At 40.8% G+C, this 102386-nt stretch overlaps 1 protein-coding gene across 1 annotated transcript; it reads left to right on the top strand.

The window, feature by feature from the left end:
* Positions 1–16638: 16638 nt before the first annotated feature.
* On the top strand, positions 16639–77845 carry LPGAT1 (lysophosphatidylglycerol acyltransferase 1). Its single transcript, XM_082303089.1, has 9 exons — positions 16639–16744; positions 17019–17172; positions 17554–17821; positions 44073–44191; positions 49267–49362; positions 51456–51729; positions 60395–60521; positions 67978–68084; positions 72041–77845. Exons 3-9 carry the CDS (start codon positions 17584–17586, stop codon positions 72190–72192), a joined length of 1113 nt encoding a protein of 370 aa, XP_082159215.1. The 5' UTR covers positions 16639–16744; positions 17019–17172; positions 17554–17583; the 3' UTR covers positions 72193–77845.
* The last annotated feature ends 24541 nt before the right edge of the window (positions 77846–102386 follow it).

Here is a 102386-nt window from a genome sequence, read left to right on the forward strand (position 1 = left end):
CTCTTGTGCTTATTCCTGACTCCAGCGTTGCTCTTTGGATCAGATCATGAGTTTATCCACTTAAAACAGTTCCATTGGGCTAGGGTGTTTTTTCAGCTGGTTTGTGTTGTCTGACTGTACAGCGACTGGGTGAATGCAGGCAGTACAAGAAAGGTGCTGGGGAAGATGTGTGGTGTATCCTGGAAGTAATAGTGAGCTGTTGGACTGGCTGACTGTGCACCTGCAGTGTATTTCTGTATTTAACAGGAGTCTGGAGGAAACAATGTGTTCATGTCCATCTGAACTGTGGCTTTTCTGCATGGGCAGCAGGAGCGGGCAGAGAGCACTGCAGTCATTCCCAGCCAGCTGCCCAGCCTTCCCGGCTGCTCTGAGTCACCCCCACGAGTGAGTGAGGCAACAGGAGGGAAGGAAGGCCCTTTGGAGCAGTGGCTGGGGCCAAGCCTGTGTGTCAGTCTCTGCTCTGGAGCAGCTGAGGTGTGCTTGAATGTGTCCAGATTTGCCAGCAATGCGTGTGGGCAGCAGCTCACAGTGGTGAGTGATGAGGGCTTCTTGACTCGCCTTTTTTCACCAAGTCCCAAGGTGTGCAGAGGTCAAGGTTTCATGTATTGCAGTTTGTACCAGTGTTATTCCTACATGAATACTCAAAAGTTCTGGCTAAAGCTAGGCTTTTATCCCTTAGCCTGAAATCCACTGGCACTAGTTTCATATTTGCAGGAATTGGTCTGTGCAAATGACAGTGTCCAGACTAGATCATTGAGTGAAGTGGATGGAGATCCCCTCAGAGCTGGTCACCCACTTCAGACACAGAGGAAATTTCAGGAGTTGTAATAATTGACAAAAAAATGTATGACTTCTTCAGAAGGTCTTTCCCTCATTCCACGAGGGAGGAACAAAAGCAATTTTAACTAATTAGGCTAATTATTGCTGCTCATCAGTGAAGCTGACACATGTAAGCAGTGAGCTGGTCCTCCCTCCAATGTACAAACTCTAATAGTTTATTTCCTTTATCTCTGTCTGTCACCAGTAGTGAATTGATGTGCATTTTCACCCTTGCAGAGGAAAAGGTTTGCCTGACAGCCTTCTGTGCCATGTGAGAGAGATGCAGGAGCTTTCCTTGTTTCTCCTGTTGTAAGGGTTTAAGTTTTAATGTGGACAAAGTCTTTGTTAGTTGGGTAGGAATTTCTGAGAGTGCATGTGGGTAGTACAAGCCACATCACAGATCCACTACAGAGATTTGTATTTCTGTTAGCCTATGTAAATTCGGTCAAGAACAAATATATACACTGATTTTCATTTTTGGGGGAGTGGGTCAATAGAGATGAACCAGAAGAATAGCTTGAAGGCTTTAGGTTTAGTTGTAGTTCTGGTATTTCAGCCTGACCCTAAAAACAGCACCCAATTGTGCTGGTTTTCCTATTTAAAACAAAACCAAACCAGATAACAACAACAAACCCCTAATTCTTTGTTTTGCTGTTTAGAGCTTTAGGAAATCACTATGGTCATACAAAATACTGTTCTGTTTTGTGGAGGGATATTTTTTCTTCTTGTATAGGAAAAGGGAGGATACAACCCATGACTCTTAACTGTGCTGCAATGCCTCCAGTAGTTCAACTTGGCAAGATAACAAAACCAGTGCAGAACTTAAAAGGTAATTAATGCTTTTGAGAAAAAATATTTTTAAATGCCATGCTGATGAATCAGTTTGTTGTTTTTTTTTTTATTAAACCTTTTTTCAACAAAAACCAGTATTGCAGATCAGGTACTCATGTTCAGGTCTGCCCTTTAGGGATGTGAGTGTACTAAATAGCAGATGGGAATGTTGATGATTCACTGAATATGTTTAAACACTACCTCACCAGAAAACAGCTTACCAAGAAGGATATGGAACTTGAAATTTGTTTTCAGTGAAGCCTGCTCTGTAGTACAAATACAGTGAGTTCTTGCTGTGAGAAGACAGATGGGAAAGCCCTCTGTGATGCCTGTCTAATCACCTGAGATGTGCCTTTCTGCTGCTCTTTGTGCTTTCTGGGCACTGCCCTTCCAGTCATGGCTAATAACAGCACTTAGAGGCTGTCCTGGTTTCAGACATCCACTGCCCAGTCAGCCCCTGTTTACCTGTGATGTGGTTTTTCTGATTCATGAGTTCTCACCTGTGTGTGACCACTTATCTCCTCCTGGCAGAGATGAAAATATTCTTTGCTATGAAAAACTGCTGGGAGCTTGACATCCTCTTCCTGTAAATCTTTGACCACTTCCAGCAGCTTCAAGGCAGCCCAGGGAGAAGTTGGCATTGACCACTTCAAGTACTCTGCTGTGCAATCTGAATAAATTTGAAAAATGCCACTTTTAATCTCTTGAGCTCTTACTTTCAGCTGCTTCTCTCCAATGATGACAGCCATAAATCATGCTTAGCATAATCTCATTCCTCATTTTTATTTTTAGTAATTGACTCCAGGAAGCGTGGCTTAAAAAAAATAAGTTTAAAAAGAACCAAATGCTCAGTAAAATCTGTCCTTCCAAAAAACAATATCTGTCCTTCCACCAGGATTGTTAGACAATTCAGTTAGTTTTGGTTTGACCTTCAAATGCCCAGTCTTGCTGGGCTGTGCCTGATACTTGGCCATTCAAGGAGTAAACAATCAGCAGCAAAGGAACTTGAAAGAAGTTTTACAAGCCAAGTGTCTTCCACTCCATCCTGTGGGTGGGACTTGGGCAGCACTTGCGTGACCTGTAGTTGATAAAAGTTGATGGCAAATTAGTAATTTAAAAATTTATCACTGTAATTATCATCTGGTTTGTTTCCTCATCTCCACCCTTTGGAAGAGATAAAAAACCCCAGCATCCTCTGGTTGTGCTCACAGAAATGATTACAAGTAATAAATTTATTTAGTACACTAGAGTATAGAAATACTGAGATCACTGTGAAGAAAAACACAACTCCCTTTGTCCTTTATCTTTACTTCAGGAAGACTTTGACCAGTGTTTTAAAGAAGCTGTGGAGCCTGGGTTAGTCACAGCAGTTCAGCTGTTTGAGCAGTGATTCATTTGTGCCCATTCTTAGTTCTAGCTGTGGTGTTGGTAATGAAAAGCTGAAAGCTGAAATTAGAGGACTGAGGTGGAAAGGACTTTGTCCAGCAAGAGAGAGCATCAATCTACAGCTGTTCTTCCTGAGATATAATTTGTTCACCAGTGATTTGATTACTCAACAGTCTACATGGATTCACAAGCCATTCACAGGAATTGAATTTCTAAACAAAATGTAGACAAAAGTTTCCTTTAATGTAGGACAAATCCCCCTAACGCTGTAGTAGGGTTGACACTGGGCACAGGATGTCTGCCATAGTTCTGTGTTGGACTGCTGTTAAAATGAGGTGCATAATTCATGCTCAGCACAGGCAGCTGAGACCATGACTCATTTGTGCCTCGCTAAAATATTAAACTTCCAGGCCACTTCAATTACAAGCCTGGCAAGACATACAACCTGATACAGTAAAATATTTATCTGTGTTATCCAGGCAATGGCAAAAGAATCCAGTCGTGACAAAGAATGGTACTTGTGATTAATTATTTAATTCGTTTCTTTAATCATTTTGGCTACCTAGGAGTAGAAGGAGCTGCAGTTGCATGGGCATTCCACTTACTAAAGTATTTTGGAGATGCATGAAAGCTTTGTATCTTCAGGAATGTAAGCTTTTAAAGTATTTGTGCATATGTAAGCAACTGTTACTCTGAAGGAGGGTGGAAGATAAGAGAAACCGGACAAACTTACACTTCTATAATAGCAAAGATTAAAGATGAATTCTAAAAGAGAATCTGAAAAAGAGCTCGAGGTATCTGAGTTTTGAGGAGGGGGAAATACAGTGCATTTAATAAATGCACTCAAATAGCACATGTTAAGTAATGAAGCTCTGCTGATTAAAGACTTATTTAAATGTTCTTGATGATTAGGTCTAATGTAACAGAATTAGTGCTTCTGAACTGCTAAAACAGGAACCTTGTCCATGAGCATTCTTCTTCCTCTAGCTGGAAGCAATAGCTAGATTTTACATGCATTGTATCATAGATCCAAAATTCAATTTTTTGTGTTTAAATAGGCAGCCCTGTTGAGGTCTGTTTGCAGACAACAGATGTACTTAGCAGTGGACTTTGCCTGGAACTGAATGCATGCAAATGGCTCCACATGTGAAACTGTAGAATGCACTGAAAAATCTGAGTATTCCAGCTCATGTTTCCCTGCATAATGAAGTCACTGACTAGGATGATCAGATTATAAAAAGTCATCTTTGGTGTTTATATAATACCTAGGTTCAGCTGAACTGTTTTTAATCAGGAATTCATATTGTTTATCTTGTATGTTCATTTATATCCTTTCATCATGCATTTGCATACATTGTGCTGACCTTTTGTGGAAACCCTGCAGGATTTTTATAACAGTTCAGCTGAAATTCGATGTGAACTTGATCAGCTGTTACAGGCTGGGTAGGATCTCAGCAACACAGCTCACAGGGTGAAGAGCTTCTGTGAACAAGGGTACAGAGAGTTTTTCTCTGGTACTCAATGCTTTTCTACTGGAACAGAATGTTAATCCATTTATTTTGTAAGGATATTTAATTTTTCATCTGTTTTTAAAGATGGTGACCAGAGACTGCGGGGTTTTGGCAGCTGCTGATCTCTGAGCTGCAGCATTGCAAGACTCAAGTTGCAAGTTGATGTTTTTATCTTTTTGTTTTGATCATAAAGTCAAGTAGTAGTGTTTTCTAAGGCCTCTGGCAAATACAGGTGAAGAATGACTGCTCCTGGGTGTGTTGGTTACAGCAGTGATTTGCAAGTCTTCCTGACTTTATGCAATGGTTTAGACTTCTCCAGGGTGTATTACGTAGTGTATTTGAGCAATCTTGATCAACTTTTTTCCCTGCAATCTATTGCCTTCATTCTACAAATTAACAAGTGGAATTCTACTCAGTTGTGTCTTCATTCAGCTGCCAACTTGCACTTTTTCATCCATCTCCTCGAGACATAACTTGTAGCTTCTAACAGGTCATCCTGCACAGCAGTGCTTGCACCCAGTCCTTCCAAATATACCTAGTGATTCTGTAATTCCCTGAAGTTACCTTTGCAAAAGTTGTGATGCTTATGAGTTTCTGTCAGAGAGGAGGAGGAGCAGAATGAGCTGGGAAATGCTGTGCATGTGTGTGGTGGGCAGCAGTGCAGATCAGCCTCGCAGCTTTACAGTCAGCGGCTGCCTCTGCCTGACCGTGCGTGTTAGGGCTGCTCCCTTCCTCGCTCACCTTTCACAGGGAAAATTTAGTGGCCAGGAGCAAGTGTGAAGGCACCTGGCAGCATAATGAATGGCAGAGATTCCTCAACTGGAATGTGAGCCTTTCTGCTGTGGATTTGGACAGGTGTAATTTATGTTTGCTTGCAGTCCTAGATACTGCTGCTGCCGTCTAAGAGAGCGGAGCCCAGGGAATGTTTTTGTGCATTCATCTAACGACTGATGTTGGTTTAGGTTTGGGGTTGGTTGGCTGGGGGTGTTGTTTGTTTTTTAATGTGTACCACATCCCTAGGGGAGGGATGATCAATATTCAAGGAATGTAACAACTCCTATACTACCTCCACTTGGAGACAGAAGTTACCACAATAAGAGCATGTGTTGTAGGGAGTGGAATGTGCAATATAATTTACATACTCCAAATTACTGGCCTCCACCCCAACCTGAGACAGCAATAGCTGGTGTGGAACTAGAAGGTGTCAAGCCTCTGCTTCCATTCCTTCCTGCCATCAGGAAAAGAAAGAGTTTATTCACTGGGCATGGTAGATACTCCTGGAGATGCTCATGTCTGAGACACGGCCCTGGCCACGGCTGCTCCCTGCTAGGTTGTCAGCTGGTAATCTCAGGCACCAAGATAGGCTGGAATTCAAGGACCACCCCATAGTATGTCCTGTTTCTTCACCAGTCAAGCTTGAGACCCCTTATTAACAAGCTGTAACAAATGCAACATAATTTGTTCTTCAACTGTTGTTTATTTTTGTGTTCATCTTTGGTGGCGTTGCCTTGGTAAGTGTCTAACTCAGTCATCACTGACTACTAACAATGGAAAAGAGGCTGCAAGGCTGGGTTTGGGAGGCAATATTCCCTGGAATACACAAGTACGGAGAAGAGAACGTTAAGTAGTGGGTTAAATACTCAAGCCTACGCTCTGCTGTATCTAGCTATTCCTCCAGCATATTACTGCTTTGATCCATACTTACAGTTTGCCAGTCAAGACACATTTTATGACAAGATAACATTTTACTTACTTTTTTCCCATTCTTGCTCTGACTGGCACTTTCTGCTTCTCTGTAAATGTTTGGCCTAAAAGGTTTGAATTAATGTCTTCTCTTTAGACAGATGCTGCCATTTAGAAGTGTTATCTAAAAGGCATGCAATTAATTCTTGACCTCAATTAAGTCAGTACAAAGTTCTCACAGCTGAGTGTGATAAGCAGTTATGGTTCTATGATACTGAATTTGCTGTGATGTACCATTCAGCATTAACACAAGGCATATCTTGTTTGATAATTTTTCAGAATCTCAACACATCAGCTTGTTGTCTTCTCCTTCCTCCCCCCCTCCAAATCTAATTATAGTGGCTTCCACTGCTGTCTGTCAGTCTTGACAGCTTTAAGTGGAAGCAAGTGGAAAGATCTGAGTTCTACCACTAACCAGACTTTATTTATCAATCTCAAAATGACATTTAATACAATTTTTCAACCTTAAAGCTGGGGATGGATCCCCACCTGAACAACATGGTGGATGGTGGGTGTCCTGCTCAGAGCCTCCAATTTCCATTGGAAACCTCGGGGCTGTAGAGCAGGGAGGTGAAAGCTGGGACTTTAGAGAAACTTGCATTTGAGACAGTGTGAGATGAGGCATAAAGCACTGGTAGGTGCTCCAGCCTGGGCCACGTGGGATTGACAAGGGGGTGTACAGATTCAGAGGAGCTCAGTGAAACTGGGACTACTGATATTTCTATATGGAGAAAAAGAGAGAAGAGTGGAGCAGATGGTTGAAAGGGTTTTTATCTTCTACTTGCATCACTTCTGTTTAATAAAAGGAGTTTCTGTTGTGTTTTCACTTTCTTTAATAACTTTTCTTTCTAAATACATAGTAGATTAATAAATCTAAGCAAAAATAGCATTACAGTTACATCTGTAACTATGAAACTATATCTATAATTTTGAAACCTTACTTTTGTTTCCTTCTGCCTTTTTGTTATGAGACCGAGGCTGAACAAATCAAACTATGTAATCCCTTGTGGTCTGGCTGGATTCATCCATGCCATTAGGATTGCTTTTCTTAGCCACAGTTAACAATGGTGCAATGGATTTTATAACATTTTATTAAGTTGAAATGCATCAGTAGCACTAATGAGAAACAATTGTGGTATTTTAGGAAGAACAATTTCCAGCTCTTAGTGCACATGCCAACCTATGGAGCTTTTGGGCAACACTTGACTGTGTGGCATGAAAATAGGCAGTAATTCTCCCTTACAAACACGTTTGTGCTGTGGCACAGACTTAAGCAAACTGGTCTTGGATGTCTGTGGTAAAAAATATATAACAGCATTACTACCATCTAGATTAAAATTCCTCTTTCACTGTTGCCTAAGTCTGTGCTGTTGGCTGGTGTGAATCAGGATAAAGTGGTTTGGATTGGCTGTGGGGAGGACAGGAAGGGGCTTTATTGTTGATGCCAATCACAGTACAGGGCATGGTGCCTCCTCCCTTCCTTTCCTTCCGAGCCTGCCCCTGACTTAGGATGATAAACTTAATATGAAACTACAGATAAGATGTATAAGGATTTTCTGGAATTCAACCTTCTCCTGCATCTTCAGAAAAAGGAAGGCTTTGTTTAAGACCTAATCATGGCTTTGCTGTACCTGAAGGGAGCCTACAAGGAAGATGGAGAGGGACTTTTTACAAGGGCCTGGAGTGACAGGACAAGGGGGAATGGCTTCAAACTGAGAGTAGGTTTAGATTAGATAGTGGGAAGAAATTCTTTACTGTGAGGGTGGTGAGGCACTGGAACAGCTTTCCAAGAGAAGTTGTAGATGTCCCACCCCTGGAAGTGTTCAAGGCCAGGTTGGCTGGGGCTCTGAGCAATCTGGAAGGTGTTCCTGCACAGGGCAGGAGGGTTGGAACTGGATGATCTTTAAGGTCCCTTCCAATTGAAGCTATTCTCTGATTCTATGATCTTTCTCTGGAGGAAAAATAAACAAACCAGGATACCTTTTAATGCCTAACTGATAGTGTTGTCTACCTTAACTAATGATTACTCACTAACCAGTGCCAACAGTATCTTTAACTGAACTTTTCCCAAAGAAATGATTAATTCCTGTTAACAGTGGACATCAGTATTCTACATTCAGCAGAGAGACAGCAGTAGTGTTTTTCAGCCAGGTAGCGAGGCAGCAGAGGATGTGGGTAGCTTAAATGCAAATTATGGTGTGACTTCTCCTTTTGGATTTCCCAGTGCTGCATTATTTCTTCAGTCAGCTTGCGTTTGTGCAAAAGCTTTATAAGCAGCTTGCAACAGGGATGTCTTCATGACCTTCTTTGGGTAACCAAGTTAAACATAGTCTTGAGGAAGTTCAGCAGAACAGTTGCAAAGCTGCATATGGCATCATAAGACAAGGGGGTTGCGTGCCGTGCTAAACTGGGGGAGGGAAGATGAGTTTTTTAATAGACCTCTGTCCTTACCAGTTTTCAGTGATGGTAATTATTTTACAATACCTGCTTCCTGGAAATGCACAGTGGACCTTGGATCAGACCTTATTAGTTTGTCCTCAGGTCTTCAGTCAGCTCAAATAGGATGGATCTTTGCACTTTGCCCAGTGCTGTCTGAAATCACTGGAATTCAGCACATGGACAAACAGACTCCCCCTCAAAGGCAGCTGTCGTTGTTACATTGGACTCTTTACTTTCTTTTTCAACTAGAAAAAAACACCACTTTCATGAAACATCAATATTAATTTTAGATTGTAACGATAGAGAATTCAACAAACATAAGAAGGATAAAGTGGTCTGAATAACTCTTTCATTTTGTAACAAGCTGTTCACTGGGGATTTAAGTGTGACAATCATCTTAATAACAGTGATAAGTATTTATTTAGTTCTCTTATATTTATGGTTTGGTCTACAAACACTGGCTTGGTGTTAAGAATTTACCAAAACCCAAGTAGGTCAGTCTGGTAAATGTTGACTTGAAGTGAACTTGAATGAAAATAAGAGCCTCATCTGATCTTTATGCAACATACGAACTTTATGATCAGTGTAGTGCTTAATTTGCCAGTACAGATGGAGAAAAATATTAGAGATTAATTCAGGGCAGTCAAATTCCTGTTTTTTCCATATATATATATATTTTTAAATGGCTAATCACAAAACAGTGTGATAACTAGAAAATGTTAGGGGTCCCATCTGCCTAAAGATGGGTTGGCTTCATCTCTGTGTTTGTGCCATGCTTCCATATGCAAACTTAATGGGCTTACAAAAAAATCTTGCAAAGTGCAAGCTTACATATAATCAGCATGTTCTCATTGCCTGAAGTAATAAGATTCTGTAGATGGGACTGAATTAAATCAGTGTTATGGATAAAAGATTTCATAACCAAGCTAACAAATAAGTTAAAGATTAATTAGTTGGAGTAACTCTAGAGCTCCTTTCTTTCAAAAAAAGCCAACAAACCAACACAAAACAAAAAAGACCCCACAAAACAAATCAAAAGCAAACCCTCAGCTCAAACTTACCTTGGTGACAGTAGTGTCAAGGGGGGGAGGGGAAGGAGGGGGAGAAAATACACCCATGTAACTGAGAACTCAGCTCTGTTGTACTCAAGCTGCCCATTGACTGGCACACGGAGTATGGCAGAAACGCATTCCATGCAGCAGCAGATGAAAGTGTTGCTCACTGACCACCTGGTTGCATTGTGCTGTATCTGTTACCCCTCTTTAATAAGAGGCCTCTGTCAAAGGCTTTAGTTTAGCTTTAATGAGAAATCAGACACCTCAAAACACCTGAATTATTCAGCTCACAATTACAGGTATGGGGACTTTATTATGGTATGAAAAGGCATTGTCATAGCAGGAACAACCTCTCTGAATTTTGAGATTATATTGATTTGGACAACTGTGAAATACATTATGAGTGACCTTACCAGGTCTGCATATGAGTTACAGAACATGTAGCTGCAATAAGAGGGCTTATATTCCTCATATGCTGGACCAAGAGTAACCCAAAAAATTACAAATATGACATGTACATCTTATGTAAAAGATTGAAATGGAAAACCCAAGAGTGGCATTGTGTGAAGGTTAACAAGCTCTGCCTAAGTGGAAAATTATGAAATTTGCATATAGCTGCTAGAAGAAAAGGAGCGATGGCTACATCTGCCTCACCTGCCAGTCTTGACTAGCTGGCAAGTTGTTCAAGTGTGATATATTCTGGGATTTGCCTGTCTTACAAATGCTGAAGGTCATGAACAAGATGACTGCACTGTTCTTAACCAGCTCCAAGATTCCTTGATTTGCTCCTGCTTTGCTGTAGAAAGAAGTACATTCAGATATTAATGTACCCAAATTCCCTTGGGAGATCAAGATAGCCTTCACTGAAGCATCATATGGTTTTGTTCCCCTCTGTAGCTTACACTTAGAGTCTGTTTAGATTGTTTGTGGTGGAAGTAGTACAGATGCTGGTTATCACACTGCTCGTGTGCCACAAAGGAAGTAAATGCATCCAAAAATAGTTAAAAACAAACCCCTGACAAATCCTAAAGAACAGAGTGCTGCTAAATATTAGAACATGATCTCCACCTGAAAAAAGTTTAGAAATGATCACTTTTTATGTTTCCATACCCAGTAAATCTATTTTCACACCACCTTGGACTCAGCAAACAATTGGAAAGCATGTGATAAATAAGAATTAGGTATTAAATGGGACAAAAATACATTCCCACACAGAATGCCCAATTATGCTGGCCAATTAAATTGAGCAGCAGCAATCCACTAGATGAGCTCCATCTGAAATGCAGAGCCGGGAGGATGCAGTACACATGTTCTTGACAATCTCACTCTATAAAGACCCAGTTTGATGCAGGACTTAGTAGATGGAGTGATGGGAGCACAGCCAGCCCCAGCATCAGACATGACCTGTCTTCCCTCTTCCCCAGTATTTTTGATACACTGATATTTTTGTACACTGATATTGTGTGGCTGTGTCTTCCACGTCACACAGCCTCTCTAGTTATGCCTTGGTTTACTCTGAGGACACCCCAGAAGCTGTTTGTCAAACTTTATTTTTTACTTTGTGTAGGACAGAACTTCAAGCATTGCACTGGAGTTGCCTCACTGGAGCCAGAGTTTCTTCTTCTGTCTGTGTCTAACTGTATAAAATCCCCTTGGGTAAAATTACAAATGCAATAATGCCTGGTTATAAAATGTTTACTTGATCTCATTTAGGCTTACAAAAATTTTGGAATGAAATATTAACTTAAAGAGCCATGTAACAATTCAACTTGCATCATATTTAATGATTCCTGGTTAAAAAAAATAAACAGCAAGAACCAAAACCCATTTCAGGTCAAATGCTGCTACTTCAATGCTATTTTTTATTCACTCAGGAAAAAATACATTTTGTTTAGTCTCTCTTACACTAGTAATAGAAAAATGTCCCTAAAACAACTCAAGGCCTTAACCTGGCATCCTGCAGTCTTGTTAAACAAGCACTGTCTAAGATCTGATGTCAACTCGAGCTAGTAGAAGGGAGAAGAAAAGTGTGCATTTATTGTAAGCCTGCAATCTTTGGTCACACTTGTGGGATTTTATCTGAGGCCTATAATTTTTTTAATGTAAAAAAGCCTTTCATCCAAGGGTTTAAATATTAGAGAAAATGAGCAAAAATGACAACTCTGTATGCTAGAGCCAAGGGAACTGGCAAGGCTGACTTGTCTGCAGCTGGCTGATCTTGGTGAAAGGATATGGAGGTGCAAGCAAGGGAAGGAAGCTTGTCAGGGGGCTGAGATTCAGTGTCAGCTCAGTTAAAGCCTTTTTATATAAATTCAGGAATGTGACAAGTGTTAAAGTCAATGCCACAATTTACTTCCTTTTTAACTTCTGCTTCATGTTACCCTGAAGTGCCCTTAAAAGAATTAAAGTGCAAACAAAAGCATCTTTGACCAAAAGGTCAAATAGTCTGATAACTTTTACTTCCTGGAGAGAAATGGCAAAAGGAAAGTGGCCTGGGTTTTACATTTTGTGTGTGATAAATGAATGCAAGCCTTCAAAATGAACTTGTGTGTCTGAAAGATTACTGAAAATAGATCTCTTAAAAAGCATGTCTACTGTTGGATGACAACAGGAAAGAATTTGAGATCAGCTTGCCACTGAAGATCAAGGGACTTCGACAAGTATAGTTCCGCCTGAGGGGCAGCTGGTGGAGATGGAGTAACTGATACTGCCCCGTAAATTTAAGAATTTACTTGGAGAATGGAGGTGATTTTGCCTCTCTTACAGAGGTTGCAGTAGAAGCTACTGTTACAGAGTATTTTGGAAGGTTTAACTGTTGTAATGAAAATGTTAAATGTTCTGAAGACAGTAATGCAAAAATTCTTCACACTGGGGTATTTGACACTGTAAAGCAGCTCAGAATTAAAGGTTAAATGTAATTAATTTACTTCCAGATCCTAAAACTTCCTCCCTTTTGTGTTTTGTTTTGGCTTTATCTCTTTCTCCCCTTTCTTTATTGCAGATTATAGAAAACATAGTTAGGTTCTTGGTGCTTCTTTACACTGTGACTTTTCCAAATCCAATGCTAACTACTTAATTCACTTGAGATGCTTTCTGTATTTATGCTCCCCTGAGTATATTCCCTATTTCATATTATGCATCTTCCAGCAGTCTGTGCTCTGCCTGTTCCCATCTCTGTAGTTCCTCATGGCAATTTAGTGTACTTTCATGTTTCCTATCATGATTTTTTTAAATAAAATTTTATTTAATTCCCCAAGTCACCAGTTGTTTTTTCAGAGAGGCTGGAAACAGTAGTTGTTTTCTGTTCTGTAGAATTTCTGAGATTTCTCAGGCTATTTTCTTGTCCTTGCTCTCTGTATGACAGATTATGATTTGCAAAGGCCATTTTGTTTTTACAGTCATCAGCACACGAGTACATCCTCCTAACCCTTTTTTCTCCAACCATATGGCATCTGCAGCTTCAGTTTGCTACAGTGAAAGCAAGCAGGGAGGGCTGACTGAATCTGGTCGTGACAAATGAGCGGCTTTTTATTTGCCAATCTTTGACCAAGACAGAGGTTCAAAAGCATTCCAAAACTTGCTGTTTCCTAACTCCAGAAACCAATCTTTCAGCTAGCTGGTGTTTACAGCTCCAAGCCTGGATTCCATTATGGCTGTGACTCGTGGACTGCTTGAATGTCTGCGCTGCATTTCCCCCTCGCAGCTACGCTCGCAGGCAGCTCTAATGCTACAGCAAAGTTGGAATGCAAAGATGTGCCACTGAAGGGCAGAGTATGACAATGACAGTGGCTTCATCACTTCTGGAAGTGTACCCAGGCATGGAAAACGTTACCTTCTTCAAAAGGCTTTCAAGGAGTTTATGACTGACACCTGACTGGAATCTTGCAACCAGATCCAGTGTTCAGATGCAGCCTGTGTGGATTAAACATCTTCCAGCCTATGCACTAACCTGGGTATTGTTTAGGATTACTTGTTAAAGTAGCCAAATAGAACAGATGTTTGTTTATTACTATGACACATTCACACCTCTAACATGTTTTGCCTTCTTACTGGCAGGAATTAACCTGTGTTTTTGGTCTGTAGATTTTTATGAAGGTAAGTGGGAGACGACTCCAATATTTACTTATCTGCTCCAGCAATCGTTGACATCAGTTAATCACCTAATTTTACCAATGTTCATATCTCTATCTACCAGTTAATAAGCACATTAAAATGTGTTTTTACAATTATCAATACTGACATCCCTGTCAGTATTTCTGTGAGGGTGAAAAGAGAAAGTTATAGGGAGGTATTCAGTCAAAAAACATGTAAACTTTAGAGAAATTATTAAAAAGGCCATAAAGTGAGAGCTGTTTATATTAATACTTTGCCCTTTTTTTTCCATATATGGTAGTAAAATGACAAACTATGTATAATGAAAGCTCATGAAGCTCAGAGACTGAGGAATTGCTTCCAGAAATTGGAATTTATTTTTTTAAAACCAAAACAAAAAATCACTTGTGATACTTCTGGGCTTCAGAGTTACTGACCTAATAAAAAATTGCTGCTTTTAGTTGTTTCCTTCTTTGTGTTTGCAGCAACAGCACACACGTACACGTAACTTTGTACCAGAAAGGATTCTTCAGAGGCTCAGGCTGGGTGACACAGCTGGCTTCCCAAGAGCAGTGAGGTTATTTCATTGTGCATGCTTCCTAGGACCTGGGATGTCCATGGGAAGGCCAGGAAATGAGGAATAGGGGTGGGTCTTTGCTACCAGCTCATTCAGCAGAATGCTAAACCACAGCTTCCTAAGCTCTAAGGCAGTCACTGACAAAGAATGAATGCTTTGTACAGCTGCTTCCCCATGTGTAATTCCTTTCTGCAGGATAAATTGCCTAATTCATTACTTGTCTAACATAATTTCTGCAGTCTCTCATTGGATGCATCAGATTTCAGAATAGTATTCCAAACTGTGCAGTGTGAATAAAATTAAGATACATAAAATTTTCTAAAAATTTATTATAATTATAATGAATATTTTTAATCTTGGAATTATACATACACTAAGCTTCATTTTGCTGTTGTATGTAAAAAATTAAAATATATCCTTAATTATGGTCTAAAAATGGTTCTTTATCTACCTGAGGATTCTGGAGCAAAATTTTGCTGAGAATAACTTCAAGAGTATACCCAGAGTTGTTTGTATGAAATATATTGAAAAAAACCCCAAACCAACATAAAACTCAAGTTCTACTGATGCTGGTAACACTTCAGAACAGCTCAAGCTGACTGCATAATGATTACTGAGCACAACTGTCAGATTTAACCTAGAAATAAAAATAACATGGACAAACAACGCCTGGACTTGGAAACACTTAGGCAAGATGTGGCCTTTTTGTCAAAAAGGTCAGCAGTTTAGTTTTGTTTTGTTTTGTTTTGCTCAAATAGAACACGATGGTACTATTCAGTTGTTTGCATTTTTAAGTTCTCAAATTAAATTTATCTGCAATAACAACTTTGTTTGCTTCCTGGAATGGAGGTTGGGATTTAATTTTGTTGATGGCACAGTCATCTCGGAAGCCTCATTGTCTAGGAAACGGTAGACTAGTTTTACACATGGCATGGTTAGTATGTGAAAACAATATGTTTTTCAGTCCACACATTACAATTTGAACTTTTTTTTTCTTTTCTCAGCACAAAAGACCCTCTAGCATGTTTCCTTGTTAAGGTGGTTTCAGCTGCTGCTCTTCCTTAAGAACACAAGCAGAGTTGAAATCACTTGCAAAAGCCATTCTGTTCAGTGTAAGTATTTTAACAGTTGAAGTAAGCTGAGGCCGCCTCAGTAAGCTCAGGCCAGAGAGGGCTGAAGGAGGTCTGGCAGTGCTCCTCCATGGCCTCTTCAGGGGTTACCGAGAAGGCAGGAGCAGACCTGTGTCTGCACAGTGAACAGACAAGAGGCAACAGTCCTGTATTGCCACAACGATGATGCAGTTACACAAGAGGCAAAAAAACCTCACCCTGGAGTGGTTTTGTAAAGGTGCAGTCTCTCTGGATGGGGCTGTAAAGTCTCTGCCCTCAGCTGTTTCTCTGCTGGGGTCAGGTGTCTCTCTAGGTTGGAGACCACTGCAGAGTTACTTCGGGGGTAGGTAATGATGTTTGTGGCTGCTGGGGAGGGATGAGAGGGAAGAAAACTGGAGAAGTTGATCTGTAAAAAGCATGCACAAGGGACTTATGACTACAAGGACAAGACAAAATGCGCTGTTTCTGTCTGGGCCCAAAGGGTCTTTCTGATAGTGCTGAGGGAACCTGTGGCAGCATCCTCTTCTACCTTCCCCGACTGCCCAAGGAACCAAAAAACAAGGGTGAGCGGGTGTCATGTGGCCGAGCCATGCTGCTCCTTGGTCACAGAACCACAGTTAGAAAGGGATCCACAAGGGTCATCGAATCCAACTCCCGGCCCTGCACGGGACATCCCCAGGAATCACACCATGTGCCTGAGAGCGTTGTCCAAACATTTCTTGAGCTCTGCCAGGTTTGGTGCTGTGACCACTGCCCTGGGCAGCCTGTGCCAGTGCCCAACCACCCTCTCGGTGAAGAGCCTTTTCCTAACATCCAGCTTAAACCTCCCCTGACACAACTTCAGGCCGTTCCCCCGTTCGTCCCAGTCTCGCCCCGCCGGGCTCCGGGACGGGAGAAGAAGCCCTGGGGGCAGCCCCTGCCCGTGCCCCCTCCGCGGAGCGCGGGCGTCCCGCGGGCCGGCCCGGGATGCGCTGCGGCGGGGCCGGCTGCGCTCCGGGATCCGTCCCGGTGTGTGTGAGCGGGAGGGTGCGGGGGCTGCGCGCTGCCCGGCGGGGGCGGCGCTCGCTGCAGCGCCAGCCCCGCTCCCGGGCGGTCACGGAGGACGCGGCGGGGGCGGGGAGCGCGGCCCCAGCGCCCGGCATGAACCCGCGTCGGGGGCTCGCAGGCGGCGGCGGTGCCGAGGTACGAACCCCCGCCCCTGGCAGGTGCAGGGTCCTCCCCCCGCCCGCGACACCGCCTGCCCTTGCGGGGCCGGGGTTCGGCGCGGTCCCGCCCGCGGGGCGCCGAGCCGAGCCGGCGGGGAGGGGAAGGGTGAGCGAGGGGAAGGGAAAGCAAAGCGTGCCAGGCCCGGGCGCGGGAGAACCGAGGTGAACCCGCGGTCTGCGCCTGCCCGCCCGGCCCGGCGCTCCCGCCTCCCCCGCGCTCACGCCGCCCGCCCCCGTCTCTCCCTCCGCAGGGAGCCGCAGGGCGAGCAGCGCTGCCGCGGCCGGGCCAGCCACCTCCGGGTCCATGAGCCGCCGCCAGCCGCCGCCGCCAGCCGGGACCGCCGCCGCCGGGCCCAGCTCCCCCAGCCCCGCCGCTTCCGCCGCCGCTCCGCCGCCCCGCCGGAGGTGAGTCCCGCGGCTGGGCCGCCGCCGCCGCCCGCTGCCTCCCCGCCCCGCGGCCCCGGGCTCCTGTCAGCCGGAGCGGGGGAGAGGCCGCCGACAGCCGCCGTAGCGCCCGCCGCCGTTTTGGGGAGGGGGAGATGGAGGGCGGCCGGGAGCACGGGTGTGTGCCCCGGCGGGAGTGCGGGCTGGGGTCCCCCGGAGCCCGGGGACGGAGGCGGTGCCGGCCGGAGGGTCGCGCCGCAGCCTTCGTGCCCCCGGGGCGGGGGTCGCTGCCTGCCCCGGTGACTCACGGCGGAGGCGGGCTGGGGCAGGGCTGGCGGACAGCCGCGCCTCGCCCCCTCGGGGAGCGCTACCTGTGCCACCTTGTTCTCCCTCTGCCCACAGGACGGTCCCGCGCCCTCCGCTGTGAAGAGCATGGCCGTGACTCTAGAGCAGGCCCGGCGGGTGGGCTATACCTGCCTGAAAGCACTCCTCAGGTTCGCTTTTATGGTCGCCAATAACCTGGTTGCTATTCCGTCCTACGTCTTGTATTTAATTATGCTGCAGCCTCTCCGAATATTGGACAGTAAAAGCTTCTGGTATATCGAAGGAGTGTTATTTAAATGGCTTTTAGCTATGGTGGCTTCCTGGGGCTGGTGGGCAGGATACACAGGTAAGAATATCTTATTAATTTGAAAAGTACTAATATGTTAAGAGACTGTTTTCATATGGGGCTGTATAGGGGAATATCTGAATATTGTAGATATGCAGGATGTTTTTCTTTCAGGTTCCTTACACAGATGCGTTTCTGGGTTGACATGCTGTATACATTTTTTAAATCATAGCTAGAAACTTACTGCTTTGCAATCAGTATTTTTTCCTAGTAAAATGAGAAATACGAGTTTTCCTTAGTATCTTGATCATGTTACTTTAGTGTTACATGAAAAAGATACATCCCTTCAAAAACGGGTTGATTCGTACTGTGCATGTAGCTGGTAGAATTAACTTTTCTTATATAAAGTCTGTGTATCTCTAAATCATCTCCCCTTAGAAATATTAGGAGACAAGACTAAGAAGTTTGACATGAAGCTCATGTCAGAAGAGTAGGTCTTCTATTCCTTCCAGCAGCAACTGTTTTCTGCCGTCTCAGAACGGAGGGAAACAGAGGGAACCTCTTCCATTCAAGTAATGATATGCAATATTTCTCAACTGTATGACTTTTCATTTACTGTTAGCAGTGCTAATTACAGTATCTGTAGGGTTTTTCCCTCTGCATGCTTGCTTTGCGGTTATTATTGGACTTGTTTTTGCTCGTTTAGTATTCATAGGCTCATCAAGGTGATGGACTGAACTGAAATATTAAGGAAGGCTCTGGTCTTGTCCTCAAATGCACTGATTTTCATCCTGGCTACTGCACTTTGTGCAAGCAAACAGCCATCAATTCTTTGTATGTGCTTTGGAAAGGGAAGAAATGAATCTACTGAGTGCAAAATATAAGCAGCCCTCCTAAAATTCTTTCCCTCTCTTCTGCCCAGGCTGCATCTGCAGGTCTTGTGTAAACAAGAAAAACAAGGAATGGCAGCACACAGCTCTGGAGTCTGGTCAGACTCCTGATTAGTCAGAAAGTCAGTGTTGACCCAGACGGAGTCTTGTTAGGCAACAAGAGCTGAAGCCTCTGTGCCAGTGTGGCTTTTGGTACCCTGTCGTGTGCCTTTCCGAGATGCACAAAGTTTCTATGGATACTCTAGGTGAGCTTCCCGTTCTTCTTCAGGAGATGGTGGCAGCAGCAGCAGCAAGCTAGGCTCTGATCTCTCGGGCTAGAACTGTCGCAGCGTTGCACTGCTTCAAAGCTGCCTTGCCTGGTACAGCTCAAGCTTATCCAGATCTGCTGTTTATAAACCTTTTTATATGTTTGCTCATTAAAAGAAGTCCACATAGTGTTTGCAGTGGCAGGTACACTTGTAAAAGTCTGCTTTATGTCTTAAAGCACAAAGGCCTTCCAGAAGGAAGGATTGACTTTCAAGGTGTCGTGTGTATTATTAATTGGAAATGGGAAAGTTTATGGACATAATGGTGATGTTAAAGTCATACAGCAAATGACCTCGAGGATTCACTGTGTATACTGAACGTGCTGGTTAAAATTCATTGTCCCGTGACAACTTTTGAAAGCCATTTCCTCAGGGTAGTTCTACTGCTGACTGCAGAACTGTGTGGTTTCTTTTGCCTATTGCTTGGAAGGTGGTCTTAGCATGATCTGCACATCCTAGAGTCTTCCTGAAGCATCTGTTGGTTGGTGTTGCTGATGTATCTTGACAATTTGAAATCATTTGTTTTACAGTCCTGAAATGTCTTAGTATATTTGTTTGAAGTATTTACAGACTGCTATGCAGAAGTGTTTTATGGGATGGTGTACGGGTAAGGAGGCCCTTCTTTTCGCTTTTCACTATGAAGCATGGCTTTTGGGGAGGATTTTAAGCAAATGCTTGTATGAAATTTTAGTTTAAATGCATTTTATTCGACACAAAGGCGTTAACATGTTTTATACGGAAAGCTATGAACTAGCAAGAACAGCTTATTTCTTTGTCCTTTCTTTAACCACATCAGTGCTCATCACCACATGCAGAGGAAACCTGGAGAGTGTATCTTTCTGGCTTCAACCTATGTAGACAGGGTAATCTGTGTGTCTTTTTTCTGATTAATAGAGTTACAAAAAATGGCCGCTAGGTCCCCTGTTTTTTATCGAGTATGACACAACTAACTCAGAACTGAAATACTGCTTTATTAGAGTTGGTGTCCAAGACTTGCAGTGGTGCATCTGAAAGAGACACTGCTCTGGAATCTTTTTTTTTAAATTCCAAAAAACTAAGTGAAAGGTAGGCTTCGGTGTGTTCTATCCTTGCAAAAGTAAATACAAGATAGTAGGTAAATAGTATGGGTTCATTGAAAAGATTAAAGATTTTTCTTTCGTCTAGCATAGTAGTTGGTGAGGGGGTTTTTTGTTGGTTTGTTCGTCTTTAAGAGGGTAAACGGATAAATAAGTTTACTTGTCTCTTAATTGGCAGGAGTGGTCTGCTTCAGTTGTGTCAAAAGTGTGTTTTAGTTCTTTAGTTTATTTATTTTTTCCTTTTCCGAGCTTGGGTCATCTCTTGGCTAAGAAGTGACATAAAACATTTGTAATTAGGAACTTAAACTCAGCCTGCAAAATAGATTCAGGGCGGACTTTTTTGCTCCTGTAATTTGTGTGTAATGTGTAGGAGGAAGCTCAACACCAAAGGAAGAAAATGTGATGAGTGCTAGCTTATTCTTCTGGGCTTTGCTGCTGTTGCATAATTGTTGGTGTATTTTATTGAATGTAGCTGGAAGAGCTGAGGAAGAACTCATGAACTGGGTCTGCCCATCTCTTCCTTGCCCCTGTCTAAACCTGGGGGTTTTTGTTAGGATCATAGAGGATTTATTACAGAAATTACCTGATCTGTGTCTCTATCAGTAGCTCTAATCTGTGCTTTTTGATAAATGTAGGTGTTTTGATAAATGTAGGTGTTTCTGTTTGCAGATGCACTTGATATTATGTAAAGAGGTAGCGTATGACTGGACAAGCAAAATAAAGAAAGGAATGGGAAGAGAAATTGTAAAGGTCACTGTCCTCTCCCTAATCTTTTTCTTCTTAAGATGCAAGTATGAGAGAGAACTTGTGCATAATTGGTTTTCTTTGATTTCTAAAGGGCAGAGTATGATAAATATCTCTGTTGTTCTCTTGAGCTCTATAGGGTTTCTTACAAAAATGAAAACTGAATATGTTTTTATGAAGAGTGTACAGACAGTCTAGCAATGTTACTTTATTTTTATATTATTTCAAAAAGGCTTTCTTACAACTCTTCTAAATCTCCTTTTTTTTAAAAGGCTTTTTTTATAAATGCATTGCTCTTGTAGGAGCTGTTCAGCCAGGGCACTCAGAATCTGCATATTAGTGTGATTTGAAAGGCACCTTTGGATAATACTTCTAAATATTTTCCCGCATTTGTTGGAAGATGCATTCTAAAAAAAGCAAACTCGAGAGTGCTTGATCCTTTGTTGGCAAGTACCTTTTTCCCCTGTACTATAATTTGTCATTTAATAGAGGAGTACACCAGATAGCACTAAATAGTGCAGTAGATGGGAGGGAGATGGAGCATATCTGTGGTGGTGAATTTCTGATGACCTTTTGCTCACCTACAAAACTAGTTTTAAAGCAATCGTCTCACAGATTGAATCTTGTTTGGTCAAGTATTGCAGACTAAGTGTACTGTCCATGTACCTAATCAAATCACCAAAACCAGGACTGCTAGAGAGAAGCTTGCTTAATTAATTACACAGAAACAAACTGTTTTGTTGCCTCTCCTGCTGTCTGAATGCAGGAGTCGGTAGGAGCCTGTGATGGTGTTGTTTCAGTATTGCAGTTAGGAGTCTCTAGGACCACAGAGTAATCAGTTGGCAATGCAGTCCTGACACTCAGGGTGCTGATGTTCTGTTCCACTGCTCCACGCAGCTCGGTCCCGCTGTAGGGAGCAGTGCTTGTGCCCAGCCTGCGCCTCTGGCTGCGGATGTGGAGGAGCTGGCGGAGTGTGAGTGTCCTTTGGCTGCAGCAATCATCAGCTCCTCTGTCAGAGCACCAGGGGAGAGAAGCTGTGGGCTCTACAGGGTTGTGTGCACCTGGGGAGTGGGTTTCTTCAGAGCTGTGCCTGGAGTATTTGATGTTCCAGCAGCAAAGAGGACACTTAGACAAAACCTTGTGTTTCAGCCTCTCAGTGACACACAGAGCCTTGCAGTAATATTGGATAGGTCAGTGGGCTGTGGGCAGGTGGAAGAGAGTTATTCACCTCTTACCACATGCAAAAACTCTTAGTGCTGTGAGTATGCTTGCTAGTGTAATGATGCAGCGCTTAATTAAAAGTGAACCAATCCTATGGTGTTGCTGTTCTGTGTCAGCCAGGATGATGACTAATTTTAAAGAGTGTCTGTAAGAATTGTCAGGTTTTGTCAAGTGAGGAGAATTTCTCTTTCCTTCTCTGTTGTTCAGCCAAGTAAAGAAAAACTGAGATTGAGATTTTGATTTTTAATTGTCCCCATCTCCTCTCCTCCCAGGTGATTTAACTTTTATTGGCTGTTACATATGTGATTAGGATGTGACCACTCTGTAATTTTTTCAGCAGTCATACTTTTTTTTTCCTTCTGATGCAAAATCTTGTTTCCGTTTTATGAGTCGACAGCCTTAATTCCTCTAATCTTCTAAGAATGCAAATATTTTTGCCTTCCAGAGCTGTAAAAGATACAGGTGGAGTTGCTGTGACAGCACTTCCTTGGTGCAGACAACATTTGCTGTCTGCGCTGCTTCTCATGACGGGTCAGCCCCTCTCCTTGGGCAGGAAGTGCAGCAGAAGCTGAAGGACAGCAGATGAGATAAAGTAAATTTTTTCTCCCAAATAAGGCAGGCAGTGTTATTTCAGGAGACCTATGTATGCCTCTAACCCTGCCATTGGTTCTACCCTCCTCAGTTCCTACAGTGTGATTTTTCACTGTCAGTATTTTGGTTTTGGGTCCAGTCACTACTCTGAGGACTGGGCAGGGAGAGGCACAGCAAAACAGCTTCTGGTTTTGGGGTCAGGCAGTGTGTGAAATGGAGAAGGAAAATTGTTCTTGTTAACGTTTTCTTAGAATGTGCAAAAATACCTGATGTGACTCAGTAGATTTGGGTAGCAATGTACTGCACATAAACTTCTGGTTTATGCTGTGGGCGTGTGTTGAGTTTCTAGGCAATCTGTGACTTAAATGAAGCTTTCCCTGATGTGAAGGTTATAGATCAAGCAGGAGACTTTGAATTCATTTTGCTGCTTGTAAGAGGAGGTTTGTGTGTAACTTTGGAGCTGTCTCGATAAGAAAAGGTCAGAGTTGAATGAGTTGGGGACACTGGAGCTGTTTCCACCATGGCCTCAGAGCAAACACCCATTGCAGCTTTGCGTAAGAGGAGGGAAAGTGTACAGTGAACTCAGTGTCAATTTCTCCATGCATGTGATGTGTCTGCAAAGAGTGCTATACAAAGACCCTTGTCCTTTTCTAATGACATGAGAAATCACATCAGGAAATCCCCGTATCTCCTTTTGGGAACATGGGTTACAGTTACCATACTTCTTTGTAGTTCATCTAATGCCAGCAAATGTAATCTAGTGTCTCAAAAGCAGTAAAGCTTGTATTTTGTTTTTCTGTTGTATCATTTCACTGTAAAGGGTCATTCTAAAAGATTAGATAGTGAAATATTCTCTGAGTTTTATTTTCAGAAAGCTGCTGCCTCCTGGCACAAAACTTAGAGTAAAAGCACACACTCTTGTTTTTATTGTTTGTTGATATTTAAGTCCTTTTTTTTATTTTTGTTTGTTTAGGGTTTTTTTTTTGTTGTTTTTTTTTTTTTTTTTTTAGAGCAGGTTGGTCTCTGCTCCCGTTTCACCTACTCTGGATAATACAAGAGCTATTGGAAGCCTACCAAAGCATAGTAAAGATGAAATTATTGATGAATACCTATACAGAAAGGTGTGATTCTATACTTTTAAGTCCAGCAATGGCTGTGGGATGCATCTAAATTAGCTCATGTGCTAACAGCCAAAGGAAAACAAAGTTTTAGGAATTCTGGGTTCTGTTCCGCCTTATTGCCAAGTTTGCTATTTTTAGCATGTGTTTTATCCCTCCTAGTTCTTCTGGGCCTTTGTTTTTAACATATCTATTCACACTAGTCTTCTTACTTCTCCCTTCATTACTGAAAGGATATGACTAAGAATACCTGAGAGGTGTGTCTCTGTTCTCTTCACCTTTTCCTGTTCTGTTCCTTGATCGTAGGCTTTTAGGAACCATGTGAAATAATTACAGGAAAGCTTTGTCCGGCTTTGATTTGGACAAGAAAAATCTTAGTTAAATTCTTTGTCCACGAATTCTTTGAAGTGATTTTTTTTCCACTTGAGCAGTGTCGTCGTGTGTATTGGGACGTGTCAGAGATTATGCCTTTATGTCAAAGATGCAATTTCTCACTCTCATTTAGTGTAACTGTTCTAAAGCGTGAAAGTTTTAGAGATTTTCAAGAAAGCTGGAGAAAAAAATTGAATGTTTAATGTGGAGAAGAAAATTTATTTTCTCTGATGTTTTGTTCTGGGAAGTTACTTTTTTAGAATGAGGCTCAAACAGACAAACAGAATACATCAGTTGCCCTTTTTCTCTCGTGTCTGAGAGGGATAGAAAAGTCTTGCCAAAGGTTAGTTTGGCAAGGTTTTAAGGTGCTGAAAAATGGAAGAGTTGTGCAACCTTAATTAGACAGGATAGTCAGTAAATCCTTTATGGAATACAGTCTTAGTGGTGTAATTCTTCAGTGTGACCTGAGCTGAAGTACAGCTCCAAGATACGTAACTGGCTGGCATTTGTTGCAGCGGGATGTAAACTCTGATGTGGAGGATGACATGTCAAATGCATGATTGCATAGGCACGGAATTGCACTGCTCCTGCAGCCAGCACAGCTCAGATAAAAGTCCAGCCATTGGATGTGCACTTACTGAAATAAATAAGGCTAATGTGTTTGTATTCCCAAAAATGTTCTGTGACACCAGTGGGGGATTCTGTGTATGAGGCTGGTCTGTGTTTTTTCCTCTCCACTCCCCCCCCACCAAAGCATTTCAAGCAGGCAGTGCTGCAGAAGAAAGCCAGTCTCAGCCTTTCAGACTTATCCTAGCACCATTGCTTCAGTTCAGTTGGCCAAATATTTAATGGTTGTATGGTGATCTGTATCACAGCTGGCCCTGGCCCACGCTAAAACTACCCACCCCTTTTTTTGCTGGGTGAATTAGAAAACACAATCACTAACCCAGTCCATTTTGTGGGTGTGGTGAGAGAAGGTAGGTAAAAACAGCAAGGAGAAAGAGGAAGGAAATGCATGTTTTGGTGACAGTACCAACTTTAGTGTATTTTTTTAACTACTGATTATGGCCCCAATTCAAGAGAGCAGTCCTGTGCAGGATAGGGCTTTAGTGTGTGAATAAAATGTCACTGAAGTAGACTTCTTCATCTTTTCTGACTGTTTTCTTAACTGGTTAATATTGTTTAGATTGGAAAAGTGCCTTCTGCCAAATTCTTTTAGAGAAGAAAACTAAGCTTAGGGTGAGAACAAAGGACTAGGGTGAACTGAAAACTAGTTGATAAAGGAATAAGAAGACCAGTGGTTCTAGTGCAAGCTCAGCAGTGGGGTTCCTCTTAAGTTATTTATGTGTACTATTTGAATTTGTCAGCTACAGAGACAATTCAAGAGAACTTCAAAAGTACTTAAGCTGCACTAATAGCCAACACGTTGCAGAAGTTGTTTAGTGTTGAACATTATAAAGTAATAAACATTTAAGTAAAGTAGCTCAGAAAAGAAATGAGAACCATCATGGAGAGCTTAGGGAACGTTTTGTCTCAATGAACAGCTATACCTTCTCTTCTAAAATATGTAAAGGACAGGATGGAGAATAATACTAAAAAAAAAATCAGTGGTTCACCTTCACAGTTCAATAGTTTTGTCTCAGTTGTTCTAAAGCTACTGAAGAATTAAGACCTCTCTAAGAGAGTCATCAGTCTCATTAGTGCAGGCTGAAATCAAACCAGAACCATTTCACTCACAGCCTAACTCAAAGTAGAACCAAATTGGGCAAGTCAGTGATTCTGTTTCCTAGCCAGAATAGAAGAGATTCAATCTCCTTGACTCTTTGTAAAGAAGAAGGGGATTTTTAGTGTCCCCCTTAAAAGGTAGAACATTTCACATCTTTAAGATTTAATAAGACAGTAGTACCTGGAGGTTTTTTTTCATTTTTTTCTTAAGTACTTTCATTATGCCTTTTCCCAGTGCTTTACCAGATAATGCCAATGGTGTTAGTTCTTTTGATTCATACAGCATAACCTGAAAACTTCTTGTTTAAATGTTGCAGTTGTAAAGGGTAAGGAAATGTCCCTGTTTAAGGAGTTTAACAGTTCATAGCTTAGAGACTCACCTCAGCTTTGTAATTTAAGTAAAGGAGGGGAGGAAAGATTAATAGCTTTATTACTGCTGCTCACTTATGTGGAGCTAAAAATAGAAATGGTGTTCTAAGACCAAGGGGCAGAGCTGCTACTGTTTTGGAGGACATGAGCTCAGGAAAGCTGCTTCTTTAGGACAGTGGCATCAGTTCTTGTGGATTTGGGGTATTTTTGGTGGCAAAAGGGAGGCCTTTGACTTCTCTTAAAATTTAGTTTAATTGGTTTTCTAGGATCACGTAGTTACAAGCATGTGGAGTTTCTGTGAGAGTCCATAGTGTCTGTGTTTGCTTGCCAGAACTTGGGGGGAGAAAAAACCCCATCAATATTAAGAATGCATACTTTTGGTTAATTTAAGCATCAGTTATGTTTGAGTGTGGTGGGCCATCAAACACCATTTTAATATAATTTTGTGACTTGGGTTTTTATTACCCATGTAGATAAATGTGACCATGTTTAAGTATAGTTTCCTGATAAGATTAAGTTACTTGTTTAACAGCTATTCTTTCTCTCACCTCTCCCACACTTCTGATTTGCTTCCTTGCAAATCTGTCTGCAATTGACCAGATGGTTCGGATTTCAGGCATAATTGTGTTCTCATGAGTTTTGTGAAAATTGACAGCTGAGTGGAGGAGAGAGACCCAAGTTTGTGCCTCAGCTGAGGGTAGTGCAGGCAGACTCAGCCATTGTATGTCTTGTTTGACATCTGCTGCTTGTTCAAACAGTGCATCAATGATTTAGGGTTTGCCACAGTGCCAGCATATCTTGTCCATCTTGTTGGGGAGAAGGAGGTTAGACAACGAGGTTTCGGGAAGTCAGCATTTGTTACTTCTGCTTCTGAAGCAACACATTAACCTGGCAGTGGCAGATGGTGCTGGAAGCAGCATCCTTTCCTGTAGGGTTTAATACACCTTGCTTAGCACAGCCTTTTAGGTCCAAAAGGCATATGCAGAAAACTCTTTAGTCTTAATGTTAGGAAAAAGGCTAACTGGTAAAAGAACTTAATGTATTGAGCTTTCAATACCTTCTGCTCTAAATTGAACAGAAGTTCAGGTAGCCTCCTAAAAAGAGGACTGGGAGGACATCAACCTGACCGAAATTCCATCCTGATTTTGTCCAGGACAGTGTTAATTTTCCTCTTAAAACCACAACAAACTCTCAAGAAAGAGCAGTGATGCTGAGATGACTCTAGGCAGATCAAAGAAAAAAACAGTTGTGAATCTGACCCAGGGACATGTAAAAACATGAAGGTCAAGGTATATTTGAGTATATTTGGGAAAACCTGGGAGAGAGCAGTGGTGTGGGTTGTAAGCAGCATGAGAGTCTGTCAATAAGGGTTCTCTACCACTGTGCAGCACTCATGAAGGCATCAGATTAGAAGTGTGGCCTCTTGAGTTTTGTACCTGAACCTGTCCTGTTTTGATATGCATAAATATATATAGATGGCCTGGAAAATCTCCCAACTCTGGTACCTGCCAGTTTGCTTTCCAAATGCATTCTTCTTTCTTACCCATTTTTATTTCCTGTGGTTTTCTCTGGCATAAAACTCAGTTGATGTTTCTCCTGTCAGCAGCATTACTTGGAAGTAAATATAACTGTAGCCTGTGTATACATTAATAGAGAATGAAGGACCTGTGAGGTTCAGTTTACATTTGTAAAAATGCTTCCAGATGCAGGCGTGGTTAATGTAAATGTCTGTTAAACCTCTTGCATGGATGATACAAAAGTGAACAAATGAATATTTTTTGTGTTTGGAACTCTTCTGTTTGTATTATCAAACCTAATACTTTGGTCTTCTAACTTAGTAACAGAGGAAGGGAATGTGGCAACAGTGAGGTCTTTGCCCAGGTAATTCTGTTGTCTTGGTTAACACGTTGCGAAACCCTCAAGATCATTTGGTGCCTGTCTTGGGCTTCTGGAGTTTGACAAGATTTCTGCAGGCTGGAAGAGCACTTTTGTTCCTCCTCTGTTTCAAGGGGAGAAAATACTGAAGCATACCTTTTTTTTCCTCTTCATTGCTTACATTCTCTGATTTGTTTTAACATCCTACTGAACTTAAAAAGCCAAAATGCAGAGCTGAGTTCATGTAACCACAAGTGGTGTCCCTGTAGGAGGGCAAAGGGTTATTTTGGGTGGCTGCTGTGGGAAGGAGCTGTAGCAGGTGGTCTCCTCCCTTCTTTTCCAGTCCCATTGCCACCCTTTCCTGATACTTAGCAAAAACTGTATAGTAAATCTGAGTGTCTGGTTGCTCACTGGGTTTGATCTGAGGCAGTTTTCTTTGAGCAAAGTACGGCGGATTTGGTTGGATAGGTAGAATTCAATGTTGGACCTGTATTGACCAAAGCTCTAACTCTGTGGGAGTGCTAGACTTTTGTAGCCCTACTATTTTTATTTTTTTTTTTGCCTAGTTTTCTTTTTGTTTGAAGAAAAAGTCATTTGTAAGACTTTTGGCAAGAGTTTCAGAAGAAGAGTAAGCCAACGCACTAGTAGCCACAGATCATAACAAGTTGCATTTAAAGTGCTTACAGTGCCTATTGCTACCCACAGACTTACAAGTATTCACATTAATCATTTAATTGTAAAGTAGAAGTTCGAGAGTCATCAAATCTTTCATTTGTGGCACCCTTCTATATTTGAAATGGAGAAGCCTATTTCCACAGTCTCTTTCACAACTCTGTTGTTAAACCCCTTTATGGGTGCTCTCCAGAGAAACTGCTCTGCACCGAAGTAGCTTTTAATTGAAGTACTCTGAAGTCTGTTCTTTTTCTTTTTTTGTTTCACAGCATTTTCCTGCTGTCATTTTCACCATTTGTTCCAAATCTATAGAAATTTTTTAATATTTGAGCTGTGGAATTCTTTTTTAATTTGAGGAGTGAGAAGAGAGGGAGAAGGAGAAGCGTCAATTACTGTCATTGTAGAAACATATTTCATAATTTGAGACTGGGTATTTCATTAAAGGTGCATTGTATACTGGTCTGTGCCCCGAGGACGAAGGATAGATACTGAAATCATCCACTCAGAATGTTTGAATAAATTTGTTTCTGTAGAGTGACCATTTTATATTTGTGAAAAGTACTATTGAAATTCCAAGTAGTGGCTGTTGGCCACAAATCCAAGGTACTTCTTGCAGCTGTCAGCAGGTGTAAGAGGATTATTTGTTTTGTAATAGTAACAGATGCCAGAGAGCTAAACTTTTTTAAAATTAGGACCAGTAAACTTTCTGCTGCTGCTTTGAGGTACATCAGCAATAATAATAAAATGACAGGCTGTTTTTTCCTGCTAATTACTTAATTTGCGATAGCCTGAGTGTGCCATTAAAGGTATTACTTCTGATTTTATGATGGGCTTCTGCTTACTGTCAACCTGAAACCTGGCCACACATTTAATTCTTAAAAGTCGCTGAACTGGTATAGCATAACCTCGGGCAAATTTAATAAGAGGTTTTGTTCTCTTGAATCATTTGTTGTGTCATACCAACAAAAGTAATACTTAAGTTCCCAGCCAGAATTGGTGTCATACACATTCCAGCATGCTTCTCAAACTTTCTGTGGCCTCTTGTAATGGGATTTGCATAAACAGAAACATAAAACTAAATATAGGAATTTACTATTATATTTATTTGCACCATTGGCTTCTAATTGGTTTATGATTAAATTATTTCATTAAATTTGTGGTAACCGAACATCATTTTCCCCCTGGCCTTTATAAAATCCATTATTTGGAAAAAATTAACCTGGTATCTAACAAGTCCAAGGGACAGTGTTTTCACAGTTCTTGTTCATGTCACAACTTCCTTGTTGTAAAGACTGTTACTTTTAGCGTGGATGAGAAGTTTTTCAAAGTCCTTGAAACCTAATGGTAGAAACATTTAAGGCTTCTCTTAAAAGGTTTATCTTTCTTTCTTGCATCTGTACCCAGTTATTTTTTGATTCTTTGCAGGCCTTTCATTTTCAAGTGTCCCCCTCCACACTGCAACTTGAGACTGCCCAGTGCCTGGGTGTGTTCTGTGGTTTATGGCCACGCTATCCCGCTGGAACTGGAGAATGGCACAGAGGTGTGTGGGTGGAGAAGAGAGTAATGCTGCAGCTGTTGATTAGTAGTCTGTTTTATGGCTTGAGGATATTAATTTTCAGATTATGCTGCATCTGCATTCTCAGTGTTCTTGTGATCATTCAGGCACTCAGTAGCTGTTCTTTCTGTCCAGACTTGACTAAGTTGAAATTATTTAAATGGTCAGTGTCCTTCAAGTGGAGACAAGCTCCTCAGTTCTGAGGTCACTGTAAGGAGACAACAAATAAATGCACTGAAAGGCCTTTTGCTTTTCCCATTTAACCCAGTTAATCTGAAAGTAAAGGGTTTTCCAAATACATCTGGCACAACTTTTATGTGGTGATTATTTGTACTGGACAATGAGCTGGGCTGGAAAACATCAGCTGTATAACAAGACATCATCATGTCTTGTGGTAACCTAGGCAAGACCTGAAGAATATGAAAAGGTAACTGCAAGGTGTCAACTTGGTTTAGGTAAACAGAAGTTAATGATCAGAGCTGGGATATAAGGGGTGATCTTACCACAGTTAGAATCTTGACTTCCGTAATAGTATTGTTTTCTTGACTTGAACCTTCAGCCAGTGGTTAAAGTCATGCAGTTTGCTTCCCTGAGGAGGAAGAGTAGATTGAGATCTGGTTTTGTTTGTTTGTATTTAATCAATATGACTTATTTAAAGGATATATGAAATACCATGGTTTTCTGAGCCCAGTTGATTTGAACACTGAGAAAATGATTTCCTTGCTCAGTAGTGTAATTAGTTGGTTTTTTTTAACATAGCATATCTTTTGAAAAGCATAGTCTTAGTCCTTAACTGTTGTTACTCTGGCAGCTTTTCTTGATGTGTACCCTCTTGGTGTAACCCTTGCCTGTGCTCAGACCCAGGGGTGCAGTTCAGAGCTAAGCAGTTGAATGTTTGGGGGCTGATCAGGCTTTTCACCATGCTGTTAATTAGGGTTTGTATGTACAGAGAGATGAATGCAAACTCTCACTTGGAGTTTTAGGCAAGTTCCACATCTTGTTTAAAGAAAAGCAATGCTTGCTCACTTGCAGTCCTATTGCAGTTTTCTGGTTCCTGTATTTCATAAACCTCAAGGCACTTCAGTGGATGTTTCATGGGTACCAGAAAACCCTTGAGTTACCTCTCTAACTACTAGTGCACTAGAATAGCTGTGTTCTATCAGTTTCCTATGAGAAATTGCTTTCTCTCCTCCTGCAGTCCAGTGACAGTTTCCTGCATTCTGCATACCTTTTACCTCAAAAAGAGCCTCTTGTGTAGTGCTCTGAAAAGTTGGTGGTCCCAAATCATACAGTAACTTAAAACTTGCAGTAAAAAATGTGAATGAGACTTACAACTAGTGTATTTTCATTGCTGGCCACCCTTTCCAGTCCCTCGTGCAGTATGTAATAACTAAATTTGGCTGAGTTCTTCTGCTGTCCCCGGGAAGACTTGATACTGCATGGCCTTGGGATATTTGTTGGAAAATTGCTGCATATGTCATGTCATTTCTGCAGCTGTGTTCTTTGAGAAAAGCTTCAAGATGCCCTGGTTGCCTTGTTATTATATTGGAAGCTTGCAATCTGCAAATCTTGAAAGGAGAGGAAATGGCCATCTCTTCTTGGGCAGGTTCATTGCTATATGCCACCAGTTACTTGCTCTTTAAAGCCCTACTTTCAACTGGGATGACTGGAGAATCTAGATTAAGTGAGAGCAGAGTTTTCTGTATGGCTGGAACTATGGCTTTCAAAATACCTCACTTTCCCCCCCACTCCCAAAGAGTAAACTAGCAGTTTTTGCAGAACTTTTTAGTGATAGAGCTTGCTCCCTCTTAAGTAACAATGAAAATTTTATGCAGTCTTTATCAGGATTTGATTTTGAACAGCTCAACAGTTATCAGTGAATATACAGTGACAGTAGATTATTCTTATCTTTATTTCTTTATGGCCATCAGACTCTGCTCATGTCTTATTTTCTTCTTGAAACAGCATTACAGATTTTCCCCAATTATTTAAAGCCTTGCTTTCACCCTGTGGGTGCATGTTTTTCAGTGAATCTTTGTCCAGTTTCCCCATTATTTATATTATTCTGGATTACATAATGCAGACCCTATTTCTTCCATATAAAGAAGAAGATTTGATCCCTAACAGAGTCCTGCAGCATGCACCTCTGCAGAAGCAGCTCAACAGTTGAATGGGAGCTGTGGGAGTGCTGTGTTCCTGTATGGTGACTTGTTGATTATTAGTTTTGGCCAGCTTGTTCTAGGCTGACTAGTTTACATCAGGATTATCAGAGTGAACAGCTGAGGCTGCAAAGCAGGTTTCAGCCTTTCCCCACTTCGAAAGAGAGAGTTTTCTGTCTGTAAGAAACAGGCCTGCAATTTCACAAGTCATTTGTTCTGCATAGACCATTCTCCTAATGGGATTTTTCACCCAGTTGGTTTGGATATACTGTTTTTTGGTGTTGATGACACAGTCTGAAATGTTTCCCTTTACTCTAGGGCCAAAAACCTGGCTCTGTTTTCTGGGCATTGTCTCCTCTGGAGATTGGATTTTGTCTGACTGCTTTAGTCCTGTATCTATTAGCTTTTTAAGGCTATATGATATGTTAGCTGTACTTCTTGAGCCACCTTAACAGTTGAGTTAATGAATGAGTCTTTTTGGCATCGTGGGGAATTTCACATCTGGAAAGACAAGCAACATTAGTAGTGCATACCATTGCTGGTGACTCAGAAGGAAACTAGTAGTGGTATTGTAGTTTTTGATACTGCCTCTGGGTAATTTCTGCTGTCTAGTCGGTTGATTCTGCAAAGACAGCTCAGGTTATTGCAGGATGCAGTACTTTAACTGTGACAGGCTGTGCTTTCAGACTGCTGTCTTAGGGAGAAATATTTTTCTTTGATTTGCTTTCCCCAAAAAAATCCAAAGCTCACTAAAAATTAAGCAGCTGTCACCCTGTCCCTGCCTAAATAGTGGCTCTGTAGTCTCTGTGACACATGGCTACAAAAATTTTATACCAAGGATGTTTTGCTTTCTCTTGTACATAAGCTTACAGAAACAGAGTGGGGAGGTTGCAGGTTTTTAGCATGTTCTAAACATGTTCTTTAAAAACTCTACACTTGCTGTGCTCCAGAGACCACAACATGCCTAACAGGTTTGTTTCAAAAAGAAATTCACAGCAATTTTGAAGGTAACCTGGGTGACTCGAACTGATTGTGCTTTTCTTGTTGGGCCAACCAGACTTGCCCAGCAGGTCTTCCAGTGTAGCAAACCACAATTCTGTAAGGATTCATCCTGGTTCAACTGGTGCTTGCTGCCCCATCATGCCATCTTTTGATAGCCCTGATTGTGCTGGCTTGCCCCTCCTGTTTTTTTTTTCCACCAGCACAGATGCTCCCATGATGTTGCAGTGACTCTTTCTCTGCTTCTCAAGTATAAGAGCATCTTAGGAAACTATTTTAGATAAATATCGTAGATAAAGGTAATAAGGGAAATAATTGAGGCCTTCCCACTTTACATGTTGGGGTCCTCTGTTTACTTGTTTTTTACTCTTAAGTTTTGTGTTTAAGTAGGTGTCAGTAGCTGTATCTGAGTATTAAGTAGTAATTTGAATATCTTGGTGTTTGAGTAACTTAAAGTAGCTCAGTTTCAATGTAGCTGCTTACATGCGTTTTGTTTGTCATGCAGACAAAACAGGCTCAATAGAGGAGTTTACTTTTCCATAATCTAACTAAAGATATAAATACCTAAATGAAGATCTTCAGATGAAAGTATCAAGACTTCCTAGCAGTGAACACAATGGCTTATTGTGGCTAAAAAGCATTTTAGCCACAAGCTTCTGGGTTGGTTCCACTTTTTTGCCCGAGTTTGATGATCCCAGATGAATCATACTCGGTTTCTTTCATATTAAGGTTTGAACTATCTTTCAGATTTATGTCTTTGCTGCAGTTCTGCAGCAGTAAGACAGAAAAACCTTACCAGTTTGTATTTGCAACATGTGCTTTGTGATTGTAAAGGCTGTTCTTTCTCATGCTGCAGGATGAAGCTGTAGGTTTTGTTGTAGTTGAACATATCCACTAAGAGAGAATTCTGTTAACACTGTGTTTTTCCTCCTGGTATCAAGCTGTTAGAATTGTTTAGGTTGGAAAGGACTTCTGAGGATCATATAGCTGAATCCCCTGCTCAAAGCAAGGTTGGTTAGAACAGGTTGCACAGGTTCATGTCCTGTCAGGGTTTGAATAGCTCCAAGGATGGACATTTCACAACCTCGTTGTGCAACCCAGAAACATACTGTAGTACAAATGTTTGGTGGTTTGGTTGTTGGGGGTTTTTTTGCCTTATGTTGATGTGGGATATCCTGTGTTTTTTTATTTGTCCCTGTTACTTCTCAACCTGTCACTGGATACTTCAGGGAAGAGTTTGGCTAAGTCATGTTCACACCTCTCTCTGTGCCCTTATCAGGTACTGACACATGGGTGCGATTTTCCATCTGAAGCCTTTTCTTCTCTAGGCCGAACATTCCCAGCTCCCTCAGCCTCTCCTGTGAAAGATGCTGTGGTCCCTTAATCGTCTCAGTGACTCTTTGTTGGCCTGTCATGGTTTAACCCCAGCCACCCAAGCCCCACACAGCTGCCTGGTCGCTCCCCCGCCAGCAGGATCCGGGAGAGAATTCATGGTGTAAAAGTGAGAAAACCCATGGGTTGAAGCAAAGGCAGTTTAATAGGGAAAGCAAAAGCTGGGCCCACAAGCAAAGCAAAACAAGGAAGTCTTTCACCACTTCCCATGGCAGGCAGGTAGGTGTTCAGCCATCCCTGGGAAAGCAGGGCTCCATCACACATAGTGTTTGCTTGGGAACACAAGCACCATCACTCCAAACATCCCACTTCTTCCCTCTTCTCCCCACTTTATATACTGAGCATGAAGTCATTTGGTATTTTCTGACTTGAATCCAGGAGGGAACAAGTTCTCCAGCTCATGCAGCAGATGGGTATTTTTTTTAAGATACTGGTAGTTTCTAAAGGGAAAATAATGACAAAAGTGCTGTAGCACTTTTATTCCTGCCTGTTGGTGTTTGCTGAGTCAGACCCTGTTCATCAGCTCGGCTCCCGCTTGGTTAGTGGCACAGCAGTAGTGATGGGGCACAATGAGTATGGGTAAAGTACTGTAGCAACCTGCTGGGTTCAAGTTATTAAAAATACAGAGCCTCAGCCAACTGTTATTTGCTTGGAAGGGTGATAAGGGTAACAATAATAGGAAGCTTTGTATTTGTAGCATATTTTCCTTACCCAGCTGCACTGGTATGTTTTTTTTACCAGAGAAAACCAATACTCCTTCCTCCTCTCTCGCTCTTCTGTAGTACTTAACCTTTTGCTAAAAGCATGCTTGAAATGTTGTGGTGTTGTATTCCAGAATTGCTGCTCTCAGTGCAACTTTTCTTTTTAATTCTAGAAAAGCCAGGCTGTTTTTCATAAAGCAGTGTTACAGATACAGTTTTCTTTGAGATTAGGATACGTTTTGCATTGTAACCATAGTTAAATTACTGTGGTTTCAGTGTACAGTACACTGAAAAGGACTTTACAGATATCAACTTAGGGTAGTCCAACATCACATTTGCCTCTTGTTAAAAGTAAACATCAGTGTTACAGGTGAAACCCTGAGAGTTTGACTCTTGCATTTTAAAACAATGGAAAAGTATTATGTGCATTCAGTATTTAAAGTCATGTGCTTAATTGGTGAGAACCCTTCTTCACTTATAAAAATTATTCTTGTGGATAAAGAGACTGAAATGCAGGACCCACAGCCTTGTCTGACAACAGGTCTAGTTAAGCAAGTGCTGACCTCTATGATGAGAGATTGCCTGTGGTGTTTCCATCCTTGTCTCTGACCTTGGACTTGAATCACAAAGTGCATAGTGGTAAAAAAAAACCTATATGTCTTGGTTGTCTTTTAAAATCTGTACTCCCGCTCTAAGGAGGATTAAAACATCTCTGGACCAAAATTCCATGGCAGATTTTTTTCATATGATAGATTTTGTGGTCAGTGATTGTCAAATGATGTTTCTTCCTGTGTAAAATTGTGCAGTCTTAGTAAGCTGCAAATCTTGTCTTTGCTCTACGTAACAACTTAGCTGAGATCCTTCTATTCAGAATCTCTTCGATGTTTGTTTTATGAAAATATGTTTCTTTGCTTCTGTCACTTATGACATTACAACCTTTTGGTCATCCCCAGTGTTTAGAAGCTTTTGACCCGGAAAAGGCAAAAGTTCATCTTTAGCTTACATACCTTTTTTGGTTTATGGTAATCTTGAAGACAGTCCTGTAAATTTAGTCTTTATTTCATAAATAAAATGAAATAGACATTTTTGAGCATAGGTTGACATTATTTCTTTCCACACTGTAACTAGGAATGACCCAAATGGTACAGGATGTCAGCTTTGCACATAAACTGAAGTGGTGGCAGTTAATCTGGAGTGTATTCACTCTTGGCTCAGGTTCACCTGCCTTTTTAGGACCTTGGTGACGATGTGCTACTAACTAGGTAGTTTTTTGTGTGCATACTTTAAAACTTGTCAGGATAATTTTCAACTTCTAGGCCTGAGCATTTGATTGCAGTATCCCTTAATAACCTTTACTTGTTCTGATGTTTTATTTTGAAGTGTTCTTTAATGGTGAGAAAAAATTGCCAGACTACCCCACTGTTTTGCTTCCCCTTCCAGACTTCAAACAAAGTATTCTTTTTTTCCTGGCCATTATAACAAGTGCAATATGTAAGGTATTAGAGCATTAGGATATTAGCTCATGAATGCACTGATGTTCCTCTGGGTGGTTAATATATTTTATCTGTCACCGGGGAGGAATGTGCTGTTCAGCTCCCTCCTTCTGCGAGCGCTCTGACTCATGAGCGCGAGGTACTTCAAAAGGATTTCAGCACTCCATCTCCTTCTTCAGTCTTGCAGTTGCTTTTCTAAGAATAGAAGCAGCAAAACAGACAGCGGGGTTCCTTCTCAGCTGCTACAGTTCATTACCACTGTAGTCATGAAAGCTGACATCAATGGCAATCTTCACGTCTCAGAGTTCCCATTTACCTGTGTGGCTACAAACACTGTGACTTGTGGTACTCCTTGGGAGCAGGAACCACCATCTACAGCTGAGCTTCCAATTTGGATGATCAAAACTATGAGCTGTGGGACTTGGGTGCCTGTACATTTCAAGCAGTGTTGTGGGAGCGGCATAAAATAACTGAGACGTCCAGAAAATGTGGAGGGTGTGTTTCATGCAAGACATGTTCTTGTAATATTTGAGATATATTGGAACTCTTCCATAAATATCTGCTGTGATCATAGCTTGTGTATTGTGATAATATCTGTTAATTTTAAAAGTTTTCTCATCATATAAACTGCTTGCCTGGTACAACTGCGAAGTGCTGATGCTCTTGAAATGGTATTGCCAGTACTTATGTCGGGCAGAAGTTTGCTTCCTTGAAGGTGAGCTAAGGTTTTGCTGATTATTCATTCTCATTCACATATGGGTAAAAGGAGCCCTCTTTTCAGCCACAGGTATCATCTCTTGTGCCAGTGAATTATAGAACTCAAGTAAACTGTACCCATGAGGTCTTGAATGTGCACTCAAGGAAAATTAAGTCAGTCTTCAAAAGCAGTCATTGCTAGAGCCTGTTTCCAAAAGGAACTGCTGTGCTTTAGGTAAAACATGGCTCCTGGGTTGGTTAGGAAGGTGACAGAGCCAGGGCATCTCTGTAGTAATTGTCTCCTGTTTTTAACACTTCTGACTGTTGGTTAATTGAAGTAAGAGGGTGGGTTGACTTAGGGAATAAATGTTGTGACTGCTAAAGTGCTCTTGTCCACAAAGCAGATCTGACTTTGAACTGCAGAAGGAGAGGATGGAAGCTAAGAAGAACTGAAGGCAAAAAGAAAATTTGTATTGTGTCCTACAGTGAAGTGTAGAGGTGTGCAGAATGGTTTGTTGCAGAAAAACGAAGGTCGTGACTGGGACATCTTAAGCCCAACCTGGGTTTATTAAAATGTATTGCAGGAACAACCTCCCTTTATTTGCAGCCTTCCCTTCCCCAGCTGCTGCTCCTACTCTGAATTTTCTATTGTCAGTTTTTCTTAATGGAAATAAACAGACCTGCACTGGCAGGTTTTTCCTGTCATCATCATAAAATTCTGAATTGAGTTACTTGTAAAGGATGTTCTTTTTGTTATCAAAATCTGGTTTGAAACGACATGTTTACAACCTAAAGATACGTATTGAAATCAACAATACTTTTGTTAGGAAGGGTACATTCTTTAATAGAAAAAGGATAGTATGTTAAGCAAAGCCATGTTTAATGAGATGTGATATTGTACGTGTGTTTTTTACCTCCTTTTCTGTGCTCTATTTTTATTCATCATCTGTACATCTTGTGTGTTATTAAAAGCAAGACATGAGGTCTTCCTTGGCAGTAGGAATTTTGGAAGGAATGGGTGGGATAGGAAGAGCTGTTTTTCCAGTAGTACATGTCTGATTTTATGTAGGTGTTTTGGAATACATTCTGACCCTAAAATACATTCTTAATAAATGTAAAAGACTAACTGTGTGGTAATTAGCTTAGTCCATTGTTTGTTTTCCTTTTTTTTCACTGTAGGCAACCAATTCCCGGAGATAAATACCTTTAACCTTTTTGTGAAGGGTGAAAAACATCTAAATAGTATTTAACCTCTGGCGTCACTTCTGGGATTTTGTAATGCCTGCTATCAAAGAATCCCATCTATAAAGGAGAGACAAATGAGTTGAACAACTCTACATGGCTACTCCAGCTGAAACGTGCTTTGACAAGTCATTTGTGAATAACAGTAAAGCAGGATTGCAACTTGCCAGACATAAATGCTTAAGTAAGAGGGGAAATGCTTAAAGCATAGAAACTTGGTTGTCAGGCGTTAGTCACTGCTGAATACCTAACAATAACATTCTTTCTGCTAGAAAGCAGGGTGGCTTTTGAGGAAGGCTGTTCCTCAGTAATGCTCTTTATTTGCTGCTGAAGGTTTCCAAGCGATCGACTAAAGGTGGTTCTGTTCAGTTCCAAGAGTTGCCAGTCTTTTGGCATGGATGCAAGTGATTGCAAGTGATCAGAAGGGAAAATAAGCTACAGATGGCTCTAAAAAGGCAGGGTCCTGCACCTGGGGAGGAAGAACCCCATGCACCAGCAGCAGTCTGGGAGGTGGAAAGCAGCTCTGCAGAGAGGGACCTGGAGGTCCTGGTGGACAACAAGCTGTTCCTGAGCCAGCAGTGCCCTTGTGCCAAGAAAGCCAACGGTGTCCTGGGGTGCGTTAGGAAGAGCATTGGCAGCAGGTTGAGGGAGGTCATCCTGCCCCTCAGTTCTGCTCTAGTGAGGCCACATCTGGAGTGCTGTGTCCAGGTCTGGGCTCCTCAGTACAAAAAAGACATGGAGCTACTGGAGCTGCTCCAGTGAGGGGCTACAGAGATGATGGAGCATCTTTCTTAGGAGGAAAGAATGAGAGAGGTGACTGAGAGGGAGCCTCATCAATCTGTTTAGGTATCTGAAGGGAGATGTCGGAAGATGGACCAGGCTCTGCCCAGTGGTGTCAAGCAACAGTACAAGGACAATGGGCAGAAACTGATGCACAGGAAGTTCCACCTGAACATGAGGAAGAGCTTCTTTACTGTGTGGGTGACCAAAGAGGTTGTGGAGTCTCTCTCACTGGAGATATTGCAGAACTGTCAGGGTGCAATCCTGTGCCACGTGCTCTCGGATGACCCTGCCTGAGCAGGAAGGTTGGACCCGATGAGCCGCTGTGGTGCCTTCCAACCTGACCCATACTGTGATCTTGTGGAAAGTTCTGGACTGCAAGTTCTTAACTTCTCCCAGTTTCTAGAGAAAGTTGTGAATATCGTGTAGACTCAAGTCTAATTAGCAAATAAAGTGGATATCCAAATCAATTACATATACTGTAACTTTAGGTGATATGTGTTTCAATATTTGTGATTAGAATGCTTAAGGTCACTTCCCAGACCTTGCCATAAAAAGTCAGTCTTTTAAAACTCAGTGCCTTTTGAAAGAATAAATTAGGACTTAAGTTGTTATGATGCCAAAAAGATCTATGCCAATTCTTAGGGCACACACTGTAGTGAAACTTCTGACTGTAACAAAGAAGAGATGGTGAAAATTTCAGACCATTTTTAAGGTTTTAAAATACAGTATGTAAAATGAAGTTGTTCATATTAGTGGCTGGACAGTTGCACAGATCAGTAGACTGCCATTCTTCCAGGTATATTCAAAACTCTAAAATAAATTACTGAATTTTTAGTTAGGTTAGTAGTACTTTGCTCAGCCTAGTGCCATACTGTAATTAAAGTGCTTGAATATTTATTCATAGCATCACTTGCATGCACATGGTTACATTAAAGACATGATTGCAAAGTAGCCAAGTGTTCTGAGAACTCTTAACAGCTAGTAATAGTTCAGTAAAAATATGGAAAAAACTTTATTACTTCTGTTTTCTTCTTTAAGCTCTGCAAAGATTAGCTCCTAAAAAGCTATGTCTGCAGCTCATTAGATGAAATATTTTCTTGATGTTCTACATCTTGGACTTCTTGTTATGAGAGAGGAATAAATATTTCTGTCTTAGGGTTCATGTAATTGCAAGTAAATTTGTCTTCATCCTTTCCTGGAGAGGCCTTTTGTTCACAACCCAAAGTCACAAGTGAAGTCTTGTGAAGCTAAGTCACATCTGTCTTGCCACATTAAAATGATTCCTGCTCTTTTCTCACTTTGTGTTATTTTACTATGTTAAACTGCATTTGCAGAAATCTAACTTTTGTCAGGCTGTAGACACAGAACTGGTGTCCTTGTAAAATGTGCTCTGACAATAGAAAGAAGCTGTGGAGGAATGTTTGCAGGATCTCAGGCCTCTGAATGACAAATACTTGTCTTTGAGCTGTTTTCTGTCTTCTTACAGTGGAGCAAAGCAGTGTTGTTGGTTCTGCTGCCATGCAGCTGAGGTTTTGATTTCAGTGTTTCCAACTGCAGTGGAGGATTATAACAGTGCAACTATTTCTTAAAGCCAAATGTTCTTCTTTGGAAAATTGCAGTGTGGGGAGAAAATTGAAGACAAGCGTTTATCCCCGCCACTGAATTTAAAGGGACACTGTGAACTTATAATTTTAAGAGACCTGAGGATTTGTTTTATTCTTCTTTAAAAAACTGTAGTAATGGCAGTAGTTTTTCTCTGCACTCCCGTGGTTTGCTGTTCTCTTTTCAATCTAGAAAAGCTCTGTGAAGGACTTGCACAAAGTGATTCTTTTCTCCTTGATAATCAGGTCAATCAATTGACCATAAAGCGTTATTAAGCACAAGAGACAGCCTGCTTGCCTTGAGGAGGAATGACAGAGGGGAAAGAAGCTAGAGGAAGGCTAGCTGATACCCTGGGATTTAATAACCCACTACCTGTCAGCTGAGTGGCACAAGTTGAGCTGTTAGCCTGGCTGGTTGGTAGGTAAAATGAATTGAGTAAACCAGTTGAATTAAATCGAACTTCAGATTTCTTCACCTTACATTTGGAGTGGGATCACAGAGCCCACCTTTTTCTTACTTCTCAGCTGAAACGTGTTAGTGCATTGTAAGCTGTTTGTTTGTTTTATACCCTCTTGTATTCAACAGCAGTGGGTAAAATAGGCAACCAGAGAAGCTTTTTTCCCTGTATTTCTTTGACTGGGGCCTATCTGAAAGTTTCAAAGTCAGATATTAGTTGTTACCTAGTATGTTAAAAGTGTACTTTTTTATAGCAAATTAAGCTTCCTAAGTTCTCCTCTTTTGTTGTTCTCACTTGTGTGCTGCTTCTCGCAGCTTGTATTTTCCAGTCATGAGCCAATGTAAAGTTAGATCTCTGAATCATTTTTGAAGAGTTTCTTCAAAACTGTTCTACGGTTTAAATTATTATTATTTAATTGCCATGTTCCAGGGAAATATCTATAGTAAAGGAATGTGTTTATTTTCTCTGGCTTTTGTATATTGGCTGCTTAATAGAAACACTGAAGTAATAATTTCGAAGTCAGTACGTGGTTGATTCATTTCCCTTTAAAACAATTCTCATTTCATCTTGGTTTCCTGCTCTGTGGGTTACTGCCATAGTGAGATACGTGAAATACTTGATAAGGAAGGTGCACGGTCAACTATGACTGCCATGGCCAAGCATTTTCCAACTTCCATGGGGTTAGAGAGGACATTAGAGGGAATTTGCACATAATGAGGAGGAGGGATAAAGGGGATCTTCCAAGTTCATGGTGGGAAGAATAAGAAGAGATCTCTGCTTAGCTTTCCCAGGGAAAGGAAAAGAGATTGAACATTATGGAATGAATAGTCCTCTTCACCTTCATATCTCTAGTCTGATTTTATCTACTTGTGAGCAAATACAGCATTTTATTTTTTTACTTTGTGTTCAAGTCTCAATTCAGAACTAATTTGGGAGCTGTTAGAAAGTAATAAAGTGGCAGTTTTCAAAAGTGTGATGCTAATTGCTTACTTCAAGGACAGGGAAGCTATGCATGGGTTATTGCTTCTTGTCTTCAGTGTGTAGGCTATTACCTTTGCATCAGTTAAACCATCTATTAAAAGACAGATAGTAGTAAAAAAATTGTCCTGTTCTGAGAGTTTTTCACTGCCTAAAGAACTGCTAACAGTACAAAAGAGTCAGTAGTCCAGGTGAAATACTTCCTTTGTTGTCAGAACTGAAAATAATAGCCAGTAAGAACCACTTAAGGTACTGAACAAACACAGAAAAATAGTTATGTCCTACATGCACAGGCAATGCCTCTTATTTTTCTTTTGGAACTAATAGAGGTCCTCTGCCTGTCCATCCTTTCCCTTTACCCTGCACTGCAGTGTCCATCCCTTTCATTGAAGAAAGACAGACTCTTTATCCCAATAGCAGCATTAGACACAGCCTGGTCTTTAATTTACAGCACACATTTCCTAGTTTTCCATCCTGGGTTCTTTGGGAGGCAGTATTCTCTTTCTCCACGTAGTTACTTGGTGATGATGGAATTACCAATTTTAACCCCTCTTCCTTATCTCAGCATGGTTTTGATAGTGTAAATGCTGGATGATAAGCAACTAACTGTATCTTCCTTCTGACATCATTCTTGCTGCTGGAGCATCTGGTCTCTGGTCTGCAAAAGAGTGACTAATAGTTTCTGTCATCTGAGCAGCATTTTCTGAACCCACTTTCTTGCCTATAGCTAACTTGTTTAGATTTGAATGAATGAGCTTGTTTAACGTAGCATTTTAAACCTAATGATCCAAATACAGATCTTTTTGTTTTGCTTTTACTGGAGTAGAATAATAATAGTGAGTGTAGAAATGAAAAAAATTTGCTAGGTTTAAAAAACCTCAAACAAACCCAGCTAGAAAAACCCACGGTTGACAATATCATTTTCTTTTTAATCTAGTGGGGTGAGATAGATGAATATGAAAGCTGGGTCAAAAAGCTTATGTAATTTTCAGACCCTAAATATAGAAATGGTGTAATGACACAAAGAGATCAATCTCTGTGTACATGTTCTGGTAGAGTATTTTTGTTTTGTTCTTATTCTGTGCATGCAATTTAGAACTAAGCTGGATACCCCCTGCTTGGAAAAACGGTCCTGCTAATATTCCTGCCTTATGCTATGTACCAATTTAAATTGACATGTAGCATGTAGGTTTCTTTATGATAATAGTTTGGGTGTGGGGTCGTTTTGTTCTGTTGATAGAAAGATTTCTCTGTGCTCACTGTTTAATTTACCTTTTTGGGTTTTTTTTTTAATAGTAGTGGAATGGGGTGATGACGTTAAAGCAGTGTCAGAAGATGAAGCCATGGTGCTGGTGAACCACCAAGCGACGGGTGACGTCTGCACTCTGATGATGTGCCTTCAGGATAAAGGCACGGTAGGCTACAGCCGGGGCGTGGGGTGCTGCTGTGTGTGCCGTGTTCCCTCGGGGCTGCTCTCATCCATGTGTGGCCCTAATGGCTCACTTTGGGGTGTTAACCCACCAGATCATCTCCCTAGGGAGGTTTTTGTTTGGATTTGGTCCAACGTGACAGCCAGTAGCTTGGAGCAGGTACAGACCCTGAATGTTGTCTTTGGAGAAGGTCAGATGTGGGCTGAGTTGCTGTGCATCCAGTTGAGGTTAACGCAGAGGGAAGCAGATCTCCTTGCATGTAATCATGGACTTGACTCCTTCCTCTCACCTCATGCCCTTGTGCAACTCATGCCAACTTTGCTCAGACCAACACAGGTTTGGCTTCTTGGTTATGACTTTATTCCAGCATGGAATTTTTCTCAAAGTTAGAGCACGCCGTGGATGGGATTTTGGTAGGAGTGAGGGCATGCCAAAGTTAAGCTACCTAGCAAAGGTCAAAATTGCATGAGCTCTTATTTCACAAACCCTTAAGCATTTCTTGGTGAGAAGTGTAACTAAGGTTAATTGTTTCATGCATTACTGTTCAGAAAATTCATATCTAAGGAGTGAACACCAGAGTATAGAATCTAAACAGGAGATCATATTTATATACAAATTAGGTAGAAGGGGATGTGTGCAAGATTAGGCTACAAAGAGTGGGAAGCATACCTGTCAAGCTGAAAAAATGCATCAGCTGCATGTGTCTTAGTGTTGTCTTCTTTCTTGAAGTGTTTTAGTGTTGCCTTCCTTCATCATCATCTGGTGAAGAAACAAGGAAACAAGAAGAGCTTTTTGTTGCATCTGCACAATTTTTAACTAGCACTGTTTTTCTTAGTGCAAATTAATATAGTTAAGTATACACTTACCTTCATCAGTGATGTACCATTTTGTAGAAAGTTTTCTAGATCTTTCTTATGACAGCAGAGCTGTTTAAGAAAAAACAATAAAAAAACCCTTTCAAACAACCCAACTTCACAAAGTATGAAAATGCCATTCAAGATGCAGCAGACTCCTTCCTTTCTTTCTTTCTACTCTAGCCTAGAGCAGATTGTTTTAAAAGTACTTTTAATTGCTTTTGTTTCTTTTGGAATTGAGGGAATTGGATCTATATGGTGTTCTGTGCTGTATGCAAAGGAGTAGAATGAGAGAATAAACTCTTCGATTCCCTTCATCAAAATAGTGCATAGGACAATCTTGTGATAAAGATATGGCTGTGAGGGTGTAGTCCTGTTGATATGTATGGTAAATGATCATGATCACTAGTATATATATATATATAAATCTAAATAATATTTATCCATTTGACCCCATAGTTTGAAAGTTTCAGTCAAGACAGAGTAAGTTTCAGTGACTGTAGGAGATGCTAAAAATGGAGGAAGGCATTGAGATCACAGTCTTCACCACAGAAATTACTAGGTTTGCATGTTTTCAGAAAAGCAGAACATCCTTAAAATCACTATTTTTTCCCTTAAGTAGTTGTGGTAATTGCTCTTGCAGTGTGCATGTCCAGAGCCTAATTGGCTTTGTTTTCAGCTAATAAAGAAATAAAACAATGTGAGCTTCAATACATGCTTAAAATACAGCAGGAGTAGTACAAGTGGCTGAAAATAATGAAGAAGATCAGGACAGTTTATCCTTGCTAGAACTTGCTGAATCAGGTGCTTTTAAATAGCATGCTTCATATTTCTAAAGATAAGAGACTTGTCATTACTTAGAGTGACTGTGAAAGTATTGGAGGAAAAAAAATAAACCTACCTGTCCAGAAATAATCATTATACAGTATGCAAATGCTTAAATTAGTCAGCTTTCCTTAAATCCAGTGTAAACTTAACATGGAGTCCTTCACAAGCTTGATACTCATCTGTCAGCAAAATAGTGATTTTCAATAATGATTTTTTTTTGTTAAGGAGGGTTAATCCTGTGCCAGTCCCAAATGTCTTTTGCTTGCTTTTGCCAGCCAGTACAGACCAAAACCAGATGTAATCTGCAAGCACTTAATGCTGCTTTTAAAAAAAAGAAATGTTCATTTAAGACACCAGGATCATTCAATTTAAAGTTCTGGGTTTTTCTGTATAGTGAGGTAAACTCATGAGACAGTTTTGCAACTTGACAGTATTTCCCAAGGGTCATGTCAGGAACCATCATGGTATTTTTTTCTAGCATTCTATAAATACTTACATACCAGTGATGGTGTAGCCTGTCTGTTTTAAGTAAATCGAATCTCACCAAGCAGTAAGATAAAATACATGTGCTGAGATATTTCTGGTTTTTTAGATTAACTTACATGAATAAGAAAAAAATGATCTCTTACTAGAAAAGTGGAATGTTAGCTGAAAATTAGAATTTTAGGACTGGATTGGCATTGTTTGATTAATACATTATACAATAATATAAGCCAAACAGCAAAGTTTCAGGTGAACCAGAAGAGACCTAATTACACTTTTTAAAAAGTTTGAGAAATTGCTCCAATTTCTTTGTGAAAGGAAGTGTTAAAAAAATTCACTAAGTTGTGGTTTCATAAATATTGAAGGTTATGTGTTTCACAAAAAGAAGTAGGTTAAATTGCTGCTATTACTGCTTTCTGACTGGATTAGGACTGATAAATGTGGGGTTTTTTTCTGATTTGGAACAGAAAGCAGTGCCAGGAAGGGTGCAGTGGAGACAAAAGTGCAGCTTGCAGATTTGAAGACGTGTTTCATTGTTAAGTTAGAGACACTTGAAAGATGAAAGTCAGTCTATCCAGGTTGCGTTGTGAAATCTGTGTAGACTGAAATGAAAATGGGCCTGTGTAATAGGAGGCACCTAGATTATTTTTTATATAGTTGGTAAAAGCTTTTTCTAGCTTCTGAACTTAGTTAACCACGAAGCACGAAGGAAAAAGGACCTGAAGTGGCATCCAAAATTTCTTTGAATCCATTAACAACTATGAATTTGTGTTCAAAACACTTCTGAGTGTCTTTGTTTAAACCTCCTTCAAATGCAAGTGATAAGAGGCTCATCTCATAAGTGTCGTTTCATTCCTGAGGATACCAAATAAAGGAGTCACTAAATAGAAGAGTTATCAACAAAATTTTGCAGTGTCCTCTACTCTGCCCTTGGTAGCAGAATAAAATGATTATCCATTAATCTCGTTTGCCTTTTGATTGCAAACAAAATAACTGTGTCCTATTCTTTGAACTGCTTTTTGATTTGATATGTTAGTGTGTGTATATATTAATCCATACATTAAAATACTTTCTCTTTGTACTTCCTACCATTGCCTGGGCTTGCAGATAGATTTATGATCACTGAACTCTGAAGTTTGTCTCTTTGTAGCCCACACACAGCAACCTGTGTGTGTCTTAGTTATAATTTGCATGTCACACTTACCTTTGACAAAATCTCATCACTCCTTCTCAGGAAAGACTGAGGGAGCCCAGGGATGCTAGTTAGAAGCCCTGTGTCACCTAAAACAAGGTGAGATGGACTTCAGACTCTGAAGAGCAGTGATCACCCTGCAGGATAAACCTACCATCATCTAAAGAAAAGGACAGTAACATGTGGTATGGTAGGGGAGAAGCACTAGTGTTGCTGGGCAGGAGTTCCTCATCCACGATTGCCATAGAACATCTGGAACCAGTGCTGACTCCTCGAAAGACACGTTTTCTTTCCAGCAAAGCAGAGTATTAAGCTTGCTTGTCTCCTCCAGTAAAATAAGATTATGTTGGTTCAGCTTCTGCTTGATATAATAGAACAGCAGATGTCAAAGTGCCAAAGTAGTAGATGAACACTGGCAGGCCTGAGTACTGCTGCAGGCTAAATCATCATTAGTGAAATTTTGGTGGTGTTTTTATCAAAGGATGTGGTTCCCTACACCAGCCTGTCACCTTTGGGTGATGCGTGGGCATGAGCTCATTGTAGTGCCTTGGAGAGCAGTAACACCTCTCAGTGATGCTTTTTTAAACTCCTGTCCTTAGGGCACACCTTTTCCTTCATGTTTTTTCCTCCATAAAGCTTTTTAATTTACTGAAATGGAAAGAATGTTAATGTCTGCAGAGAAGAATTTTGCTTTAAGATCCTCATTTTTATTTAACATAGGCCTGGAGATAGCTGTAGGATAAACAATTTCACCAATGTTAGTCTCCAGTAAGGAATTGTATCTAGGAACTAATTTTTCTTTTGTCACTGACAAATACATAGTGTGCCTTTGGTCCTTCGGATGTGTAGCATCTAGTAAGGAATACCATTGGCAGACAGGAAGGGATACTAGCATGTCATCTTTATTTCTTAGGCTGCTCTTTTTTGTCTTTGCCTCAAAATACGTGAGAAAGATGCAAAGCAGAAGGTGCTTGAATGATCATCTGACCACCAGAGAAATGTCACAGTCTTTCATATTCTTTTTTGATAGTGGTAAATAGAAGAGTACTGTGTTACATGACTTCAATTTCACTGAGCTTGAATCAGTCTTGATGTGGCCTCATAACACAGGGAAGAGAAAAGGTAGACTAGCCTAAGATTGGGAGCATGTAAGGGACACTGGATTTTCCAGTTTTGGAGACCCACTTCCTACCCCTCTCAAAAACTACATGTAGAAGTGATAGAGGAAAAAGACCTTGTGAGAAAATAAGCTTTTCCCTTCTCTTACTTACTTAGTTGGGAGTAAGTCTCCTATTTTAAATCTCGAAGGACTGAACAGGTAAACTGTCTGCCTTCACTGTCCTGTAAGAAGTGATGGTCAAGTGAATCAATTGGCTCAACCTCTGTTTTTGCCTTCCCACTGTGCTGCTTGCCTGGGACAAGCAGCAGGGTTTAATTAAATTCTCAAGGATACATGTGGCTGCTCTGCCACAGCTAATATTATAGAACTGTATATTACATTACAAAAAGGCAGCTATTTAATCCTGCTCTTGAGGGAGAAACATGGCACCTGTGCTGCTTTATGTTTTGGGGCGTAAAGGACCTTATTCTATGTATTTGCTAGTTTTATTGCTGTTGTGAGAGTGACAAGAATGTGACCAGGATATTCATAATTCTCTGCACCTGATATTCACTCACTCTTTTAATTTATTTTTACTTTTCAGGTTGTCCGTCAGATGATGTGGCTGATGGATCATATTTTTAAGTATACAAACTTTGGCATTGTGTCTCTAATCCATGGAGACTTCTTTATAAGACAGGTAAATGGAAACACATAATAGTGCTTTGATTTATCCTTATATTTGGAACATTGTGGTGTTACAGGACTTACTTCTCATCTCCTGGTTGGTTTGCACGATGAAATAACTATGCTGTAAAGTGTATATTTGGGAGGTCTTTGTTCGGAAAAAGCTTAATTTTCCAAGCTAATTTTATTATTTGCACAGCACAAATGCTTATGAAATCCAGTTGTGATGGGAGCCTGATGGAGGTGTACAAGCAAAATACATGGGCAGTCCTTTTTGTCGCTGTTTCTGAGCACACTTCTCATCTTTCCTTAGTGACCTTGAAGCCATGCAGAGAGTCTGTCTGGTTAGGTCGCTGTTGTGGCTGTCAAAGTTCCAAATTAGGAAAGGCAGGACCATCCCTTTTGATGGTGACATAGTAGTGGATCAGTGTAAAGTGGTGATGGACCTATGCAAATAGGAATGAATTGATTCTTGAAGGTTAATTATTATTTGAGCGTTAGGAAGGAATGTTGAGCTCAGCATCTGAAATACTAATGAGTGAGACCCTCAGATTATTTCATGCAGTTTGGGTAGGGTTTTTTGTTGTTTGATGGCTGTTGGTCAAGCTGCACCCTCAAAGTAGAAACTCAGGAGGCCAATGAAAAGCATGAACTGCAATATCCACCATACATGTTTCGTTCCTCTCCTCGTTTCTTTGCCTGGACATAAAATGTGTGGAGAGCCAGAGAGAAATAATGAATTTTCACATTGCAGAGAAGAAGATAATTTACTCAGAATGAAGTAAAGAAATGCTTAATCACAGCAGAACACGACTAAAGTGAGATTTCTCGCTAACACTGGAGGCATAGTTAGACAGCCTCAGGCACAATTAGATAAAACAAAGGTCTCTAGAGGCACACCACTGTGTGTTGTGAGAGGATGGAAGGAAACAAGGTTGGATGCTTTGTAAAATACCAATCTGTTCCGGCAGTTAGGATTTACAAGATGCACATTTTGAGGTACACAGGACCGTCAGTTTGTGAGTTGTAATTTCTGCATGTGGGGTTGCAATTCCAGTTACAAACCAAACAGTTGCTGAGTTGTGCAAACAAAGGGTTTTCCTCATTTTTGTAAGGTGGTTGCTATACACAACATCACAAATAAAATGACATCATCGTGGTTCTAAGTATAAACCAATTAAAAATAAAATGTTTCTAGGCTGTCAGCCTTTGGGTGTGGCAAAATACTTCATGTGAGTGAGTAATGGTCTTTTGCCTATCTCTAGAAAGGCCCTAGTAATACTTGGATGGTTATTGTTCACTGCTCTTGTCTTAACTGCTGTGCTATCCTGGAGTCCTGTGGTCTGATGAGAAAGGACTGGCTTAACTGAGGAACTTTTATATTGTTCTATAATTGCATTAATATGAGCAGGCAGAGCCTTTTCCATCCCTCTCATGTGGGAAGTTGGTGAGACTTAAAGCTAGGAGAAACACTTTCACAAAACTCACCTTCAGTAAAATATTGTTTCTTCTTGTCTTTGATTCATCTCCACTCTTCCCATCTTCCTTCCTCTGACCAAAAAAAACCAGCCAACCAACAAACAGGGGAAAGTTTGTGGCACTTTTGTTGACATTTCAGAGAATTAAAACCACCTCTGCTGAGGAGAGCTTTAATTTTGCCCTCCTGTGTCTTTTGAGTGATTTGACAAAGTCACTTTGGAGCACTCCAAAATGCTAATTAATGTAAATAGATTCCTCTGAAAATTTGGGTAGCTTGGTGCGTGCAGAGATGGGAAAAGATTGTTCCTGAAGATATTTCTGCAGTAATTAAGGATGTATCTTACCGTTCTTAAGTGAAGAAGTCGTCCTAATTCATCAAAGAGGAGACATGAACGAGTCACTGGAGCCGTGCAGATTTGAGTGAGGTCTGTGGTTCTGCTGTGATAACCCAACTGAGGCCTGGTCTGTTGGCCTCCAGTAGGTACTCCGAGGAGAACATCGCTTTTTGTTGTCTCAGGGGATTATTTTTATCTCTGAAAAGAGAGAAACCTTAGAAATACAATAATTATGTCTGATGTTGTCTCTTTAAAGCATTCATTTTATTCAGATAATGTTTTATCCTTTCAGGGGAGAGCACACCGTGACCAGCAGCTTGTGTTACTCAAAGATCATCTAGAAAAGTATTACAGGAGCCGCAATCGGAAATGGATTGTTTTATTTCCAGAGGGTGGCTTTCTTAGGAAAAGGAGAGAAACAAGCCAGGCATTTGCCAAGAAAAACAACTTGCCATTTCTTAAACATGTCACCCTGCCAAGAGTTGGGGCAACACAAGTAATTCTGAAAACGCTTGTAGCGCCGCAAGAAAATGGAACTCCATCAGGTGGAGACACTGTGAGAAAAGGTAAAGATCACTTCACTCTGTGGGTAAAAAGAAAGTTAAATATCAAAGATTCGAGTTAAGAAAAACATTGTGTTGCATTGGTCTCTTGAAATATCAAATACATTCATAATGAGCCATTGTATTTTATATAAATGTTTGCATATTTAGTTTTAGTTCTGCTAACTTTATTTTTGACCTTCAGACAAAAAAAAAACCCCTTAGTTTTAATTTGATTTAGTCTGTGATATGGCTGCATGAATGCTTGGTGTGGCTCACATGATGGTGAAGCAGATACTGAACTAGGCACCCAGAGTGAGCAAGAAGGTGATCCACTCCTTTCAGCAAGATCGATGGTTTGCACTGGTTTGTGATAGCATGGAACTATAGTAAAAGTATTTCTGGAATACTCTAACTGAGTTCATGTTTTTATTCTGGGCTTTAAAAGTTTCTTTGCATCCACTGCTTATACTTTATCCTTCTTCTTGAACTGCTTTCTGTTCAGCTCAAGTTCTTCTCTTCTGTACAGATCTTTGTGTTGCCTGTCCCCATTGTGGCTGGAGTTAACTATCACTGATTACTAGATTTGAAGGATTGTTTGGCTGTCATGTCAGAAGAGTTATGAGGGAATAAGAATAATCCTGCAACATTTTTGTTCTGGGATGCCTGGGCTGTAGGGGAAGAGTATAGCTGGAGTATAAATAATGCCTGTCATTATGGGACATGGTGCTTTAGTCTCTCAGTTTTTAAAATTAACTTCTTGGCATGTTCAAGAGCAGGGTTAGATCTTACTTAACTTCCTTGTGGATTCCTGTTACTTATTACAGAAACAGTGGGCTGGGGAGTTGTGGTAGTTTCTTATTGATGAGTGGTGCTGGTGTTTCCATAGGCAAATTCTGATAATCATTTAGCAATTTGAAACAAAGATCCTTACTAATGAAGCCACATAGTCAGAGGACTTTGGATTATTTTCTGTCTGAAGTTCAAATCTCAGGATTAGCAAGAACCCTCATACAGAAATTGCTTCCAGATTTTAGTTTTGAAGTTATTCTTGTCAACGTAGGAAATAAATTGAGATGATGTTGTTGGAGAAGTAAAGGTAGGATTTAAAATGAGCTGAAAAACCAAGCTGTGGAATGCATCAGAGTGTTTCCTGTCAGACTACATTCAGAAAAAAAAGGCTGAAGAAAGCTCTTGTTGTCATAAAACATTTTAGGTTTAAAAGAGAGAAACTGAATACCCTGATCCTTGTTAAAAAGTTTGAATTTTTTTGAGGAGAAAAGTTTGGCCTGTTCTGTTCTATTTCTTGCCATCTCAAAAAGATATGAAGAGTAAGAAGTTCCCCAAATTAATTACAAGTCTTCTAGTTCTGGAAGGAGGCCAAAAGTTCTTGTCAAATACCAATTTTATATTTTCCTATTCTTGGGTTGCAGTCAACTTAGCTGAATATCAAACTGGCTTCCTGGTTTTTTGTTTCCACTTTGAGTGGCATGATTCAGACTCTAGAGAAATGAGCATTTGATAGTAGTTGACCTAACAGGGTAGTAAAATAAAGGAATTCCCTCAGAAATAAAATGAAACCATATTGTCCATCCTACTCAAGGAAAGATAAATGGGCAAAAAATAGGAATGAAATGCGTGGGTTTAGCTGTCATTCTTTCATAGTAATGGACTTGAAAGCATACTAAAAAGGATGAAAAAGAAAAGTGAAAGTAAATTTTATATGCTAGGAAAAAGTAGTATTTGGTACATAGTGACACTGATGTATTTTATGTCCTCTCTCCTTTTAAGCTCACAAAAATGTTTCTAGCATTGTAAAACTTCCTTTTAGAGATGTATGAAATCTTAGCTCTTGGTTTGTATCTTGTATAAAAGATTCTTCCTCTAATCTATTGCTTTCTGAATGCTTTTATTGTTCTCTTGCCATGCTAGAAAATGTTTAGTTGAATGAAATACAGTTGTATAAATTGGTAAGGTTATATTATAAAGTTAGAAGCCTTACAAGTCAGTGAACATTTTTACTTTTAATCTCTTCTCTCTTTCCCTGTTTTTAATCACATGGAAAACCCATCTCAGTGAAATCAAGCTTCCCTCCTGTTCGTGTGACCATTGTTGAGATGTGGGTGCTAGAGCCAGGTGTAGTGCCCACAGTAAAGGTTTTGCCAGGGTCTTGCATGGAGACTGCCTATAAACCTTTTGTACATTATAATTTTACTCCTTTGCTTGGGAAGTGGCTTCTTTATCAGAAGCATCACACTTTCGAACTTCATGGTTTGCTGGACACATTTTTCATCTGCAGCACTTCTTGTGCTCTCTATACTGTTGTAACAATGTTCCTGGAGTCCTGGGTTGCCAAATTATTCCGCTTACTATAATAAGCTTTCTACTCCATTATTTATTATTCTCCCTGTCTTTTTGTTTCCACCAAGCTTTACTGGTACTCATGGGAAATCACCTTCCTCTCCCACCTGATTTTCATTAAATTGGTGTGTAGATTGAGTTCTCCTCATCAAAAATTATGTCCCCTTCCTGTTGAGTTTCCTGGGTAGCTATGTTATGTTGAGTCATGATACAGTTCTGTTATTGACTGCTCTCATTTTATTAGTTCATTATTTGAACTAATTCATTATTTGAATTTTATTAATTCATTTTAAATGATCCTTGTAGCTTTTATACTATTATAAATTTGATACCATTTTACTTTTTCAGCTGGAGTGATGCATGAAACTGGGTGAAAGAAGAAAAGATGACAAAGGCTACTATAATAAAAGATGGTTCATCCTTAAAATACTTGTTATCACAGTTTGACTCAAACTGAGTCAGATACAATTGTTTGATCATGTCACGCCCCAGCTCCTCAGCCCAGCTGGCTTTTGTATGTCACATGTCACTGAAGCTGTGGCCTTTGAGTTGTAGTTCAAGAATTGGGCTAATTGTAGCTCAGTGCTACATCATCTGTCCTGCTATAAGGTCTCTGATTTGATTTATGGCATCCCTTTGGTAGAGGTGCGTTTATGTTGAGAAAGGTAACCTCCCCAAAGATTCATTAGTCTTAATTATGATACTGGCATTCTTTATATCCAATCCCCTTTGCAATTTATTTTTATACTAGTAATGAACTGCCCACAGTTTAGTAGCTGATTTTTCCTCTGTAAAGTGACAGGAAGAGCAAGTGTTCCTGAGCTGGACAATTAATACTGTTTGATAATACTTGTACTTAAACTGCTTAGTTCTTTATCAGTGGCTTTTCCAGGACAAGCAGCCTCTATTGTCTTAATTTTCTCCTCTTAACAGTTTTCTTTCATATTTAAAATCCTAAGTACCAGCTTTCATCAGAGTGAATTTTAACTTACTGCTGGTAAACACTAAATTAAGTTACTAAAATGCTTGTTGCTTCTGCTGCCTTTTGAAACTCTAGTTTAATTTAACAAAATAATGTAATTTTATTCCTAAATAAATAGAAGGGTGGAAAACCATAGGAAAGGTAGTACAGTCATTTGATAGCATGACCACTGTTGAAGGTAAACGGTGCAGACAGTGTAGCTAAGTGGTGTCTGTCCCTGAAAAGAGAGTTTAAGGTACTTCTGGTGTCTGATGAAAGCCTCCAGATGGGACAGATGGGCCAGCACTGCTGCCAGCACCGCTGCCAGCACCTGCATTCCAGAAGAAGATTTTAATGCAGGATAGAAATACGGGCAGCATAAAAATACTTCATCACCCTAACCCTGTAGTGACCCAGGTGTGTGTTTGCAGGGGTATTTTACTGGTTTGGGTTTTTGAATTTTTTTTAGCACAACACTTAGTCTTTGACATGGTTGCAAATACAGTGTTTTTTCAGTTGATAGGAATTGATTTTGTGAGTTTTAGAACTTTCAAAATGTTCTAAATGCCCAAAACTGGCAATTCAAAGGAGTTTGGAGCTATTGTTCTTCAAAGGTGCACATTCCAGAGCGTATTTTTGATCACACTTGCTCTAGTCTGTTTTTTTAAATTCTGTTTTATTTTACCGTGCAGCAGTTTGTTGTCTGATAAGCTGTTCCTATGAGCTTTGTTGGAGTCATACTGAAATCTTACCTTGCTGTTCCCAAATGCAGCAGAGTACATTCAATTCTGATGCTGTTTCTCAGAGAAATTAAATTTTCACTTCTGCAAGGCTGTACATTGAACTTCATAATTGATTTTTTAAAAAATCCAACTTTCTGATTTGCTGTTACATGAGGAATGTGACTTGAATAACATGTGAAAAAGCTTTTGATGGTTGTTTTTATTTCCCCCTGGAAAAAGGGCTTCTTGTTTTGTTCCAGGTGGTCTGTTATGTCAGGATTTTGGAATGATTGGTGAGATGCTCAGTCTGAAAGTTAATCTTTGGAGAAAAAAAGGTTAATTCTGAGGTCAGTGATCCAGTTGATCACACAAGGACAAGCAGAGAACAAGGGACACATTACGAGAACGGATTGCTATGCATGGAGAGCCACCGGCCTCTTTTGGCTGCATTCTGAGTGCTCAGGAAACCACACCTGAATTCTGGTGAATGCTGGCAAATATTTTCTTTTTCAAGTGCAAGCTGCAGGCCTCAGGTGCACACCTGGTCAGTGCATTCTTTCCCACTCTGGATCCAGTCTGGCAGGGTGACACCATCCAGAGCTTGGCTGAAGGCGAGGTTTCCCACTGAATTCTGTCTATGACTTGTTCTGTTTCTCAGTGGCAAGCACTGACAGTCTGCTGGTGGGTTTGAGGGGCTCTGCACATCGTCTAATCTGGTGTTTTAGCATCAGTTGACCCTAGGAAGTAGCAACCCCAGGGAGGACAAAGAGGGGGAACGCAGAGAAGCTCTGAACCCAGATAAATTTGTGATTGTAGACAGTCAAGTATCTGCTGTGAGAGGACTTTGGAGGATGACAGATCATGAAGTGTCTTGAAGACACTGATGGTAAGTTGCTTCTTAAGTGAAGATGGAGCAACTGAATGTCACTGAATCCACAGTGAAGAAAATAGTTGTGAAGATTTGCCTCTGCTGATGATTTGGAAAAAAAACCCCAAACCCCCAAACAACAAGCAAGTTAGGAAGCTGTTTAAATTTTATTTTTTATCTTTTTTTGTGTAGGCCAGAAAGCTGCTGTTCCATGTGATTGTTCAGTTTTGTCTCAGCACTCATAAGGCAAGAATGTACCATTCACACTGAGGTACATCAGTGCTGTGTGATTTGGGTGCTGTTGTGTAGGGCAGGTGCACAGAATGTTTATGTGCTATTTAAGAAGAATCAGACTGTTAACATTTTGGAGCAGTTGGAGAAATCAAAATCTTCCACCTGTGCTGAAAGTGGCAAGCAGACTGACACGGCAGGAAAAAAAAACTGTGCTTGGAAAGATCAGCCTAAGTATGACCTCTGCAGCAGCTGCTTCTGCTGAGGTCTCTGACAGGCTGCTCAGTCTTTCAGCAAGTACTAGAAATGAAGGAGAAGAGTGTCTTATAATGATAGGTAGAAAGTTGGAAGAGTTTGGCTGTCAGAACCATGCAGCCGAGTTGGCCAAGCCAAGCTGTGTGAGAGGGAGTTCTTGAGCACAGATATAGGGAGTTCCTTGATTTTCAGCTACAAATGCCAGACCTGAGATTCACACCACGTTATAACTAATGCGGCAGTCTTTGTTTTGAGCTCCTGTTTATGTGCTCTATTTAAAGAATAATAGGGTTTATCCTTGGTCAAAGGTCTGCTTAAACCTGAAAGCAGCATCCTTGGAGATATTTAGGTACCACTCCTCTGTGTTTTGTGCAGTTGTCATATTCTTTTCCAGTTTCAGGATCTGTCAGAGCTCCCTGGCTTTAAAATAAATTTGCTCATGAGCAGGTTGCAACACAGTATAACCCCCCCAAAAAAGATAGCAAGATGTATTTCAAAATTAATTTTCTTAAATCCTCGGTGACTTATATTTTTTTGGCAGTCTGATATCTTGGATGATTATGTAAAGCTTATTTTAAACCAGAGCATGCACAAATACTGTGATTTGAGAGCACGTGGAGGTAGCTGCACTAACACCTGCTTGCTCTAAAAGAAGGTCTGTAGAGGCTGATGTTACTGTCACAATTTTTTTTTCTGGCCTGGGATTTCTGGTGGGCTGTCAGAATTCTTTCCCCCCACCCTGCCCTGAAAAGGGTTGGAGGTGAGTTTGGAGCTGGATTCAGGAATCGAGTGCAGTAGCAGCTCTCCTCCACAAAAGCAGAAGGTAGGAAATCAGCACAGCAGAGAACTGCAGGAGTCTTCCTTCCCTTAATGAAGTGCAAACCATTATCCACTGAAAGAACAGCTTTAAATACAGCTAAATATTGAATAAATTATTTTGAAACGCTTTACTGTAAATAATAAGAAAATGTGCCCATATTCATCTGGCACTTTTTAATTGCAATTAATGATCTTTTTTGCTTACTCACTTAGGCAATTTGCTTGTCTTTATCCATTCTTGCTTTACATCTGGGAAAATAATAACTTGAATGACTTTGTTTCAAAATCTATTTCTAAATTAATAGTTCTGTTGATTTAATATTAATTTCATATTGGCTCTTCTCTGAATCATTGCTACTTTTAAAATGGAGCACTCTGTAGTTAGTGCTTTTCTTAAGAGAGATTCGACTAGCACTCTGTCATGATGCTGGCAAGCCTGCAGCCTCCACTTCTCATTTCACATGTCTGTCAGGGGTTTAAAATACTGTATTTCCAGAAGGTAACACTGAATGTTTCAGCTTGACCTGAGCAGCTTGCCCTGGGTCAAATTTTAGACTAGCATGTTGCATGCTACTAAGAACTCATAACCTAAATTTTAGGAGATGCTGTCTAGCCCTGTTGGAGTAGTGCATTTGTAACGAAGCACTACAACTCCACTGATGAGCAGACAGCAAGAAAACACTGGCTGCTTGTTAAAATAATTGATAGATACATGTGATGGCATTGCTGTAATTTTCTTTTCACACTTAATTAAATTAAATCAAATGCAAATTAAATGAAATTAAATGCAGGTAGAAACTGGCAAGCCAGTGCTTGCATGTACATTCTAGCTGGAGTCAGTAACTGAGGCTTTCAGGGTGCTGCTCAGACTGAGTGCTGCACATCTCTTCAGGTGTGTGGTAGGGCTGCTGTAAAATTAGAGCGGTGACTCTGGGCGAGGCCACACATCTGTCTAGCCCAACATCTAGTCCATGACTCCAGGTGGATTCCAGAGGAAGAGTGTGAACACAGCACACTTGCATCATACTTCTCCCACATATTCTCCAAGCTTCTGACAGTTTCCTGTGTGGTGGGTTTCCCCAAGGTGGGGGTTTCTGCCTGGTCAGTTAACCCTCCATGTACTTACTCAATTTCCTCTTGAACCCGACTCTTGGCATCCTTGATGTCCTTTAGCAAGGAATTCCCCACAGTTCCCTCCCCCCCCCCCCCAAAGAATAATTTTTCTCTTTGCTTTGAAAACTTTTCCTCTTGGCTGAATTTTGAGTGTCTGTTCTCGTATTGAGAAGGATGGTGAACAGTCAATCCCCATACATGTTCTTGGTGCTGACAGTGTTCTTGTCAACCTCTATTACATTCCTTTTGTAGCTTTCTCCGCTGCAGGCTTGAAGAGTATTGTGCTTTGTACTAAAAGCTAACACTTCTTACATGCTCTTGCCCATGGGTCGCTGTTTCTGATAGTCAGTTTTTTAAATCCTCAAAAATACTGCCTGGTGTGGTGTGAGCATATTGCTGTACTGGTGTCTCAAGCAGTAGGTGAGCATTACTCTGCTGGCCTGGGCATAACATGAGCTCAAACACAAGACAGCTCTAGAACAGAGAGAAAATTGACAAGCTAAACTCAAAGTGCCATCTTGGCAGTGTGGCCTTCCTTCTTGGTTTGCTCTACAGATCTGCTGCTCTCCCTCTTAGCAAACCTGTGAATTGAAGATGTGCCAGAGAGGGGTCATGGCTAGGTTGATTTATGACCTGGACTGTTGCTGGTAGTAACCTATATTCAGATTTTGTACAAAGTCACAGAATATTCTGAGTTGGAAGGGACCCACAGATTTGATTCTCTTGAATAATCTTAGTAGCAAATATTTTCACCTCCTTTGATCCTTTTTTCAGTTTCTAAGTAAGCTGAGTGGCATATGAACATGGACTGGTGTCAGCCTTTCCTGGAACCTTGTGGGTGCAGTATCCTCCCCACTGTGAAAACTGACCATCTTCTGTTCCTTGCCTTCTTACCCTGAATACACCCTGAAAGTGGTGTATTTCCTCTGTATTTCCTGCAGCTCACATTTTTAAGAACCTTTGAGGGGTCTGCATGGCTGCTGCTCCATCAGTGATCTTTTAGAAAGGACCAGGTGTAAATGTGCTTGAAGTGCAGACCAGGGAGCTTGGATGTTTATGTTGGGATTTTTCCTTCTGGTGAATGGGGGGAAGCACCTGACTTTGGGACCAAGATGTTGTGACTGTACTCATACCTGGTGAGTGAACTTGTTCTGTTCTGCGTACCACAGTATGTAAGAGCAACAGAAATAACCACGAAAATAAAATCTAGGTCTAGGTGAAGTTTGGAAGAGTATTTCTGTGCTCTGTAATGAAATCTGGATTTGATTTTTGATGGTCTTGTGCCTCATACTTCATGAAGTAATATAAAAATTGAATAACTCTCAAATAAGTGACATGCAATTTGCTTTTTATTCCTAGAGAGCAAATCCAAAGGCCTCCAGTGGGTGATAGATACAACCATTGCATATCCCAAAGCTGAACCTATAGACATCCAAACTTGGATTCTTGGCTACCGACAACCAACAGTGACACATGTACATTACAGGTAGGAAATAAACCTGCTCCTCCTACACTGAACTTAAATACTCACAAATCAGTTGTATCAGTTCAGGATATGGGAAATCAGTAGCAGTGGGAGTGGGATTTTTGTGTCTCACACAAGTGGGCAACTCATTTAAACATGATCTATTTTTTTTTTTAAAAAAGTTCAGTGACTATTCCTTATCTTAGGACAGACACTTAAATTTTGGATTAATGTCTTGTGGTTGAATAGAGTTGTGAGGAATATTTTTGAAGGCTAGCTAGGTCATCTTTTCCACCTTAATGTTAAGGTGTTGGTAAACCCAACTTGAATTTTTTTAATTTTGTTTTTTAGTAATGACAACAAATTAAAAATCACTGTTGTTAAATAAACAGATTTCCTAATAGATTATTATATCTAACTTTCTGACAAAGAAAAGCTTTTTCACTCAAAGAATACTTTAAGTAGTTGAGGAAAGCAACTGGAAAAAGCAGCTGGAAAGTGTTGCAACTCTCATTGACAGCTAGGATGGGAGACCATTAAAACTTTTCTCCTCAGCAGTTATTTGACTCGAGACCTAAACTGATGGAGAGAGAAGTTGCATTTTGCTTTTAGATTACAGTGAATGCAAGTCTGAAATCTCCAGGAGTATTGTAACACTTGTCCTAAACCAAATAAGTTGTTGCATTTTATCCCAGAATCACATTATTTTGTCTTACTCCCTTCTGATGATTTGGAGAGTTTTTAGACTTTTACAGAAAGCTTTCAAGTATGCCTGTGGATCCCCTGGGTGGCAGTTTAAGTTGGAATGACCTTCTCCAGCATCACTGCTGTGTCAGTGTTATGTGGTGCAGAGTACAGGCTGCTCACTGGAGCTCCTTTCCACAGCCATGTTTAAATCTGTCCTTACTTTTTATAGAAAGCTACCTTCCAAGTTTCCCTGAAGGTGAACATACTTACACCCTAATTTATATAAGATAGCATTGTATCTGTTGTGCTTTATTCAGGTCACCTTAGTACTCTCTCAGATCTCTGGCTTAATTGCAAGTTGAATGTATTTAGAATCCTACTAAAGAGTATTTCCAAAAATACTTTCTTTAAAAACAACAGCAGATTAACTTGAATTCATTTCCTGCTTCTGAATGTATATTCACACTTACTTTTGAGCACAAGCTTAAATATGATGTAACCTTTCTTGCACTGAACCACTTTAACCTGCTTAGACTGCTACAATTTCCCATGGCACAATGTGTAGCTGCTCGGGAGGGTGGTGGCCAGGAGCATTTCTGTTTGATCCTGCTAAGTTCTCCACTTGATGCCTTCAGCGGGAGCACCCCATTTCCCCTGTCCTGCCAGGAGTGGATGAGTGGTCCCCCAGTGATGCTCTATGATTTTTCAGAGTTTGCTCATATCCTGCCTTAGCTGCCCCCAGCTGTTCCTCAGTAGTTCTTAATTTTGATAACAATTGGGTATTGACTACTCCTTGCCCTTAACAGTGTAGGCAGGGATTAAATCAGTGACTGAGGTCTGAAAAGGCCTGTGTGGTGTTGAGGCCTGAGATGTCCCTTGTAAAGGTTGTGCTAAAGTTGTTAAAGAGGTATAAAAAAGTTCTTTGAAACAAGCTCAGTTAGCAAAGGAAAACCCAAGATAAAGTAAACTTTGTCTTTAAAAATATGGAAATTGTCAGAGGTGTGTTTCTATTTTCCTGCATTTGACATGGATATCCTTTGAAATTTTCTTTAAATGTACATCAAGTCTGTCTGCATAGGTATTATACTCCACTTTTCCTGCATTTATTGCAATAAAATTTTGCTCATTTTTTTGTAATTTGGAATGTCTTGGGAGATTACATTTGAAATAAATTTTAAGGGTAATTTTTGAATAACTGGGAAGAGAGCACAATAGCTTCTCATGTAATTTCTTTTAACTGAGTTAACAGGGGGAAAAAGCAGCACCCTTTGAAAAAAGCAAAGAATAGTTTTGTCCAGATGCCATCTCTGCTATATGAAAGAAGAGTCAGGATTTAAACATGCTTATTCCCTTTTAGAGTAGTCCACAGCAAGGTACTGATGTATGACAGCAGTGGGGAAGAAAGGAACATTTTCTGTGCCACTCAAACTGGAGCAGAAGAGACTGCAGAGCTGCTTTTGTTGTGGTGGCTCACTCAGTCCCTTCTGCTGTGCCCTTTGATCACCACCTGTCTCTTTTTGCCTTACAGACTTTCTAATCTAGTGATTCCTTTTCTCATAGCCTGGGCCTTTGCTGCAGGATTATTTCTTTTTCATTCTACTCAGGGAGCAACAGAAAAGTGTAGAGAGCACAGCAAGGAGCCTTATGTTACCATTTCTAGGTGCTTTTCTAGCTGATGGAAATGGCAGAGAAGGCTTGGTTTAATCCAGTAATCTTTTTTTTTGAAAGCTCAATTTTGGTAATGAGTTGAACCTTGCTTTTCAAGCCTCGATTTCAGTCCCAATGACACATTTCTCAGAAGTTCATAATTAGGCTAAGCTGTGGCCTGGTTTTCCTCTGGATGTCAAAAGAAACTTAAAATGAACAATTACCAAGTTTGAATCTAAAAACACAAGGTGTGAGAGCTTCACCCATCTATTGAATAACTTTTTGACCCTGACTGACTTGTCTCAGAACTTACTGGAAAGTGCTGCAATACTGGGTTTGCTCTCTGAAACAAAACACTCAAGGAAAATACCTAATGAACTTGCTCCAGGTCAAATGGCACTGGGATTTTAGTGGGAGATTTCAGTCCATCTGGTGCAAGGCATGTCAAACTAGAGGCCATCACTATGAGACCTGCCTTGTAATGAATCTGTTGGAAAGGTTTGTTTGCTCTTCTCAAATGGCTTAGTTTTATGCTTGGGTCATTGCGTGGTGTGTGCTGACCAGAAATGCAGCCTCACTGCACTTCCACTCAGCAGAAATAAGCTGAGTTGTTTGCTGTCCGTGTTTGGTGTCCAGTGAGGCCACGGACTGGCTGCAGTTCTCAGCTCCCACCATTTCTGTGCCAGGAGTCAGGTCTGCAGTTTATTTCTTTTCCTCTTGCACCAGGCACTTCATTAGTGTGATTGGCTTGGTGTTGCTCAGCCAGTCAAGTTTGTCCAGTAGTAATTTCTCAAATGCTGCAGTCCTGTGTGCAAAACCCGAGACTTACAAGTTGAAAACACCCTGGGTATGAAGCTGACTCGGTGCTTAGCATCCCTTCAGTCAGGAATGGTGTAGGGCTGGGTTTTTTGCCCTGGTTTTCCACGGGGTGATGCCCTTGGATGCCCACATCGCACGCTGGGGCTGTGTGACGGTGGCTGCGGTGCAGCAGCCCTGACGTCAGAGCCAGCCCGAGTCAGCTCTGACGCAGGGGTGGCTGTGTGTGAAGTGCCACACGGGCTGTTCCCAGCTCTGTCACCTTTCTTCTCCGTGCCAGCTTTTGTGCTGTGCTGCTGCTGCTGAAACAAGCCTTCAGCTGCTGAGGAAGTTCTATTTTTGTGTCTGCATTGATACAGATTTATTGAAATAAGCCAGGCTCCGAGCTATAAATAAGATGAAATGCATTGTGGTTGCTGGATGAGTGTTGCAGAAGGGCATCCCATTTGGCAGTGTATTTTAATGCACTTTTTTACGCAAGTAACTTATTTTTGGTCATGCCTGACATCTACCAACAGCCTCCACTGTCCTGGATTTATTTAGAGCCATTGAAGCAGCAAATAATATCATGACTTACATGGAGTAGCAAGTAATACAGAACTTCAGTTCAGGGTAGGACAGGTGATAAAAGGCAATTAGTACTTAAAGTGGTAGCTGTGAACTTCAGAATTTAAATACAGAATCAGAGGTAGTTTCTCCAATAAGGACCAGTTACAAGAAATGAAATGTTTCTAAATATGCCTTATTTCTGAAAATTCTTTGGTGTCTTCTCAGAAACGGCCTATCAGTAGCTAATTCCCCACAATTTCTCACATATGCCAACATGTCTTTGGCAGTTACATCTCCTGTTTTTAACAATCCTTTCTTCTTTCCTGGACTGTCATTTATTCTAATATATTCTGGTTTGGGACATGGACACAAATCTGTGCAGTGGTTTAAGAAGTTGCTGTCCCTCAGTCAGGTACCTGGAGTGTCCCGCAGCTGTTGTCACCTTGCAGCTGCCAGTAGGTGCCTCCAGCTGGAGGATAATGCTTCATTACTGAAAAAAGACTCTTTCACAGATTCACTCTGGAATGTGTCTTTATTTCCACCACCACTTCTAACTTCCCAGGGTGCAGCCTGTGCTGTGACTACTTTTACCCCTTTCCCACTTTCCCCAGTGACAGAAGAGCAGCTGTTCCCATGATGAGAAGCAAAAAAAAGGTATTTCCATTCTCCTTGAATTTTCTGGTCAAGTTCTTATCCAGTCCTATTAAATTCCTTGTTTGCCACACCAGGAACAAAGATGCTCTTATTTTTAATGCAGTGTGAGGTTAGTTTTGCCCAAAAGCTAGAAAGATGCAAGTGCCCAAGAAACTCCAGGAGCTTCAGATGTTACGTGTTGACCTTATTCTTCACCTTGGCAGTTCTGTTTGATGATATTTTATTTTCCTGAGGAGATCAGCAAACTGTTTGCTTCTAATGGTATTCCTCATGCTGCAGACCCAACGTGGGGTAGAGCCAAGGTGATGCTCGTGCCCTGACCACATGGACACCTGTTCACATATCTCATTGAAATAAGGAGCTGTTTCCTGCATCTTTTAACACTGGACCTGGCAGATGTCAGCGTCCAGTGGCTGGGGATGACCCTGCTCCCATTGGGGCAGTGGCTCTCTGCCATTGTTTTGGATCTCCTGTGTGGGGAGTTTTGTAACAGTAGACTTGATCAATTACCTTCCTGAACCCAGTCTCCTTCAAGAGAGTGTTCTTGTAAAACACAGATGCCAGCTGAGCCATCTGATGGGCAGAGAACTGTGGCATTATCAGTATGTTTAGTTTAAATATGGGGGGGGTTAGCTTTGCCTTATTGAGTACAGAAAGGGCTTCTTTCCAGAGTTTGAGGATTTTTTAAAAAAATACTTAATCTCTAATTTAGATCAGTCATTAGTAAGAATGTTCTGCTGGTAAAAATAACTCAGGATAATCTAAAAATACATTTGAAAATGCTTCCAAATACACTAGCACTTATCATTGCTAAGTTGGGGCAGCCAGTGTAGCATTATTGGAAAACCAGTTGTTTTTCACTCTGTTCGTATTCATTCAAACTGGGTGTAGCAGTGATTGCTTCCCAGACTTCTAAGCAGCAGTTTATATCCAGAGATTGAAGCATTCTGGCAGTGTTATTGATTCACACAAGAGCTGGATGGGTTCAAGCAGGGAAGTGGTGTGCAGCATTCCATTAGTCTCTCAGAGTGCTGGTATCACCTGTGCCACTTTGCTGCTCCATTAAAGCACCAGCTCGAAAATTGTTCCTAACAGGTATCTTGCAAGATCCTGTGATGTTTTCAGACTTTTTGTTTCTTGGCAAAACAAAGTTGTTACCCATTAGGTCAGGGAGAGGTGAAGGCAGAGATGAAGAGTATCTTAGACTTCACAATGGAGACTGCATGTGAAGCCGGGTAACCCTACACTTCTGTCCTGAGGCAACACACGTTCTCGTAGTTCTGAAACCTCTTAAAACCTGCGTAAGCAAGCATCTGTCCTTCAAAAATACTCTGTGAAACACAATATTCAGTTGCTGAGCCTTTTATCTCTTCACAGCAGATAGGTAGAAGAGAGTAAAAATAGTGCTTGGCATCTTGGTTGTGTTTGGGGACACAGAGTAAGTCTTTCTTAGTGTTCTACCCTCAACAAAATGGTCCTTGCTCTGTGGGTGTGTTTTTTACTTGCTGCTACGTGGTTTTATTTTTACCTGCTGTACAGCATCTGGGCTTCAAGATAAAGTAGTTTTTTATTGTTTGTTCTTAATATGCAGACTGAAAACTTGAGCAGCTTACTGAAGCACCATTTCATAACATTTGTCTTTGGCCAAAGACTCTTCATCCAGCTGCTTTATCTGAGATAACAGTTGCTAATTTCTGGTTACCAAGACTGGCTTTACTGGAGCATAGAGAACTCCACAGTGTGAGGAAGACGTAGGTAGAATTACTTCAAGGGCTGCAGAGATAGCTGAGTTCATGTTGATACCATAGTTTGTAAATAAAGTTGCTCATCTCCTTATGTTGAGGTTGTCTCTGTATGCCAAAGCACTGTGATTTGTAATTCATTCCTTAGAGCAATACTTTGCTGTTTGACTCCCCCACTTACAGCTTATTTTTCCATGCATCAAACTGAAAGGAAGAAGGACAAATGACTTGGCAACAAAGCAGGCAGAGATTTTGAAAACTGTAACAGCAACAAAAGCATTCTTCAGAAGTGCCTTATTTTCTTATTCTGACATTCCCATATCTGTCCAGAGACTGCCCAGGTGATTGTGGTGTTGCTTCCAATTTCTTGCAGTATTATCATTTAAGACTATTGAGAATGAAATGAAAATCCACTAATGAAAATAGAAGCATGATGTAGATGAGAGGCTAAGTGGGAGCTCACCTGGAAAGAGAAACCTACAGTAAAGGCCTTGCATTTCAGAGTGGGAATTTTTCAGGTTAGCCTGATACACAAATCTCTTCTGCATTGGCCTCCCAGTACAACACAGTGGATATTTAAGTTCTTGTATACATCAAAAGGCACTGAGGGTCTGCTGAGGAGGTTTCACAGCTACTGTAAGATTGGAAGTTCTACTTTGAAAAAAAACCCAGTGAGGTATGGTGGGTTATTTGAGGGTTTCAGGCTGTGTGTACCACAGTGAATACTGCCCTTGTTATGTTTATCTAAGCAGACCTAATATTCAGCGTCCAAGTACCAAAGCACTGGCAATTCTTCCATGGGTGTTTTTAAGACAGAGCAGCAATATTTGACTACAGGGTCAGTTTTCAGTGTAAAACCTGCCTTGGAAATTTCAGAGAAAGCTGCCAGCATCCTTTGAAAAGCACAGAGAGCTTGTTTTCTGGGATGTGGGAGAGCTCTTGGTGCTTAGTGATGTCATTATGTGGCTTCTGCCTGCTGAATTGTTTCTTCAAAGCTGTGGATGAACTTTCTTATTTTTTAATTTCTTTCCTTCTTCCTTGGTTTGTATTTTTTGGGGGGGTAGTAATCTTAGTGTGGGAGCATTCTATTAAAAAAAACCCCAGCAACTTGGTAGCTTTTATCAAAAGCTGTAGTACAGCATTTGATGGAGACTGATGCTGGTGTCTTCTGTGTGCTTCTGGATGGGAACCTGGAGTTTTCCACTTCTGTATCTTTAATGCCTCTGTGATCTCTGAGTTGGAGAGACTGCAAATCATGCAGTTAGATTTACACAAAAGTTCTGTTCTCTGTGTTTTGTGGTGGGCTGGGGCAGAAGAAGAGTTTTGTTCTCCACATGCAGATTACATTTGCTAGGTTTAATTTGTGTTTGTTTCTTTGATAGGATTTTTCCGGTGAAAGATGTACCTGCAGAGCCTGAAGCTCTTACAAACTGGCTGTATCAACGATTCATTGAAAAGGAGGATCTCCTGACACATTTCTATGAAACAGGTAGGATGATACCCAGCAAAGAGAACTGTGCTTTGCTAATGACTTCTCTTACAAGGATCTCAGAATGGTTTAAGGATGTGTAAGCATTCTTCACAGGCATACAGGAGATACAAGTATTATTATTATTATTATTATTATTATTATTATTATTACTGCTTCTTACGTGCCAAAAAAGTATGATTGAAGAATTATCTAGGAAAGGTAAGTTACCTAGGCAACGTCAGAATTAGGGTAGTGTTTGGAAGCTGTCAAACAGTAACACACAGTTTAGCTGTGAAAGGTGGCATTTCATGGAGTGGGATAATTTAGCAATGTGCAAAGATCCATGGTTGGAAGGATGATTGGAAGGATCTGTGAGAATTACATGGCATACAGTCTTTGGAGCTGTGATCTGTGCTGTCAGTGCTGGCCTCCTTGCTGCCAGGATCACTCCTGTCATCATACACTTCCCATGCTAATGGAGCAGAGGAATTGGAATAAACTTGGGGCATCAGTAACATCACTGAAGGGATACTGGCACACATGTGGTTTAAAATACCAGGTAAATACTTTGAAACTGTAGCTAGAGGGGTTTGCTCAGGGCTCTTTACTCCATACAGTTGATACTGAAGTATGTCACTTGCCCTTCAGTGGGAGGGAGAGTGGGGAACGGGATTTGGAAATGCGTGTTCAGCATACAGAATATAGGAATGCATCATAATAATGCAGAAAAACAAAGTCCAGAGAGGAAAAATTTGGGGTTTATTTTGATACAGAGTCAAGGAAGTTTATAAAATGTAGACTGAGTAGGAAAACTCCAGATGAAATAATAAACTTGTCTCTAAAGAAAAATATTCTCTTCATTAGCAAATCACAGTTGTTGATGGGGAGAGTGTTCGGTGTCTCAAATCAGCTGAGTTTAGTATTCCTGGGTGACTGTGTTAAAGATGCCTCTTTTGTGAGATGATTTATTGCAAAGGCTGCTTTAATTTAGCTTTGAGTGCTTAATTTATCAATCCAAGTGCTTAAAGAGATTAATAGAATTCTTTAACAACTCGGAGTTGTATTTTGTTTTATGAAATAACTGCTGTTACTCAGCCATCATTGATGGCAAAGTCACACCCTGCTATATAAATCACATCCAAATGCATATGTTGGACTTTATTAGACAAATAACTTTGTGAATATCTTTAAAAATACAAGTGTAGCAAATAGATTGTAAAGAAGTCTTGGGTTTGTGACATTATTTTATGCTATTGAAATAAGACATACCCAGAAAATCTAACTAGTCCAGAATTTCTGAGAGTATAATTAATATAATCAGATTTATTCATTAAAATGCACTTCCAAAATAGGGTAATCGGTATTAATTTGCCAGTGCAATCAGTATGAATTAATAAAGACATGTTTTAAATGTAAATGCTGTGACATAGGGCCTTATTAGGCATAAATTAGCATAATTCAAAGTTACTGCCATTTATACTTTTTTGAGAACTTGCTGGCATTGCTTTAGTTGGCCTACTGAAAAAGTGCTGCTACAGTTTTTGGAAACCCCTTGGAAAGGTGCTGAGGTTGAATGTGAGGGGAATCCCTGAGGCTGCTGAAGAGCCAGCTTTGTACTGACCTGGTACATGGTCACAAGTGGGTGTGGTTTTAAGACTTAGAGCTGTTTCAATTGTTATTATTAATCTTTTATTGTTATCATTATCATCATTATATTATTTTACAATTCACACTGCCTAGGAACTTCTCTTATTAAAGCTTACTTCATAAAGCTGGAGTGACATTTAATGCTCCATGAAACTTGAAAAGTTTGCATTGACAGTATAGTTGGTAAGGATACATTCTCTTGGCATATTTTTATTTGGGAAGAGAAGGAAACAAAGCCTAAAGCACCTTTCTCAATTTTGCTATATTCTTAAGTGTTAAGAACTTAAATCACCTGGGGAAAACCTGTAATATTAGACCTCTGGAAATCAAACCAAAAAAAGTATGCCTAAAATTTCACATGAAACTATCCCATAATTTTTTACAGGTGCATTTTACACTTTCCATTTATAAAATTAAAACCATTTCGAGTTAATAGCTGTAGGTAACAGACTCCTGTTTAGGCAGCTAGTGAAAAATTTGTTCTTGATTTCCCTGAACTCTTCAGCAGGATGACCTTGAAGCCCACAGTAACACACGAGATTACATTTAGCAGGACAAAAACACTCAGGAACTAATTAAGGAAGAAAACCCAACCATAATCTAGGAGCAGTTGGAAGTGAGTGATTGCATCCTGAAGTCATCATGCTCCTCATTCCCTGTGCTCAGAAGCCAAGTGGTGTGAGTTGATGAAAAAAGTAGGGAATGGCATCCCCAGTGCTATGGAAACACTTTGTTGTAGCAGGTCTGAAACCTCATCTGGAAATCCAGTGTACAGGTCCATCATCCATGTCAAGAAACACAAATTGAACTGGGAAGAGGGACAGGTAACGGGAGCTGAGATTAAGGGGAAGGTAGAGTCATTTCTGTGAAGGTCAGCTAAAAGTACTTGGCTTGTCTCAGCTGGGAAAGGGAAGGGTCAAAGATGGCTTGGGAGGGGGGGGAAGACCCAGCTCTCTGTATCTACCAGGGAACAAGGAAAGGTATTTAAACCAGAGGTCAGTGGTTGTACAGAAAAACAAATGGGCCATGGAAGAACAAATCCAGCGTAGAGGGAACAGATAGAAGCTTAGCTGTGAGTTACTGGGGAATAAAGATGTGACAAATCTGCCCAAGTGTGAAATACCTATCAGGGAGAGGTGGATGGGGCTCATCAAGGGGGTTTTTAGGCTTTTTCTTTGTTTGCTTTGGTGTTCCTTTTTTTTTTTTTTTTTTTAATTAAGAGCATGGAGCATTCATGCAGGAAGAAAAGCTTTGTCTTAAATGCTTGATTGCAGTTCCTCCAGTGATTGCAAATGTGAAGCACAGAGATAAGCTGCTGATGGTATCTAATTGCCCAAATTGTGTGGTTCCTAAGATTAAAAATTGACACTGCTGCATCTTTACTCTTTGAATGATTAATTTCATGTTCTTCTGAGAGAAGTTGAGACTCCATAATGCTGCAGCAAGTACATAATCTTTTCTGGTATATTCAGAGTTTTATTTCCCATGTTCAGGATTAATAATAACCAAAGTGCTTCGTGTCATCAAGGCTTTATGCATCTCAGTGAAATGTAACACAAATGATTTAATATGCTGATGTAAATATATGCAAATAGTTTGCTTATGATCATAAAGCTCAGATGTATTCAGGCACATATAATTTAGTGTTGCAAGTCAGAAAAAGTCAAAGTATGGAAAAACCAAATTTTACTGTCAGCTGAATCTCTTTCAGTCTTTCCCATCGAAGCAAGGATTTCAGTAAAGAATTTCTGGAAAACTCCACGGCAAATTACAGTGTTTCCTTAGTATGACTGAGTGTTCAAACAATATGTGGAAGCTGTTCTTTTAAAGAAGTGTATGTGTGTATTTACCTTTTCAAGAGGAATCTCAAGAATGTGTGTGTGTTGCTTCTTCACAGTACACAATATCAGCACCAAACAGCTGTAAATTTTAATATGGAATCCATTCAATTTGATCATGGAGATACTAATAAAACTTCAGAAATAACACAAAACTTAGTTGACAGTTGGATCTCTCTGCAAAGGTTGAGTACAGTGATAGCAGCTTCTAAGGAATGCTTTCAGACTTATACTTAAAGCTTATAAGGCAATTAAAATTGTTCTTAGTAATGAAGATACGGGGTCGTGTTTTGTTTTGAGGTATTTTATTTTCTTGAAGGTGTCTGGTAATGCTGGAGAGTCTTTCGTAAGTTTGACAGCATAATAGAGCAGTGCCCAATTAATTGTGTGTGGGCACCATTGGTGGGACAAGCAGTGGTGGTAAAGAATCATGCAGTAAGGCTGTCATTCCTGTGCAAAGCATTCAGTGTCTTTTCTTTTCTCTTGTAGGAGCTTTTCCACCGCCCCAGGGTCAGACAAAGGCGATTTCTCGGGAGATGACCCTCAGTAACCTGTGGCTGGTTGCCATACAATCATTTGCATTTTTGTCAGGAGGGATGTGGTACTGCCTCTTTCAGTATTTGTACCATTGCCTATTTTAAAAGCGGAATGGGACCTGAGGACACAATGGGAATCCAGGCTCTTGCAAATGAGTATCATGTTGTATGTGCAAATGTGAATATTCAAGAGTAAAGGAAAATACTGGATGGACTTTTACCTCTCTTTGGGGGAATTTTAAACTCCACTAAAAGTGAAGATCAGTAACATAGTGACCTGATGATGTATTATTTTAAGAATTGTCTGTATTTTTAAAAATGTATACTCTCACCCACACTTAAGCAAATTCAGCATTTGGACAAAAGGTGCAATTGTACAACCACCGTAGAAGAATGTCTGTGACAAGAAAGCTTTGTCACCACAAGTATTTCTTGGCATTGTAGTTAGAGCTCAGAAAATTCAGCAACTTGTCTCTTCAGTAGTGTGTACAGCATTGGTGTGGTAGAGATTCCTCATTTGCACAACGTGTACTTTATTGCAGCTCATTGTGCTGGAGTCAGAGATCCTCGACAGAGCTGGTGGAGGTGTCTTTGTGGCTACGCAGTCAGCAGCTGTTGTACCAGACACATTGATCTAAACCAAACACCCAAATAAGATCCAGTGTCAGGTCTGTCCTGTGAGGAGCTGGTCCTCAAAAAGCATTGCAGCATCACAGTGTGATTAAAAGCTGTCCACATGGGATGAATCAGCCCATCCCTGCTGTGGTCTTGCCATCAGCTCTCCGAGTTCTGTGTGCTACCAGCATCTCGTGTTATAGGGAAACTTGGAAATTACAAAGTCACTCGGTTAAAGTCCCTTTTTGTTCAGAATACAGCTCAACCCTCATCATCAGTTTCAAAAATGCACTTTTAAAGGTGAAAAAACAGTGAAGGAAAGACATAAAACTTAGGGAACAGAGGGAAGCTTTGTCACGCATTGGAGGGCACAGCAATTCTAGCTGTTTCTGAAGGTCTGCTGGTGCTGCTGGTGATTTTTAGCCACCTTTGTATTTTGTATACTGCAGTCCAACCAAGGTGACCTTGGAGTGGTTTATAGAGGCCTTTTTCTCCCCGCTAGTTGCAACAGTGCTAAATATACTTGTGGGAGAGTTTAAATAATTCAATGCCAACCATCTTAATGTTTTGCTAAAGAGTAATAGAAGAAAAACTAGTTTCGTAAAAAGAAAAAATAGTTGCAATTGCTATCATAAATCTGTAGGAAGATACTACTGAAAAAGTAAGTATGGTAAATATTCTGAATAACTACATGGAGGGCAGTATTAATTAGCTCACCACTAAAATCCTACTGCTAGAATCTTACTGGAAGAAGGATGGGTAGAACTGAAGGGCAGATGGGAACAGAAGACACTTTCAGATGTGTAGTGCAGGATCCTTTTGAAAGGATGTCTGTGATGTACAGCCTTACTTCTGGCAGGTCTGGTTGGCATTGTGTTTATGTGATTATGCACAGATTTGTGAGAACTGTTCCTAAAATAAAACTAATCTCTCTAAATACAGGCAGGGTAGCCAGAACTTCAGATGTTGGCATACTGCCTTTGACAGAGTAATTTTGTTGAGAACAAAGTAAGCCCTCAGTAGTTTTGGCTCTGAGCTAGCAATATTGATTCCCCTTCTGTCTCCCTCTGCTGCTACATGAATCACAGGAGGTGGTGTGCAGAATACAAAACCTTGCCAGTGTTCCCGTTCGGGGGTGGGGGGGCAAAGAGCATACCAAAACATGAGGCAGTGCCAATTTCCATGGTTTTGTGGAAAAATACCTTGTCAAATATGCCATCCCTGCCCTCCCACATGCAGCAGTGGTTGCTCTGTGGGGATGGATGCAAAATGACACACCACAGTAAGGTCCCCTGAAGTGTGTGTTCCCTCCCTGACTCCACAAAACCACTGCAGGCTGGAGGCAAAGGACAGTGGTTGCCAATAGCTTTGTGTTTTAGGCAAGATGCTGTTCATAAATACCATCTCTGCACCCGAATCCTGGTGTAACCATTAAAAAGAGGTAGGTATGCCCTGATAGGGAGGGAGTCTTGGGAGTATTTGTTGTTTCACATTGCTCTTGCTAAAGTTCAGCTGATGGAATGAATGTATTTAATCTGTCATTGTACAGGGGGGTGTTGGGGCAGCCCAGCACTGTTATGTGTAAGTGGTTATTTCTGCTGCCCATGGGTCTGACTCTAAAGACTGCAAAAGGCAGGTGGCAAGCTACTCACTGCTGTCCTCCCCCACGTAGTTTGATCAGAACCACAGAGATGCCCAGAGTACAGCTCATTTTATTTTGAGCTAGGACAGACTGGAGTGATGCAAAAAGGGAAGTTTATATAAGCAGATTGCACAGCAGTTACTCACATCAGGAGATTGTTCTTTATAGACCCTGTGAACTCCATGTAAGAGCATCTTGTTTTTTCAAATGCAGTATTTTTATTTTCTTTCCCCAGTGGGTTGCAGTCAACAGCGAGTGTTCACGTGCTGCCTCAAGAAACTAGCACTGCGCAGTAATGTTTCAGACAAGCGTTTGATTGATCTGGTCCTGTTCATTTTCACTTTGTTCCTCTGTAGTTCTTATTCTTGCGAGATGTTTGTTTCCAAGCGCTGGTTGTTGTTTCAGTAGGGTGAGGAAATGGTGTCAGGTGGCAGGCTTCCCCTCCTGCCTGTGCTGGAAAATGTGAAAAGCACCTGACACCGCGGCTCCTTATGGCCGAGTTGCTGTGGGTGACACCAGAACGAAACCATTGGAAAGCAGCTCTGAAGGACCCTCCCAGCATCATCCTGGATGCTGCTTCATGAAAGACAATAAGTGAGAGAAAAGTTTTGCTATGAAGGGAAAAACGTACAATGGATACAGTATGTAGGAAATTCTGTGCTAAAAATACCGTGCTGCTCCAGACTGGAGCTTAGCAGGCGAGTCTGTAAAACATGAATTCCTGTCGGTTGCAGTTCAGTTCTACCTTCTGGCAGTTGGCTGCAGTTCTGGATGTAGTGGGCATTTTGCTTTGCTATCTATGGGTTGCCTTCTCTGGGGAGTTCAAAATGTATTTTGATAGTAATGTTAATGAACCATACAGTTGATCACAAATTAATATAACACTGAATTTATATTAGGGGAAAAATAATGGAAAAATGTGTAAAATGATCAAAAATGAAAACCCCACAGAAAAAATTCTAACTGAAAGCTGTTGCACGCAGAAGTGAGAACAGAGCAATTTGTGTGCATTGCGAATAATAAGGATGGTTCTCTGCCAGGGTTGCCCACAAAACATCTCCACATTTCTGTGTTTAATTGTTCATAAAGAAGTTGTTAGAGTTGAAGTTGTGTCAGTCCTCACGGTTTAGTTTTGTTGCTCTGTGAATCCCATGATGTGAAGAGCACCTGCCCATCCATGCCGAGCAGTTTCTTCAGTGCCCTGGGGTGAGTGTGCCTTCATTTCGGTCTCACTTGGGTTCCACGCGTGGTTCTGTTAAGTCTTGCAACCATGGTGTCTCTTTTTCTTCTTTTTTTTTTTCCTTTTTTTTTTTTTTAAGTTGCTCTCACCAGATGTTGAAAAGTGAATTTTCAGTTTACCTTGCTTTCCTGGACAACTAAAAGCTTCCCTCTCCCTCCTCCCCCAGCGTCACAAATAAGGTGCATCTTCTTGCAGTAAAAATAAAGCGATCACTGTGGTACTGTTCATTGTTCACTTGGTTTGCAGATGGTGTAACTTTTTGTTGTGTGACACTGCCATAAAGTGCTGATAACTTTTCTCACCTGTTTGTACAAGATAATAACAAATACCGATCACTGTGTGTGACAGGATTCAACTGCTCCGCTTTGCCTTGACATAAATTTTGGGACCAAAGGTACTTAAAACTGGGATTTCCAAATCACAAGCCCAGGGTTGGATGCATTCTCTTGACAGTCAGCTGGAGATTCTGTGGTGATCTGATACAATCACACAAAATAATTATACATCTGGGATTCTGTATTTTTTTGGAAATAATGGAGCCATATGAAATAAAGGGTTATTTTGCAAAATTGCATATTTGATAGTTTTTACACTTCTTTTAAAAAATACAGAGCAACAATGGGAAGAGCAAAATGGAAACCATACTCTGGTTTAAAATGTCTGCATACATTAGAAATGCTTCTGAGCAGCTCTGCTTTTTCTGTAAGAACTGTAAGCTGCCTGGCCATGATAGAAGTCATTGAAAGGATTCTATGCATTTTAAAGTTAGACCTTTTACTTCATCATGAGATAATGACATAATTATTCACTGAACAACTGTCCTATTAAAATGAGTGAGTTCCTTAAAATTACTCCACCATGATGCTCATATTGTATGATGAACAGGCTTTTTTTTATACCAGTTATCTTCACCTTAATTGTCTCCTTCCCTTCTCTGTTACCTGCATTTTTGTTTTGTGTGATAAAATGGATGTGGAAGCCTGGAGTGACTGTCAGTGGTTTTGCGAAGGGCTGGTCATGTTTGGAATTATTTTGCTGAATTTACTTCATTGGGGTTTTTTATAAAATCTTTCCAGTAGCCAAGATGTTTTTCAGAAATGTAGACAGATACCAGAAGCAGCATTTCTCTTTTCCCTGGGCTTTTTTTTTCCCTGTGGCAAAAATGGAGTTGATTTTTTTTCCAAGACTTGTTTCATGTGATTCTGATCCTTAATAGATGAGAAGATTTTCTTTGATGGTTGTATTTATTGTGCTTATAACTAATGGATACACAACCTTTACTGTGCTTACCATAAACACAACAAATAGTAAAATAACACTTTGGTTCACTGTCCAGCTGCAGTGTTAATTTGTGATAGATTGTTTATTAGGAAGGACAGAGAGACAAATGTTTCAGTGCCAGAAGTGGTAAGGGGAGGAGTGGAGCAGTAGGGGGGAGAGGGGACAGCATCTTCTGCAGCCCTCACTTGCTCCAGCACCCGCTGGAAGCTGTGCCGTTGCCTGGGCTGCAGAGTTTCTCTGCAAGTCACTGTAGCAATGAGTCTCCTTAAAGTTTCTGAGAGCATAGAGTGTGCCAAGAGCAGAACCTGAGCCCCCTTGACCCTGGTTTGCCTCCTAGAAGGACGTGACTCCAGCCTTGTTGGGAGCAAGGCTATCGTCGGTGTGACACCGCACAGTTTTAACGAGGGATCTGTTTTTAAGCAACTGCAGCTGGGCAGAGCAGCACCAGGTGGGACAGCCCCGCTCACTCTGCAGCCCTGGCAGCTCTCACTGGCGATGGCTCTTGGCTCCTGTCACCTCTCGTGTTCACTGCTGGGGCCCAGCTCTGCAACTCTGACGAAGGGAAAAGGAACAACTTGGAGCATCACGAGACATCTCGCACAATTTCCAAAGCAGCGCCATGGTTGTAGTGACGTCTACCTCTTTGTTTCCCTTCTGGGTTTTGTCTTGTTTTTCTGTGTGGTGTTTTTCTGTGAGGGGTGGGGGGAATTAGGGAGTGGGGGGGAAAACTTGAAATCTGAATATTAAGACACTGGTGGCGGATCCAGTGCTTAACCAGCCGTGTTGTCATATTGAAAAAGCCATTGTTTTTAATTCCTGCCTAGTATGAAATGTTTGTTTTAAAAAAAATCCTTCCTGCTGGAAAGAAAAATGTATTTTTAAAAAGAAAAAAACATCCCTCTTGGCTATGAGAATGTCAGCTGTATGAGTTGTGACCATATCATGACATGCTGATCAGATAAATAAATTTTTATCTCTCAGGACTGTACTGTATTTTTGCTGTTCTGGTAACTGTCAGCGTTTCTGAAAAGATGCTCTCCATTTTTAAATACCACTAATTTCAGCTGAAACAGCAAATAAAAAAGGTGTGTGAATGTCGTGTGCTTACTCTGGTTTACAAGAAACCATTTTTGTCTCTATTTAACAAAAAAAAAATTGTTCAAAAAAAGATATTAAAAAGCTACAGGTAAAAAACAAGGCACATGAGGGGGTCAGGTGTGTAATGTGCTGCAGTTACTTCCATCTCAAAGGTAAAGAAAAAGTATCTCCTGGGGGAGAAAAAAATAAGGTTTTCTTGTCAATACCTTTCTATAGCTAGAATCTGTTAGTACTTCCCATATATCCTTGGGCTCTCTGTGGCATAAGGAAGAAGTCTCTTGGGTTGGTTGTCCTTTCTAATGTTGGTCTGGTTTTGTACCAGGTTTGACGAATGCTTCTCCATGGGCTTGGAGAAGTGGTGCATCAGGAGTTTCAGAGCAGCTAGTACTGGGATTTGGTGCAGCTGAATAAAGGCTGCCAATAATTTTGCTTAAAAATAAATCATCAAGTTTGTTGTAAATGACATTATTGTATAAGTATTAAAGGCTGATAAGAACAGATAAATGGTGGATTTATGTGGATTAAAGGTGGCACGGAGCTCACTGGATGGTTATGTGAGGATTTTTAAGTTTACCTTGGGAAACTTAAAAGTTCCAAAAAAGTGGGTATTGTGAAAGGGATCAATAAGATCAAACTCTGGGTCTATACAAAGAATAAATAATAAGCTAACCTCAGTAGGGCTCTTCTGTGTGCCTTTGGGAAAAAGCAACACTGGTCATGCTCAACAAAACTACAGGACTAAACCAGATGGCAAATGTAGCTGATTATAGTTGTTGACAGAACATAGTTGTTGTTTTTTTATAATCTCACTTGAGAACATCAAGGAGAAAAACTAAAAGATCAGTTTATACTGAATTTCTTTTGAAGAGGAAATTTTTCATTTGCAGATGACTAGTATAATTCTGCAAATCTGTTCAACAGTGTACAGTATTTTCATAAATTATATGAAATAAACCACAAATTTTTTATTACCAATTTGTTGTTAGTGAGGACAAGTTGCTGAGTGGTCCAAATCACTTAGCGCAGTGTATGTTTGATACTGAGCAAAAGAAAGGTCATCTAGCCACAAGGAGTAGATGTCTCCCAGGAAGAGAAACTATCCCAGAACACAAGAGTTGAGAGATTCTGGCAACTGAGGGCTGCATTGGCATTTCCACTGTAAATAAATACATAGCAATAAATAAAAGGGCCGATTTGACCCTTTGAGCAGATAGACCAAGGAGGAGCAGAGGGTATAGTAGGATTTCCCTCTGCAACATTAGTGAGACCATATATTGAATATTGACTCAAAACAGCAAGGCAAGATGGAAGGGAAGAGTTTCTAATGCAGTGTTTCCCTCCCCACAGTCTCCTTGTCTCCAGGTGAGGCCTGGCTGGCTCTGAGCTGAAATGAATGCTGCCCAGTCCCTTAGTGAGGGTTTCTTCACCTCTGAGGGGTGGCTGGCTGGCTGCTGCTTCCAGCTCTTCCCTTTGGTGCAGCTGCACACTCCCAGCTCAGAGCCATGACTCTCCCAACTCACTGGCTTCCTACACACTGGACCTTCTTTTGATCCTTTTGCCTCACAATCTTAGTTGGTTTTCATCTGCTCAGAAGCAGCAGACGGCATCACACAACACTGTAGAAGGTGAAATGTCGGATTCAGATGCACTGGCATTAAACACTCCTCCTGATTAATCTCTGTCTCACCCTCACCTACCATCCCTTTGGAGGGGATGGGTACAGTAGCACTGTGGAACCCTCAGCCTGCCAGTGCTTTCCCCCAAGGAGAAGCTGTTGGGTTTTCGACTCCCTCTTCGCTTTTGGAAACACTTAAGATGCTTTTGATACTGTTCTTGTGTTCCCTCCTCTCCGCATTTCTTTTAGGCAGACACACTGGGTCTTCCTCATCAGCAAGGATTTGAAGGGGAGAAACCCAGAGCTGTTGGATAGGGGCTGTCCTGCACCTCTGCCTTTAAGTGCACAAGATGTCAGGCATCCTGAAAGAGAAAACTCCCTTCATTGGATGAGACGGTAATTTTCCTGCACTGAAATGCCACACTTAGAATCTGTTAGAACAGAACTGATGGTTTGGTTTGCTTTTCGGTTTTGGGTTTGGTTTGGTTTGGGATTTTTTTGCCACCACTCTGACTAAATAACTCTCTTGCAGCTGGCAAAACCAGTGGAACATTTTATGTGCAATGCTCTGCTCTGTTACACCATGGCTGAATGATTTACAGGACCTCACCTGACAAGCAATTTTAAGAGCCTTCAGAGCTGAACCTTGTATCCTATAACTAGGGTGGGATTGCTTTTCCAAGAAACTCCTAAGCCAAAACTGGTGACAAAAATAGGTGTAAATAATAATTAATATTTAGTAGAGTCTTAAAACTAAGCTCTGTTAATTGCCCACAGGCCTGCAGTAATATTTGCTGAAGCAGTTTTGCATAACTAGCACTGGATTAATTTCTGTGAAATAAATTTTCTCCCGCTTCTGGTTATTCCAATATTAAGTGTTGATTCCACTGTCACTTAAGGTGGTAGCTAATGGGTTTTCTTACTCCAGCCATTCCTCTAGGGAAATACTCACAAGATGCTGTTTGATGTTCCATGTTTGCACCACAGCTGTTCCCTAAAGTTCAGAACAGTCAGCCAAGGATTTGCTAAGTTGGGCAGAAGCACCTGTAGGTGAGAACAGTCACCAGAAGTTGTCTAACACCTGCTCCTGGTGAGACCCTTACCCAAGTCTCTCTGTTGTGCTGAGAGAAGGATCTAGGTCAAGATTGATTTTTAACATTAATCTTTGAATAAGCCTTACACACACAAAGTGAAGCTGTACCAACACAACCCCTAAAAGACCCCAGGCAGAGAGAATTAAAGCTACAAAGTTAATCTGGAAAAATTTAGTTAAGAGAAAGAAGGAAGTCTCGTCTGCTTATCTTATCCAAGGGTTAAGTAAAATACCACTGTGTTATGTACAAGTACTCAGCAGGTGCTGTCAGTCATAGACTCCAGGCTGGAAAAAAAGGCTGAAGATGCAGCAGTTCTGTGCAATGAGCTGAGCTCAGGATGAGGAAGGGAAAGAAAGCCCCAGCTTGGGCATGTGTTCAGTTCTCCATCCCTTAAGTCTTGAAATCAGAGTTGTTGCCTTACATGTTTTATTACAGAGCGGAAATAGAAGTAGGTACTGTTTAGCCTAATTACAGAGGGAGGTTGTGACCTACATTATGCAGGTAACAAGACTAAATAATTCATGGGCTTTGGCCCAGAAGTCTGTGAAACTCAGATTAGCAGCTAGATGTCAAATTGCTTTTCTGTGCTTTTACCTTCTCAATGCAACATTCCTGTCTTCTGCTCCAGGCTTACACACCCTGATTCTGCAAGAAATAGCAATAAATACCATGCTAAATTTTCAGATTAATAATTTTCATCTGTGGAGTAACTATTGAAATGTCTTCCTTTCTTATGTAAACACAGATGATTGGGGCTGCATAGAGAATCAGGACCCAGATATGTCTGAGCCATTATCCTCATACCCAGAATAGCCAGGACAAGTGCCTCAGGGAAAATTGTAAGGATCCCTGGAGTGGACAAGTGTCAAATAACCTTGCTATATATAGGAATTTTCTTCCTAACCCTTCCATTAGAAGTTGGCTTATGTCCTGGCCCACTGAAATTTACATCCCTGTTTTGTTTTAGTTTTCTTCCTCACTGTCAAGGCTTTGTTGGTTTTCTCTTTGGGGTTTTTTGTTGACCTGATGATTTTTGAGCTTTGGAAGGTTAATGAATCCTGCAGGCTGTAGAGAAGCTCTGTCAGAAGTCCACTTACTTTCAGAAAAAGCTTCATTCTTTATAAATCTTCTGTGTTTTCATTGGTTCTTCCTTCCCTCTTGTGTTACAAGAGATTTTAAAAAAACCCCAAGCCCTGATGTAGCTTTTTTCCTCTACCTTTCCTGCTTTTATATCCTCTGTCAGTCTACCACGACTGAGTATTTCTCTGAACTATTTAAATTTCTGTTCTCATTGTGGTAGATCCATCACCTGCATAGTTAAGTTCTTTCTGGATTTTTATTACAACATTCAGAGAATTGATTTTCCTATCAATATAATTTATTTAAATACTTATCCATACAGCTTGATGGTGAGAGGATTAGATTTATTAATGGATTAGTGATTTCCTGACTCTGATGACACATATAAATCAAACCAAAATGAGTTAGCAGCTACAGAACAAAAATTTGCTGCCAACAGTTTTTAATTTCCTACACAAAAATACGCACATTTAATTTTATTGCATAGTGAAGAACACTAAAAGGATAAAACTGTTCCCTAAGGGAAAGTGAGAACAGGGAAGTTGCTTCCTTCATATTAATCTTTCTTTTAAAAGCATTAAAATGAGGTTAAGTTTAATAAGCTTGTGCTGGTATCTCCCTGAAATTTTTGAGATCCTAGGAGCTGTTACAAAAACCAGCAAACTGCTAACCTGAACCAGAGCCACTGGTCAAGAGCTCTTTGGGGAACTGCCCTATCTCCTAAAGGATCTATGAAAAGTTGGCCCCTGAATTTTATTTGCGACTCTTTAATTTGTTATATGGAAATAAATACAAAATATTCAGTGAAACCAAAGGATGAGGATGTGGAGAAACTCCAAACAGCCATGCAAAAGGCTCCTGACCTTTATTTTCTGGTTTGCATTTCTCTCTGCAGCACTTTGTTGTGTAAGGAGATATTAGATATGCTGGGTATGGTAATGCAGGCAGCACAGCCAACCTGAGTGTATTAAGGGTAGAAATCACAAGGTCAGAAGTGCCTGTTGTACTAATTAGTGCAATCCTGACTAAGAACAGTTACATGACTTTATTTTTAATGAGCACAAGGATTATGGGAATTTAGATAGAACAATAATCTATTTTTATCTGGTATTTTGTAAGCTCAGAAGATGAATCAGGAGTAAGCTGCATAGTAAGACAGCCCAGAGCTGCAGCTAAATTATCAAAACTGCAGGAACAAAACATTCCTTACTTAGAGCACTGCATGGAAGTCTCCAGGTTAGGGCAATAACCCTTCCTTGGTATCAAAAATATGTGTTACAGTGACACGGTAAAGTACAAGTGTGGCACCCACTTCAAACATTAAGAGAGGTAAGACAAGATTTTTTATTTCTTTTGTTAACACTTGCAAGTGTTTGCAAATCCAGAGGGAGAGAAAAAACATTTTGCCAGTGGTTAATTATACTTATTTCTTCTAATTACTGCATCATCTGCTATTGAAGGCTAAGAAGGCTAAAACTGTTAAAAGGGAAAAAAGTAACAGCAAAAAGGAGCTGTAGAAAACTGCAGCTTTTCAACAGATCAGTCTGTGTTATAATCTGACAAAAAGGGGACAAGCTTAATATTTTAACTTCACCAGGGATGCTTTGAAGACAGGTGGTGGCTGTAAGGAACGAGATGCCCCATCTGTAAATTGGTCAATTAGTTGCCATTACTGCCTGTGGCACTGAGTCAGAGAATGCCCCAAGGCAGCACCACGTAGGAGTTCCACAGGCTGAAAGCAAACCAGAACAAACCAACAGTAAGACTCCTTTGCCTAAACATGGCAACTGAATAGGCATCAACTGAGAATCCACTTCTGGCTCTCTCTAATGACTCCTGTCGTGCTTGGGTTTTATTGATTTTTAATCATGATTCATATAAAAACAATCAAAAATTAATAATTACATAATTTTAAAACATTGTGCCTTCACAAATGGACTAAATGTTGTCAATCCAAAAGGCTTTATTTGAACACCCCTATCTTTCAGAATCAGGAAGCAGGATAGTACACAGACTTTCTTCCTGGAAAGAACATGGTATTTCAATTAAAAAAAAAAAAAAAGAAAAAAAGAAAAAAAGAGACCCACCCCATATTTCTTTGAAATAGGAGCCTGTGCTCTTAGGTCACTGCTGTCTATATATGCCTCAAAGATGAAGCTGAGGCCTGTTCCTGTCATGACAACTGTTACTTAGGGCTAAATTAAAAACCAAGCACTAAGGTGCATGCAGGAGCCTTGGGGAGGTGTTTCCATAAGGAATAGGAGTTGACTTACATGCTTATGTAAAATATATGTTCTGTGTATGAAAAGGCTCTGCACTGGGATTTGCTTACTCTCTTTCCTGTCTTGTGCACTGGCTGCTGGTACTTAAATCAAACATCAAAGGTGGTGTCTCCGTGCCAGGAAGACATTTGCATTGCTGCAAAGCTGGAGGCAGACAAAATCAAATCAGTGGGAAAGTCAGAACAACTTTCTACACCTTGGGACATGACAAAGGGGACACATGGCTTTTAAAGGATCATTAGATCAGAAAAGGATGGGGATAGAAAGCCAGCTTGTTTCCTCCACTGGGCTCTCTCTAAATGCAGCCTAGCCTGGAACCTGTAACCCATGCAGGTTAAGTGGGTAGGCACAGCATCTGCACTTTGTCAGCTTAACACCAGCCCTTGAAAGTCTTTGGGACTGGGTTCAGAAAAGTGTGACTCTTTCTCCTGTCCTTACAAACCACAGTAAAACTTTTCACACTTTTCACCACTGCTTTTATCACCACCTGAGCAAAGCCACACGTATTTTTAGGAAGACCAGATCTCATGAGGGTACCATCTCCTTAGATAGGTAATTCAACAAACTGGCACTCTCTGGTAGGTCTCTGTATTCCAGCACATTTTCCAGAGAGCTGAAAAGATAACGAAGTGCACCCCGTTATCCTACATGAGCTGGTTGAACCATTTGCAATACAAGCATTGCTGTGGACAAAATATTTTCTGGTGATTAATCTTAACTGGGAAAGTAGGGTGAGTTCTGGTATCCTGTAGGAATTAATATTAACAGTTGATAATTTAGGCTTTTTTTGATATTACCTTTTCAGATAGGACATAGAACAGGATTTTTCTTATATCAGAATGTGGCATTAATGCCAGCAAAACTTAACTTGGGTCTGATTTAAATTGTGCTGCTCTTAGTCAAGTAAATTCCCATGGTACTAAAAACCACTGGGTGATTTAACTTTTGGATTGCTATTTCATGTCCAGGATCCTGTTTTAGGTTGAAAACAAGTTTAAGAGCACCTGGAGAAACTAAAGTTTAATGTAAAGGATAAAATGAATGTTTCAGCTTGTACAAGGCTTTGGGCTGCTCAGTTTGTTTGTTCTTTGTAGTCCAAGGATTTGCTACAAACAATTGCACAGGCTGTCCTGTCTTGACCTTGGGCAGTTTCTTTAAGATGATAAATCTCTGCTGAACACATCCCAAATGCAAAATCCTTCCAGAAATTATCTGCCACAACTAGAGAGAAATGCATTGTTTCTATGCAATTTCTACTTGAAGGTTGGAGAACATTTCTCAAAGAACATCTGGTAGGCACCAGCTGCATCTGCATTGCTCAGTGCCTTTTTGTCTGGTAGTGCAGCCTGAGTTACCTTGCCTGCTGCATTCTGCAGAGGCTCAGCTACCTCAGTTGTTCAGGTCACTGAGTATCTTTCTTCCAACTTGCATCACCAGTGGAAGTTTCCAGTACTGAAATGTTACGAGTCCTTCATCCCCTCCAAAAGGCGATATATAAATAAGAGGATTATTACATCTGTGCTGAGATTTTTGGACCTGACTTGTTTGTTATATAAGATCTGTCAAACTGGTTGCTGTCCTCAGTTTTCTCTGATGGTGCAGCAGGTTACTAATCATGTTGGATTCCCCTGATCCCTGATAGGTATCTGGTATTTGATAAACTGACTATCAAACAGATTTACTAGGAAGGCCTGGGCTTCTGGGGCATTGGCTTAGTGTTGGTACCACTCGCTGTGCTGTGCTGGCCCAAACAGGAATTTCTCAGGTCAAGATCTGTGGGATCATGAGCTTCTGCTCAAGCAGTGACTGAGAGATTCTACAATAAATGTTTCAGCTGAATAGCCAGTGAGATGCTGCTCTTCTATCAGCCTTACTTTCTCCCTGCTCACCTGTTGTCCCAGAGCTGGGTAAGAACTCTGCTGACAACATTCCATCTGGATTTTTCGCTGAGTAATGGCTCACACTTAAGCCTCAAATGAGGAGAAAGCTCACTTATCTCAGGACTGCACCCTAAAACACAGAAAATAAAGAGGCTGGAAGGTGCTTCTATTCAGCTGGGTCACAGACCTACAAGAAAGACTTAGGAAGATACTTAGAGATTGAAATCTGCTTTAACATTTAGACGAGAGTGCAAAGAAAAGGCAGTAAGTGCATATGTGGCAAAATTAAAAAGATGAACAGCATTTACAGTGATGCATAAACATGACAAGAGGGATGCACTTAATTTTTGCACTGTGCTAGAAAGTCTTTTCTTCCAGCTTTATAAAACATGAATTCTTATGTTTTTATTGGAGGGAGTGAATTGCAAAGTAAATGCCTGAGGCTGCAGCTGGGCCAGCTGATTGCCTCACTGGAGTGTGATACCCTGTGGAAAAGAACTGCTCAAGCACAATCTCTCAAACCCAGTCACGTCTACATTGCTGGGTGCTGTTTAAAACACAACCTGCAATCAGTTCCTAGTGCTGCATGCAGTCCATGAAAACCAGCCTCTGGAGCTGCCAGCAGTGCCTCTCCTATCTGCAGTACTGGCTCTCCCAGGCTTCCCAAAGGGTGGGAGCACTGGGGGTCTTAATTCATGGTCGTTTCCTGATTTATTTGTGGCAGATGCAAAGTTTACTCCTACACTCCTCAGTTTCTCTACCAGTGGTGACCACTGCATTAAAAAGTGTAGGTGGGTGTTCTACCTTCAGATGTTCCATCCAGATTGTGGCTTATTGGTTTGGACAGGCCCTGATTTCAGTCTGTGTGAACACACCAGGCCAAGGACCAAGGCAGCAGAGAGCTGACTAATAACGCTCATTAGATCTCACTGCACTGCTCCAGGAGGTTTCCAAACAGAGCTAGAGGAGGGGAAGGAAAGTTCAATGAAAAAAACAGACTTTAGGACAAGGGTCTGGTGAGCTCACCACTGAAGATGAAGTTATGGGACAAGTACTCAGTATTCATCCTGATGGGGGCTGGTTGTACATTCAGCAGCAATTACATGCCCCACCCTGCCCTCTTTTGAACTGTTCCTTGTTAGGAGACTCAGTATTTTTATTACAAATTGTCTCTTCCTGCCTTTTATTCTTTTCTGATATAAGCACCTTACTTCTAGTTTGTTCTTTCCAAAAAGCTGAAGAATTACTTGGCTGAGGTAGTTATTTTGAATGTTAGACATAGGAAGCAGCTTTGTAGAAGTAATTATCACAGAATCATTAAGGCTGGAAAAAACCTCGTGTACTTGCATACAAGCTTGCCATAGTTTAGTTAATTGGCTCAGGCATGTGCAAGCACACTTACTTAGCTTCCTCCTAGGTCTCCAAGTGTGCCAGTTGTAGTGTTGCAAGCACTGCCATGAACTGGTGCTGCTGTGTAGCTCTGTGTGCAGGCCAATTTCTCCCTTTTCTCTCCTAAATCCATTGCTGCAGGAGTAGCAGCCTGAGTTCAGAGTTTTTATAATGGTGAAATAGCCTGTTCTGACAAACTGCATTGAGCTTTGAAAACAGATTGTATCGAGCTTTGAAAACAGATTAGCATAACCAAGCAGAGATGATCTTGTTCTTACTTTCAGGAAGAATGAGAACAATGCCTTAAGAAAGCCAGGCTACCTGCTCCTGGGATCCATTTCCATGGGGGTGTCTGCTCATCCCTCCAATGCAATGTGTTAACAGGAACATTGATCCCTCTGAGCATATGCCTCTCATCCTTGTTGATAAATACACACCAATAGATGCTGTGGGTGATGCATCATTATGTAATTGTGCTTGTGGTGCAGACATTGAACCTCCTGTGACATTACAGATCCTGTATTAAAGACAGAAGCAGCTTTAGCCTAAGCATTATTGCTGATGTGAACAGACCTAAACACGAGCAGATGCACTGCTACTACATGCAATGTTAGGCAACTGTGACATTAATAATTTTCAATTTTAAAACTGTCTTGTTTAATTTGTTCATAGAGAAAAAACAAATATTTGGGTTCTAAAGATTTGTAGATTAACATCTATGGTGTATAGAGTTGGTATTAGATAACTATAAGATGTACATTAAGAAACATATTTTGACCTTGACTACTCAGACTTTGATTATTCAACCCTTCCAGTTATTATAAAAGGGGTCAGGTCCTCTTGTGTCTACTAATTAAAATTAAAAGCTAAAATGTTCTAAATTTGTCTGAAACCTCAAAACAAATTTAGTATACCAGCAGAGAGAAAAAGATTAAAAATGTGGGAAGGGGGGAGGGAGAAGAAAATGAATGTCCCAATTCATCAGAATGCTATTGATTTTGACACTGAAATGTTGGAGGCCATTTAAATATTTTAAGCAACACACGAAGCCTTGTGGTCACTACTGGACTGGCATTGGAAAAGCATTGGAAGACGTTCCCCTCTGGCCTACCAAGTCACTTTGCCTCCCTGTGCTTTTGTGTTCTACACTGAATAGCACTGACAAAAACCTTATGCCCACCCAAACCAAAGCTAGGTATTTTCTGCCAGCACAATATGCTGAATTAGCTTGTGTGGGATCAAACAGACACCAGATTCTGTGATTCTGTCTCAAGTGAACTACAGAGGTTAGGTAATAGGTCAGCATTTCCCACTGGACGTGACCAACATGACTTTCACCTCAGAAAGCCAGGACTAACAACCCCATTTCAAATGAGGTTTAAATTGGGGTCCTGCACCTTGTGGTATGTCTTCTAAGCTTCCTCTTTTCTTCTGGATGTCCCATGCAACCACAAACTGTGTCCTCAGATCATCTAGTCACAGAGACCTTATTTTCAGTCAAAATTACAACTGATCTTACTTTGATTATCACTCCAGTACACCAGCACTATTAAAACAATGAATATTAGAGGACATTGCTATTTTTCAGAGGCAATTGAATCACAGACAGCAGCAATCTTCATCTGAATTTTTCATCTAAAAAATGAAACCTTTCATGGAGCTGACTAAGCTGTCTGTGTGAGCCAGCAGGAGACAGGATTGATGGATATCACAGGGACTGTGCAGAAGTCAGTGATCTGAACCACTGCGAAGCACAGAGCACATGGTCACACCCTTACTGAAGGCACTGAGTTAAAGCTGTCACTTTAGAGCTGTGCAGGCCAGCACGTCTTAAACAGAAGATTTCAGAGCCAGCTCTTGTTAATTAGGAGTCACGTAATTATGTAGTAAGTTTTTCCATTAAAGACATTACGGAAGGCCTCTCAGGAAAACAACTGTATTTTACTGGACTGAATAAGAAAAGATACTATCTCCTCATACAATCTTGGTTAAGTCATATCCATGATATATCAGCTTTCCTGGGTGCTCCTGTTAGCTTGGGTAAAACCACATTCAAATAAAAAACTGAGCTTACCTACGACCTTGCTAGTGCTAGTGCTGTAAGCACAAATGCATGACACTATAATTCTCCTAAGATGTATTAAAATAACTGTTTGGACTGTCTGCAGTTAGCCAGGCCAAAGAACAGGCTGCTGCTTCTCCTATTACCTACATGTCTTTCATCAGCCTATGACTTAATGGAATAATGATCTTAAGGCCAAAAAGCTAAATTAAATTTTTAAAAGGACAACTTTATAATTAGGCTCAATACCTTATATTTTCTAGGCATTAGAAATGTAGTTTTTCCATATATGACATTTTTCCTTATGAAATTTTAGACAAAATTACAGTGTCTATTCATCATACTAGCAATTTTCAATAAAATATAAGAATTATCCCCAAACCAAGAGGTTTGAAAATCTATAATGATTATATTAAGATACAAGATTGTTAAATGCTTATCTAGAACATGAAAAAGGATTTAACTCTGTCATGACAACATAGGGAAACTATCTTTAAAACATGAAAATGCCCTAAGCTAATTGTATTGCACTTTATTGCCATAAAACAGAGGGTTGTCTGGGAGTCTTGATATTGCATTTCCATCTCACACATGAGGGGTGGGAGAAACATCCCCAGTTTCCTAAAAAGAGAAGATTTTTGTGGTTGATTCATCTGTTGTTACTCTGCACCACATATTTCAGGCCTATTGGTCATCCTCAGCTTCTTTTAAATCCTGCAAGTGTGATCCTAAAAGGGCTTTTTACTGAAAAAATAATAGCTACCCAGAGGGCAGACTCCCCAGATTACTGACACCCATATGAGAAAAAAAGTAAGCAGAATATGGGCATTTTATTTAACCTGGCCAGCTGGCCAGTCTGTGATGGCTGTGGTGACTGCAGCGTGTGCTCTCCATACCCAGTGGGTGTTGCAGGGAACATTCAGCTGCACTGCTATTAAGGGAGGAGGAAGCAGAGTTCAGGAGACAAAGAACTCAAATCTGTAGGAATCCAGCATTCCCTGCCTCTGTCACTCACAGAACAGCTCGAGAGGATTTATATTCCACGCTTCTTTGAGGAATAATTCCTGGCTCATGCAATAAATTATTACAGGATAAATGTATGAGAATATTAATAATGAAAGCATCTTGCTCTTCTATGCTACAGCTCATCAAAAGATCAAAATCTTGATCATTACCTGTCTCCTGAGAAGCTGGTATCAGAGCTCATTTCATTCCAGAGAAGCAGAAGTGACACACAGTCCCTGTGCCTGACTTGCCCATGGCCACACAGGAAACCAACAGGGAGGGTTTCAGTAAAATCAAACCGCCCCACTTTTATCAGCAGCATGTGGGATAACTGATGTTCCTGTTGTCTGTGTTTAAAGCAAAGGAAGGACTTACTTGACTGTGTTCTGGTTGAGTCTGCTGAAATACTTGCTACCTGGAACTGGCAAACATTGTTTATTAGATTAGATCAAGTAGGCGGTGTTGTTATTCTCATAGAAGATACATTTACAGAACTGTCCTGGAATCATCTTGTTTCCTGAAGCTTTCCCAGTGTCATAATGATAAAACTGATAAAAATCATTAAACTGATTGCTATACATATCTGTGATAGTTGCTGTGATACAGGGCTAGTTACTAAAATAAGCCTACACCAGCTATGCAGACTGAAGTCAGAGATGAGGCTCCTGCATACTTGAATGGAGCCAAGACTTTGTGTTAATACCTTAGAACATTAAGTTCTGATTTTACAAATCGAGCTGCTGAGACATTAAAAGTTAAGGAAATTTCTTTCATCAGCTGGATAGGAACCCGTCCTTGCTTGCAATGCCTGTCCTCACACATCTTGGCATTTTTGCCATGTTAGGGTTTCTTCAGTGACCAGCTCCAGCATCTGTCTTTAGCCTGGCTCTCCACAGGAAGGGCACAAACTCATTATGTCGAGCAGGTTGGGATCAAGGAGAGGCCATGTCCGAGTCACTGGCAGTGAGCCTGGAGCAGCTCTGTGCCGTGCTTCTGTGAGTAAGTGCTACAGGCCAGGTGGAATGCAGCTCTCTACTGAGCAGGGATATCTGGCGTGGCAGGAGCCAAGCTCCCACAAGGCATGTTGAAATCACATTTCATTTGAGGAAGGGGAAGAGAAGTCCAAGGGAACTGAAGTGGTTTTGAGTGCTGCATAAAGAGACTAATGATCAGTTTTCTTCACCCTATGCCATTCATTATTTCAGGACTTTGCCCTTGTCCTCAGGGTTGCAAGACCTAAATTACAATGTGTGTATTAAAACATCACTGCAGATAGGGAGAGAATCCACTCTGATATTGTGTAGTGATTGTAGCCAGTAGTGTCCATTTTTATAACTATATTGACCTCAGTGTTATTCATTAACTTATACCTGTGTTAGAAAGAAAGGAACTACACATATTTTAAATTTAACCTGCACTGCTTTTTCTAGTCATGTGCACAGAATGCAACCTTCCACTGCCAGTTTCTTTTGGGTATTTTAATTAGAAAGAGAGCCAGAAGGAAAATAATAAGCATTTTTGCCTAAGATATTCTATGGTTTTAGCAAGGTGTTGGACCACATGAGCTCCAAAAATTCATTCCAACCAAAATTAGTTTATGATTCTAGGCCTGACTCCTTTTTAGAAGGAATTGCAACTTCCTGTGGACCTATGTGTGTTATGTACTTTAAAGCCCCTTGCTGATGGGGCTGTTTTCTATCTCCAAGCTACAGCTGCTGTATCCAAAGAAGCCAAGTCCAAAGTTGCTGCTGTGCCTGGACATCAGGGTGTATGTGTGTGCATTGTATATAGGGTTTTCTGCTGCTCAGAGATTCCTTGTAACACCAAAACTTGGGGGGTATGTGTGAAATGAGGACAGGATGACAATGTTCATAGCAGAAATACCTCACAGTAATAGTTGTCAACTCCATTACTGTCAAATTAATTCTGAATTGCTGCTCATCATACTCTGTTTAGCTTAAGGGAAGTGAAATGGTGGCTGTGCCTCTGTGGCAGAAATGAGAGTAGCTCAGCCCTCTGAGGAGCCTTGCAGAGTGGCAAAGTAAATGTCAAATATCATTTGGTCAAAGAGCATTTTTAAAGTCCTCCAAGGAATAGTCCTTGCTGTATACAATTTATCTCCAAGATATATGAAACAGAGGGAGCTCTTCATTTAGGAAGTATCAGCTTTCAGACAAAGCTGGGGACGTTTGGAGTTGAGGCTACGTTTGGACTGAGACAATGTAATTTGATTTTACAGGCCAAATCTGCACCTCCAAACAGCTAAACTTCTTGCTTGAGAGCAGCAAAGAACAGTAGATGGAACAACAGACTGAAATTCAGCATTAGCAGGCTCAGTTTCTAGTCCAGCAATTAACTTGGCATGTGACACCAGGCAGGTCCATGGCATTATCAGCACTCCTCCTCTAATCTGGCTCAGTATGAATCAGTGCAGCAGACCTTCTAGTCCAAACCAACTACCTCAATATTTGAACTCTTAGGCAATATCTCAACATGTTTACACACTCTGGTAAGTGAGATTGCATGGCAATGAGCATTAAGGATCTGAAAAAATGAAAGATTAACTATTTGGATGCCTAGTTAGAATTTAAATCCCCAAGAAGTGTATTTCTACATTTGTAGTGCATATGCTGTGTCTAGAGAAAGGAAAAGGAAAGGCTGAAAACAAGGGAAACTGATCCCTCAGTAGACCTTAATAATTCCTTAGATGCTTTTCTGTAGAGTTGCTGTTTCATTTAATTTTTTTCTTCCTTCCCTCACAAGAAAAGATCTACAGGAGCTTTTCTTGAATCTCCAAGCTTACCAAATTGAAATTTTGTGGAAACACATTGAGGGAGACACTGGGAATATGCAGTGCAAGTCTGTCTCTGTGAGCCAGGCAGTGGTCTTGAGAAAGAAGCTGAGGGTGCTGAGGGAGTTGAACGTGACAGTCTTGTCTAGAAAGCACAACACAGCTACCAGACCTATACATAAATACCAGAATGATCTTAGATGTATGGAGTGTGAGATAACGACCAGGCCTTCTGATCTATAATGTTACTGATGAGAATGGCACTGGTAGAGACAGAATTAAATGTTTAAGAGTTGTATACTTAGGGTGATCACACAAAACCTGGATTATTTTCTGGGGTCAAGCAACTGCTGTTGTTGCTTAGGGCTTCACAGATGACTGGTTGTTCTCCATCTTGCAAAGTCACCTTAAAATTTCAGTCAAAAAGGAACTTATAAATTGTGATGACAGTCTGCACTAATTACTCTGTTTGCATGCAAGTATTTTGCTATCTACGCATTCTATGTGTCAGGCTAACAAGAGTGCAAGATGCCAGCAGGTGCTGATGAAAAAGCAGGTGTAACTGGTGGGGCAATCTCAAGGAGAGAACAACCCCTGTTGCAAACTTCTCTGGCAGGGACTTTACAGATTCGGCAGATTTTGCCCTCTCCCTTGCTTTCTTCCCTGGGCTCACAGCGGTGGCCGTGTGGCTCCCTGTGGCCAGAGGGAGAATTGCTTTTCCTGAGCAATCCCAGTGAAGATTGTATTTGTGGGCCACTTTGACATAATTCTGGGAGGTGGCATTGTAACTTTTGACTTTTAAATGCTTCAGTCTTATCCATATAAAGCTTTGGAGCAGCATGACTAATTAATACAATAATCACCTCTCACAGAGAACACATTAACTCCCTGAACTCTCAAGACCTACAGGACCAAAGAGAACACTGGAAGTCACTGAGAAACTGAATTAGCAGATTCTCAGGATGGCAGCCAGTAAGGGACTTCATGCACTCATGTGTGCTGAGGGATGAGCACCATGCCCCAGGGACCCAGGCAAAGCTGCTGTCTTCACTGGGATTACACCATGTGGGTACTTCCCTGAGGACAAAAGCGAATAAGCTCCAGAGAGCTCTGGAGCCCTGTATTTATTCAAACTAATATTCTGTGAATCAAACGATCTACTTAACTAAACATGCATTTGACCACAAAAATTTTATATTATTTTTAGCTGGCATTGCAGACCTACATCAGAGTTGCATCTTTTTCTCACTCTGCATCTATCTTCTACAAAATTCCCCTATTTCTTCTGCTTTAATTCATCAGTGATCTGCGGGGCTGCTCTTGAATTTTGATTCTCAGAGCTTGTTATGCCTCTTCATCCTTTTTAACGATGAGATAAACTTCTAACAGACAGATAGAAGTAATCAGGGTGTTTGAAACAAGCCGTACACAACAATACAAGTAATGTTTTCTTTCTGGTTTTAAGTAGAAAAAGAGAGGACGATTACAGATCAGTGTGATCCATAAATTCTTTCCAATCTGTATTTTTACTACAGATTTCCAGGCTTCAAGGTAAATTCAAGATGATCCTGAGATCACCAAAATAGAAGCAAAATAGATTCTGAGCTTCAGCCCCTCCAAAACTGAATGAGGTATCACAGAAATCAGATTTCACATTCAGAAAGAGAAATTCTCCATGGATTTAAGCATTTGTTTGTCACATAGCACAATAATTGTTATCACCCTAATTTTGCAGAGTTGTGGCCTGTGGACTGCCTGAGGTGTCAGCAGCCATCACCCTAAACTGTCTCATTTATACTGTAGCTATTCACAATGTATTGCCCTATTGTGTAGCATCGCTGTAACATTTTGTCCCTTTCTCTCTTTCCAGAAGGATGGTAGCACTGTGGAAGAAAAAAAAAACATAATCAAAAGCTGCACAGACAGTTGTGTAACAGCTGATAGGTAGCTGCAGTTGCTGATGAGTATTTTGGAGGTGGCAGACAGCAAGGGCAATGAAGAATTACTGCCAGCATTTAAAGGGACTCTGCCAGGCCACAAAAGAATCCTGATAAAAGAAATACTTATCAATTTTTCCACAGTTCCCATCAAGCTGACTTTTGATGGAGTGCCAGTTCATGTATCACTGCAGACTGCAGAAGGGGCCTACTGTGGAGTTTGTTTGACACAGGAGGAAGATCTGCGGTGTCCTTTAGGAAAAGCCTTGGCAAGCACCATGAGACCAAAACCATCAGCAAGTGGTTGTTCATACCCCAGAGTGCTGCTGGCTCAAGGCACAGCCAGCCAGACCAGAACTGCTTTTCACGGTTCCCAGTCATCCTTAGAAGTGGGTTTGGAATGCGGTGTAACAATCAGGTATGATTCTGACATAATGCTCTCTCAAACATTAAGCCCTGAATGACAAGGACTGGTGTTGGTTTAGGATGCTGTGTTAGGAGCTCATCCTTACTCAAAATTCAAAGTCATTCCTGATGCATTCAGCTTCTTTAGACAGTCCTGCTCATTTCATAGGTGCCCTTGCTTTGTTTGAGGGTCCACTCTATGCATAGACAATTGAAGCACAGCCATAACCTGTAACTGAGTTCTGTTCCTATTGGGCATTTCCTTAAGCATTCTGAGGTGCCTCTAATTTCTGATAGTGTAGTCCAGCTTTTCCAGGAAAGCCTGACAAAAGATATCCAGATAAAAGTATAGAACTACCCTCTATTGCAGTACCTTTTTTACCCTCTATGGGCTGTCATAGAACTGAGGGCAGACAATCCAACTGACAGGTAATTCCCCTGGAAAGTCCTGAGTACAGATCTTCCATGCAGCAGGTTCTCCCTCTGGTCCCAGATATTTCCAGGTAGTTTTTGACATTTTCTGTTGCTGGATTTGTTGAGTGCCAAAATAACTCCCCTTTGAACACCATAGGAACAGCTTCAGTGACCTGGAAAACCACAATCTGTTTCTTCCCTTCCACTTGGAAGACTAGCCTTGAACTTCCCATGCTGCCACCAGCAGCTGAGTCTCAGTGTTGGCAAGTTGTGATAGGCACCATGAGTCACAGTGCTGTGACCTTAGTGCTGAGCCTGCCTGGTGCCTGTGGCTACACAGAAACTGCGAAAGTTCCCCCATCTCTGATCATAGGGGTCCTTAGCTCGCTCACTGAAGCATTCTGAGCCCGGTTTCCCAGTCCCAGCCTCACACCTCTCCTCTGCAGTGAGGGTAATGCATGTCTAGTCAGCACATCAGTGTGGGCTCTGAGAGGATAAATCAGGCTGTGGGATCAGGATGGCATTCAGGATCATGGGTAAAGTACAGAAAAGGCAAATATATTCCCTGTGAGTATTGGAGAGTCCTTCAGTAAAGGGCTGTGCTAGTTTTAAGAAATGGCCCAACTGGTTCCCATTGAAGGCAAACTTTGGTTGCATAAGAAATAAATAGCTGTATATATACATGTATAGACACTTACACGTTTGTTTTGAAGTACCCTTCTCAAGGTATTTCTATATGAACAAAATGTGAAGCAAAGAACAAGATTTCGTAAGTATACTGGCAATAGTATATCCTGCAATAGCTGGCTCCCTGCTTTCTCCTATTAACCTGAATGTATTGTGTCTGTCTTTTCCATAATAAGTTCCACTCAGAAGCTGGTGCTGCCTAGGCAAGAGGTCGTACTGATGTCATTAAGTGTCTTCCTGGAAGCCTCCTACAGAAATAAAGCTTATAAACTGCAAGAGAAAAAAGTAAGGTGGCCGGCCACCCGGCTCTTTAAATACTTATGCCTTACCACAGTGTTTGTTGATTGTTTCAAATGAGGACAGCTGAAAATATTTAAACATATTTGAGCATGAAAGCAAAATTTGCTAAAATGTATCTGTCAAGTGTAAATGTTCTAGAGGCATAGATGGGCCCTGCCTTACAGAATGGATATGGTGAGGCAGTGAGTTCCTTAAAGATTTATCTTCAGCCAAGTTATTTGCCTTCTGTTATTTCCATTGACGACGGTGTCTCTACAAGCCTCACTGCCCACCTCTTGCTTGATCATAAAGTTTAAGCCAGAAAGAAACATGCTGCCATCTGTCTTAACTTTCTGACGAGAAAATTTCACCCTGCTAATACAGATAAAACTTCAGTTAAAGTTTATCTTTCAAAAAAAACCACTGTCCTGATTTATGAACATAAAAAAATCAGAGAATGTCCACTCATCTAAGTTGTCTGCTCCTAAATTTATTTGTTCAGTTAAAAATCTGTGCATTCTCCTCTAATTCCCCTGATTTCATCTTCCAAAAATCAGTTCGTGTTGCACCTTTCTCCATCAGTCTCAAGAGCTTGTAAGTACCAGGCATTTTCTCCACATGAAAGCACTTATTCACTGTAATCACCTTACTGTAATATCAGTAGGACTGGATTTCAGTTTGGTTTGAGAATAAAACACCACAGATTGATAAAACGTACTTCAGGAAGCAGTGGAGCTAGTGAAGTTCGTATTCCTGAGGAGTTGTATCTCATAGTTAAATTCTCTGGTGTCTCAAGGGCACACAATAATCAAAGGTTTTCCCAGCAGTGAACCCATCCATCATCATCATCATCATCATCATCATCATCATCATCATCATCATCATCATCATCCATGTGGACTCTGGTATACTAATACAGTTGAGCACTTTGGGATGTTTCTTCTCTCTCTGCTGAGTTATTTTTTTGGAATTTGTAGGAGGACAAGAGACATAGAGACCAAGAAAAATATATAGGTGATATGATCAGTTAAATTATATTTCCATAGGGAACCAGACCAAAAAAAAAATCAGTTTATACAAAGAAAACACCAGCTTTTAAACCTTTGCAGTGAAAAATACCACTCCAGCTGCTTCCATTTGAACTGTCTTGTTTTCAAAACCTATTTTTGTTATTGTCATCAGGAAACCCGCACAAGATCCTCACTAAGGCTATGGGTGTTACACTTGTACAGCAGCTCCAAAATTCAAATGTTCCCTGTTGAAAATCAGGCAGCCAGCTTCTTTTAATTTGAGCTCAGGGACACCAGGGAGTTCTGCACCATATGGTACCAGAATATTTGCCTTCTGCAAAAAATTTCTGTCTCCCCATCCTCTGCTACAACCACATGGCCTTTTTTTCCTGATGTTCAGTTGCATCAGATATAACTTGTATTCTTGGCTTTAGAATTTATTCAGCCCTCAAAGCAAAGGATTGTTATGGGGTTTCTGTGTATTTTTACAAGGAGCTATAGGAGATCATGCACTTGCATTGTCAAGAGTACAACAGTGACAGGTGTCTCCTGTTAAAACCCTGCTACAATTGTTTATGGACCTTGCTCCATGGAAAATACTGTCTCTACCCCATCTATCTCACACACCGGTCACCTTTAACACTGCAAAATCTGACCATGAGGTATTGCAATTTGAGATCAGTCTGGTATGAAAACCCATTCCTTCAGTATCTGCTACCAAAACCCACACCTGAAATAGGTATTCTACTTGTAATAGATAAGCACTGTTTTCCCTTCTCCTTTTGCTACTAAGTAAGCAAAATGTAGTACTGATGAAGACTAAACTCTGCCACTGTCCAAATGGAATAGGAAGAGGGGTCACACTGTGTCACTGCTGGCAGTCATTTTTTTAAAAATGTATGATCAGTTCTTGGGCTGAGAGACAGCAGCCATCCTGTGTGAAGAGAAATGTGTTTCATTTGATGCTTTCTTTTGGTGTGTGGGGGTAGCACAGGTTGTATGGCATTTTATGTTCTGTTTCACAGCATCCTTTCTTGACAGCAGTGGATGTGGAACTTTTTCAAAGTTAGATTATGGATAGAACTACATGGAATGAGCCAAACCATGGTCTTCATAAGCAACATGTGATGACCAGCTATTTCCACTTCCGCTGACAAATCTTCATGCCTCATTACATACAGAAAGCAGACTTGAGCATTGTAGATCATCAGATCATTGTAGATCATCACTTCCCTTAAAGACAGGAATTTCCAGTTGTTCTCCAACAGGACTAAAAGATGAAAGTGTTAGCATACTCTTATAATCCTTATTCTTGATATTGGTGAGTGACTTCAAAATTTCTGAAACAACTCTGTTAGACGACTTTACAATAAGAGGAGAGGATCTTGCTGTCTTTCTGTCTCACTCTTCTTGTGCAACCTCTTTCACTGGGGTTATTTGGAAACATTTTGCATCTTCAGTTACACCAGGACTAGAACAGTGTCTTGTTAAGTTTGGGCTGCTTTGTATTGAAGATTTTGGAAAATTGTGACAAAAGGAGCTGGAACTCTCTTCCATCTTTTATTAATGGCCATACATAAATTACAGGTTGTGTTTCTGTAGCTTGCCTTACTTCAGAGACACCTTTTGCTGTGGTTAACAGTAGTGGCTGTAGTTTAGATGGGAAAAAAGATAATGATAGTGATGTGATTTTGGCTTGATGTGGTATCTCTAGATCAGGTTTTAAAATCTGTGCCTGAGGTTCTTCACTAACTTGAAGAGGATCAGAGATTTCACAAACGGATGCTTTGTCCTCTTGGTTAGCATGAGTTAGTGAGAAGCCTCATGACAGAGAGGGCTTTCCAGCTGCGGTTTCATTGCTCTGAGCATCAAAATCTGTTGAGAACTTTCCTCTGCCACCAGAGGTCATGCCCCTCTTTTCTAGCATGTTGAAGTCTTCCTCACTGTTCATTTCCTGATCCTCTGGCATCAGAGCATATGTAGGACTGGTATCCATCTCCAAAAAAGATACTTCCAACATTGACTTAAATTGGCAGGGAGTTTCTACTTGCTTCAGTAGGAATTTACCCAATTGTGCAAGCTGCTGGTGGACAGGATCTATTTTGTTTAGATGTAGCATTCCCTCATGGAAGAAGATACAATCTTCTTAGACACAACACCAGTAAAATCAATGCACATTTTTAATAAACATGGTCTTAACTAAAGACCTTTACAATCAATTTTGCACTTTGCTTGCAGAATGATTTCACTTCAGCAATCAATCCTAGCCTCCACAACTCTCTGCTGTAGCAGAATCAGACCCAGTAGCTTTGTCATGGCTTTTAATAAAGATGTAAAAAAAAAAAAAAAAAAAAAAAAAAAAAAAAAAAAAAAAAATCAAGTTCAGATTCTTATCTGATACATACTGAAACCTATTAAGCACCTGTGCTAGACAATCGTAACAACATTGCTGAATTTACAGTAGAAGGAAATGTGAAATTTAAATGTGTGTCATGAGAGAAAAGCAAAGACTGAGATGGATTAAAAACAAACTAACTTTGAATTAACTGCTGCTTCTCCAGCAGTTATATTCTCCTAGGAATAACCCACTCAACACTACAGGCTTGACTTTGTAGAAAGGAAACATACACTTACATTACTTGCACGTCAATCACACAACTCTAAGGTGTTTTCTAGCCTTCCTAAATATTGTAAAACCCAGTGAGTTTTGCATCCGTAACTGCAGAGGTTCTACTACTTAACTTAAAAAAGAAATTCAGTAAAGATAAGTTCAGTGAGCCTCTGTTTAGGATCATGAGAATTAAACTCTGTGAATCTTTTTACCTAGTAAAAATGAATAAATTGAAAAATAAAATGACATTTACTCCTCATCTAGGCTGTACCTCCTGCATTTATGATGCATTCATCTAGATGTAATCACATAATTCTACGATTCTAACCAAGAATAATTATAAATAATTATATCAATTTTCAACAAGTTATTTGAATAATTAATTGCATATATAGGAGGAATGAGGCCTTCTGTAGAAGCAGACTGTAAATCAAATGTTTTCCTTCGCTTTATCTGATGAGTGGGGATTTTTTGTTTTATTTTTTTCACTTATGGTTTTAAGGATTTTTACTACATCCAGCACTGGGGTGTGATAAAGCTGGAACTGGTCTTCTCATCCAGAAGGTCTCTTAGTATCTTAAAAAACAGAAAGTCTCAGAAACCCAGAGACACAGCAATTACACTGAAATGAAAAAAGGTGTATGGTTCTGAGATAGGGAAATCCTGGTTAACTGTGAAGCCAGCTTAAAAAGCAGCAAATATAGCTGCAGAAGAGAAAGCCTCCTTGATTCTCAGAAGCCACAGCTCTTCTGTGAAGGCTCTGAACTGACTGATGTACTGATGTGGCTCATTTGCCATAGTCTCCAACTTTGCTCCCAAGATCCTATTCACCATTTTAAGACTTCCTAGCCAGCTGTCATTGTCAAATGATTCCTGCAGAAAGCACAAAAAATCAAACAAAATATGTTTTGACAAAGAGACCAGTAAAAAAGAATCTGAACTATTGTGTCACCGTGGCAGGCAGGTTCCCTGAGTTCACAGACTGAAGCTGGCTCAGAGAGGGGCAAGCTGCCCCATTCCTCGTGCAGGTGACTAGAAGCCTCGTGAGTATCAGCACTGTTAAAGCACTTCAGTTTCTCTTGCCAGCACAGGGAAGCACACTTGGTGCCACTGACTCGTGCAGAGGATATACTTTTTGCTCTGTTCATCATAGAGGTGCCAAGACCCCTTCATGGACTGCACCTGAGAGAGCAGGGAATGTAACTGAGAGCTCTGATCAAATGTCTCTGTAGTGATGGTGGCTGAACTTGTGGCTCCTCAGCTTGGTGTGACTCACCCAAACAATTCTGACAGAATCACAGAATGGAAGGGGCCTTAAAGATCATTCAGTTCCAACCCCCCTGCCGTGGGCAGGGACACCTTCCACTACACCAGGTTGCTCAGAGTTCTATCCAACCTGGTCTTGAACGCTTCCAAGGTTGGGGCATCCACAACTTCTCTGGGCAACCTGTTCCAGTGCCTTACCATTGACACAGTAAAGAATTTCTTCCCAATATCTAATCTAAACCGGCCATCTTTCAGTTTAAAGCCACCTTCCCTTGTCCTGTCCCTGTATTTTGTCAGTCCCTGAGTTTAAGAGAGAATCCCCTGTGTCATGGATCTCAAGGTCCTCAACACAAAAAGAATAACTATATTCACATACCTTAAAATGTCCTTATTTATACACTCAAAAAAAAAAAATCTGTAAGAAATCCTTCTTTCTTCTCCTACCTTAAAACTCACTGACTGCAAAGCAGAACCTCAGACTTTGCAAATAAGCAGCACAGATTCTCCTGTGACTTCATGGATATAAAACTTTGCCAACTGAAGTGGTCTCACAATCTGATTGCTATGACTGGGGCTTACCCTTTCCTGAATGCAAGGCAAGGCAAGGCAAGGCAAG

The sequence above is a fragment of the Coloeus monedula genome (assembly GCF_965178545.1).
Source record: "Coloeus monedula genome assembly, chromosome: 2".
Lineage (NCBI taxonomy): Eukaryota > Metazoa > Chordata > Aves > Passeriformes > Corvidae > Coloeus > Coloeus monedula.

Bases quoted from the DNA above. Each gene is read 5' to 3' on its own strand.
- LPGAT1 (XM_082303089.1), top strand. From the start codon at position 17,584: ATGGCCGTGACTCTAGAGCAGGCCCGGCGGGTGGGCTATACCTGCCTG. The intron at 17,822-44,072 runs GTAAGAATATCT...TTTTTTTAATAG, and splicing joins CTGGTGGGCAGGATACACAG to TAGTGGAATGGGGTGATGAC. The intron at 49,363-51,455 runs GTAAATGGAAAC...TTATCCTTTCAG, and splicing joins GAGACTTCTTTATAAGACAG to GGGAGAGCACACCGTGACCA.